We start from the raw sequence: 144,179 nt of genomic DNA, 5'->3' as shown, positions 1-144,179 counted from the left end.
GGGCCAGGACTTGACTTGGAACTCGCGTGCCGCCAGAGCCAGGACTTGACTTGGAGCCTCCGTGTAGTGGCGAGCTCTCGACTAGGCCCGGGAACAGTAGACAGTGGTTCTTGATTCCCTCCGGCGGGTTAATTGGCGGACCCACCTTGGTGAGGAAACTTTGCAGGCTTGCTTTGGCGAGGTAACTTGACAGGGGTGCTCCGGTGAGGAAAGGCGAATTACCAGCACTCGTTTCGGGCGGAGACTAGGCTTGTTTCGGCCAGATGACATTGGCACGTCGTACCTTGGTGACTTTGCAAACGCTCTCGTGCCGAACAATTGAAAGCCGGAGACTATAAACTACTGGTTCAGCCGAGAGTAAATTGCCTCTAATCACCAAGGCCGAGGGACACGGGAAAACAGGGAACCAAAGGGAAACAGGGAGTCAACGGTCCGGATCATAACATAAACACAGTAAATTTAAAGAGACCCCAATCCAGACCATGACATAAAATATGGCTTCAAGAAGACCATTCTTCTGAGATGCATTTTAACTTCAATCTACCATCCATATTCAGATCAGAAGATTGGTTGTTGTTGAAATTAATATTTCTATGTACCCTTACTCCAGAATGTGCCCTAATATATACCATATACAACCTTGAGATTCATTTTCTTGCAGACACCTACAGGAAAATAAAGAAATACAATAGAATTCATGGAAAAACATACATAACGAAGGCAGAGGCCCTGAAAGTGAATCTACAGGGTGTGTAATCATTTCAGCTCTGAGGCAAGTGAAGCCATGAACATCGGACCAATGGTTGTAGGGTAAGAAATATTCCTGAACCTGGTGACAAAGGACACAAGATTACAGCATACCCTGCCCAATGGTAGTAGCAAAAAGAGAAGTAGATGGGTGATAGGACGGGTTTAGGTGGGGAGTCTTTGTTGGCATGGAGTGGGAGGCAAAACACTGGTTAGTTTTCTGCTCTTGGGCCTTGACAAGTTAATCTATCTTGAAGTCCATCCCAGTGCTTCTTCTTCCAGTAATGGCCAAACTTCATGCACTTCAAGGTGCCATACCTGCATACCTGAGACTTAACTTCGCTGGATCATTCAGAAGATGGTAAAATTGCTAGATCGTTCAGACGATTCAAAAGTAAGTTTCTTCAATGCTGAATTACCCTAATGCGAAGATTGCAGTGATTGTAGTTCAGAAGATGTAGATTATAGCTAGAAGAATATCTAATAGTTTTGCAAGTTGTTTGCAAAACATCGCTGTATATTGCCAGCTCCATCTTAGAGAACCTTAACATCATAGGTTCCACGATAAGTCGGTTCCACTTCCTTCTAAACCCCATTCTCTTGCCTTCTTCCTATAAGCTTTCATACCCTGACTATTCAAAAACCTATCAACCTTTGTCTTAAAAACAGTCAGCCCTCCTTATCAGCGAGGGATTGGTTCTGGGACCCCTTGCGGATACCAAAAAACGTGGATGCTCAAGTCCCTTATTCAACCTGTCCCAATGCAGTGGACCTCAGGACCCAGCGGAACATCGGACCTTATTTAACCTGTCTCAGTGCAATGGACATTAAGATCCGGCGGCAGAGCTCTGAATCCGCAGTGTTTCTGTGCGCGAAGGTAATCACGATCGCGATTTAAAATAAAGTGGAAATAATAAAGCGATCGGAAAGAGGTGAAATGCCATTGGCCATTGGAAAAGTGTTAGGCTGCAGTCGGTCAACGATCGGAACAATTTTAAAGGATAAAGTGAGAAAGGCCCTACCCCGATTAAAGCTATAATTATTACTAAGCAACACAGTGGTGTAATTATTGGGTTTTGGGGTTTTGAATTTTTGATCCTTCACATCAACCCAGCACGGATGGAGAACGTGCTCGGGAGCGATCTGTCACTGGATTGAACTCGGGAATTTTCATTCCCGAGCCAGGCGCTGAAACATACGTTTCTTAAGTGTTTTATATACATAGAAAGGTAAAATATATACTATATACTAAGACAAACATTTGACAAATGCTAAATAATACCAGATGTACCTGTTCGACTTACAACTTCCGTTTTTTTAAATCCCGATCCACGATAACCTACACACAACCTCCCATATACTTTAAATCATCTCTAGATTACTTATAATACCTAATACAATGTAAATGCTGTGTAAAATAGTTGTTATACTGCATTGTTTAGGGAATAATGACAAGAAAAAAAGTCTAACAACAGGAATTCTGCAGATGCTGGAAATTCAAGCAACACACATCAAAGTTGCTGGTGAACGCAGCAGGCCAGGCAGCATCTGTAGGAAGAGGTGCAGTCGACGTTTCAGGCCGAGACCCTTCGTCAGGACTAACTGAAGGAAGAGTGAGTAAGGGATTTGAAAGTTGGAGGGGGAGGGGGAGATCCAAAATGATAGGAGAAGACAGGAGGGGGAGGGATGGAGCCAAGAGCTGGACAGGTGATTGGCAAAAGGGGATACTAGAGGATCATGGGACAGGAGGTCCGGGAAGAAAGACAAGGGGGGGGGACCCAGAGGATGGGCAAGAGGTATATTCAGAGGGACAGAGGGAGAAAAAGGAGAGTGAGAGAAAGAATGTGTGCATAAAAATGAGTAACAGATGGGATACGAGGGGGAGGTGGGGCCTTAGCGGAAGTTAGAGAAGTCGATGTTCATGCCATCAGGTTGGAGGCTACCCAGACGGAATATAAGGTGTTGTTCCTCCAACCTGAGTGTGGCTTCATCTTTACAGTAGAGGAGGTCTGTACATGCTCGAACAACAAGTGCTGGAAGAGCACTTCCAGGTTTTCTCGATTTGCGGTTGGTTAAATTTGCGCATGCGGAACTCGCGGATAAGGAGGGCCAATTGTACACCCAATGACCTGAACTCCACAGCCACCTTTGGCAACAAATTCCCAGATTCATCACCCTCTGGCTGAAGAAATTTATGTATGTATATTTGATGTATGTATATATGCCATGGGCTCGTATCTTGTAAGCAGCCTCATGTGTCCACGTCAAACAAAAGCTTTTATAGATATGTAAAAAGGAAAAGACTGGTAAAGACAAATGTAGGTCCCCTGCAGACAGAAACAGGTGAATTGATTATGGGGAGCAAGGACATGGCAGACCAATTGAATAATTACTTTGGTTCTGTCTTCACTAAGGAGGACATAAATAATCTTCCAGAAAGAGTAGGGGACAGAGGGTCCAGTGAGGTGGAGGAACTGAGTGAAATACATGTTAGTAGGGAAGTGGTGTTAGGTAAATTGAAGGGATTGAAGGCAGATAAATCCCCAGGGCCAGATGGTCTGCATCCTAGAGTGCTTGAGGAAGTAGCCCAAGAAATAGTGGATGCATTAGTGATAATTTTTCAAAACTCTTTAGATGCTGGACTAGTTCCTGAGGATTGGAGGGTGGCTGATGTAACCCCACTTTTTAAAAAAGGAGGGAGAAAGAAACCGGGGAATTATAGACTGGTCAGCCTAACATCGGTGGTGGGGAAAATGCTAGAGTCAGTTATCAAAGATGTGATAACAGCATATTTGGAAAGCGGTGAAATCATCGGACAAAGTCAGCATGGATTTGTGAAAGGAAAATCATGTCTGACGAATCTCATAGAATTTTTTGAGGATGTAACTAGTAGAGTGGATAAGGGAGAACCAGTGGATGTGGTATATTTGGATTTTCAAAAGGCTTTTGACAAGGTCCCACACAGGAGATTAGTGTGCAAACTTAAAGCACACGGTATTGGGGGTAAGGTATTGGTGTGGGTGGAGAATTGGTTAGCAGATAGGAAGCAAAGAGTGGGAATAAACGGGACCTTTTCAGAATGGTAGGCGGTGACTAGTGGGGTACCGCAAGGCTCAGTGCTGGGACCCCAGTTGTTTACAATATATATTAATGACTTGGATAAGGGAATTAAATGCAGCATCTCCAAGTTTGCGGATGACACGAAGCTGGGTGGCAGTGTTAGCTGTGAGGAGGATGCTAAGAGGATGCAGGGTGACTTGGATAGGTTGGGTGAGTGGGCAAATTCATGGCAGATGCAAATTAATGTGGATAAATGTGAAGTTGTCCACGTTGGTGGCAAAAATAGGAAAACAGATTATTATCTGAATGGTGGCCGATTAGGAAAAGGGGAGGTGCAACGAGACCTGGGTGTCATTATACACCAGTCATTGAAAGTGGGCATGCAGGTACAGCCGGTGGTGAAAAAGGCGAATGGTATGCTGGCATTTATAGCGAGAGGATTCGAGTACAGGAGCAGGGAGGTACTACTGCAGTTGTACAAGGCCTTGGTGCAGTTTTGGTCCCCTAATCTGAGGAAAGACATCCTTGCCATAGAGGGAGTACAAAGAAGGTTCACCAGATTGATTCCTGGGATGGCAGGACTTTCATATGATGAAAGACTGGATGAACTGGGCTTGTACTCGTTGGAATTTAGAAGATTGAGGGGGGATCTGATTGAAACGTATAAGATCCTAAAGGGATTGGACAGGCTAGATGCAGGAAGATTGTTCCCGATGTTGGGGAAGTCCAGAACGAGGGGCCACAGTTTGAGGATAGAGGGGAAGCCTTTTAGGACCGAGATTAGGAAAAACTTCTTCACACAGAGAGTGGTGAATCTGTGGAATTCTCTGCCACAGGAAACAATTGAGGCCAGTTCATTGGCTATATTTAAGAGGGAATTAGATATGGCCCTTGTGGCTACGGGGGTCAGGGGGTATGGAGGGAAGGCTGGGGCGGGGTTCTGAGTTGGATGATCAGCCATGATCATAATAAATGGCGGTGCAGGCTTGAAGGGCCGAATGGCCTACTCCTGCACCTATTTTCTATGTTTCTAAAAGATAATCTGCAGGTGCTGGAAATCCAAGCAACACACAGAAAACGCTGGAGGAGCTCAGCAGGACAAGCAGCATCTATGGAAAAGAGTGCAGTCGACGTTTTGGGCCGAAACCCTTCGGCAGGACTGAAAAAGCTGAGGAGTAGATTTAAAAGGTCGGGTGAGGGAAGAGAGAAACACAAAGTGATGAGTGATACCTTGGGGGTGGGGGGGGGGATGAAGTGGTAGCAGGTCTGGGGATGCATATGGCTGAAGAGTCAGAGAGCAGCAGGGATCACAGCGAGTGAGCAATGAGAGAGGGTTTCACTGAACTCTCATTGAAGGAAGGATTTAAATTTTCTCAGGGTAGGCATCCCTGGAAGACACTTCGCAGTGTACCTCCTGTATTATTGATTCGTCACACAGCTGCTTCCCCAGCTTATTCTTCTTGACTACTCCCCCTTACCTTCCAGTCCTGATGAAGGGTCTTCGCCTATGTTGACTGTTTATTCATTTTCATAGATGGTGCCTGACATACTGAGTTTCTCCAGCACTTTCTCATAGCCATAGAAAAGTACATCACAGAAGCAGATTCCTCAGTGCATCCAGTCTGTGCGAAGTCATTTAAGCTGCCTGTTGCCATCGACCTGCACCAGGACCATAGCCCTCCATACCTCTCCCATCATTGTGTACATATCCAAACTTCCCTTAAACATTAAATCGAGCTCACATACATCACTTGTGCTGGCAGCTCACTCCACACCCCCAAAACCCTCTGAGTGAAGAAGTTTCCCTTCATGTTCCCCTTAAACTTTTCACTTTTCACCTTTTACCCGCGACCTCCAGTGTGGTCCTCAGTGGAAAAAGCCTGGTTGCATTTACCCTATCTATACCTCTCATAATTTTGTATAACTATCAAATCTCCCATAAATCTTCTACGTTCCAAGGAATGAAGTCCTAACCTATTCAATCTTTCCATATAACTCAGGACCACCAGACCTGGCAACATCCTTGTAAATTTTCTCTGCACTATTTCAACCTTATTTACATCTTTCCTATAGGTAGGTAACCAAAAGTGCACACAATACCCTAAAATTAAGCCTCACCAATGTCTCATAGAACTTTGTGTATGTTGATCTGGATTTCCAGCAACTACAGAATCTCTTGTGTCCTATCCTGTGTTGCATTTAGAGAAGATTCTTCCAGTGAAGTAATAAGAAGATTGAGCCATTGTACTGACAGCCACAGCTTCCTTAGCCATTGCTCTTACTTGAGATGTCCTGAGGCTGAACCAGATCCTGCTTACAACCATGTTGACCTAAACCAGAGCTTCTGTCAACATTTGTTATTAGCTTTAGGGCTTGTTTATAAGTTTAGGATGTTCCTGGCATTTGCTGGCCATCCCTAATATTCCCAGAACTGAGGAGCCACCCCTTGAGCCAAGATGAATTGGATGTATTTTAAACAATTGTGTGTCTGCCAACCTGCCTTAACCACCTCGCCACCATAGTCCTTGCTTCACCATGCTCACCATCTTCTCCCACTTCTGTAACATTGCTCATCTCTGAACTTGGTACAACTCATCTGAAATCAAGTCCCTGTTTTCTCCACTGTGTTCCTGACTAATATCCTCCAGAACACCGAGGACAGAGAAACTCTGCTACTCATTCCCTACCACCATACAACCTTGATGTACTTGTGCATGAAATGATCTGTCTGGATGGAATGCAAATCACTTTATCTCAGAAGCACAAGAGTGGCTGCAGATGCTGAAAATCCAGAGTAACATATAGAAAATGCTGGAGGAGCTCAGCAGATCAGCCAGCATCTATGGCGCATGTGACAATAATAAACTACCATTTACCAAACCAGAGCACCCAAGGGAAATCCACATGGTTACGTGGGGAATACACAAACTCCATGGAGACAGTGCCAGAGGTGAGGATTGAGCAGTGGTTGCCAGAGCTATGAGGCAGTGACTCTGCCAATTTGTCATTATGCTGCCCTGACTGTCGGGGGACACCCCATAACAGTGAAGTATGCACTGTAGAGCCGACTGTGTTAAGAGGAATGGTTACTCTGGTCTGCACAAAGCTAAATTCTTTCATCCTCTGCAGTAGTATATATGGCCTCACTGGCAGATGTTCAGCACATTTAGTATTTTGTCACTTTCAACCTTCATCAGGGTCTGTATCTGAGTCTTAACAAAGCCAAAATATGACCCTGCCTTCCTGTGAGCTTGCACCTGCTTTCTTTGCTCCTTTATGCTTGAAGACGCCTTCTCTCACGGTGCCAGAATCTGAGCCCACATTTGCAACAGTGTAGATTAGGCACCTTCAGGAAGGCTGGCCGCCTCTTTCGTGACTGGCAGAGACATGGCTTCACCCTCAGTCTCTGGACTGGAAGGTGTGAAGTGGAACAGAGATGGGTAACAGTTGTATCACGGGGTGGAATGAGAGAAAATGAGAGATAATGGAGTGTAAATAAATTCATTATGTGTGTTTAACATTACCTGTCACCTGGCCTTGATACTGTATTTTGCTCCTTGAAATAAACTGTATGTTCAGGTCTCAAAGTGGTACGAAGAATTGAGTAATCAGTCAGGCATGACTTCCTCTGCTAGCAGACCTGAACTTGGGTTCATGGACATCCTTTCCATTCACATTTCCCTGATAACACTTATACATTACTAGTTCAATGTGAAAATAAGAGATACAGTTAAGATAAAAACACTGGAAATCACATGGTTGGTCATCTCTTTGATAAAAAGTACTGATAGAAGTATGTATACTGCATACAACTTTGAGATTCGTCTCCTTCCAGACAACCACAAAACAAAGAAACCAACAGAACCCAGTGTGCAAAATGAAAGAACAAATCGTGCAAACAATAAAAGGTAAGCAAATAACATTCAGAACTGAAGTTCACAAAAGCGAGTTCACAGCCACAAAGCCAGTCATAGCTGATCCAGGAGCCTGTGAGTTGTAGGCCACAGCCTCAGTTGAGCACAGAGATCCATAAGCATCACCAAACAATGAGCTAAACACCATCCTGTCTCTCTCCTTTGGCCCCGACACCCTGACCTTTTCAATTTGGCCTGGCGTTTAAATTGGTCAGACTTCAGTTTGTTCCTCACTCTCGGACCCAAGCCATGTCACTTCAATACACTCTCAGGCCTGGACCCCACCCCCCCACCTTGATTCAACCCATACCTGACCTTTCCAATCTGGTGGCCCGGCACTTAAATAAGTCAAACATTGACCTGCTTTTCACTCTCGGGCCTGGGCTCTGCCAAGTCCACCCTGCCTTGCCTCGCCTCACCTCAGTTCCATCACCTCAATTTGGGCCGCAACCATCCTGCAACCTTTGAGACTTCAGTTCACACCACCAAGATGCCAGGTCATACAGGCAGTTCAAAAGCTCCACTCTGAAAGGGAAGTTGCAGGCTAGTTGATTGCAGTGATCGTTTTCCAGAAAAAGTGTGATTAATAAAGTACTTAGTGGTTTTGATCTTTATGGGTAATGCTGATAAAATGATGTCCTTTTAAGCAAATCATTCCATGACAATTGACAATACAGGCAATCTACGTGGCTCAGATAATCAATCAGAGTTCAGGCCTGAATGAGAATTCCAGGGAAATAAAAGAGAAACAGTAGCTCATTGGATTAAAAATTGACAATCAACACAAAATGCAGCCATTGAAATAAGTCATACTGTCTGGCAAACCTTTTCAAACATTTCTCACCAGTTACATTTGTGATTGTTTGGGGGAGTTAAAGTCTTTGTGCAGATTTATTAACCTATTATGAAAAAGAAACTAAGAAGAAAGAACAACTCCAACAGTGACTGTAAACTGCAGGGCAATGGGCTGCAGGAATTCAAATATTTATTCCGTATTTCATGGACTCTGGTTGACTTTTATTTCCTTTCACAAGCCTTCTTATGGCACTGTAGCAGACCACAACATTTGCTTTTGGTTATCTCTTCACTGTTCTGCTAGGAGTTTGGAGAAAAGTTTGCTTGGAATTATGGTACTGAAAGTGGAGCTGTAGCCAATAAACATTGTTCCAAAGTAGGTGTCTCTATTGTCCAGATGCTCCAGAGATGAGTGTAGAGAGATAGCATCCACCTGCTCCAGTGGTAGGTGAATTGCTGATTGTTTTGCTGTTAAGAATACAGATCAATAAAACACATGGTTGTACACCCATTCTTCTGATGACTGATAACATTTAAAACACATTTCTGGCATTATTTCATCATTTCATCATTTGCCTTGGCATGTTGCAGCATTCTGAATTCAATGTTGAATTTTACAACTTCAAAAAACTTAATTTCTCTGTATCAACCATCCATCTGTAATAAACGTACAGCCTGCATTTATATTCACCCACTCAGACCTGAGTCAGATTCAGATAAAGCAGCTCGGAATACCATCTGAGAAACTATTTTCCAAAGTTCTGCTTCTCATCCATTTCATTGAAAATCTTTCACCCCATCGTTCACCCAATTCTATGTGAAATGTTAATTGGGTGTTATGCCATTGATTTGGGCCATGAAGTTCTGTGGTGATTCTTCTGATCTCTTGTAGCTTTGGTGAGAGATCAGATGAGAAACAAACCCTGGGGGAAAGGACAACCATCTCCCAGGATTTCAGCTCTAACCAGGGCCCCCCCCCATAGACTCTGACTATACTGACTCAGCAAAGCAGCCAGCATAATCAAAGGCCCCACCCATCCTAGGCATTCGTTCTTCTCCACTCTCCCATCAGACAGAATGTGCAAAAAGCCTAAAAGCATGTACCAGCAGGCTCAAGGACGACTTCTACCCTGTTGAATGGTTCTCTAGTATGATAATACAGATCTTGACCTCACAATCAAACTTGTTGTAACTTCATGGTTCACCTGCTCTGCACCTTCTTTTTAGCTACAACACTATGTTCTGCATTATTACTGTTTTACCTTGTTCTACCTCAATGCACTGTGTAATGATTTGATCCGTATAAACAATATGCAAGACCAGATTTTCACTGTATCCAGTGTCAGAGTGAGTTTTTTGGGTAAATGATTCGTTTACACTTAAGTGACTTTGGCCACCAGATTTCTATTTGACAAAGTACTGTGGATTGAGCCCACAACAACGTGCTTCCTAAAAGGGTGTGAATAGCAGATGCTTCTGGCGCTGTAGTTTGACCAGATGCTGTAGTTACGAAGACAGTATTATCTATACTTTATAAATATCAATTGTCTTCGATGTTAGCACGTAAAGTGCCAAATAAATGTATTGTGGATTTAACTTGCATTCCTAACTTGACCTGACTTCTCCAGTGCGTTCAATACCATCCGCCCTGCTCTGCTGGGGGAGAAGCTGACAGCGATGCAGGTGGATGTTTCCCTGGTGTCATGGATTCTTGATTACCTGACTGGCAGACCACAGTACGTGCGCTTGCAACACTGTGTGTCCGACAGAGTGATCAGCAGCACTGGGGCTCCACAGGGGACTGTCCTGTCTCCCTTTCTCTTCACCATTTACACCTCGGACTTCAACTACTGCACAGAGTCTTGTCATCTTCAGAAGTTTTCTGATGACTCTGCCATAGTTGGATGCATCAGCAAGGGAGATGAGGCTGAGTACAGGGCTACGGTAGGAAACTTTGTCACATGGTGTGAGCAGAATTACCTGCAACTTAATGTGAAAAAGACTAAGGAGCTGGTGGTAGACCTGAGGAGAGCTAAGATACCGGTGACCCCTGTTTCCATCCAGGGGATCAGTGTGGACATGGTGGAGGATTACAAATACCTGGGGATACGAATTGACAATAAACTGGACTGGTCAAAGAACACTGAGGCTGTCTACAACTTGGGTCAGAGCCGTCTCTATTTCCTGAGGAGACTGAGGTCTTTTAACATCTGCCGGACGATGCTGAGGATGTTCTACGAGTCTGTGGTGGCCAGTACTATCATGTTTGCTGTTGTGTGCTGGGGCAGCAGGCTAAGGGTAGCAGACACCAACAGAATCAACAAACTCATTCGTAAGGCCAGTGATGTTGTGGGGATGGAACTGGACTGTCTGACGGTGGTGTCTGAAAAGAGGATGCTGTCTAAGATGCATGCCATCTTGGACAATGTCTCCCATCCGCTACATAATGTACTAGGCACAGGAGTACATTCAGCCAGAGACTCATTCCACCGAGGTGCAGCACAGAGCGTCATAGGAAGTCATTCCTGCCTGTGGCCATCAAACTCTACAACTCCTCCCTTGGAGGGTCAGACACCCTGAGCCAATAGGCTGGTCCTGGACTTATTTCATCATTTACTGGTATAATTTACATATCACTATTTAACTATTTATGGTTTTAATACTATTTATTATTTATGGTGCAACTGTAACGAAAACCAATTTCCCCCGGGATCAATAAAGTATGACTATGACTAAAGGCTGTGGTACCAACCCAGACATGTTGGCATCGCAAGGAAAGGATGAAGTTAGGAGGTGTGATGTTTGTAGGTAGTTTCAAAAGGAAGCATTGTCTATGCATTGTCTATAACTTTTTAAGTAGCGATTGCCTTTGTGTTTAGCATATAAATATCGAGCCCACATTCGGCTAGCAGACCTTTCTACCAAAAGCATCTCCATCCGTATGATGCCTGCTGTACCTTGTTGTGTCGAATAAAGAAGCTGCTTTGTATCTACCAGTGACTCTGTCGTTCTGGAGATTTCATCCATGCTACAACATCCAGTACATTTGGCAATCATAAATCAATACCAGTACATCGGGAACTTGTGGAAAGCACCAACATAATTTAGAACCATGTTGTCTTTGAAAGGATTAAGAATATTACTCAGAGACTGGCTTTGATAGGTACATTGATCATTCTGTAAGTTTGGACTCTAACTGCACTCATATCATGAAGCTTAACCATCACTCTTTAAGTCCCTTTGCTTTTATGGATTTATGTGTCTCTATGGAAGTAGAAGATGTACCACAGACTGGTTAGCAGATAATTCATAACCTTTGCTCTTGGTGCATTGACAATGGAACAAGCTCCCCAAAGAGTCCTAGAAAGCCATCAATAATTCCAATAAATATCTCATTATTATGTTAATGATACTTCCCTTGCAATGCAGTCAACAAAAGAGACAAAAAGAGATAACTTTTGAGACATGCTAACATTAATAAACATTTCTTACATGCATGTCATCAAAAATTAAATTCCAACAAATATGCCACTGGTTAATTACAAACTGCAAAGTTGGTGGAGTAAAAGAGAGAACACAACCAACATAAAACAGTGACTATATTATTTTTCAGAACCTTGTTGAGCTTCTTGGTTCATTGCAATATAAAATCCGCACATGGAAATTTGACCAACTGGGTCTCTTGAATCTAATGTTTAAACAGTTCATTCATGTTTCAGTGAATGAGCTGTTATCTTTTTCTATAGTTATTGCCTTGCAAATGTGTATCCATGGTCTTTTGTTAAAATATTTTGGTTTGGTAAGCAAAATACCTTTCTGTGTGCAGTGCTTGAACTGCTGAAACACTTGTTTGAGCAAACTATGTCAGAGAGAAATTTGGTTATTCCTGTGTACATACATCTATTGATGCTTCTGGACACATCTTCAGTGATGTTCCTGGAATCATCGGGTGTTTCTAGTCTTTCAATATCATACAACCTCCTCCAGGTGACCCAGCCGGGGCTGATCAGACCCCAGCTTGTGTCCAGATGGCTAGCTACTTATGACTCCATGGCTCCCCTCTTTTGAGCCACAGCCATCTTGAGGCCCTCTCTGCCGCATCGGTGGTACTGCGGATGGCTCCCCTCTTCCTCTCTCCCTCAATGCCCAAAATGCTGAAGGCTCTAACTAAGGAATGGGCTGCGAATCCCCTACAACCAACCTCCACTGGGAGACACCTCACTCTCCATCCAGCCTGTTGGCAGTAGCTGACCAGTCCTGCGTACTTGGAGAGCTTCCTTTCAAAGGCCTCCTCCAAGCTATCTTCCCATGGGACTGTCAGCTCCAGCAGCACCACTTGCTTAGTAGACTCAGACACTAGGACAATGTCTGGTCGCAGGGTGGTGACTGCGATATGGCTGGGGAACTTCAGCTGCCCTTCGAGGTCCACCAACAACTGCCAGTCCCTTGCAGAGGTCAGAATGCCTGCAGATGTTCTTTTGGCAGGTATTGGCTGCTCCCCAGCTCTGACAAAGGCAATGGTCTGCTTGGAGAGTTGGGACTGCTTCGCCCACTCAACTCCTGCGCTGACGGCTTCAGCGATGGTCTTCAGGACCTGATCATGCCTCCACCTGTACCGTCCCTCACCAAGTGCCCTAGTGCAGCCGCTGAGGATGTGCTCCAGGGTTCCTCGCTTGGAGCACAGTGGGCACACAGATGACTCTGCCTTGCCCCATGTGTGCAGGTTTGATGGGCTTGGAAGCACATTGTACACTGCCTGGTTGAGAAATTGGATGTGGTGTGGTTCGGCTTTCCAAAGATCAGTCCAGGTCACTTTCCTCTCAACCCCATTCTCCCATCTTGTCCAAGCTCCCTGTTGCTTCATTTCCACCGCCTTACAGGCTCTCATCTCCTCCACTACTGCTCTCACCTCCTCCTGAGCTAGACGACACTTTTCCTTCCCTCTGGTGTCCATTTGGGGAGTTGGAAAGGATCCTAGCCCAGCTCGGCCTTGTGTGACCACCCCCACCAGCCTCCTGTGACGCAGCCTCGCCTCTGCCTCCTGAACAGCTTCCTCTGCCCTCCACTTCCTGCCAGTACTTACTTGGATCCCTGCTCTAGCCACCTTCGGGTCACTTGAGTCCCTATACTGTAGCACTTCTCTGGCTCTTGTTACCTCGAATTCTTCTTCCAAGAATTTGAAGGGCAGTTGCAGTTTGTTGTGGTGTCCATAGAGTGCGATGCTGCTCAGGCTCTTTGGCAGCCCCAGCCATCTCCTGAGGTGGTTGCTAACCCTCCTCTCTAAGGTTTTGAGTGATTGAAGAAGACTAATTCATGAGGTCTGATGGCATCTCAAGTGTAAAAAAGAATTAGTAGCTATTGGTCAAGCTATACTATGTGAGTGAGGAGAGATTTCATTACTTTCTTTGTTCTATTGCAGTGGCAGTAAATGAGTAGTGCCTAATACTGCAGATCACTTTCTGAAGAATTTCATTCTGAATTGAGTAAGAGATTATAAATGTTGGATTGTACATTTCAATTATCTGTGCATATCTGCAAATTCCTATAGAACTAGATTGTTTTGCAATCAGATTCTTCCATCCATAACTGGGATATCTGTGAAATATGATAGTTTGCACTTTGGAACTATGTAATATGAAGCATCTGACACTAGTATAATCAATTCCTTAGTGGGACGGAGGGCAGAGCATAGTCATGATGGTGCTAAATGGTGGCTCCTTTAATTGCATCTTCAGAAACAGCTCTATTTCTACCTTTGAAATCTTTTTTCATTTTCAAGGTTGTTTTGAAGACGCTGACCTGGAGTTACACTCTGCGGGAATGGGACCTGCAGTCAGGGCCTCATGACCGGCCATTTTTTGATATCCCAAGGAGATGGCCTGGAAGAGTAGTGCACCTTCAGGGTGCCGGATTGTCGTAGCTCTGGAGACAGGGTGATGCAAGGCTGGTGCTCTCAGTTGAGGTATCGGGGGAGAACATAGAAGATCAGAAGCAGCAAGCTTGCTGCTGTGGGCTGTGTATCCACGGACCTGAGTCCTTTGGGCACAGAGCTTGGAAAAAGCGATGCAACAGACTTTTAACACCATAAATCAGCGAGCTGTTTGTTATGTCTTCCCTCTCGCTGTGAAATGGGGACATCACTTTTTCCCCTTATTAGGGAGAGAGAGAGCCTGTGATATGTCGAGTTACTGGGTGAACGAGTAGTCTTTGGGGTAGCGCAAATCTGAGTCTTTATTTCTGCTTTGCTGCACGCTCGAGTGCCCGGTGGTGGGCGTTGATGCTTTTTTGCTGGTGGGGGAGGGGGGTCTTTGTCTTGCTGTTGCTTGTGCATAGGAGGGGGCTTTGGGGTTCTAATGTTTAACTGAAATTTATTCTTTGGGACACTCCTCTGTTTTTGTGGATGTTTGCAAAGACAAAGAATTTCAGGTTGTATATTGTATACATTTCTCTGACATTAAATGTACCTATTGAAATCTATTGAACCTGTTGAAATGAGCAGCCAATGACAAACAACACAAAGGAAAAAAGTTCCAGGTTATATAGGAATATCACACTATATTGTTTTAGCTACATAAATATAATTCTGAAAATTGGCACCTATTATCAGAAACACGAGGAAATCTGTGGATGCTGGAATTTCAAGCAACACACATAAAAGTTGCTGGTGAACGCAGCAGGCCAGGCAGCATCTCTAGGAAGAGGAACAGTTGACGTTTCGGGCCAAGACCCTTCGTCAGGACTAACTGAAAGAAGAGCTAGTAAGAGATTTGAAAGTGGGAGGGGGAGATCCAAAATGATAGGAGAAGACAGGAGGGGGAGGGATGGAGCTAACAGCTGGATAGTTGATTGGCAAAAGAGATATGAGAGGATCATGGGACAGGAGGCCCAGGGAGAAAGAAAAGGGGGAGGGGGAAAGCCCAGAGGATGGGCAAGGGGTATAGTGAGAGGGGAAGAGGGAGAAAAAGGAGAGAGAGAGAGAGAGATGTTCGTGAAATGGGGAAGATGCATTTGAGAGCAGAGTTGATGGTGGAGGAAGGAAAGCCCCTTTCTTTAAAAAAAGAGGACATCTTCATCCTGGAATGAAAAGCCTCATCCTGAGAGCAGATGCGGCGGAGACGGAGGAATTGAGAAGGGGATGGCATTTTTGCAAGAGACGAGGTGAGAAGAGGAATGGTCTAGATAGCAGTGAGAGTCAGTAGGATTATAGTAGACATCAGTATATAAGCTGTCTCCAGGGACAGAGACAGAAGGATCTAGAAAGGGGAGGGAGGTGTCAGAAATGGACCAGGTAAACTTGAGGGCAGGGTGAAAGTTGGAGGCAAAGTTAATGAAGTCAACGAGCTCAGCATGCATGCCTATTATCTATACCTATATACCTATATCTACTATTTATACCTATTATCAGAGGAGCTTTCATGATTTTTATACAAAACAGCCAGAATGATATGAGGGGCCTAAGAAAACAAATGCATACCTGTCAGTTTTCAGGTGTAACATTTGACCTCAGTTGAATGGCCAAAGGAAAACAGGATGCAGTTAAAATGGGCCAATGACATCAGGTTACGATGGGCCTCACCTACTGTGGTTTTTTGTCCTTGTTGTGGTGTGGATGAAATCACCGGAGAGACAGAGTTACTGGTAGATACAAAGCAGCTTCTTTATTCAACACAAGGTACAGCAGGCATCATATGGACGGACATCAAAATTGCTGGTGAATACAGCAGGCCAGGCAGCATCATACTAACTGAAGGAAGAACTAGTAAGAGATTTGAAAGTGGGAGGGGGAGGGATGGAGCCAAGAGCTGGACAGGTGATTGGCAAAAGGGATATGAGACAATCATGGGACAGGAGGCCCAAGGAGAAGGAAAGGGGGAGGGGTGGAAAACCCAGAGGATGGGCAAGGGGTATAGTCAAAGGGACAGAGGGAGAAAAAGGAGAGAGAGGGAGAGAGAGAGAGAGAGAGAGAGAGAATGTGTGTATATAAATAAATAACGGATGGGGTGCGAGGGGGAGGTGGGGCTTTAGCAGAAGTTAGAGAAGTTAATGTTCATGCCATCAGGTTGGAGACTACCCGGACGGAATATAAGGTGTTGTTCCTCCAACCTGAGTGTGGCTTCATCTTTACAGTAGAGGAGGCTGTGGATAGACATATCAGAATGGGTATGGGACGCGGAATTAAAATGTGTGGCCACTGGGAGATCCTGCTTTCTCTGGCGGACAGAGCGTAGGTGTTCAGCAAAGCGGTCTCCCAGTCTGCATTGGATCATACAGATGGAGATGCTTTCAGTAGAAAGGTCTGCTAGCCCAATGTGGGCTCGATATTTATATGCTAAACACAATGGGCAATCATCATTTACAAAGTTACAGACAATGCATAGACAATGCTTCCTTTTGAAGCTACATACAAATCACACCTTCTGACTTCATCCTTTCCTCCTGCCACCAACGTGTCTGGGTTGGTACTCACAGCCTTTAGGAGTGCAGGTCAAATCCACTACATTTATTTGGTATTTTACGTGCTAACATAGAGGACAATTAATATTATGAAGTATAGATAAGGCTGTCTTCGAAACTACCTGTAAACTTCCCACTTCCATCCGAAGCATCTGGCTAGTATTCCGATATTCACAGCTTTTAGGAAATGCATTGTTGTCAACTCCAGCCACAGTACTTTGTCAAACAGAAGACTGGTGGCCAGAGTCATTTTAGTGTAAATGAATCATCTACCCAAAATCTCACTCTCAGTCCACCAATATGAGTGAGCTTAAAGCAGGGCAAAAATAGGACATGGATGAGACTGAAGTAAAGGCAGGGATGGATAGCAGAGTAACTGCTGATGACTGCCTAGAGAAAGGATATATCTCACTAATGGCATGTATGAATAAAATAATTCCCACAAAAGATGGACATTGCCCTTCTTCAAGCCAAAAGCATCCATAGCCTCTTCTTCCATTTGTTACATTTCATAGATCATATCATCTTGCTGTGTTGGATCTCCTGTTAGGGAATGAGATAGGGCAGGTGACAGAGGTATGTGTTGGGGAGCACTTCAGATCCAGTGATCACAATACCATTAGTTTCAATATAATTATGGAGAAGGATAGGACTGGACCCGGGGTTGAGATTTTTGATTGGAGAAAGGTTAACTTTAAGGAGATGTGAAAGGGTTTAGGAGGAGTGGATTGGGACATTTTTTTTGGGAAGGATGTAATAGAGAAATGGAGGTCATTTAAAGGTGAAATTTTGAGGGTACAGAATCTTTATGTTCCTGTTAGGTTGAAAGGAAAGGTTAAAAGTTTGAGAGAGCCATTGTTTTCAAGGGATATTGGAAACATGGTTTGGAAAAAGAGATATCTACAATAAATATAGGCAGCATGGAGTAAATGAGGTGCGGGAGGAATAAAAAATGTAAAAAGAATCTTAAGAAAGCAATTAGAAAAGCTAAAAGAAGATACAAGGTTGCTTTAGCAAGTAAAGTGAAAATAAATCCAAAGGGTTTCTACAGTTATATTAATAGCAAAAGGATAGTGAGGGATAAAATTGGTCCCTTAGAGAATCAGAGTGGACAGCTATGTGCGGAGCCAAAAGAGATGGGGGAGATTTTGAACAATTTCTTTTCTTCAGTATTCACTAAGGAGAAGGATATTGAATTATGTAAGGTAAAGAAACAGGTAGGGAAGTTATGGAAACTACAATGATTAAAGAGGAAGTATTGGTACTTTTAAGGAATATAAAAGTGGATAAGTCTCCAGGTCCTGACAAGATATTCCCTAGGACCTTGAGGGAAGTTAGTGTAAAAATAGCAGGGGCTCTGACAGAAATATTTCAAATGTCATTAGAAACAGGGATGGTGCCAGAGGATTGGCATATTGCTCATGTTGTTCCATTGTTTAAAAAGGGTTCTAAGAGTAAGCCTACCAATTATCGGCCTGTAAGTTTGACAACAGTGGTGGGTAATCTTAGAAATGGCATATATAATTATCTGGATAGACAGGGTCTGATTAGGAACAGTCAACGTGGATTTGTATGTGGAAGGTCATGTTTGACAAAACTTATTGAATTTTTTGATGAGGTTACTAGGAAAGTTGATGAGGGTAAAGCGGTGGAAGTCGTCTATATAGACTTCAGTAAGGCGTTTGACAAGGTTCTACACGGAAGGTTAGTTAGGAGGGTTCAATTGTTAGGTATTAATATTGAAATAGCAAAATGGATTCAACATTAGCTGGATGGGAGACGCTAGAGAGTATTGGTGGATAACTGTCAGGTTGGAGGCCGGTGACTAGTGGTGTGTCTCAGGGATCTGTACTGGTTCCAATGTTATTTGTCATATACATTAAAGATCTGGATAATGGGGTGGTAAATTGGACAAGTATACAGAGGATACTAAGATTGGTGGCGTTGTAGATAATGAAGTACGTTTTCAAAGCTTGCAGAGAGATTTAGGCCAGTTAGAAGAGTGGGCTGAAAGATGGCAAATGGAGTTTAATGCTGAAAAATGTGAGGTGCTACATTTTGGTAGGACTAATCAAAATAGGACATACATGGTAAATGGTAGGGCATTGAAGAATGCAGAAGAACAGAGGGATCTAGGAATAATGGTGCACAGTTCCCTGAAGGTGGAATCTCATGTGGATAGGGTGGTGAAGAAAGCTTTTGGTATGCTGGCCTTTATAAAGCAGAGCATTGAGTATAGGAGTTGGGATGTAATGTTGAAATTGTACAATGCTTTGGTAAGGCTGAATTTGGAGTATTATGTACAGTTCTGGTCACTGAATTATAGGAAAGATGTCAACAAAATAGAGAGAGTACAGAGAAGATTTACTAGAATGTTACTCTTGGGTTTCATCACCCAAGTTATAGAGAAAGGTTGAACAAGTTGGGTCTTTATTCTTTGGAGCATAGAAGGTTGAGGGAGGACTTGATAGAGGTATTTAAAATTACGAGGGGATAGACAGAGTTGACGTGGATAGGCTTTTTCCATTGAGAGCAGGGGAGATTCAAACAAGAGGACATGAGTTGAGAGTTAGGAGGCAAAAGTTAAGGGGGTAACATGAGGGGGAACTTCCTTACTCAGAGGGTGGTAGCTGTGTGGAATGAGCTTCCAGTAGAAGTGGTAGAGGTAGGCTCGATATTGTCATTTAAAGTAAAATTGGACAGCTATATGGACAGGAAAGGAATGGGGGGTTATGGGCTGAGTGCAGGTCGGTGGGACTAAGTGAGAGTAAGCATTCGACATGGACTAGAAGGGCTGAGATGGCCTGTTTCCATAGTCATAGTCATACTTTATTGATCCCAGGGGAAATTGGTTTTCGTTACAGTTGCACCATAAATAATAAATAGTAATAAAACCATAAATAGTTAAATAGTAATAAGTAAATTATGTCAGTAAATTTTGCAATAATTCCAGGACCAGCCTATTGGCTCAGGGTGTCTGACCCTCCAAGGGAGGAGTTGTAAAGTTTGATGGCCACAGGCAGGAATGACTTCCTATGACGCTCTGTGTTGCATCTCGGTGGAATGAGTTTCTGGCTGAATGTACTCCTGTGCCCACCCAATACATTATGTAGTGGATGGGAGACATTGTCCAAGATGGCATGCAACTTAGACAGCATCCTCTTTGCAGACACCACTGTCAGAGAGTCCAGTTCCATCCCCACATCACTGGCCTTATGAATGAGTTTGTTGATTCTATTGGTGTCTGCTACCCTCAGCCTGCTGCCTCAGCACACAACAGCAAACATGATAGCACTGGCCACCACAGACTCGTAGAACATCCTCAGCATCATCCGGCAGATGTTAAAGGACCTCAGTCTCCTCAGGAAATAGAGACGGCTCTGACCCATCTTGTAGACAGTCTCAGTGTTCTTTGACCAGTCCAGTTTATTGTCAATTCATATCCCCAGGTATTTGTAATCCTCCACCATGTCCACACTGACCCCTTGGATGGAAACAGGGGTCACCGGTATCTTAGCTCTCCTCAGGTCTACCACCAGCTCCTTAGTCTTTTTCACATTAAGCTGCAGATGATTCTGCTCACACCATGTGACAAAGTTTCCTACCGTAGCCCTGTACTCAGCCTCATCTCCCTTGCTAATGCATCCAACTATGGCAGAGTCATCCGAAAACTTCTGAAGATGACAAGACTCTGCAGTAGTTGAAGTCCGAGGTGTAAATGGTGAAGAGAAAGGGAGACAAGACAGTCCCCTGTGGAGCCCCAGTGCTGCTGATCACTGTCGGACACACAATGTTGCAAGCAGACGTACTGTGGTCTGCCAGTCAGGTAATCAAGAATCTATGATACCAGGGAAGCATCCACCTGCATCGCTGTCAGCTTCTCCCCCAGCAGAGCAGGGTGGATGGCGTTGAACGCACTGAAGTCAAAAAACATGACTCTCACAGTGCTCGCTGTCTTGTCCAGGTGGGCGTAGACACAGTTCAGCAGGTAGACGATGGCATCCTTAACTCCTAGTCGGGGCTGGCAGGCGAACTGGAGGGGATCTAAGTGTGGCCTGACCATAGGCCGGAGCAGCTCCAGAACAAGTCTCTCCAGGGTCTTCATGATGTGGGAGGTCAATGCCACCGGTCTGTAGTCATTAAGGCTGCTGGGGCGCGGCATCTTAGTCACAGGGACGAGGCAGGACGTCTTCCACAGTACAGGAACCCTCCGGAGCCTCAGGCTCAGGTTGAATACATGGCAAAGTACTCCACATAGCTGAAGGGCACAGGCTTTGAGCACCCTGGTATTGACACCATCCGGTCCTGCAGCCTTGCTTGGGTTAAGACGTTTCAACTGTCTTCCCACCTGTTCAGCTGTGAAGCCCACCGTGGTGGTTTTGTGTGGGGAAGGGGTATAGTCATGAGAGCAGGGTGGGGGACTGTGAGGAGGGGTAGGAGGGGAGAATGGAATATGTGTTGGTTGGGGGCTGACAACAGATAACTCACATGGGGGATGGGCAGGGGCCACATTGTCAAATCTGTTAAAGAACAGGTTAAGTTCATTGGCCCTGTCCACACTGCCTTCAGCTCCTCATGCTGTAATTGTTATATGGTTTATATGGTAAATTAAAGGACAAGATATTTTGTGCTCTTTTACAAAAAGTATCCTCAAATCCTTATGCTCCTACTTTACATTTGTGTTTTCTAAGATGACTTTGCTTTATCATACAACATAATGCTGGGCTGGCTTTATGTACTCCCTGAGAGAGAATAGGCTGCTGTTAAATACTGGATTATTTTGGGTGGATTTGGCTTCTGGATGTGGGATTATGAGATTTCCTTGCAAGGTTTGAGCGTTGTCTGACAATGGAATAACTACTTGCATTTCTCCACTCTGAGGCATGTCACAGCCTATTGAGGGGTCTAAATGATGTCAGTAGATATGCAGTCAGCATCTGGTTCTCCCTTGTGTTCCTCTTGTTGCACAGTACTTTATCCATCAATCTACATAAAAGTAATCCACAGGATGCCTCTGAAGTTGATAAGGTTCCAAAGTTTTTTTCAAAAACTACAATTTGAGAGAGTGCTGTGGATTAGCTCCTTTACTGTTCCAGGGCAACTCTGTAGAAAGCTACAGTGAAGCCTAAGAATGTAGAGTCTCCTGACAGAGGTTTTCCTTCAATGCTGACCATATATCTGTTAACATAACTCAGGCCTCTCAATAACCTGGTGGGTATCAGACTTCCCCCTGCATCATAATGTTCTGGGTTTGAATCTCCAACCAGAAATAAGAGTACAAAAACTCAGATGGGAAGGGTTCACAGTGACTTTACTCCCACAGTCAACTATTAAGGATGTATAACATAAAATTATGTATGTGTGAACATGGACTTGCCTCTAATTTGATAAATGCTTGTCTACGCAATTCAAAAGGAAGAAAATTTAAATCCTGTGAAGCACAAAAATTGAATTTGTTGGAGCACGAGCAGGCAGATTGATTCCTCAAGGCCTGCTCTACCATTTAGCATGATCATGGATGATCTGCATAGTGCCACATCTCATCTTCTGTGCCCATTCCCTTTGCCCTCAGTTTCCTAATCATTCAAAATGCATCTGGTTCCTCTATTCTGGGCCAAAGGGCCTGTAATGTGTTGTAGATCTCTATGTTCTATGTTCCTCTATAGAACATAGTGGAATCTGCTCTACCATTTCATCGTGACTGATCCAATTTTCCTCTCAACCCTATGCTTTGACCAATCAAGAATTTATACCTCAATGAGGGACAGGTCTGTGTTCTCCTTCCAGCAGTCCAATATCAATTCCTAGGTCTTACACCTTATGAGAATGCATGGCTGAAGGAAGTTAGCATGAAGAAGAGGGGTAGGGCTATTAAGGAATTTCAAAACAAACATGAGAATCATAAGATTTGAGGCACCGTGGAAGTCACTGTAAAGGTGGATAAACATAACTTGAAATGAGGGACAATATGGAAAGTAGCTTTGGATGGTCTCAGGTTCATACAGTGTACATATTGGAATTTGGCCAAAAGTGCATTCTTAGGTTTATAAAAGACCAAGGCATGAAGGAGAGTTTAATCAGCAGATAAGTAGATACAGGGCCAGAGCTGTAGATATTGATCTGGAAATAGAAATTAATCACAAGGGAAAATGTATAATATTGTTTTATATGTTAGGCATGAGCAGGCTTTCTGATGATCAGGCCACTTCAGTTCTCTAGCTTGCCTCACAGACTTGGTGTACTGACGCAGAAATTTATTTTGCTATTCTTCCCCTGTGCTTGAATCTGAGTTACAGTTACAGCCTCTTTCAACCAACTGTCCACACCAACAATTAAGTTCCCATTTAGTCAAAGTTGAGTTTATCGTCATGTGCACATGTCTGCACAGGTGCAATGAAAAACATACTTGCAACAGCATCACAAGCACGTAGTATCATATGAGCAGCATTCACAAGAAAAACATAAATTAATCAGAAATTATTCAGTTTTTACAAGGAAACAAAATTAGAACATTAGAAAATGTTCATTTGATTATAAAGTAATCAGTGTTGCTATGGCCACTCTTTTAAAGTCTGTTCACACGATGCCATACATAATACCAGAAGACCATAAGATATAGGAGCAGAATTAAGCCATTGGCCCATAGAGTCTACTCTGCCATTTCATCATGGCTGATCCAATTTTCCTATGCCTCAATTTCCTGCCTTTACCTCATATCCCTTCATGCCCTGACAAATAAAGAATCTATCAACCTCTGCCTTAAATATACATAAAGACCCAGCCTCCACAGCTGCCTGTGGCAAAGAATTCCACAGATTCACCACACTCTGGCTAAAAAAATTCCTCCTCATTTATCTTATAAAAGGATGTTCCTCCATTCCGAGGCTCCATCTTCTGGTCTTAGACTCTCCTACCATAGGAAACATCCTCTCCACATCCACACTATCAAGGCCTTTCACTATTCAATAGCTTTCAATGAGGTTATCCCTCATTACTCTGAATTCGAATGAATACAAGCCTAGAGCCATCAAATGCTCTTCATATGACAAACTATTCAGTCCTGAGATCATTTTCGTGAATCTCCTTTGAACCCTCTCCAGTTTCATCACATTCTTTGAGATAAGCGGCCCAAAACTGCTCACAATACTCCAAGTGAGGCCTCACCAGTGCTTTATAAAGTTGCAACATTACATCCTTGCTTTTATGAGATCAATGCTAACATTACATTTGCCTTCCTCATCGCAAACTCAACCTGCAAATTAACCCTTAGGGAATATTGCACAAGGACTCCCAAGTCCCTTCGAATCTCAGTTTTTTTTTGTATTTTCTCTCCACTTAGAAAATAGTCAACCCTTTCAGTTCCTCTGCCAAAGTGCATAACCATAGGCTTCCCGACATTATGTTCCTTCTGTCATCTCTTTGCCCATTCTAATTTGTCTGTCCTTCTGTAGCCTCTCTACATCCTCAAAACCACCTGTCCCTCCACCTATCTTCATTTCTTCTGCAAACTTTGCAACAAAGTCATCAATTCCCTCATTCAAATCACTGACGTATAACAAAAAGAATCAGACCCAACACAAACCCCTGCGAACTCCACTTGTCACTGGTAGCCAACTAGAAAAGGCTCCCTTTATTCCTCCTGCCAATCAGCCTCTGCTTCATCCATGCTAGAATATTTTATGTAATGCCATAGGCTTGTAGTTGTTCAGCAGCCTCATGTGTGGCACCTTGTCAAAGGCCTTCCAAAAATCCAAATATACATCAACCATTTCTCCTTTGTCTATCCCGCTTGTTATCTCTTCAAAGAATTCCAATAGATTTGTCAGGCAAGATTTTCCATTGAGGAAACCATGCTGACTACAGCCTATTTTATTATGTTCCTCCATGTACAGTATCTTGAGACCTCATCCTTTGTAATCAACTCCAACATCTTCCCAGCCACTGAGGTCACGGTAACTAGACTACAGTTTCCTTTCTTCTGTCTCTTTCCTTTCTTGAAGAGTAGAATGACTCTCCAGTCTTCTGGAACCATTCCAGAATCCCATGGTTCTTGAAAAATCATTATTAATACAAACACAATCTTTTCAGCCACCTCTTTCAGAACCTTGAAGTGTACACCATCTAGTCCAGGTGACTTATCTACTTTGACTTTTCAGTTTCCAAAGAACTTTTTCCTCTTGTAATGGTAACTTCACATTCTTCCTGACCCTTGATATGTGGAACTTCCACCATACTGCTCGTGTCTTACTTTGTGAAGACTGTTGCAAAATATTTATTCAGTTGGTAGCCAGTACATTAGGCTGCTAAACAAGATAAAAGGTCATAATATTACAGAAAGGATATTAGTATAGACAGAAGATTGGCTGACTAGCAGAAGGCAAAGAATGGGTATAATTTTTTTTTCTGGCTGCTGCTGGTGTCTAGTGGTGTTCCACAAGGGTTGCTGTTGAGTCTGCTAACTTTTAGATTATTTCTTAATGATCTAGATGATGGAAGTGTATTTTGGCCAAAGGAATAAAGGCATAGAATTCAGAAATCAAAAGTGCAAAGGGATTTGGGAGTCCTCATACAGGATACCCTAAAAGTCAACTTGCAGGCTAAGTCAGTAGTAAGGAAGGCAAATGCAATGTTAGCATTCATTTCAAGGTAACCAGAGTATAAAAGCAAAGATGTATGCTGAGGCTTTATAAGGCACTGATCAGACCACATTTGGAGTATTGTGAACAGTTTTGGGACCCTAACTTCGGAAGGATGTGCTAGTGTCACAACCACAGGTTCAGCAGCGCAGCAGATTCAGCAATTGCACTTGTGAATATAGTCAGTCATACTTTATTGATCCTGGGGGAAATTGGTTTACATTACAGTTGCACCATAAATAATTAAATAATAATAAAACCATAAATAGTTAAATAGTAGTATGTAAATTATGCCAGGAAATAAGTCCAGGACCAGCCTATTGGCTCAGGGTGTCTGACCCTCTAAGGGAGGAGTTGTACAGTTTGATGGCCACAGACTTCCTATGACACTGTGTTGCATCTCAGTGGAATGAGTCTCTGGCTGAATGTACTCCTGTGCCCAACCAGTACATTATGTAGTGGATGGGAGACATTGTCCAAGATGGCATGCAACTTGGACAGCATCCTCTTTTCAGACACCACTGTCAGAGTCCAGTTCCATCCCCACCACATCACTGGCCTTACGAATGAGTTTGTTGATTCTGTTGGTGTCTGCTACCCTCAGCCTGCTGCCCCAGTACACAACAGCAAACATGATTACACTGGCCACCACAGACTCGTAGAACATCCTCAGCATCGTCCGGCAGATGTTAAGGGACCTCAGTCTCCTCAGGAAATATAGATGGCTCTGACCCTTCTTATAGACAGCCTCTGTGTTCTTTGACCAGTCCAGTTTATTGTCAATTCGTATCCCCAGGTATTTGTAATCGTCCACCATGTCCACACTGACCCCCGGATGGAAACAGGGGTCACCTGTACCTTAGCTCTCCTCAGGTCTACCACCAGCTCCTTAGTCTTTTTCACATTAAGCTGCAGATAATTCTGCTCACACCATGTGACAAAATTTCCTACCGTAGTCCTGTATTCAGCCTCATCTCCCTTGCTGATGCATCCAACTATGGCAGAGTCATCTGAAAACTTCTGAAGATGACAAGACTCTGCAGTAGTTGAAGTCCGAGGTGTAAGTGGTGAAGAGAAAGGGAGACAAGACAGTCCCCTGTGGAGCCCCAGTGCTGCTGATCACTGTCGGACACAGTGCTGCAAGCACACGTACTGGGGTCTGCCAGTCAGGTAATCAAGAATCCATGATACCAGGGAAGCATTCACCTGCATCACTATGCACATGTCAGCTAATTATTATTTCATTGTGATAATATTTAACTCCATTCACTCTGTCGTAGCATCTGCCGAGACTTGCACATAGCTACACTTTATGTGCATTCTGCCTTGCCTGAGAAATTGAATTGTTGAGTCAACTGAATCTGAAGACTAGTGGTATTTGTTTAATTCTTAGTTGTTTTTTTCAGCCGCAGTGTAGGCTCCATTTTCCATTTGAGAGTTTTAGTTAACGGCCCTGTTTAGCCTAGTGTTTATTGTTTTCTTTCCTTTTAACACTGTTTGCATTAAAGTCTGTGATCTATCGACCTGCTTCAGTGTCTCTCATTCCGGACTTGGGCCATATCCGAACCTGGTGAAAGCAAGTCTCAACACGCAAAGATGGACCCAGTGAAGAGAGAGCAGCTGACCTTGGCCATGAGATTCACTGGGCAGCGATTCGTCGAGGCAACAATGTTCTGTTAGAATTCCTATGTATGAACTCTTGTTTCTGTTTCCAGCGTGACAGAAGGATCTTGCTACTAATGGACCCAGCAAAGTTTGAACAGTGACGTTTTGACATTGGGAGCTTGAAGAGACGCTGTCTTTATTCTGAGTGCACGTCCTGAACTACATTCCGAGAGTCCCGTGTCTACATTTCGAACTTCTCTAGTCTGCATTGAGTTTCTCAGGTATCCATTCTAAGCTTTGCAAGTCATACAAACCCAAGTTCTCAGCTTTGTGGTCCCGTGCATAACAAATGAGCACTTCAAGCAAGCTTATCAATTGATTTAACAACTCATCATTCAAGTCAATAGTGTAAATTCTGAAAGAGCCATAATCCAAAAGCTGATCCCTGGCTGGTGTGTTCAAATGCACAAGTAAAATAACCCTATCAAGAGTATTTTTAACATCTTGATGAAAGTCATGATACAGACTGGGAAAAATGAACTTTCATGTAGCAAATTAAACAGATCTACAGAGAACCACCTAGCTTTGCAATGGAAGAAACCTGTCTATGATGGCTTGATCTGTAAAATGGAGAATATATCCTAATTGCTTCTGGAAAAATTGTGAAAGGTAAAACATTGAGTAAGATTTAAAAAGGTTCCTTCTCTAGGTTTCAAGTTTCATGTTTTCAAGGTTTCCCCAAGGACTTCTCTCTATCTCCCGAAGGTTTTTATTTGTTACGATTGCTTCCAAGGTTTATTCAATGTGTTTAGGGTTTTCCAATGTCCTTTCCCATCTCAAGGACTCCCAAGCCCCCCTTTCAAGCCACACCCAAGATTTCTTGATCTCACTCGAGGTTCCCTGGTCTGAGCCCGTTGGGGTTTCCAGAGCTCAGTCTCTCGGGATTCCCTGGTCTCTTGGTCTGTTAGGGTTCCTAGGGTCTCTCAGTCTCTCTGGATCCCGAAGTGTCTCTCTCAAGTTCCCCAGATCTCGAGTCTTCCCTGGAACTCGAGTTTTCCGGTCTTCCAGAGCCATCAGGTGCCAGCTATAGGGAAGGGGCTCCTGTTGTGACTACTTCAAGCCTGTGCAGGGCATCAGAGAGCATTGAGCTCTGAGGTTTTTAAAAGAGTACCTGAATTGGTTAATTGCTGCTTAACAAGAGTTAGTAACAGTTGAAGAGTCCCTTGTGTTTTTCTCAAGCGATTGGCTCTTTGTAATGCTGTTTCCCGGTGCTTTCTATTTAAGGCTCAAGGGTTCTGTGTTAGTTTTATTATTGAAGTAGATGTCCGATTAGCTCCAATCCGACTGTCCTCACTTTGAAAATGATCTGTCTCATGGTGTCACTTGGTCGAGCTACCTCTGTTAAAGCTCTTGTTTCTGTCTCTATGTGGAAGTCTTTGGCTCCAATATTGGCAGTGCACACCATGGCACTTATCTACCAGCATCATTGAAGGACACCTTAGAAAAGTTCTTCATCTAGGACTTCTGGCGGACACAGGTCTGTGGCACCTAGGGGGCTGCGCCTAGAGAGGGGGGCCCTGTCACAACCGGGGATTTAGCAGAGCAGCAGATTCAGCAATTACACTCATGAATATGTACGTGTCAGCTAATTATTATTTCATTGTGATAATATTTAACTCCATTCATTCTGTCGTAGCATTTGTTGAGACATAGTTACGCTTCGTTATCTGCATTCTGCCTTGCCTGAGAAATTGGACTGTTGAGTCAACTGACTGAGAAGACTAGCGGTATTCATTTAATTCTTAGTTATTCTTTTCAGCCACAGAGTAAGCTTTGTTTTCCATTTGAGAGTTTTAGTTAATGGCCCTGTTTGGCCTAGTGTTTATTGTTTACTTTCCCTTTAAAGTCTATGATCTATCAACCTGCTTCAGTGACTCTCATTCCGCGCTAGGGCCATATCCAAACCTGGTGACAGCTAGCCTTGGAGTGGGTCCAGAGAAGTTTAACAAGCATTATTCTAGGAATCAAAATGGTGGATATAGGAAGAGCAATTGATAGCTCTGGGCCTCTGCTCTCTGGAGTTGAGAGATATGAGGGGTATCTCATTGAGACCTACTGATTCTTGAAAGATCTGGAAAGGGTAGACATCAAAAGGTTATTTCCAATAGTAGGAGAGTCTTGGACCAGGGAGCATATCCTCAAAAATACAAACCTCATTTCCAGAAAAGTTGGGATATTTTCAAAAATGCAATAAAAACAAAAATCTGTGATATGTTAATTCATGTGAACCTTTATTTAACTGACGAAAGTACAAAGAAAAGATTTTCAATAGTTTTACTGACCAACTTAATTGTACTTTGTAAACATACACAAATTTAGAATTTGATGGCTGCAACACACTCAAAAGTTGGGACAGAGTTAAAATAAGATTGAAAAGTGCACAGAATATTCAAGTAACACCGGTTTGGAAGACTCCACATTAAGCAGGCTAATTGGTAGCGGGTGAGGAATCATGACTGGGTATAAAAGTAGTGTCCATCAAGGCTCAGTCTTCGCAAGCAAGGATGGGTCGTGGCTCACCCCTTTGTGTCAAAATTCGTGACAGAATTGTTCAAAAGGAATTCAGTTCAAAAGGAACATTTCTCAACGCAAGATTGCAGAGAATTTAGGTCTTTCAACATCTACAGTACATAATAGTGAAAAGATTCAGAGAATTCAGAGACATCTCAGTGCGTAAAGGGCAAGGTTGGAAACCACTGCTGAATGCGCCTGATCTTCGAACCCTCAGGCAGAACTGCCTAAGAAACCGTCATGCTACTGTGACAATTATAGCCACCTGGGCTTGGGAGAACCTTGGAAAACCATTGTCACTCATAGTCCGTCGCTGCATCCAGAAATGCAACTTGAAACTGTATTACGCAAGGAAGCCATACATCAACTATGCAGAAACGCTGGCAAGTTCTCTAGGCCCGAGCTCATCTCAGATGGACCGAAAGACTGTGGGACCATGTGCTGTGGTCAGATGAGTCCACATTTCAGCTAGTTTTCAGAAAAAATGGGCATCGAGGAGTTCTCCGTACCAAAGATGAAAGCGACCATCCAGATTGTTATCAGCGAAAGGTGCAAAAGCCAGCATCTGTGATGGTATGGGGATGCATCAGTGCCCACGGCATGGGTGTGTTGCATGTATGTGAAGGTACCATTGACTCTGAGGTGTATATTAGGATTTTAGAGAGACATATGTTGCCATCAAGGTGACGTCTCTTCCGGGACATCCATGCTTATTTCAGCAGGACAATGCCAGACCACATTCTGCACGGGCTACAACAGCGTGGCTTTGTAGACAGAGTGCATGTGCTTGACTGGCCTGCTGCCAGTCCAGATCTATCTCCTATTGAGAATGTATGGCGCATCATGAAGAGGAGAATCAGACAACGGAGACCACGGACTGTTGAGCAGCTGAAGTCTTATATCGAGCAAGAATGGGTGGACAAAATTTCCAATTGCAAATCTACTACAATTAGTATCCTCAGTTCCAAAACAATTAAAAAGTGTTATTAAAAGGAAAGGTGATGTAACACAATGGTAAACATGCCTCTGTCCCAACTTTTGTTGTGTTGCAGCCATCAAATTCTAAATTTGTGTATGTTTACAAAATACAATTAAGTTGGTCAGTAAAACTATTAAAAACCTTTTCTTTGTACTTTTGTCAGTTAAATAAAGTTTCATGTGAATTAATATATCACAGACTTTTGTTTTTATTGCATTTTGGAAAATATCCCAACTTTTCTGGAAATGGGGTTTGTACATGGATGTCCCTTTAGACCAGAGATAAAGAGGAACTTCTTTAGGTAGAGGTGGTGAACCTGCAGAATTCATTTTCTCAGATGGTTGTGGAGGCCAAGTCTTTGGGTATACTTAAAGTGGAGGATAATAGGTTCTTAATTCTTAAAGACATCAAAGGTTACGTGGAGAAGTCAGGAGAATGGGGTTCAGAGGGATAATAAGTCAACCTGATCAAGTTGTGGAGCAGACTTGATGGGCCAGATAGCCTAATTCTGCTCCTGTGTCTTATGGTCTTTAACATTAGCTGATATGGCTGGTCTTCAAGAAAATGTTTATCATCGGGAGGAAGTGAGAGCTCGAGTTATGCAAAAAGCAGCAAAGGCACCTTTCTATTTCTGTTGCCATCTACCTTAAAATATTAAAATCCAAGTAGCTGAGTTGTTTTGCCAAAACATCTGCCCTTGAAGAGTTATGTGGGAGCGATTCAAAACTGTCCTTGGAATACTGTACATGATCTTTTACGCACATCTACTGTACTCTGTGCCAATTTTCCTTCTGGCAGAAACAAATACAATACCACCATGGGAGAATGAGGACAGTAGAAAGTAAAAAGGTCCATATGGCTTTGGCAAAGGAGAAAATCTCCAGCTATAGAAATTTGACTAGGCTGCTTCTGAAGTGTGCCATTCCATTCTTGACGCCCCATTATCGGAAGGATATGGAGGCTTTAGAGAGGGTGCAGAAGAGATTTAACAGGATTCCTCCTGCATTTGAGAGCAGGTACTAAAAGGAGAGGATGGACAAACTATAGTTTTCTTCAGTGCAGCAAAAGCTGAGGAGATTTGATGGATTTTAAAAAATGCATGAGAGGCAGAGACAGAGGAGCCGCCTGTACCTTTTCCTAGAGTCCAACTGTCTAATACTAGAGGGCATGAATTTAAATTGAAAGGGGGAAGTTCAAAGCAGATGTGCAGAGCAAGTTTTTTTTTTTTTTTTTTTTTTTTTTATTTACACAGAGTGTGGTGGGTCCAGGGTTAATGGTAGATATAGAAATGATAGAAGCATTTAAGAAGCCCTTGGATAAACACATGAACATGCAGAGAATGGAGAGATGTGGACCAAGGTGCAGGCAGGAAGGACTAATTTAATCAGGTGCCATTAACAAATAAATTTGACATAATATTCTGGGCCAAAGGATCTGCTACTGTGTCATTATAGTTTATGCTCTACAGAAAAGGAGTGAAGAATGCACATACCAAGCAAAGGGCAGATAGTGTGAAGAGATGGAAAAAGATCTGACTTTAGAAAAGGAAGAAGACAGATGTCTGGAAACAATCACAGATACAGAAAAGGTGCTGACAGAAGGAGTAAGTGGATCATGGAGACAAAAAAAAGATTGAGAAAGGGAGACAATAAGAATTAAAGAGTGCAAGTTACAGCTACAAAGGAAAATACATTTCTGTAAATTACATGAAATTATATCAATTTGTTTCAACCTCAACACCTGTTACAGAGCCTTGATCTGAAACATTGACTATTCCGTTGCCTCCATAGAAGCTTCCCGTCCTGCTGAGAACCTCCAGCAGTTTTTGTGTATTGATCTAGATTTCCAGCATTCTGCTGAATCTCTTGTGTTAAGAGTCAAGTAAGCAGAAAATTGTGTCAGAGTCCAGGGGTGGCAGGGGAATGGTCTACATAGGGTGAAGTACTGGGAAGTAGCCCGTGAATGTAGGAAGGGAGCCAAAAGTGAGCAATTTAAAAGAGCAGCTATATGGAATAAGATGCACATTTCTGATATTTCATCAGCAGATTAGGTAAGATCACACTCCCTTCACTATCTCCAGTTAAAGTTGATGGCCCCAGTCACATGCTATCCTTGTATGCACACAAGCATTTCATACCTGGCAACCTCCAAGTATGGAGCATTGAAAGCAAGTTTCCAGAAGGGCAATATATGTCCAATAAACATCTGACTGTGTTTAGCTGATTTTTGAGAAGTTTAAATTGTATTGTACAGAAATGAGCTGGATAATAGAATTTCCAGGCCTTTATTAGCAGGAAAAATTTCAAAACTGTCAAAGGAGAGTTATAAAACAATATCTACTGTAAAGTCAAATAATTAAGTATTAGGACAGCCAGAAGTAAAAGTAAGGAATGTATCTTTGGAAACAAAATTAAAGAGGCAGAGATCTTCAGGAGGGAATTCTGGAAGTCAAGGCAGTCAAACTGAATTGTCAATGATGAAAGAGTTAAAATCAGGCATGCTCATGAAGTTAGAAACGGAAGAGTGCAGATATCTTTGGAAGATTTTAAGCCAGCTGAAGCTACAGCAACAGGGAGTGAGCTGACAAATAGTTTTGAAAACAGGGATAAGAAATGTAAAACACAGATGTTCTTTAACTAGAAGCTACTGTAGATCTGCCAGCAGGTAGGTAACTGATGAACAGAGCTGGTGGAAGTAAGATGAGATACAAGAGACTACAGATGCTGAAATTTGGAGCAAAAAGATGAATTGTTGGAGCAACTCAGCAGGTCCAATCCAGATGAAGGGTCTCGGCCTGAAAAGTCAACATTCCAACTCCCTCCACAGATGCTGCCTGACCAGTGGAGTTCCTTCAGCAGTTTGTTTGTTGCAAGTACATACAAAATAGCAGACATTGAATGGAGAATCAGGCTCCAATTGTTACTGCTCTATATCCTCCCTTTCTCGGATGCTAGTAACAGTGTCTCCCTTTGAATAAAGAGTATTTGCTGCTCTAGTTTATAACCAATGGAGAAACCAGTCAAGAGGACCATCACTGTTTGGCCTAATGAGGCAAACTCTGCTTCAGGACTATTTTAATTGGACTAACTGACAGATGTTCAAGGATACTGCCACAAATGGAGAAGACACAGACATCAAGGAGTACACCTCCTCTGTCACCAGCTACACGAGTAAGTGTGTAAGTAAAGTTGGTACATCACAAATGGTCATCTCACAGCCCACTCAGAAGCCCTGGCTGAATGCAGAGGTGTGTCCCCTACTAAAAGCCTGGGGCACTGCTTCAGGTGTGGAGACAGAATAGCTCTCAGAGCAGCCAGAAGAAACCTCATCTTAAATGTTAAGAGGACAAAGACCACCAATGCACAAAAAAATTCAAGAACATCTATGTGATAATGATTCCTGGTGTATTTGGCTGGGCATCAAGGGCATCACTGGCTATGCTAGGAAAAACAGCGTCGCTTCTCTCCCTGACACTCTAAACAACTTTCTGCATGCTTCAAGGCATGCAACACACTGCTGACAAGAAAAGCTACTCCACCCCCAGGCAAGCAGCCTCTATCTGTAACAGCAGCAGATGAGAGAAGGATTCTACAAAGAGTCAACACCTGTAGGGCGGCTGGCCCAGGTAGACTACTCGGAGTTGTGCACACCAGCTCACTGACATCCTCATGAACCTCAACACATCATATACCCAGACTGCTGTCCCTATGTTTCAAATCAGACACTATCATCCCTATAACAAAGAACTCTACACCTTCAGAAATAAAGGACTACCACCCAGTGGCACTGATACCAATCATCATGGAGTGCTTTGAATGTCTGATAACAACACATACCAAAAATTCTCTTCCTGCCACATTGGGTACTCATTTATATTCTTACCAATAGAATCACTCTACAAAAGATGCCATGGCATCTGTCATGCACCTGGCCCTGATACACCGAGAAAACAAGGACACTTCCGTCAGAATGCTGCTTCTGGGTTTCAGTTTGGCATTCAACACTATTTTCCCCACAGACTTTGATGAACAAATCCTACTCCTCAGTCTTATTATACCACTCTGCAGCTAGGTGTTGGACTTCCTAATCAGCAGAGCTCAGATAGACAGGATGTACAACTGCTCCTCTCCCCATCATCCTCAACATGGGTGCCCCCCCACCAGGACTATGAGCTGATCCTATTGCTGAACAATCTGCTCACACCGGACTGCACTGCTAAACAAGCAGTGGGGCTCATCATCACCAACAATGGTGTTGGAAGAGCTGGAGGCCTGGTGCCAGGCAAATGACCCCTAGGTCAATGTCATCAAGCCAAAGGAGATGGCTATTGACTTCAGAAGAACTCGCACCACTCACACTTCCCTTCATATTGCTGGCGCAGCAGTGGAAGCTGTGAGCAGTTTCAAACTGGGAGCTGCACAACCTCTCATGGTTCCAGAACATACTGTACACAATTAGAAAAGCTCACCAATGCCTCTACTTTCTGAGGAAGCTGTAGAGAGCTGGCCTTAGCACATCTATACTCATCTCATTCTATATAGTAGAGAACATCCTAACAAGTTACATGACTGCATGGCATGGCTAATGCACTGGAATGGACAGCAAGGCTCTACAACGGGCAGTCAAACCTGCCTAATGCATCACCAGTACCAGCCTACTTACCATCAAGGATGTATATACAGAAAGGTGCCAGAAAAGGGCCAGTAATATCATAAAAGATCCTACCCACCCTGCACATGGACTGTTCGTCCCACTCCAATCAGGGAGGAGGCTACATAACATCTATGCCAGGACCATACGACCCAAAAACAGTTACTTTCCACAAGACATCGCTGCTTTATCATTTTCTGTCAGTCACCTTATGTACAGACACTCCTGTGCCCAGCGCCACTTTAAATACATACAATCAACCTTCTGTATTTATATTTATTGTGTTTTTATTGTTGCGTTATTTATCTTTTGTGCTGCATTGAATCCAAGGTAATTATTAATTCATTCTCCTCTACGCTGTGTAGGGGACACCGTTAAACAACCTTGAATCTTGCGATGACTTCTTGCCCAGTCCCCTTCAAGTAACTGAGTAGTTTTGCAATTTGCACTGTGGCCACTTAATTAGGTGTCAGAATCAGAATCAGGTTTATTATAGAAACATAGAAAATAGGTGCAGGAGTAGGCCATTCTGCCTTTCGAGCCCGCACTGCCATTTATTATGATCATGGCTGATCATCCAACTCAGAACACCGCCCCAGCCTTCCCTCCATTTCCCTGACCCCCATAGCCACAAGGGCCATATCTAACTCCCTCTTAAATATAGCCAATGAACTGGCCTCAACTGTTTCCTGTGGCAGAGAATTCCACAGATTCACCACTGTGTGAAGAAGTTTTTCCTAATCTCGGTCCTAAAAGGCTTCCCCTCTATCCTCAAACTGTGACCCCTTGTTCTCGACTTCCCCAACAACGGGAACAATCTTCCTGCATCTAGCCTGTCCAATCCCTTTAGGATCTTATATGTTTCAATCAGATCCCCCCTCAATCTTCTAAATTCCAATGAGTACAAGCCCAGTTCATCCAGTCTTTCTTCATATGAAAGTCCTGCCATCCCAGGAATCAATCTGGTGAACCTTCTTTGTACTCCCTCTATGGCAAGGATGTCTTTCCTCAGATTAGGGGACCAAAAATGCACACAATACTCCAGGTGTGGTCTCACCAAGGCCTTGTACAACTGCAGTAGTACCTCCCTGCTCCTGTACTCAAATACTCTCGCTATAAATGCCAGCATACCATTTGCCTTTTTCACTGCCTGCTGTACCTGCATGCCCACCTTCAATGACTGGTGTATAATGACACCCAGGTCTCATTGCACCTCCCCTTTTCCTAATCAGCCACCATTCAGATAATAATCTGTTTTCCTGTTCTTGCCACCAAAGTGGATAACCTCACATTTATCCACATTAAATTGCATCTGCCATGAATTTGCCCACTCACCCAACCTATCCAAGTCACCCTGCATCCTCCTCACAGCTAACACTGCCACCCAGCTTCATGTCATCCGCAAACTTGGAGATGCTGCATTTAATTCCCTCATCCAAGTCATTAATATATATTGTAAACAACTGGGGTCCCAGCACTGAGCCTTGCGGTACCCCACTAGTCACCGCCTGCCATTCTGAAAAGGTCCCGTTTATTCCCACTCTTTGCTTCCTGTCTGCTAACCAACTCTCCATCCACACCAATACCTTACCCCCAATACCGTGTGCTTTAAGTTTGCACACTAATCTCCTGTGTGGGACCTTGTCAAAAGCCTTTTGAAAATCCAAATATACTACATCCACTGGTTCTCCCCTATCCACTCTACTAGTTACATCCTCAAAAAATTCTATGAGATTCGTCAGACATGATTTTCCTTTCACAAATCCATGCTGACTTTGTCCGATCATTTCACCGCTTTCCAAATGTGCTGTTATCACATCCTTGATAACTGACTCCAGCAGTTTCCCCACCACCGACGTGAGGCTAACTGGTCTATAATTCCCCGGTTTCTCTCTCCCTCCTTTATTAAAAAGTGGAGTTACATTAGCCACCCTCCAATCCTCAGGAACTAGTGCAGAATCTAACGAGTTTTGAAAAATTATCACTAATGCATCCACTATTTCTTGGGCTACTTCCTTAAGCACCCTGGGATGCAGACCATCTGGCCCTGGGGATTTATCTGCCTTCAATCCCTTCGATTTACCTAACACCACTTCCCTACTAACATGCATTTCGCTCAGTTCCTCCATCTCACTGGACCCTCTGTCCCCTATTTCTGGAAGATTATTTATGTCCTCCTTCGTGAAGACAGAACCAAAGTAATTATTCAATTGTTCTGCCATGTCCTTGCTCTCCATAATCAATTCACCTGTTTCTGTCTGCAGAGGACCTACATTTGCCTTTACCAGTCTTATCCTTTTTACATATCTATAAAAGCTTTTACAGTCCATTTTTATGTTGCCTGCCAGTTTTCTCTCAATCTTTTTTCCCCCTTCCTAATTAAGCCCTTTGTCCTCCTCTGCTGAACTCTGAATTTCTCCCAGTCCTCAGGTGAGCCACTTTCTCTGGCTAATTTGTATGCTTCTTCTTTGGAATTGATACTATCCCTAATTTCTCTTGTCAATCATGGGTGCACTACCTTCCTTGATTTATTCTTTTGCCAAACTGGGATGAACATTTGTTGCAGTTCATCCATGCAACCTTTAAATGCTTGCCATTGCATATCCACTGTCAATCCTTTAAGTGTCATTTGCCAGTCTATCTTAGCTAATTCACGTCTCATACCTTCAAAGTTACCCCTCTTTAAGTTCAGAACCTTTGTTTCTGAATTAACTATGTCACTCTCCATCTTAATGAAGAATTCCACCATATTATGGTCACTCTTACCCAAGGGGCCTCTCACGACAAGATTGCTAATTAACCCTTCCTCATTGCTCAAAACCCAGTCCAGAATAGCCTGCTCTCCAGTCGGTTCCTCGACATGTTGGTTCAAAAAACCATCCCGCATACATTCCAAGAAATCCTCTTCCTCAGCACCTTTACCAATTTGGTTCACCCAATCTACATGTAGATTGAAGTCACCCATTATAACTGCTGTTCCTTTATTGCACACATTTCTAATTTCCTGTTTAATACCATCTCCAACCTCACTACTACTGTTAGGTGGCCTGTACACAACTCCCACCAGCATCTTCTGCCCCTTAGTGTTACGCAGCTCTTTACTGTAATTAATCTACTTTATTTTTTCTTTCTATATTATGTATAGCATTTAACTGCTGCTCCTCAGTTAAGGAATTTCATGACACATGTCGGTGATATTTCTGATCATGTCCAAGATATCCTGAAGTGGGAGGGTGAGGAGCCAGAGGTCATGGTACATATAGGTACCAATGACATAGGAAGGAAAAAGGATGAGGTCCTGAAAGGAGAATATAGGGAGCTGGGAAGGGAGTTGAGAAAAAGGACCGCAAAGGTAGTAATCTCGGGATTACTGCCTGTGCCACGCGACAGTGAGAGTAGGAATGCGATGAGGTGGAGGATAAATGCGTGGCTGAGGGATTGGAGCAGGGGGCAGGGATTCAAGTTTTTGGATCATTGGGACCTCTTTTGGTGCAGGTGTGACCTGTACAAAAAGGACGGGTTGCACTTGAATCCTAGGGGGACCAATATCCTGGCAGGGAGATTAGCAGGGGCTACCGAGGTGACTTTAAACTAGAATGGTTGGGGGTGGGAATCAAATTAAAGAGGCTAGGTGTGAGGAGGTTAGTTCACTACAGGGGGATGGGAACCAGTGCAGAGAAGCAGAGGGGTGTAAAGTGAGGGTAGAAACAAAAAGTACTATGGAGGAAAGTAAAAGTGGCAGGCCGACAAATCCAGGGCAAGCATTAAAAAGGGCCACTTTTCAGCATAATTGTATAAGGGCTAAGAGAGTTGTAAAAGAGCACCTGAAGGCTTTGTGTCAATGCAAGGAGCATTCGTAATAAGGTGGATGAATTGAAAGTGCAGATTGTTATTAATGATTATGATATAGTTGGGATCACAGAGACATGGCTCCAGGGTGACCAGGGATGGGAGCTCAACGTTCAGGGATATTCAATATTCAGGAGGGATAGACATGAAGGAAGGGGAGGTGGGGTGGCATGGCTGGTTAAAGAGATTAACACAATAGAAAGGAAGGACATAAACCGGGAAGATGTGGAATCGATATGGGTAGAGCTGCGTAACACTAAGGGGCAGAAGACGCTGGTGGGAGTTGTGTACAGGCCACCTAACAGTAGTAGTGAGGTCGGAGATGGTATTAAACAGGAAATTAGAAATGTGTGCAATAAAGGAACAGCAGTTATAATGGGTGACTTCAATCTACATGTAGATTGGGTGAACCAAATTGGTAAGGGTGCTGAGGAAGAGGATTTCTTGGAATGTATGCGGGATGGTTTTTTGAACCAACATGTCGAGGAACCAGCTAGAGAGCAGGCTATTCTGGACTGGGTTTTGAGCAATGAGGAAGGGTTAATTAGCAATCTTGTTGTGAGAGGCCCCTTGGGTAAGAGTGACCATAATATGGTGGAATTCTTCATTAAGATGGAGAGTGACATAGTTAATTCAGAAACAAAGGTTCTGAACTTAAAGGGTAACTTTGAAGGTATGAGACGTGAATTAGCTAAGATAGACTGGCAAATGACACTTAAAGAATTGACGGTGGATATGCAATGGCAGGCATTTAAAGGTTGCATGGATGAACTGCAACAAATGTTCATCCCAGTTTGGCAAAAGAATAAATCAAGGAAGGTAGTGCACCCATGGCTGACAAGAGAAATTAGGGATAGTATCAATTCCAAAGAAGCAGCATACAAATTAGCCAGAGGAAGTGGCTCACCTGAGGACTGGGAGAAATTCAGTTCAGCAGAGGAGGACAAAGGGCTTAATTAGGAAGGGGAAAAAAGATTATGAGAGAAAACTGGCAGGAAACAAACAGACTGTAAAAGCTTTTATAGATATGTAAAAAGGAAAAGACTGGTAAAAACAACTGTAGGTCCCCTGCAGACAGAAACAGGTGAATTGATTATGGAGAGCAAGGACATGGCAGAACAATTGAATAATTACTTTGGTTCTGTCTTCACTAAGGAGGACATAAATAATCTTCCAGAAATAGTAGGGGACAGAGGGTCCAGTGAGATGGAGGAACTGAGCAAAATGCATGTTAGTAGGGAAGTGGTGTTAGGTAAATTGAAGGGATTGAAGACAGATAAAGCCCCAGGGCCAGATGGCCTGCATCCCAGGGTGCTTAAGGAAGTAGCCCAAGAAATAGTGGATGCATTAGTGATAATTTTTCAAAACTCGTTAGATTCTGGACTAGTTCCTGAGGATTGGAGGGTGGCTAATGTAACTCCATTTTTTAAAAAAGAGGGAGAGAGAAACCGGGAAATTATAGACCAGTTAGCCTAACGTCGGTGGTGGGGAAACTGCTGGAGTCAGTTATCAAGGATGTGATAACAGCACATTTGGAAAGCGGTGAAATGATCGGACAAAGTCAGCATGGATTTGTGAAAGGAAAATCATGTCTGACGAATCTCAGAATTTTGAGGATGTAACTAGTAGAGTGGATAGGGGAGAACCAGTGGATGTGGTATATTTGGATTTTCAGAAGGCTTTTGACAAGGTCCCACACAGGAGATTAGTGTGCAAACTTAAAGCACACGGTATTGGGGGTAAGGTATTGGTGTGGGTGGAGAGTTGGTTAGCAGACAGGAAGCAAAGAGTGGGAATAAACGGGACCTTTTCAGAATGGCAGGCGGTGACTAGTAGGGTACCGCAAGGCTCAGTGCTGGGACCCCAGTTGTTTACAATACATATTAATGACTTGGATGAGGGAATTAAATGCAGCATCTCCAATTTGTGGATGACACGAAGCTGGGTGGCAGTGTTAGCTGTGAGGAGGATGCTAAGAGGATGCAGGGTGACTTGGATAGGTTGGGTGAGTGGGCAAATTCATGGCAGATGCAATTTAATGTGGATAAATGTGAAGTTATCCACTTTGGTGGCAAAAATAGGAAAACAGATTATTATCTGAATGGTGGCTGATTAGGAAAAGGGGAGGTGCAACGAGACCTGGGTGTCATTATACACCAGTCATTGAAAGTGGGCATGCAGGTACAGCAGGCGGTGCAAGGCGAATGGTATGCTGGCATTTATAGCGAGAGAATTCGAGTGCAGGAGCAGGGAGGTACTACTGCAGTTGTACAAGGCCTTGGTGAGACCACACCTGGAGTATTGTCTGCAGTTTTGGTCCCCTAATCTGAGGAAAGACATCCTTGCCATAGAGGGAGTACAGAGAAGGTTCACCAGATTGATTCCTGGGATGGCAGGACTTTCATATGAAGGAAGACTGGATGAACTGGGCTTGTACTCGTTGGAATTTAGAAGATTGAGGGGGGATCTGATTGAAACGTATAAGATCCTAAAGGGATTGGACAGGCTAGATGCAGGAAGATTGTTCCCGATGTTGGGGAAGTCCAGAATGAGGGGTCACAGTTTGAGGATAGAGGGGAAGCCTTTTAGGACCGAGATTAGGAAAAACTTCACACAGAGTGGTGAATCTGTGGAATTCTCTGCCACAGGAAACAGTTGAGGCCAGTTCATTGGCTATATTTAAGAGGGAGTTGGATATGGCCCTTGTGGCTACGAGGGTTAGGGGGTATGGAGGGAAGGCTGGGGCGGGGTTCTGAGTTGGATGATCAGCCATGATCATAATAAATGGCGGTGCAGGCTCAAAGGGCCGAATGGCTTACTCCTGCACCTATTTTCTATGTTTCTAAACATATGAATACCAAATAGATTAAAAATAGTGTACAAACAGAAATAATATATATATTAAAAAATAGTGAGGCTATCTTCATGGGATCGATGTCCATTTAGGAATTGTATGGCAGAGGGTAGAAGCTGTTCCTGAATTGAAGAGTGTGCGCCTTTAGGCTTCTGTACCTCCAACCTAACAGTAATCAGGACAAGGGGGTGATGGGGTCCTTAATAATGGACACCACTATTCTGAGTCATTGCTCCTTGAAGATGTCCTGGATACTACGGAGGACAGTACCCAAGATGGAGATGATTAATTTTACAACTTTCTGTAGCTATTTTCAATCTTTTGCATTATCTTCCCTGTACCAGACAACGATGCAGCCTGTCAGAGTGCTCTCTACAGTAACCCCATAGAAGCTTTTGAGTATTTTAGGTGACAAACCAATTTGCTTCAAACTCCTAATGAAATAGAGCCGCTGTTATCTGTATAGCTGCATCGATATGTTGGGACCAGGTTAGATCAGAGATCTTGACATCCAGGAACTTGAAACTGCTCACTCTCTCCACAAGGATTTATTTTTAATGTTCCCTCATCTTACCCTTTCCGAGGTCCACAACGAGCTTGCCCTATTGACATTGAAGGCAAGGCTGTTGCTGCGGCACCACTCAACTAGCTGGTGTATCTCGCCCCCGTACGTCCTCTCATCTTCATTGAGATTTTACCAACAATGGTTGTAATCATCAGTAAGTTTATAGATGGCATTTGAGCTATGCCTAGCCACACAGTCATGGGTATAGAGAGTACAGCAGTGAGCTAAACACATACCCCTGAGGTGCACCAGCATTGATCGTCAGCGAGGAGGAGACGTTATCACCAATCCACACAGATAGTGGTCTTCTGGTTTGGAAGTCAAAGATCCATTTGTAGAGAGAGGTACAGAGGCCCAGGTTCTGTAGCTTATCAATCAGGACTATGGGAATGATGGTGTTATACGCTGAGCTGTAGTCAATGAACAGCGTCCTGACATAGGTGTTTGTATTGTGCAGGTGACCTAAGGCCATGTGAAGAGTCATTGAGATTGTGTCTGCTGTAGACCTATGGTGGCAATAGGCAAATTGCAATGGGTCCAGATTCTTGAGGCAGGTGTTCATTCTAGCCATGATCAATCTCTCACAAGTATTTCATCACCGTAGATGTGAGTGCTACTGGTCGATAGTCATTAAGGCAGCTCACATTACTCTTCTTGGGTATTGGCATAATTGATGCATAAGAACGTAAGAAATAGATGCAGGAGTAGGCCATCTGGCCTGTCGAACCTGCTCCACCATTCAATAAGATCATGGCTGATCTGGCCATGGACTTAGCTCCACCTACCTGCCTTCTCCCCATACCCCTTAATACTCTACTACGTAAAAAATCCATCCAACTTTGTCTTAAATATATTTACTGATGCAGCCACCAGTGCTTCATTGGTGGGCAAAGAATTCCACAGATTCACCACTCTGAGAAAAGCAGTTTCTCCTCATCGCCATCCTAAATCTACTCCCCCGCGTCTTTAGACTACGTCCTAGTTCTAGCGCCTTTTTGAAGCAGGTGGGATCTTCTGACCTTAGCAGAGAGGTTGAAAATGTCCTTGAATACTCCCACCAGTTGGTTGGCACAAGTTTTCAGAGCCTTACCAGGTACTCCAAAGGAGGCCTGCCACCTTGCAAGGGTTCACCGTCCTTAAAGACAGCCTAACATCAGCCTCTGAGACAAAGATTACAAGGTCACCAGGTGCAGCAGGGGCCTTCACTGCAATAGTTATATTCTCCCTTTCAAAGCAGGCATAGAAGGCATTGAGCTCATCTGGTAGTGTAGCATTTCTAGCATTCATGCTATTGGGTTTTGTTTTGTAGGAAGCAACGTGTTGCACATCCTGCCAGAGTTGACGTGTATCCGATGACACCTCCAGCCTTGCTTGGAATTGTTTCTTCACTATTGAAATAACCTTCCACAAGTCTTTTAGTTTTCTTGTACAGCCCTGTGTCAGCAGACTTACATTCCACAGATCTAGTCCTCAGCAGACAATGGTTCATCCATGGCTTCTGGTTTGGGAATGTACAGCAAGTTTTCATCGGCACACACTCATCCATGCAGATACTTCCTTCACCTAATCAATTGGCCACTTAGTGCAAGTTTGTGGTCTGCTTCTGTAGCCTATCCACTTCAAGGCTCGACAAGTTGTGTGTTCAGAGATGATCTATACTCCACTGTTGTAATACATGTTTATTTGAGTTATTATTGCCTTCCTGTCTGTGTGAATCAGTCTGACCATTCTCCTCTGACCTCTCATTAACAAGCCATTTTTCCCCCCACAGTACCACCACTCATAGGATGTTTTTTTTTGTTTTCTGCACATTCTCTGTAAACTGCTGTGCTTCAAAATCCCCAAGATAAGCAGTTTCTAAAATACTCAAACCACTGTCTGACACCAACAGTCATTCCACAGTCAGAGTCACAGATCACATTTCCTTCCTATTCTGAAGTTTGGTCTGAAAAACACAACCGAATCTCTTGACCATATCTGCATGTTTTTATACTTTGTGTTGCTGCCACATGATTGGCTGATTAGATATTTATTTGCATTAACAGGTAGATGTACAGGTGCATCTAATAAATTTGCTACTGACTGTATTTAATACCAGTTTATTTTTTAAACTTTCTATGTGACCGATTAGTAGCAAAGCAACAAACTAATTGCTTAAAAAATGCAGTGGCAATCAATGCCCACAGAGTGCACAACAGCTTGTGTGGGCACGGATGCAATCCAAGCACATACATTTCCAATTGGGGAGCAGCATGTTCAGTTTCAAGCATGACCACCTTTAAACTGCTTCTCACTGTAAATAGTGCATAATCCCATTCTGCATAGTGCTGTGTAACACTGTGTACCTTCAAAGACATTTTGTATAGATTAGAGCACCATTGTTTTCAGGAATTTCTGACTGCCAGGCTTGAAGATCACAATGCTGAAACTCGTCAAGACTGCCTTTATTGTCCAAATTGCAACAGGCTCCATTTCTGATTCTCTAAACTGGCCATTGTTTGTTCACAGGAATTCTTGGCTTGCAAGAGAAATTCTTGACAACAATACTGCTTCTAAGCTTTTGAAATCCATCTGTTTCCCAGGATACAGCCTTGAAAAGTTTGCAGAACCCTGACATATCTTTCAGACAGAGTCTACCCTTTGATGATACTGCAGCATTTGCTGGCTGTTTTTCAGCACAGCTAAAGAATCTGTTGCTCTTCAAGCCAATGCAATCAAAAACAGTTCTGGCCTTGAATAAGCATGGATTCCCCTCACTTTATTCAACAGCAGTTTGCCAGTTCAAACTGATGAAAAGCTCGATGTTGCGAACATAATGATTTTTTGAAGGGAAAAAGCCATCTTGAATTAGCCTGGTGTTTATATCACCTACAAATCAGTGGCATATATTTAACCTTTCTGACAGGGAAGGGTCAATCAGCTCAGCCAAAACAAAACTGGGTGAGGTCACCACCATCCATTTTACACCACCGCACAGGCAGGATGGAGTGTACAGCACCGCAGCCAGGAAAACTGCAGTGAAGTCTGTGTGGAGTTTGCACAGCGTGGGTTTACTTCAGATGTTAAAGGTTCAAAGGTTCGCTTATTATCAAAGTATATAACTCTGATATTCATCTTCTCCAGATAACCACAAAACCAAGAGAAAAAGAATGGCAATGCGATCACCAATCTCAACCCCCCCCCCACCCTCCCCTGCAAAAAATACAACAAGAACGTCGGTCCCCACATACCCCTCTCCCCACACGAAGAAAAATGCAGAAAGAACATTGGCCTCCAAATCCCCCTCTCCCTACACAAAGAAACAAAAAAACAGAACACCAACAACCCCCCCAGATTTCCCTGCCCCTGCACAAAAATGCCACAAAATTTGCCCCCAAACCCTGTGCTCTTACGAAAGACGAGAAGGATTGGACTAAATCACAGAATATAAAAAAATAAGACTGAAAAAAAATTCAGGTTTCCTCCTACATTCCTAAAATGTGTGAATTTATAAACCAATTAGCAGCTGTGCCACAAATTTCCTTTAGTGTGTTGATGAGTGGAAACATTTGCGGAGATTTAAAAGGAACATAGGGAGAATAAAATTGGATTAATGTAAGATTATTGCAAATGGCTGCTTGGTGGCTGACAAATTCAGTGAGCTGAAGAGACTGTTTTCATCTGTACGATCTTATAACTGTGAAGTCACTGGTAAGACAGAACTTGGAGTACTGTCTGCAGTTTGTTTGCCCAGATAAAAGGAAGATGTCATTAAGTTGTAAAGGGTACAGGAAAGATTCACCAGGATGTTACCAATACTACAAGGCTTAAAGCTGGGTAGGCTGGACCTAGAATGTAAGAGGTTCAGAGGTGACCTTGTTGAGGTACATAAAATCATGAGGGGCATAGTTAGGGTATGTGGTCACAGGACAGGGAAGTCTAAAATTAGAGAGCATAAATTTAAGGGGAGAAGGAAGAGATTAAAAAGTGACCTGAGGGGGCAAGTAGTTCACATAGCGGAGAGTAGACCTGTGCCAGAGTAAGCAGGTGCAGTTCTGATATTCATTTGGATAGGCACACGGACCAAAAAGGCCTAGATCAATGTAGGGCAAATGCAGGCAGAGGGAAAGCATCTTGATTAGCATGACCTGGGCTCTGTGGCTCTATCACACAAAAACTCTAAAACCCACCGCAAAATCCCTCTTGTTTAGCAAGGGAGAAGTATAAATTTAGTGAATGCACTTCAGAAGGAAGTGTACAACATTGAAGATAACTGTATTGAATGGATACATTCGCTATAATGTAAACATTCAGATTGATGGCCAGTGAACTCCTGCAAGGTATTCAGTCACTGCATCACTGCTCACTACCAGAACTGCAACTATATCACTGGTGTTCAAGAAGAAACCCACTCAGAAATTTATATCTGGAATAACATCAAATATTTTATGTAATAACAGAACAAACTAACCAATTTTATGAGAGAATACAATGAAGTTGCTCCTACAAAGGGTTTAGTGACATTGGGGACTATTGATTGGGGATGAAGTTGTAGCAAGAAGCTACAATGCTTAATGTTGTAATAGCAAAAATAATAAACCCTTTGGGTTAGTCCTCTGTCAGTGAGATTTATCCACTGGCATTGGTTCCTGTTGGGTGATGAGTGGATGGGAATGACAGAAGATTCCTGACTATCTTGTCCTTACACCTTCTCGATGGTAAGCTCCCATAGGATGTGATGATAGAGTGCAGTGATGATGCAGAGGTGATCCCTCAACTAGTTTTGAAATCAAAGAACATTCTGCGCACTCAGGTCTTTCCCTCAGAAGCACCACCCTATTGTTAGATACCATTGTCAGACTGACCTGGTAGACCTAAAATTTGACCTTGTCCAATCCCCAGAGTAGGAGATCTAAGTCAAAGTTGAGTTTATTGTTATATGTACACTGCCCTTTGACAATAAAGATTTGTGGTGACACTGTAGAAAAAGCGGAGCACTTTCCATATCTCAAGAGTTAACACTCAATGAAGGCAGACAACAGTGATGAAATTCACCATTGTTTTCCATAATCTGGCACAGTCAAAGGAAGACAAGGAAATTTGATAAATAAGACCTCAGACTTGGCACAAAACTAGGCAAAAATGATCCCATATCACTTATGGCTTCTGAAACATAGACTACCTATAACAGGTACTTCAAGGTTTTGGGAAGATACCACAATACTCTCCACAAAATTTACCAGAAGTTAAGGAAAATAATATTAGCTCACTCTTCCAATCCAACATGCCCGTGTTGCGGCTTTAGTTACATTCAAATGGCTCCACTGGATGGGTTACATCATTGATACGTCAAATACCAGACTGCAGAAACAGATTACCTTCTTCCAAATTCTGTCATAGGATGAGATTACCAGCCAGGTAGAGGGGAAGATTCAAATACATGTTCAAAGCCACTTTGAAGAAATCCTTCCTTCACTCCTAAGAATCTCCAGACAAAGGAACATTCAAAATGTTCCTTTCCATTTTTAGCATGCAAGAAAATGGATGGTAAATCCATTGTTAGAATGCAAATTCAACACAATTTAATGATTTTTGCATCTTCCTTAAACGATGTCAGAGTGAGTGCAAGTGACACCTGAAAGATGTACCAGTCATACCATAAACCACAGAAGATATCCTGTACAATATGCTAGCTGCATTAGTCCCATTCATTTCCTCTTTCTGCAAAGCCTACCAAATAATACTTCAAATATTTATGTAATAACAAATTTTGAAAGTTAGCATGCATCCTTTCATACAATACCTTCCAGATTGAAATTGCTCATTGTCTTTAATGAAGTTTCCTCAAGTCACCCTTAGATTTAAGCCAATCACTTCAAAACTAGCTTCTTTTGACTACTGACTCTAAAAACATTTCCCCTTTTACTCTATTAAGACCATTCATGAGGTCGTCATCTATCACATCCCCTCTTTACATTCCCTACACAATGGAGAACAACACTACACATAACTGATGTCCTTAATTTTGGCTCCACTCTGATAGGTGCCCGTCTCCTCTTCAAAGACCTGTACCAATTGGTCTGACACTATACTCTGAAGTCTGAGCACTGTTTTATGAAGGTTTAGCAAAGTTCTACTACTATTCGAAGAGAAACATTGCACATACTTTTCAACACTGACTCATCCTGTCAACATCAAATTGCCTTGCCCTACCATCCACAAAGATTTATGCACCAATTTTGCCAGGTTGCTCTGTTCCTGCAAACCATTTTAAAAATATGCAGATTTTACCAAGGACCAAATTCTTTTAATAACTCATCTTAGTTTCTCTTTGTGACCATTGATTTTATTCCTTTAACTTGGTATGTTCTTTATCCAGTATTTAAAATGTTGCATTATTTTAATTAGTATTTCACAACTATATTCCATCTTGAAAACTTATGCAAATAAAAAAGAAAAAAACAAGTCCAATTTGTGATAATTGCATTAAAATTGTGGGCATATTTCTGTAAATATAATTATTCCTGTACCTGATTTAAATATGTGAATTGAATTGGAATAGGCTAGATATGGTATGGATTAATTTATAAATATTCTTCCTTTCTGTCATGTAGTTTGGAGTTAAGATGTGAGAACATTAATGAAACGTTAAAAAATCTCTATTTCCAGTTTTATACTTCATTGCAAATGGAGTAATGGCATCAAGCAGTTACTGTGTGTTCTCACTTATCCCTGATATTCGACACATTGGTTGAAAGGCACCTAGCTAAGTACTGGAGGTTTGTGAAGGGATTTTGACCGAAAACATTCAGGGTATATCAGGGTACCTTTGACCTTACTGAAGAAACTGATCGGATCAGATCAGCCAAGTAGAACAAAATTAAACAGCAGTACACGAGGAAATCTGCAGATGCTGGAAATTCAAGCAACACACAAAGTGCTGGTGGAACGCAGCAGGCTGGGCAGCATCTATAGGAAGTAGTACAGTCAACATTTCGGGCTGAGAATCTCTTCTTTCAGTTGGTCCTGACGAAGGGTCTCGGCCCGAAACATCTACTATACTTCTTCCTATAGATGCTGCCTTTTGCTGCATTCTACTAGCATTTTGTGTGTGTTGCTTAAACAACAGTAAATGATCTGACTCAGTTTCCTCTCAGCCAAGTTATGATAAATTATCTGTTAAGCCCCCTTCCCCCCCCCCCACTTCAAATCACTTGGTTGACCTGAAGCAACAGTGTAACTATACAGCCAAGGATATTGCACTGGTGCACAATCTGGAATTAATAATTGCTTTCACTCAAATACAAACTATAACTGCAGTAACCAATAATTTAACTTATGGCAGACTTGACTTAAGGGGATAGAAATGCTGAGTGGACCTACCACCCCACCAACCTCTGCATCCAGCACATAATTCTCTGGAACTTCTGCCATCTCCAATGGGATCCCACCACCAAGCACATCTTTCAACCCCCTCCCCCAACCCCCCCACTTTGCTTTCCACAGGGGTCACTCCCGACATGACTCCTTTATGCACTTGTCCCTCCCCACTGATCTCCCTCCTGACTCTTACCCTTGCAAGCAGAACAAGTACAACACCTGCCCCTGCACCTCCTCTCTCACTACCATTCAGGGGCCCCAAACAGTCCTTCCAGGTGAGGCGACACTTCACCTGTGAGTCTGTTGGGGTCATTTACTGTGTTCGGTGCTCCCAGTGTGGCCTCCTGTACATCAGTGAGACCCGACATAGATCGGGAGACCACCGCCGAGCACCTACACTCCATCTGCCAGAAGCAGCAGGATCTCTCAGTGGCCACTCATTTTAATTCCACTTCCCATTCCGATAATGCCAATCCATGGCTTCCTCTACTATCGCGCTGAGGCCACACTCAAGTTGGAGGAACAACACCTTATATTCCATCTGGGTAGCCTCCAACCTGATAGTATGAACATCGATTTTTTGAAATTCTGATAATTCTCCTCTCCCCGCTCCTTCACCATTCCCATCCTCTTTTACTGCCCTCACCTTATCTCCTTGCCTGCCTGTCACCTCCCTCTGGTGTTTCTCCCCATTCCTCTTCTACCTTTTTCTTTCTTCTATGTTCTTCAGTCTTCTCCGATTGATTCTTCCTTCTCCAGCCCTGTATCTCTTTCACTAAACTTCCCAGCACTTAACTTCATCCCTTCCCCTCCCAGCTTCACCTATCGCCTTGTGTTTCTCTCTCCCCTCCCCCATATTTTAAATCTACTCCTAATCTTTTTTTCCTTCAGTCCTGAAGAAGCATCTCAGCCCAAAATGTCAACTGTATTCTTTTCCATAGATGCAGCCTGGCCTGCTGAGTTCCTCCAGCATTGTGTGTTGCTTGGATTTCCAGCATCTTCAGATTTTCTCTTGTTTGTAATGGAGCAGAATGTCCAGTTCCACATGGAAATGCTAGATTTTAGATTTGTGAATATTTGGGTCTTTGTGCGATTCTGCATCAACTTGAGTGTATAGACTGTTGAATACTGGAGATTTCCTGATTTCCAGTTAGACCACACTTGTGTTCTGTTCTGGATGCCACATTATAGGAAAGATGTGGAGGCTTTAGAGGGGGTGCACGGTATGCTGCTGGTTTAGAGAGCATGTCTTATGAGGAAAGGTTGAATGAGCTAAGGTTTTCTCTTTAGAGTGAAGGACGATGAGATGAGACTTAGAGGCACGTAGGATGATATAAAGCACAGAAGCAATGGAGAGTCAGCCTTTTTCCCCCCAGACAGCAAAGGCTAATATGAGAGGGCATATTTTTAAGGTGATTAGAGGAGAGTATAGATGGATGTCAGTGGTAAGTTTTTTATATATATATATATATATATATATATATATATATATATATATATATATATATATATATATATATATATATATATATATATATATATATATATATATATATATATAAAACACAGTTGTAAGTGCATTGTGTGTTATAAGGGGGTATTGGGAGCAGACCCAAATGCAAGTCACAGACACTGAAATACTATGAACAGGACTAGGTTTATCGAGATAGCAACGTGAATAAGGTAGAAACGACACTGAACCTGGACACAGACCCTTGATGAGACAAGGACACTGGGCCTGGGCTAGGACTAAGACTGGGAAAGCGGGACCAGGAGAGGGAACTTGGAATTAGGAGCCTGGGTTAGGACTCCAAGCCAGAGACTGGACAGGGACCCAGAACCTGGGTCTTGACTTGGGCTCGGACCCCGGACCTAAGCGAGGACAAGACATGGCTACTGGACTGGACGTGGACCTCCTGCACAGGATGAGGCATATGGACAGGACGAGAACACAAAGCCTTGATGTGGACAGGACGAGGTTCTTGGATGTGGCTTGGACCAGGCAAGAGACTCCTGGACTGGGCAGAGCCTTGGACATGGACTGGATGAGGTACCTCAGGGCAGGATGTGGCTCTTGGACTAGGTTTGGCTCAGCTATTGAACTCGGCTTTGTTAGGCTCTTGGGTACAGAGCTGAGACTCCTCCTTGGAGCACAGGGCCGGGATGCTTTCTAGGCCAGGATGACTGCTGAGGACACTTGCTGAGGAAGTCCCAGGGTAAACTGCTGAGGGACTCCTGGACTGGACGGGAACACAAAGTCTTGACTTGGACAGGACTGGAACATGGTGCCTGGAATACAGAACACAGAGCCAGGACCCCTCCTTGGGAACAGGACTTAGGGACAGGGCTTTACAGAGTCAGGACCCCTCTTTGGGAACAGGACCCAGGGCCAGGACTCTTCTTTGACACAGACATTAAGCACAGGGACACAAAGAGTTGTTCCAAACTCAATAGATAGCTCCTTATCTTGGCATGGCAAGGCTCCAGTCTCACTCCAGCAGTTGAACTTGACAGGGATGCAGACAAGGCTTCAGAAGGAAGGGAAAGGGAACAGTCCAACAGGGAATCCTTGGTTTGAGAGGTATTTATGTGCTAGCCCAAAACAAGAATCAGGTGCCTCAATTAAGGTGCCCAACAGAACAAGGGAAAACAGGAAAACCCAGAATAAGAAATCAACAGACCAGACCATGAACTGGAATGCAGACTTCACGGACTGGACCATGACACTGTGTGGATGGTAATAAAGGCAGACATATTAGGGACATTGAAGAGACTTTTTGATAGGCATATGGAAGAAAAATCTGAAAGGTTTATGTGCAAGGGATGGGTTAGATTGACCTTGGGTAGGTTAAAAGATTGGCACAAGATCATAGGCTGAAGGATCTGTACTGTGCTATAATGTTCTACCTTTTATTCTCTTGCATAGCTTTTCAGAATTTGTTCCCTCAGACTGCATCAGGTTAGGTCCCCATAATCCAGGTCATGCCATCTTCTTGTAGTTATGACTAGGCAGGAGATACAGAAGCCTGGCATCCCACATCACCATGTTTAAGAACACCTACTTCACTTCACCCTTTGGTTCTTGAATACCTGCACAACCTTAATTACTGCTACTGTATACCATCTCTATGAACACTTTGATCACTTTGCACTAAAATAAACATTTTTGTTCTGTGTTCTTTCTTGAAGTAAATGGGTATAATTTATGTTTAATTGATGTGTCTCTTGTGATATCATAGCCAACTTCTGTCTTTGATATATTAGCTATTTTCCTCTATACTCTTAGTTCAGGTGCAGGTTGCTCTTTTGCCTCCATAGATGCTGTTAGACCTACTGAGCTCTTCCAGTAGTTCATATTTTGCTCAGAGTTGTAGCATTGTTGCAACAGAACCAAGACCTTCAGTCCTTGATACCACAAGAAATTTTGCAGACATTGGTTTGGTCCTCCACATCCTTTTTGCTCACCTGAAATAATCCCACTTTACTACACTTGGACCTTATCCATTATACCATGTCAATTTACTTGTCCTAGATGCTTCGTAAACATAATTTTATCCAGTTCAACAGCTCCTCTGGAAAGACATTCCAGAAAGGGAACAGGTCATTTACTTTTTAAATAAGTATACTTAACTTTGTCTCTTACACGTTCCAGTATTTTCAGTGTATTTTTGTCTGATGTAGTCCTGGTGAAAGCTCTCGCCCAAAACATTGGGGTTTTATTTTTCTTAGTGGAAGGCAATCAGCACACTAGGTCGTCCACTGGTGACGCAATGTGATGCTTAAAAAGAGCTCAGAGGTTTTCAGCTATTTTCTCAGTGGGTGGAAATCAGTGCAGGGCCAATAAAAGTAAAGGAGTTGCAAGTGAACCAGCCATTGTGTGAGTGGGGTGTTGTTAGAGTGGCTGGGCATTGGCTCAGCATGCTTAGGTAAGAAAAGACTTAGTCAGGCACAGATAGAGGCTCTAAGTTAGAAGAAAGTTTTTGTCTCTGTTAATACATAGACAGTGCACTGAGAATGGATCTGAAGGTAGTGGTATGTTCTTTATGTGAGAGGAGAGAAAGTTTTGGAGACCTTCATTCTCCCTGACCACATCTGCACAAGATTCATCAAGCTTCAGCTCCTTAGGGACTGTTAAGGAACTGGAGCTGAAGCTCGATGACCTTGAGCTCAAACAGTAGAATGAGGTGGTAACAGATAGGAGCTATAGGAAGGTAATCAGTCCTCAGTTGCAGGAGGCAGATCTGTGCAACTTAGAAAAGGGAAAGGGAATGGACAGCCAGTGCAGAATACACCTGTGGCCATTCCCCTAAAGTAATATGTAGACTGCTTTGGACAATGTTGGGGAATACAACCTACCGGGAGGAAGCCCTAGCAGCTGAGTCTATGGCGCTGATTCTGGCTCTGAAGGGAATGTTGCCAGAGAAGAGTGCAGTAGTGATCGGGGATTCCATAATCAGAGGAACAGAAAGCAGATTCTGTGGATGTGAAAGTAGATGGTATGTTACCTCCCAGCTCTAGGGTCAGAGATGCTTCAGATTGAGTCCACCTTTGTGGGTAATGTGAAGGTAGGTGGAAGGGCAGGTACTTTTTAGGAAGCAGGGTGTCTGCAGATGGACTGGGGGAAATGGGCAAAGAAGTCAGTCGTACTTTATTGATCCTGAGGGAAATTGGGTTTCCTTACAGTTGCACCAACTAAGAATAGAGTATAAATATAGCAATATAAAACCATAAATAATTAAAATATATAAATTATGTCAGGAAATAAGTCCAGGACCAGCCTATTGGCTCAGGTTGTCTGACCCTCCAAGGGAGGAGTTGTAAAGTTTGGTGGCCACAGGCAGGAATGTCTTCCTATGACGCTGTGTTGCATCTCGGTGGAATGAGTCTCTGGCTGAATGTATTCCTGTACCCAACCAGTACATTATGTAGCGGATGGGAGACATTGTCCAAGATGGTATGCAACTTGGACAGCATCCTCTTTTCAGACACCACCGTCAGAGTCCAGTTCAATCCCCGCAACATCACTGGCCTTACGAATGAGTTTGTTGATTCTGTTGGTCTCTGCTGCCCTCAGCCTGCTGCCCCAGCACACAACAGCAAACATGACAGCACTGGCCACCAGACTTGTAGAACATCCTCTGCATCATCTGGCAAATGTTAAAGGACCTCAGTCTCCTCAGGAAATAGAGATGGCTCTGACCCTTCTTGTAGACAGCCTCTGTGTTCTTTGACCAGTCCAGTTTATTGTCAATTCATATCCCCAGGTATTTGTAATCCTCCACCATGTCCACACTGACCCCCTGGATGGAAACAGGGGTCACTGGTACCTTAGCTCTCCTCAGGTCTACCACCAGCTCCTTAGTCTTTTTCACATTAAACTGCAGATAATTCTGCTCACACCATGTGACAAAGTTTCTTACCATAGCCCTGTACTCAACCTCATCTCCCTTGCTGATGCATCCAACTATGGCAGAGTCATCCGAAAACTTCTGAAGATGACAAGACTCTGTGCAGTAGTTGAAGTCAGAGGTGTAAATGGTGAAGAGAAAGGGAGACAAAACGGTCCCCTGTGGAGCCCCAGTGCTGCTGATCACTGTCTGATGTAGTGTTGCAAGCACACGTACTGTGGCTGATGGAATATAATGTAAGGAAGTGCATGGTCATGCACTTTGATGGAAAATGAATAAAGGCATGGATTATTTAATAAGTGGTTTAGAAACAAATCTACAACACATTACCGACCCTTCAGCCCACAATGTTGTGCTGACCATGTAACTTACTCTATAAGCTGCCTAGAATTTCCCTACGGCATAGCCCTCTATTTTTCTAAACTCCATGTACCTACCTAAGAGTCTCTTAAAAGACCCTACTGTATCTGCCTCTACCACCGTAACCTGCAGTGCATTCCATGTATCCACCACTCTGAAAAACTTACCTCTGACATCCCCTTGTACCTGCTTCCAGGCACCTTAATGGTATACCCTCTCGTGCTAGCCATTTCATCCCTGGGTAAAAGCCTCTGGCCATCCACACGATCAATGCCTCTCATCATCTTATTCACCTCTATCAGGTTACTTCTCATCCTCCATTGCTCCAAGGAGAAAAGGTAGAGTTCACTCAACCCATTCTCATAAGGTACACTCTCCAATCTAGGCAACACCCTTGTAAATCTTCTCTGCACTCTTTCTGTAGCATCCACACCCTTCCTGTAACAAGGTGACCAGAACTGAACACAGATCTCCAAGTGTGGTCTAAGGTCTTATATAGCTGTAACATTATCTCATGGTTCTTAAACTCAATCCCACAGTTGATGAAGGCCAATACACCATAGACCTTCTTAACAGTCAACCTGTGCAGCAGCTTTAAGTGTCCTATGGACAGACCCCAAATTTTGCTGATCCTCCACACTGCCAAGAGTCTTACCATTAATACTACAGTATATTCTGTCATCAAATTTGACCTACCAAAATGAACATCTTCACACTTATCTGGGTTGAACTGTATCTGCCACTTCTCAGCCCAGTTTTGCAGTCATGCTGTAACCTCTGACAACCCTCCAGACTATCCACAACACCCCCAACTTTTGTGTCTTCAGCAGTCTTACTGACCCACCCTCCTACTTCCTCATCCAGGTCATTTATAAAAATCATAGAGGGGTCCCAGAACAGATCCCTGCAGAGCCCCACTGACACCATCCTCCATGCAGATTATGAACCACCTACAAACCCACTTTGCCTTCTGTGGGTGAGCCAATTCTGGATCCAAAAAGCAAGGTCTCTTTGAATCCCAAGCCATAATAAACAAAAATTAGAGGTTCAGAGGAACTTGGGAGGCCTCGTGCAGAATTCAATGAAAGTTAACTTGCAGGTTAAGTCGCTGGTGAGGAAGGCAAATGCAATATTGGCATTCATTTTGAGGGGACTAGAATACAAAAGCAAAGAATGTAATGCTAAGGACTTGTAAGGCATTGTCCAAACTGCACGTTGAGTATTTTGAGCAGTTTTGTGTCCTTATCCAAGATAAGATGTGATGGCATTGGGGAGAGTCCAGAGGATGTTCAAAAATGATTCCATATGAGGAGTGTCTGATGGTTCTGGGCCTGCAGGGGCTGGAGATTACATGAATGGGGGAGGGTGGAAACTCATTACAACCTAGAATATTGTAAATTCTGAATAAAGTGAATGTGGAGAAGATGTTTTCTATATTGGGGGAGTCTAGCTGTAGAGGGCACAGCCTCAGAACTGAGGGACATCCATTTAGAACAGAGATAAGGAAAACTTTCTTTAGCCAGAGGATGGTGAACATGTGAAATTCTTTGCCACAGATGGCTGTGCAGGTGAAGTCGTTGGGTATATTTAAGGTGGAGGTTGATAGGTTGTGAGAACAAGGCAGGAGACTGGGTTTGAGAGTGATATTAAGTCACTGGAATGGCAGAGCAAACTTGATGGCCCGAATGGCATAATTCTGCTCCTAGATCTTATGATCTTTATTTCTCTCGATAGATGCTGCCTGACTGCTGAGATTCTTAGCATTTTGTTTGTTATTTTGTATTTCCACACTTGCAGAATTTCTCATCTTATTCAATAGGCATATTTAATGGCAGAGAAGTGTATACAATACACATCCTTATTCTTTTTCTTTGCAAAAGTCCACAAAAACAGGAGTGCTCCAAAGAATGAATGACAGTTAAACATTAGAACCCCAAAGCCCCCCTCCCACACACACAGCAAAGCAAGAATCCCCCCCCACCAGCAAAAAAAAACACCATTACCTTCCACCGAGCACTCAAGCATGCAACAAAGCATCAGTAAAGACACAGATTTGCATTACCCCAAAAACTACTCATTCACCTGGTAATTCAACACACCACAGGCTCTCTCTCTCTCTCTCTCTCTCTCTCTCTCTCTGGGGGAAAAAAAAGGTGTCCCAGTTTCACAGTTAGAGGGGAAACGTAACAACTCACTGATTTACGATGTTAAAAGTCTGTTGTGTTGCTGTTTCCAAGCTCTGAACACAAAGAGTTGGCACCAGAAAGGCAATGCTCTCCAAACATACAACCCCTCGGCAGCTAACCTGCTGCTCCCCATGTTCTGTGTTCTCCTGTGATGCTTCAGTCAGCGGCATCGACCTAGAATCAGCAGGACTCCAGAGCCATGAAAAACTGGAACCCTGAAGGCGTGCTCACCTTCCAGGCTGCATCCTTGGGATATCAAAAAGCAGCCGGTCATAAGGCCCTGAGAGTGGGTGCCCTTCCCGCAAAGAATTGAAATCAGTGTATAGCTCCAGGCCAGGGTCTACAAAAGAACCTTGAAAAAGGGAAAAAAGATACCAAAGATAGAAATAGAATTTTCTGCATGTTCAAGCAAAGGAGCCACTGTTTAGTGCCATCTTGACTTCGCTCCACCTCTGTAGTTTGTGTATTTGTGTTTGTTTTCTCTTTAGTTTTAAAGTACATCCAACTTTGAATATTCCTTAATTGTTTTAGGATGTTTATGAACATTAGATCAACAAGCCTTTTGCAAACTTTGTCAGAGAGTTCCACCAGGCAGCATGGTTTATTATCAAAGCGTTTCTGTGGTATTGCTGATTAGTGAAACCCTATTCTGCTCAGAGTTATGCCAGCCAATGGAGCATTCTTCTTTACAGAAGCTTATACTATCTGCCTCTGCACACTCAGTCCTTGATCTGAAATGTTGACCAACCCTTTCCGTTTGCAGAGGCTTCCTGGCACACCAAGCTGTTCCAGCAGTTTACTTCTTGCTCCAGATTGCAGCATCTGCATCACTTGTCTCTTCCCATACTTAATCATCACTGTTTGGTGGGTGAAATAGAGATGGGATGAATAGTCTGATTAAGGGGCATACATTACCTTCTGCAGATTGTTTCATTCAGTACCTTAGCTATTTCACTAAACTTACTGGAGTATCATGAAAAAAGCATTCAATTTCTAAGAATATCAATGAAAAGCTAAAGGTTTCAGAAGGATTGACAAAGAATGCTGCATATGATTTTGGCACTTTTTGCATGATCAGCCTGAAAACTGTATAAGCTCTTGGTATACTTCCTCAGTTGCCAGTGGGAAGAGAGTGTTGAAAGTCCTCTGGCCCAGCACACAGTCACTCTAGAACTGTTTAAATCAGATTCCTCACATTCTTGTCTGCACCTACAGTATCTGTACCTCAAGTACATGTATCCTTCTGTTTGCCAGCCTATAAATCACTCAGCTTCCTTTACCTCTTTTGGTATCATCCTAGCTCAGTCTGAGTTATAGTTTCAAGTCCCACACTGAGACGTGAACACATCAGCTGGGCTACAACTTCAAAGTGGCACTGAGGGAGTATAGGTGTTGTTGCTCAGATCAAATATTCTTTGCTCTCTCATCTGGATGCGAAAGATCCTATAACATTTGAAAAAGAGCTGGGGAGTTCTAACTGCTTCCAGGGCTAATGTTTAACCAGCAATAAAACAGACTGAGGTGAATGCAGTTCCTGCTGTCTGTGGGAACTTGCTACAGTATGTGCAATTGCTTGCCCAGTTTATCAATGTTACAACAATATCCATACTTAGATTCTTCACCAGATGTGGATCACATACAGTATTGAGATGTCCTGAAGTTCTGAAAAGCACAATATAAATATCTCATTAAATCAGTTCTCCATACCTCCATCCTTTTATAATTCAACATAGCAATGAGGAATATCTCCAATTTTCTCTGCATGAGCAAATTGTGCACAACATGAAACCTAAAACTGTAATGGAAGCTTCTCCTGCAAATTTGGTTCCTGCAAAAGAGAACTCTACAGCCTTGATTCTTCTACTTAAGAAAATAGCTCCATGAAATCATAAAAGTTTGTAGTGGCAAATGAATTCACTTGACCTGTTGAATCTATACCGGTAGCTTCTCAGTAACAACCCAGTCAAATATTTCCATCATTTCAGACAAGTCACCATAACAACCTCTCAATCTTCTAAACTGAAGCAATGTTTTATGGTATCAATACTCCACTAGCTAGTAACATCCAAGTAAATGAATGCTGTATTAATTTGCAAGACACAACAGTGCAGAACAGCTCTTCAGAACTAAATATTTTTGCACCTTTGCTGATTCCAAGACAGGCTGCATTTAACTACTTCTCTTTTCTCTATTCAAATTAAAAGTTTAAACCACATGTCCCTCTTCTAGTATAGATGCTGAAAACATGCACATTTCTTTATTATTTCATGAATGAGGTTACACCTCAGGAAAATTCAGTGTCACTCCCTCTCACCCTCACTGCCACTCTCATTTGGAAGGATGTTCATTGAAGTCAAAGTCAAATTTTTTGTCACATGCACAGGCAAGTGAAAAACTTACCTGGAACAGCAACACAGGCACATCGTATCATATAAGCAGCATTCACAAGAATAACTTAAACAGAATTTAAATATAATTTTTAAATAAAAATTAGAACAAAAGTTAAAAAATCAATTTTAATGCTAAGTGATCGAAGTAGTCATGTTACTAAACTGTAATGATTAGGGTTTGACAGTTGGTCCAAGAACTAAATGATTGAAGGGAAGTAACTGTACTTGAACTTGGTGTTGAACTTCAGGTTTCTGTGCCTTCTGCCTGGTGGTATCTGCAAGAAAATGGCATGGCCTGGATGTTTTCATGATGGATATTGCCTTCCTGAGACACTATTTCCTATAGATATTACCTACAGAGGTTTTGTAAGTGTTTGGGGAAAGCCAAAACTCCTTTAGCTCCAAAGGTGGTAAAGACAATGGTGCACTCTCCTTATGGTTGCATTCATGTGCTAGGTGCAGGACTGGTCAACCAAAATGTTAATGCCCACAAATTTAAAGCTATTGCTAGAATACTATACCATTGTAAATTGGCATATGTCCACCCTCCTCCTCTCTCCTGAAATCAACAATCAGCTTTTTAATTTTACTAACAGAGAGGTTGTCATTGCAGAACCACTCAACCAGGTATCCGATAAGCTGACTTTCCCAATCAATAGGGTCACCGCTGAATTTATATATGGCACTGGACTGGTGCTCAGTCACAGAATCATGCGTAAATTGTCTCATACCTCAAACAGCAGAATGCAGAATCAGGCCATTAGGCCCACCATGTCTATGCTGTCAATGATGCACATCTAATTAATGACATCTGTCTGCACATGGTCTGTATCCCTCTATTCCCTGACTGTTGATAAATGTCTAGATGCCTCTTAAATGTTGCTATTGTATCTGCTTCTACCATCTCTCTGGTAGCATATTTCAGAAGCTGCAGAGAGTAATGGACTCATACATCACAGGCACATCCCTCCCCACCATTGGTAGAAGGCAACATCTATCATCAAAGATCCACTCCATCTAGTCCATGCTTAATTCATGTTTCTCTTGTCAATGTTAAGTATCTGATGCTAAATGTCTGTGATGCTGCTGCAGGTAAGTATTTCAGAGTATCTATGCATATAGCAATAAACTTGACTATGACTTTGCGCTGCAAGTTTTGCGTGAAAAGCTTGCCTCACAAATTTCCTTTAAACTTGTCCCCTCTTACATTAATCCTACGCACTCTAATTTTTGATAATTCCACCCTAGGCAAAGACTATCTATTCTATCTCTGCCTCTCAATTTTATATACTTGTATATACAGGCATACAGGAGTGAGAGAGATCAGCTGGTTGAGAGGTGTTGCAACAATAACCTTGTAGTTAACAGTAGCAAGACTAAGGAATTGACTGTCGACTTCTCAAAGGGGAGATTGAGGGAACACTTCAGTCATCAGTGAGGAATAAACAGTAGAAAGGGTGAGCAGTTTCAAGTTCCTGGCTGTCAACATCTCTGAAGATCTATCCTGAGACCAACAGAGGGACACAATTACAATCAAGGCACAACAGTGATGATATTTCATTAGGAATTTGAGATCTGGTACATCGCCAAAGACCCCACCAAATGTCTACAGATGTACCTTGTAGAGTATTCTGACTGGTTGCATTACAATCTGTGATGGACTGGCCACTGCACAGGATCGGAAAAAGCTGCAGAAAGTTGCGAGCTCAGCCAGCTCCATCATGGGCACTAGTCTGCCCAGCATCGGCCAGGACATGCCTTCTTCTCATTGCTACCATTAAGGAGAAGATGCAAGAGTCTGAAGCACACGGTCAATGTTTTCCAAACAGCTTCTCCTTGGTCATTGGATTTCTGAACGAACAATGAATCCATGTACACTACCTCACTTTATTTCTTTGGTACTATTTATTTAATTTATATATACTTATTTCTTATTGTAATTTATAGTTCATTTTATTATGTATTGCACTATAGTGCTGTTGTAAAACAACAAATTTCACGACACTTATAGGATTAGAAAAAGAATCATTGACCTAAATGATTTGGAATTTGTTGTTTTGCAGCAGAAGTGCAGTGTAAAGACATAAGTTTGATATAAATTACAAAAATAAATAAATAATGCAAAAAGGAATAAAAAGATCCATAGTTTTCTGTACTAATCACAAACCTGTTGGCAGAGGGAAAGAAGCTGTTTCTAAAGATGTATACTCAACGATTCAATCTCCTCTCTGATGATAGTAACAATGATTGGATGGGCAAGGAGCCTTCGTGGTGGATGCTGTCTTCTTGAACTGTACACTATATTCCAAATTGCAATTGCAATTTGCCTATCACCACAATAGGTCAACAGCAAACACAAGCTCAATGACACTCCACATAGCTTTAGACCACCTGGACAACAAACACCTACATCAGGATGCTGTTTATTGACTATAGCTCAGCATTTAATACCATCAGTCCCACAATCCTGATTGAGAAGTTACAGAACCCGGGCTTCTGTACCTCCCTCTGGAATTGGATCCTCGACTTCCTAATCAGAAGGCCACAGTCTGTGCAGATTGGTGCTAAAATATCCACCTTGCTGACTGACGATCAACACTGGCGCACCTCAGGGGTGTGCGCTTAGCCCTCTGCTCTATATACCCATAACTGTGTGGCTAGGCATAGCTCAAATACCATCTACCAATTTTCTGACAGTACAAACATTGTTGGTAGAATCTCAGGTGGTGACAAGAGGGCATACAGGAGTGAAATATGCCAACCAGTGGAGTGGTGCCACAGCAACAATCTGGCACTCAACATCAGTAAGACAAAAGAACTGATTGTGGATTCAGGAAGAGCAAGATGAAGGAACACAAACCAATCCTCAGAGGGATCAGAAGTAGAGAGAGTGAGCAGCTTCAAGTTCCTAGGTGTCAAGATCTCCAAGGATGTAACTGGGTCCCAACATATCAATGTAGTTATAAAGGCAGCAAGACAGCTGCTATACTTTATTAGGAGTTTGAAGAGATCTGGCATGTCAACAAATACACTCAAAAACTTCTATAGTTGTATAATGGCTGTATCACTCTGGTATAGAGAGGCTACTGCAGAGGATCAAAAGAAGCTGCAGAAGGTTGTAAATCTAGTCAGCTCCATCTTGGGTACTAGCCTACAAAGTACCCTGCACATCTGCAGGGAGCAGCGTCTCAGAAAGGCAACGTCCATTATTAACAACCTCCAGCATCCAGCGCATGCCCTTTTCTCACTGTTACCATCAGGTAGGAGGTACAGAAGCCTGAAGGCACACAGGCAGCAATTCAGGAACAGCTTCTTCCCCTCTGTCATCTGATTCCTAAATGGACATTGAATCTTTGGACACTACCTCACTCTTTAAAAATATACAGTATTTCTGTTTTTACACTTTTAAAAATCTATTCCATATATTTAATTGATTTATTTGTTTATTTATTCTAACACTAGGATTAAAAGCACTATATATAAATACACAAGATAACTTTTTGATAGTATGTTCATAAAGTGATGCTAAGAACAGGAACATCTGTACATAAGGTGACCAACAGGAAATAATATTTTGGTAGTGGGGGGTGTGAAGGGGTGGGTTAGTGGCTGGAGGTGTTCCACCTGAAGTTTTATACACCTGCAATATCACTTCATGAATTTTATGCTCAGTGCTTTCACAGATGAAGGCTTACATGCCATATGTCTTCCTACCACTTTCAGGGAGCTATGGCAAAACTCAGAGCAGAGGCTGTGTTGCCAGATTCCAGCCACGATAATAAATTATGACAACACTGGAGTCTGGTTCATGATGAAAGAATAATACCAGCTGCCACAGAATTGACCACGCACTTTTATAAGCCCTCCCCAGAGTGGTAATCAAGTTGAACAGTGAGGGAGCAGAATCACTGTCTGCTGAGCAGAGTATAAGACATTGCACATGCAGATTTTGACCCTGTAAAACCACAATATGTAATGCCTTCAGTATCTAAATCCTTCTCATCCTCTCTGAAGATATGTAATGGGCACCAACTTCTGCCCAGTATACCACCCCAATGCAGCTCCTTCTGTTCCCTCTTTGGCCATGGCCACTCATCATTCACCTGCAAAGCCTTCAATAAAACTCTGAAGACAAACAGAAGCAAACCAAAACCGGCAAAAGGTCCTCAATAGAAGTTGTTACTTACTTGTAGATGACAAAAAAATTCCCAGATGTTAATCAGCAGCACAAAAGGATGACCCAATGGTAGATGAGGCCTTCAAATAGAACTGCTTATGCTTTCTTTCCTGACGGATTGTGAGTGTGTTTAATCACATTGATTGGCCTTAAATTATGAAAGACAGGACAATAACACAAAATAAGAGCCACACCCAACCCCTGTAGTCTGCCCTGTCATTCAATTGATTATGGTGATTCTACAACTGGAGAAGATTCTTAGTTAAATATTCTAACTCCTAATGTAGTGGATAGCATAATGTCTGGATAGGTGCCATTTTAATCTTTGGGTTAAGAGCCATGACCAGACCAAAAGCCATGTACAGCCCAGATTATTTTCTTTTAAGTGGTGGAGGAAAGCTTTGAAACAAATCACTATAAAACAAAGGTACTTGTGAAAATTGACAGTGATAAATAAGGAAAAGAAGAATCTCAAGGGTCAGGAAACCATGAAGCTCATGAAATGGCTAAAATACTGGTAAATCAGTTTTGTAAAGATAGCCTATAATCTTTCAAGTTCGATTGGTGAAGAATGCACCCGCATTTGTAATGTACTTCCAGAAAAGTTGGACTGATCAAGAAAGCTTCACTATAAAGGGTTAGAATGGGAATTGATCCAGACACAGATGGAAATACCAGCACTGTGTCAACAGTAAGGGTCATCTTTGCTGCATGCTCAATCATAGAGTAAACCATTTGCAAAGCTTATGCAACAGCTCAATGGCCAACTCATGAAGCCAGCAAAAACTTACCACAGGAAAAAAAATGAATGGTCTGTCAGCAATGTCTTTGGATGTAGCTAAGGCATCCAGGACCATACTGAGTGTTTGATCTTTCAGAAATGAACATGAGCCTGATATATACGTCATCAGTTTGTGGAAGTCCCAATGAGAGTGCATGATATTGCATCTGCTATGAGGGAATGAGAGGGGGCAGGTCTCAGAAGATTGTGTAGGGGATCACTTTACATCCAGTTACCACAATGCCATTAGTTTCAAAGTAAATATACAAAGATGGGTCAGGTCTGTGGGTTGAGATTCAAAATTGGAGAAAGGCCAATTTTGATGTTATCAGAAGTGATCTGGCAAGTGTGAATTGGGATAGGCTGTTTTCTGGAAAAGGTGTACTTGGTAAGTGAGAGCTTCGAAAATGAAACTTTGAGAACACGCACCTTGTATGTGCTTGTCAGAATGAAAGATAAAGATAAATGTAAAGAACCTTAATTTTCAAGAGATATTCAGACCCTGGTTAAGAAAGAAAGGAAGGTGCATACAGGTATAGGAACAAATAAGGTGCTTATGGAGTATAAAAAAATGTAAGAAAACACAAAAGGAATCAGGAAGGAAGCATGAAGGGGGAGATCTTAAATTAAATCCTTGCATCTGTATTTACTCAGAAGGACAGTCTATAGAAATGAAGCGAAACAGCATCAACTTCATGGACTACATAGATTATGGAGGAGGTGGTGTTTGCCACTGAGGCAAATTAGGGTGGATAAATCCCCAAGGCCTGACAAAGTGTACCCTCAGATCCTCCAGGAGGCAAGTGCAGAAATTGCCAGGGCCCTAGAGAGAAATTTAAATCATCCTTAGAGACAGGGGAGGTACCAGAGGACTGGAAGATAGCCAATGTTGTTCCACTGTTTAAAAAAGGCTTTACATAAAAACCAGGAAATTATAGGCCTGTGAGTTCAACATGAATTGTGGGAAAGTTATTGGAAGGTATTCTAAGGGACTGGATATACAAACATTTGGATAGACATGGACTGATTAAGGATAGGCAGCATGGCTTCATGTGTGGTAGGTCATATCTAACCAAACTTATCAAGTTTTGAGGAAGTAACCAGGAAAGAGGATGAAGGCAAGGCAGTGGATATTGTTTACATGGCCTTTAGCAAGGCAGTTGACAAGGTCCCACATGGAAGGAGGATCAAGGAGGTTCAGTTGCTAGGCATTCAGGATGAGGTAGCAAATTGGATTAGACATTGGTTTTGTGGGAGAAGCCAAAGAGTGGTAGTAGGGAGTTACCTCTGACTGGAGGCATGTGACTATGGGGTATGACAAGGATCAGTGCTGGGTCTGTAATCGTTTGTGTCACAATGGGGGAACTGGTAGCAGACACTGAAATACAAGGAATAGGACTTGACTAGAGTAGGGACATGATAGGATAGAGGCAAGGAGCAGGGACAAGAACACAGACTTGGGCTAGGGAAAGCAGGACCAGGACTAGAAACCATAGACTAAGAGCCAGAGGCTGGACAAGGACATAGAACCTGGGTCTTGCCTTGGGCTCCAACCCCAGAATGAGGCAAGGACATGACATGGATTCAGGATAGGATGTGGCCCAGGTCTTCAGGCTTGAGCTTGGGGGCAGACTGGGAACTGTACATCAACATAGAGCCAGGACTTATCCTTCAAAAAGCCAGGACTCATCTCTAACACAACACCAACATGAGACAGGACAGTACATAGACACAGAGCCAGGACTTATACTTAGACAAGCCAGGACTCAACTTCTCCACACCAAGGTCAGACAGGACCATCCATTGGGTAACAGCAGAACAGCCAGACTTACCCAGCAGAGGCAAAGACAAGACAAGACAAGACAGGTCTCTCCACAGAGCAACAGCAGAACAGCCCGACTTACCCCACAGAGGCAAGGACAAGACAAATTCCCCCCACAGGGCAATGGCAGAACAATCTGACTTACCCCACAGAGGCAAGGCCAAGGAGAGACAAACACCAAAGAACAACAGACAGTTCCATCTCTGCTTTGCAGTTGCTCCAAGTCACAGTTACAGCCAGCAACCTCAGCTGGCTACAAAACAGCCAGATCCCTACCTAGCTCAAAGTGGCTGGCAGCCACTCAGCTGAGCCAGGAAACAGCCAAATCCATACCACAACAACAGCTCCAACTACCAACAGCAAGGCTCCATGAAGTAATGGTTCTCCAACACAGCATAAAGATGGCAAGTAGCCATACTAACCTTCCACCAGCAGGGTACTCCCAGAAGATCTTAACAAGACAAACCAGCAGTTCATACACAACCCCAAGGCTACTTATATTCCAAGCCCCAAGATGGGAATCAGGTGCCTATGATTAACTCAATCAAAACAAGGGACAGCTGGAAGACCCAGAGCCCTGAGTCCACGGACCAGACCATGAACCGGAATGCGTACTTCACGGACCGGACCATGACAGTTTGACATCTACATCAATGATCTTATTGAAAATGTGGTTGACTGAATCAGCATATTTGTGGATGACACCAGATTGGGGGTGTAGTGGACAGTGAGGAAGGTTATCATGGCTCGAAGAGGGATTTGCATTAGCTGGAAAAATGGGCTGAAAAATGGCAGATGGAATTCAGTGCAGACAAGTCTGAGATTTTGCACTTCAAGATCAACCAAGGTCGGTCTTACACAGTGAATGGTAGGTCACTGAAGAATGCGGTAGAACAAAAGGGATCTGAGAATTCAAGTCCATAATTCATTGAAAGTGGTGTCACAGGTAGATAGGGTTATAAAGAAAGCGTTTGGCACATTGTCCCTCATAAATCTATGTATTGAGTACAGGGGATGGGATATTATGTTGAAGCTTTATAAGACATTGATGAGGCCTAATTTGGAGTATTGTGTGCAGTTTTGGTTACCTACCTACAGGAAAGATGTAAACTAGGTTGAAAGAATACAGAGAAAATTTACAAGATATTGCCAGGCCTGCAGGACCTGAGTTATAAGGAAAGGTTGAATAGGTTTTAACTGTATTCTTAAGAACATAGAAGACTGAGGGGAGATTTGATAGAGATATACAAATGTAAGTAAGCTTTTTCCACTGTGGTTACCTGGAACTTCAACTGGAGGTCATGGGTTAAAGGTGAAAGGTGAGAACTTTAAGGGGAACATGAGGGAAAACTTCTTCATTCAGAGGGCCATGAGAGTGTGGAATGAGCTGCCAGCACAAATGGTGCATGTGAGCTTGATTTCAACATTTAAGTGAAGTTCAGATAGGTACATGGATATGGAGGGAAATGATCCCTGTGCAGGTCGATGGGAGTAGGTAGTTGAAATGGTTTTAGCATGGACAAATGGGCTGAAGGGCCTGTTTTTGTGCCGTACTTCTCTATGACTCCGTGAATCTCTATATTACCTTGAGTTTAGTTAATAAGGTAGAATGATTATCAACATAAAGCATGAATTCTGAATCACTGTGACTTGGATCATTTACTAAGGTTGTGAAAGTATAATCAATTAGCCCAAATAATATCCAATATCATACACCTTGGAGAGATTCTGGCAGCTATTCTCTGTAAAGGAGAGGTATTTGAAGGAGTAACCTCCTCACCTATGTGTATATCCATTCTACATGAGGTGCGGCCTTAAGAAAGCAGCATCCATCATTAAGGATTTCTATTATCTAGATCATGCCCTATTCTTGCTGCTATCATTGGGCAGAAGATACAGAAGCCTGAAGTCTCACATCTCCAGTTTCAGGAACAGCTTCTTTCCTTCACCATTACGTTCTTGAATGGACTTACACAAGCCCAACCCTTCCTCAGCAACACAGTATTACGGACCATCTCTTACACTACTGCAGACTTGCCTCTGATGATATTTATTTTGCTAAAATGTATTGTTTTGCACAGTCTCTTCTTCTCTTAAATTTTGGCACGACTTATAATTAATGTATAATTTAAGTCCTGTGTTTTATTTTCTTTCTTAAACTACACCCAATTTCCTTCTTGTAAACGCACATACCATCTGGGAATATTACTTAATTACTTAGGAATATAATTTACTTTCAGGACACTCCCAATTCTAGAGCATGCATGGCCAGAGTTGATACAATACTCTTTTCTGAATGCCCCTTTTCGAAAATGCCTATAGTAACATCCATTAGTTGAACTTCTAGAATAGTGTCTTAATAGGTGGGATTTCAAATGAGAATCAGATGTATACAGCCCATGAATTTCTCTTCAATGGTGGGTTGGAATTGTTGTGCATCAGGGTAACGTTCCCTGATGGACAAGCCTTTTTGCTCAAACCCGAAACTCATAAAACCTATTCTTACTTCTGCATCAGTGCCCAACCATGATCAGGATATCATCAAGAGCACAGAGTAATAGCTTCCCTTTTGCGCACCATGATCTGCAGGCAAATTTGTGAGAAAGCAAACTGAATTAGTGCAGTTCTGGAGCTGACAGTCCCATGCGAAGATAACTTGGAAGAGGCCTTTGAAGGGAAGCTCTCCAAGTACGCAGGACTGGTCAGCAACTGTCAGGAGGCTGGATGGAGAGCGAGGTGTCTCCCAGTGGAGGTTGGTTGTAGGGGATTCGCAGCCCGTTCCTTAGCCAGAGCCTTCAGCCATTTGGGCATTGAGGGAGAGAGGAAGAGGAGAGCCACCCGCAGTACCACCGATGCGGCAGAGAGGGCCTCAAGATGGCTGTGGCTCAAAGGAGGGGAGCCATGGAGTCATAAGTAGCTAGCCATCTGGACACAAGCTGGGGTCTGATCAGCCCCAGCTGGGTCACCTGGAGGAGGGTGTATAATGTTGAAAGACCTGAAATACCCAATGATTTCAGGAACATCACTGAAGATGTGTCCAGAGGCATCAGTAGATGTATGCACACAGAACATTTCTTCACAGTTTTAAAAAAAGGGAGTGCTTGTCAAAGGAGATTCTAGCAGATGTTCTCCCAGTTTTGCTGGCAGCATCCTACAGATGAATAGGCTACTGCACCAGGTGCAAAGAAAGCAAACAGCAGTACTTTTCAACAGTAGAATTACTGACATTCTGAACTCCTTGTTCAAAATGTAAGCACACACTTCTCAAATGTTTATTCTAATTACTTAATGGTTGAGGATGTGGAAGGGAGAAATGTTTGTAAGAATTATATTTCTGGCAAATAGTGCGAGTAAAAGAAGCCATTGCTGAGAATTGTATGGAATTGATGGGCAGGTAAGAGTACAACCAAGCAAGCAAGTAAGACTTGTTCAGAGTTGTTAAAGGGAGCGAGGTCGTCAGTCATACCAAAGCTTGAGTGGAGATAAGAAGGATATATGTGTTGGTGTGCTTTGGTCTCAGACAGGCAGTTTCTTTAATTTATTTCTGGCCCACCCAATCAGGTAAGCTAATATATTAATCATATTTGGAGGGAAAATGCAGTATGCTGCAAGGCGAAAAGGTCAAGAGTGATAACTTCTGAGGGTGATGGCACGTTTGTTTGGGACGATGCTGAAGGAATAGACCTGTTCACAGGTTTAGTCGGCATAGGATAAGTAAGATTAGGAGAGTAGAATGGAGATCTATGAGTAAGAAGAATTTCTAAGGAGCTTGAGGACTGGAGGGTCTCAAGAGAGGGAGAAATATATGAATGAAAACACAGAGAGAGTGTGTTGTGTTAGGAATGGCATGCCAAAAATGAAGTCTAAACATTTTTCTTATATTTAACATCTAATTGAGGCTCAAATAGATGGACTTTGACAAATCAGTAACTTTAAAATTTAAGTCACTGCATATATTGAAGCATTCTTCCATATGAAGCTGCCTTTATGAAAAAAAATTTAGAATGGTAAAATCAAAAGCAAAATCACTAACTGCAAAAACACAGCTTCTGTTTTTTTCTGCTCTCCATAAATAAATGATCCAATGACATGAATCCTGATTCATTCATTTCCATTGATGCTGCCTGACCTGCTGAATTCTTCCAGTACTTTGAGTGTGTTACACTGGCTTTCCAACATCTGTAGAATCATTTGTGTTTGTGATTCCTGATTAAATGGAGTAGCATAGTCAATACTCTGCTTGGTACTGAGAAGTTTAAAGGCCATTTCTACATTATTTCTCAAAATATATCTGCATTTTCAATTAAGAGAGGATATGATAGAAACACAATAACAATATTGAATTGCCAATTGCCTCTGTTTAAAGTTCAAAGTAAATTTATAATCAAAGTAGATACATGTCCCACCATAAGGTACCTTGAGATTCATTTTTCCGAAGGCATTTGCAGCAGAACAAAGAAATGCAATATAATCAATGAAAAACTACACCCAAAGACTAACAAGCAACCAATGTGTTAAAGAAGACAAACTGCGTAGGCAGAGAAAATAAATAAATAAATAAATAAATAAACGGATTTTAAAGTTTGACAGGTAAATAAATAAATAAATTGATTGATTGATTGATTAATTGATAAATAATACCGAGAACATGAGTTGTAGAGTCCTTGAAAGTGAATCCAAGGTTATGGAATCAATTCAGTGTTGAGGTGAGTGAAGTTCCATGCTGTTCCAGGAGCCCGATGGTGCAGCTTTGCCCTAATTTCACATACAGGTGTCCCCCGCTTTTCAAACGTTCGTTTTATGAAACCTCACTGTTACGAAAGACCTATATTAGTACTCTGTTTTCGCTTTCAGGAGGTGTTTTCACTGTTACGAAAAAAAAGCAGCGCGCGATAAAAGGTGCCGCCCGACACCTAATTAATTAGCATGTTTATTTCGGCTTTTTTCTTAAAGATGTGCTGTGTGCCTCCCAGCTACTGCTGGACCCCTGCATGCTTCACGGATCGGTATCAGTTGGTGGCCCAGAGGGTGGGGGCCACTGCACCACCCAACCTGCGACGACTCAGTCTAACACACCACCATCAGTGTGCTCGGCGCTGTCCCGATTCTGGTAAGTGATACTACACTGTACGTACGTTATTTCTACTTTATATAGGCTGTGTATTTTTACATGTTATTTGGTATGATTTGGCAGCTTTATAGCTTAAAGGTTACTGGACAGCGCGTGCGTGAGATTTTGTGCCGACAGCACTTGCGTGAGATTTTCGCTACGGAGAACAGTACAGTAATGATTGTGGGAAAGTATTTCTCCTTTATATAGGCGGTGTATTTATCATATCATTCCTGCTTTTACTATATGTTACTGTTATTTTAGGTTTTATGTGTTATTTGGCATGATTTGGTAGGTTATTTTTGGGTCTGCGAATGCTCACAAAATTTTCCCATACAAATAAATGGTAATTGCTTCTTCACTTTACGTTATTTCGGCTTACGAACCGTTTCATAGGAACGCTCTACCTTCGGATGGCGGGGGAAACCTGTATTTCTTTTTTCTGATTTTACGTTTATACATCGTTGGCCATATCAAAGGTGGTGACAAATCAGTACATAGGACAGAGAATAAAAATCCAGCTGAGTGGCCACAGCAGCAACGTCTCACTCAAAGTCAGCAAGACCAGGGAGTTGATGATTGACTTCAGGAGGATGAAACCTGATGTTCTTGACCAGTTCTCATTGGAGGATCGGAGTTGGAGAGAGTCAGCTACTTTAAATTGCTCGGTGTTCTCATTTCAGAGGACCTGTACTGGGCCCAGTATGTAAGTACTATTATGAAGAAAGCATGGCAGTATTTCTACTTTATTAGAAGCTTGCAAAGATTCAGCATGCCAGCTAAAACTCTGACAAACTTCTACAGATGTGTGATGCAGAGTACATTGATTGGTTGCATCACAGCCTGGTATGGAAACACCAAAGTCCTTGTATGGAAAAGTCTACAAAAAATGATGGATATGGCCCAGTCCATCATGGGCAAGGCGCTTCCCACCATTGAGCACATCTACATGAAGAGCTGTCGCAGGAAAGTAGAATCCATCATCAGGGAAACCAACCCCCCCCCCCTCCCACCACCCCATCCAGGCCATGCTCTCTTCTCACTGCTGCCATCAAGGGGAAGGTACAGGAGCATCAGGACCCACATCCCACCAGGTTCAGGAACAGATATTACCCCTCAGCCATCAGGCTCTTAAACCAGAGTGGATAACTCCACTCAACTTCACTTGCCCCATCATTGACTGTTCCCACACGACTCACTTTCGAGGACTCTTAATATGATGTTCTCGGCATTTATTTTTATTTATTTATTATTGTTTTCTTTTGTATTTGATTCTCTTTTGCACATTGGTTGTACCAATTCTATTGTGTTTCTTGGATTTACAGTGTATGCCCACAAGAAAATGAATCTCGGGGTTGGTGACATATTTGTACTTTGATAATAAAATTACTGAATTTCTATCTGCAGCAGCAATATTATATCATGCTGCATTAAGCTTGAGTTTGCAAATCAGGTTGTTTTTTGAGGTTGATCCTCTGAAAGCTTGAACTCATCTTTGGAGTTCTCAGCAGGGAAATTAATTTCTCTTAAGATCTGCTGTGAAATTGGCATACAGTTTAATAAATTGCTCCTAAATTGTTTTACCTGCATAAACTTGACCGAGAGAACCAGTTCAGACAGAAGAGGAAGCAAGTATGTGGGTGGCTCATTCCATGCCAACGGAAAGTTAGTCATTATTGCTACATGTGCAAACAGAAGAGCCAGACTAAATCCATTCATACATATCCACTTCAGATAGAGACTTCCTTTATTTGGGGTTGTCATAAAGCAAACATTTTTCTCTGTTAGCCCGATAGCATGTATGATCATTCAGTGATCTTCTTTATGGATGTGTCTCTTTAAACACTAGTAATTATTTATGACAGTTTTTCCATTTATGATTAAGATCTCTGCTCACAATCAACCTACAGACACAACACAGCAGCATGGATAAAACATCAAAACTATTAGGAATAGAGGAAGACTGTCATTTCCTAAACAAACTATTGTTTTCTGTTCCATTTATGGCTCAGATGTTGATAACTTTGACTACTGTTGCCATATCCATTACCAGATAATGATTAACATTAACTTCATTCTTAAAATAATATTCCACGGATCTTTCACTTAGTTTACATATGAAAGAAGCCTCTGTTTGTGCTCGTTACTACAACTGTCTATCAATCATTTGCTGATTAAGCACAGTTGCCCAACTTTCATTACACATGGTCCAACCAAGGCCACAGGAAGTTATTCACTTCCTAATTACCTGCACATCAAAGAAGTCATGAAGTAGCACACAATAAAGCCAATCTGTTTAGTTATAAAAGAAAACAGTAATGGCCAACTTTAATTGCTTTCTCATTTTCAAAGGGCATATGGGAGGCTTCACAAAACTCAAAGCTCCATTTACACATGAGCTGTAAATTTGCAATTGTTTCCAATTAACACTGAATCTGCAGCCTTTCCCTATCTAATCTCTGTGTTGCCAGCGTCACGGCACGATAATGCAGCAGTTTGCGCAATGCTTCACAGAGCCAGTGATCGCTGATCTGTGTTCAACTCCTGCTGCGGTCTGTAAGGAATTTCCATGTTCCCCCTAAGACCATGTAGGTTTTCTCCGGGTGCTCTGGCTTCCTCCCACATTTCAGAGACATATGGTTAGGGTTATTGAGTTCTGGGCAGTCTATGTTGGCACCAGAAGCCCAGCAGGATCCTTGGACTGTGTTGGTCATTGACACAAAAAGATGCATTTCACTGCATGTTTCCATGCACATGTGACAAATAGAGCTAATCCAGTCCTTTCTTTCAGTTAAGGCATAGATTCCCCTTAGTTTCAGACTCTTAGAGTAAACTCCAATACTGTATTCTGCATTTATTCTGGATATACATACACCTGTATATAGTGATTTGTCCAACAAACAGTTTAAAGTACTTCATAGAATGTTAAGTGTGCAACAATTACGTATAGAGTAATTATAAAGACATAGACAGGCCCTATACAGGACAGAGACAGGCCCTTCACCTTAACTTGTTCATGCTGACCAAGTTGTCTACCTGAGCCTGTCCCACTTGCTTGCATTTGGCTCACTTCCTTCTAAATGTTTTCTATCCAAGGACCTGTCCAAATGTCCTTTAAATGTTAATTCCAACCACCTCTATAGTCTCCTTTGTTCATTCCATTCTGTGTGAAAATGTTCCCCCGGGGTCCCTTTTAGAAACATAGAAACATAGAAAACCAACAACATAATACAGGCCCTTCAGCCCACAAAGCGGTGTCGAACACGTTGTTACCTGAGAAATTACCTAGGGTTACCCATAGCCCTCTATTTTCTGAGCTCCATATACCTGTCCATGAGTCTCTTAAAAGACCCTATCGTATCCGCCTCCACCACTATTGCCAGCAGCCCAGTCCGCACACTTCTAAATCTTCCTTTCTCACCTTTCACCTATGTCCTCTACTTTTGCAATCCCCTTCCTTCGGAAATGACTTTAGCCTTTAATAACAGGAGTTAATTCTCTTATAAGTAGAAATATTATGTATGAAGTGACTACTCAAAATGTCAGAAGTCGGTCTCTTCCCATGTAACATATGGAGGACTTTTATTCTTTGGCACCAACTTCCTGCATGTCAGCAATTGAGTAAGTTGTATGTGCAGAACCTGCTTCCTTGTAAGCAGCAGAGGGAATGATTATAATCCACCTTGTGAGTTTCTCCAGATCATCTTTCCCACAGTGCATAATTGGGACACAGATCTGGCAGACTGATCTCCTGGGGTCAAGTAGCTAGAGTGTAGCTTTCGGCATGCTAAGGCAGTTCACTTTTACTGTATGGTGCAAGAAAACTTTTCTTGTCACTAAAGCCATCAACATAAAATTAGCATGGATTAAGGCCCTACTTATGATTCACAGTGCAAATCGTGCATTTTTTTATGAGGTCGAACAGAGCATTTTCAAAGATGAAATATTCTATTTTACAGTGTAGTATACTTCGAATAATAAATAATTCTCCCACTTTTTCTTTCTTCAGATCACAGTGAGCTACGTTCTACTTTAATTATTTGATGTATGATTTGATTTCAGAAATTTGTTTGAGATTATATTTCAAAGAGTAAGACAAAGAAAGAATTGCACTGATATCAGATTTTTACACTCACATTACATCCCAAAGTGCTTCACCAAACAATGAATTACTTATGAACTGCTATCATACTAGCTACAAGATGCCAGCCTTGGCTTAGTTAGTTGCACTCTCACTTTGAGTTCAAAGGTTGAGTTTGCAGAATCATTCTTGACACCTCTTTCACATTGACATTCCTGTACAGAACACTGACAGAGGTTCCATCCTACTGATGAAATGTTATACCAGTTCTGCTCTCCCAGGTGAAAGAAAAAATTTGCTTGCACAACTTGGAGCAAAGCTATATTGCATAGACAAATGAACGGACACAAAATGCTGGAGGAACTCAGCAGGTCAGGCAGTATTTACGGAAACAAATAAACAATCAACGTTTCGGTCCGAGTCCCTTCTTCAGGATTGAGAAGGAAAGGGGAGATGCCAGAATAAAAAGTTGGGGGGAGGGGAAGGAACACACATCAAAGTTGCTGGTGAACGCAGCAGGCCAGACAGCATCTCTAGGAAGAGGTACAGTCGACGTTTCAGGCCGAGACCCTTCGTCAGGAAGGATAAACTTTGCTTAGGACACTGGTTATACCTTTCCTTTGAATACAGGATCATTTTCATTCACCTGAAACAGATAGCTCCTTGGGTTTATGTCTCCTCTGAAAGATTGCACTGTTCACAATGATTCATATACTTCACATTACAATGGAATGCCATCCTAGGTGTTTCATGCTTGTGTCTCCAGAGTTCAATGTCAACACATTTCCTTGATTTTTGGCGGTTCTTTAAGACTGAGATTGACTTGCTTGTACTCCACCTCTTTAGGTTCTGAGGTGGTTTATGAACTGTGGATTATAGGTTGGACAGTTCGTGCTTGATGGAATGAACAGATAGGTAGTTGGGAAGGTGAATTCGTAAATTCACGCTGGGCATCTGTGTGTCTTATACAATGGGCTCAAGGTTCTCAATGCCATCCGAAATGACCTTCCATTCATAGATGGCATGGGCCACAAGTCATCCAGGAGCACTACATAAAGTGAAAAAGATATAGAGAACACTATAGGATATATAGAGAACTCTATAAGAGTATAGTAAATGTTGGTGGATACCGAAAATGAAATTAGGAGAGCAAGACGGAGCATGAAAATCATTCTGCTTCTGATTCTGATGAAAGTGACTGACAGATATGATTAAAGGAAATCTTAAAGCATTTTATATTAAGGGCAAAGATAGACTGGAGCTCCTTAAGAATTCAAATAATTTTTTGAAGAGGTTGCAGAAGTCTTGAAGAGGGTAATACCATTTGATGTAGTTTATTTGAACTTCAGTATGACATTTAACAGGATCATACAATGGAGGTTGGCCCCAGAGATTAGAGTCCATGGGATTCAAGACAGTTTGGCAAATTGGTTTCAAAGTTGACTTGATGATGAGAGACAGAGGAGAACAGAAAAGGGTTACTTTGGTGATTGTTAGCCAGTGACCTATGGTATCTCGCAAAGATCAGTCCAGGGACCCTCTCTGCTTGTTTTATTAATGACTGTAGGAGGTATGATTTGTAAGTTTGCAGATGACATAAGAACTGGTGGTGTTGTGGATTGTGAGGAAGACACTTGTAGGAAATGAGATGGTATTATCAGTTGGTAGGTTGGGGAGAGTGACAACAAATGGAATTTAATCCAAATGAGTATGAGGAGGTTATACACTTGGAAAGAAATAATAATGGTAGAATACACACATTAAAAGGTGAGGGCCTTCCAAATGAGGACAGATAGATAATGGTGTATAAGTCTAAAATTCCCTGAAGGTGGCAGCACAGGTAGATAAGTGGTGAAAGAGGCGTACAGGATATTTCCTTTTACTAAGTAGGCCATAGAATAGGAAGTTCAGGGATTTTATGGTAGAACTTTATAAAACATTGGTTAGCTCACAGTTGAAATACTGCATATGATCCCAACAACATACTATGTGAAAGACTTGAAAGCACAGGAAAAGGTGCAGAGGAGATTCACCAGGATGTTGCCTGGAATTCAGTATTTCAGTTACAAGGAGAGGCTGAATAGTCTGGGTTTATTTTCCTTAATGGGGAAGAAGATTGAAGACAGATTTAGAATTGTATACAGTATAACATTATGAATGGCACAGAGTGGGTATGTAACAGGAAACTTTTCCCTGTATTACAAGAGTCTGAAAATAGATGAAATAGGTTTAGGTTAATAGGCAAAATAATTAAAAGGGGATCTGAAGAAGAACTTTTCTTTACCCTGAAGGTTGCTAGAATGCAGAGTGCATTGTGAAGTGGATAGTGGAGTCATTGATTTTCACAACATTTCAAAAGTATCTACAATTGCCTGTCCAAGGCAGTATTGTCTATCCAAGTACTGGTAAATGGAATTAGTTTGTTTCAGCTGGCAGGGACATGGTGGTAAAGATCCTATTTAAAAGCTGTAAGACTCTGACTCTGTGAATTTCCATGAGTTGATGATGATACAGTACATTTTCAAGAAGGATTCAGCACATCCTGAAATCATCTTCTGCATTCACATGTCAGACACAGAACAGAGTGTGTGATTTGGAGCTGGGTTTCAGAAGTCTGATAGTGGAAACCTGGTCTTGGAGACCACCATAAAAGAGCGAGAGAATGTGGGAACTACATCAAGAATGTGGTCAGAAATGGGACCTGGTATGTGAACGGGAGAATGGCTGGGAACAGGAGAGTAGACAGAAGAATGAGCAGACATACACAGAAAGGGAGAAGGGATGGTAGTGCTGGACAGAGAGGTAACAGTAAGGGTGAGAGGAGATCACAGAATAAAGGGGAATGAGGTAGTGGAAACACAAAGTGGAAAGATTCAGGGTGAAGGACTCTATGTATGTGTGTGTGTGTGTGTATATGTGTGTGTGTGTGTGTGTGTGTGTGTGTGTGTGTGTGCGTGTATGTTCCTGTCACATCAGGGAAAAGGAGAATACTGTATACCAATGTGCTTCAGGATTTCAGTGATGCTGTAATCATGATAGTAAACAGGCTGTGAATATGATAGCTACAGAGGGGTCTATGAGGGAAAGATAACCTTAGCATCTCCCCCAATTGTCCTCTCTCAATGGCCAATGAACTACTTGTTGAAAAGAAAGATGAATTCATTCATACCTAGATACAATGGTCATAATTTTCAACACACACCAAGAAAATTGCAGAGTGCAGCATCACTTTAGTTAAGCCTTTGACTCTGCACGCATTCAGCTGTCCACAGAAATTCATCTCCATTGTATGTCTGCTCCATTACATCATGCAAGTCATGATCCCAATCAGCATTTCTACAAGAGAGCCAACCTCTGTTAATATTGGTGTCAAGCAGAGCTGCATCATTGTTCCAGGACATTTCTCAGACTTTCTTGCCATAATGTGGAACCTCATTCCCAACAAACCTCCTGCAGATCAGGAGTTAAGTTTCAGAGCTAACGCGGAAACCCTACAACCTCTGGTTATCACACACCAGAGCCAAGGTCACCCAGAGTCCAGTGGTGGAGATGCAGTATAGAGACTACACCTGCTTTTGCACACTCTTGAAGGACAAGCTTCAAGCAATTGCCAACTTGTACCCTGAAACATATGGGAAGATGGGCTTTACACATGCCATCTACAAGTAGCAGCGACAGCAGACATTGATAATGAAATTCTTCACCAATTTTAGTGGCTCATTGAGGAGGAGGAGTTGGAAGATTGAGTCCTCAGAGGCTGGCTCAAATGGCCGAATGGCCTACTCCTGCACCTCTTGTCTATTGTCTATTGTCCTCAGAGGTCTTTTATGCAGTATGGTTACATGAATCATGTATAATTATGAGCTGGGGAATCGTGAAGAATTAGGTTGGTGTTTCTCATTCTGCATCCAATAAGTTTACAGGTATTTAAAAAAAAATCAAATGGTCATGGTTGACTCGATTCATATCTGGGACGAAAGTTGAGAAAAAAATCTGACTTAATCACAAGGCAAAGCATTATGTGAAATTAAAACTAATTTATAGACACAGCAAAAATAACATGAAAAATGTCAGAAACTTTTTTGCTTCCTTAGACATACCTGAACTTTAGGATGACAGGAGCACAGGTTAGTATTGGTGTAGGACAGGCTGTGAACATGGGGTGTCCCACACACTACAGAGGGCCATGGCCAGATGGAGGCTACTCCTGGCCAAAAAGAATTAGCTCCTGAGCTGAGAGTCTGCCATTCCATGCCTAGGAATTTGCCAGTCAAGTGCTGGGTGAAAGGAGGCCCATGCATAATAGCACAATCAGAATGGCCCCCTCAGCACAATCACACAGATGAGGAATGAAGAGTGTAGAGTTCTATCCCCTTGGCTACATGTTATGGTAGGGATTCTTTGAGGAAGTTACAAGTAGAATAAATAAAGGGGATGCAGTGGATGTTTTATATTTGGACTTTCAGAAGGCCTTTGACGAGGTGCCACACATGAGGCTGCGTACCAAGTTGAGAGTCCATGGCATTAGAGGAAAGTTATTGACATGGTTAGAGCATTGGTAGGAGGCAGCGAGTAGGAATAAAAGGAATCTTTTCTGGTTGTTTGCAGGTGATTAGTGGTGTTCCGCAGCGGTCGGTGTTGGGACTGCTTTTTTTTATGCTCTATATAAATGATTTAGACTATGGAATAGATGGCTTTGTTGCCAAGTTTGCAGATGACATGAAGACTGGTGGAAGGGCAGGCAGTGTTGAGAAAACAGGTAGACTGCAGAAGGACTTAGACAGATTAGGAGAATGGGCAAGAGAATGGCAAATGAAATACAATGTTGGAAAATTCATGGTCATGCACTTTGGTAGAAGAAATAAATTTTCTAAATGGGGAGAGATTCTGAAAATCTGAGATGCAAAAGGACTTGGGCACCTTTGTGCAGAACAACCTAAAGGTAAATTTCATAGTCATAGTCATACTTTATTGATCACGAGGGAAATTGGGTTTTGTTACAGTTGCACCAACCAAGAATAGAGTATAAATATAGCAATATAAAACCAATGTAAATTTGCAGGTAGAGTTGCTGGTGAGGAAGGCAATGTTAGCATTCATTTCAAAAGGTCTAGAATACAAGAGCAGGGATATGATGCTGAGGCTTTATAAAGCACTGGTGAGGCCTCACCTAGAGTATTGTGAACAGTTTTGGGCTCCTTACCCAAGAAAAGATGTGCTGGCATTGGAGAGGGTTCAGAGAAGGTTCACAAGGATGATTCCAAGAATGAAAGGGTTATCATACAAGAAACGTTTGAAAGCTCTGGGTCTATACTCACTGGGATTTAGAAGGATGAGGGGTGATCTCTTTGAAAACTTTGTATGTTGAAAGGCCTAGACAGAGTAAATGTGGAAAGGATGTTTCCCTTAGTGGGGGAGTCTAGGACTCAGGATAGAGGGGCATCCATTTAAAACAGAGATGCAGAGAAATTCCTTTAGACAGAGGGTGGTGAATTTGTGGAATTTATTACCACAGGCTGCTGTGGAGAACAGGTTATTGGGTGTATTTAAGGCAGAGCTTGATAGGTTCTTGATTGGACATGGCATCAAAGGTTACGGGGAGAAGGCCAGGAAGTGGGGTTGAGGAGGGGAAAAAAAGGATCAGCCATGATTGAATGGCGGAGCAGGCTTGATGGGCCAGATGGCCTAATTCTGCTCCTATGTCTTATGGTATTATGAACACACACAAAATGCTGGAGGAACTTAACAGGCCAGGCAGCATCTAAGGGGAAAAAGTAAACAGTTGATGTTTTGGACCATGACTCATGAAGCCACAATCAGGTTGGAGGAGTAACCTCTTATATTCTGTCTGGGAGACTCCAACCTGATGGCATGAACACTGATTTCACAAACTTCTGGTAAACCCACCACCCCTTCATCATTCCCCCCATTCCCGTTTCCCTCTTTCACTTTATCTCCTTACCTACCCATCACCTCCCTTTGGTGCTCCTCCTTTTTCTTCCATAGTCTTCTACCTTCTCCTATCAGATTCCCCCTTCTCCAGCTCTTTATCTCATTCACCAATCAACTTCCCAGCTATTGACTTCGCTCCCCCCCACTCCCGGTTTCACTTATCACCTACCACCCTGTACTTCCTCCCCTCTCCCAACCTTCTTGCTCTGATTTCTCATCTTTTTTTCCAACCCTGATGAAGGGTCTCAGCCCAAAACCTCGACTCTTTACTCTTTCCCATTGATGCCGCCTGGCTGGCTGAGTTCCTCCAGCATTTTGTGTGTGTTGCTCAGAACTATCGATGTAGAAGTTCTGCAGTCCACAAGTCACTCAGACATCAATCCTCTTCTGAGCGTAGTGAGTAAATATAATATTGTTCTGATAGAGATATATCCTACCTCATAAACTAAAAAGAAACTGTTTATAATCTGGCTACCATTTCATTCTGGTTCCAGCACACACATTCTTCCAGTGCCTTGACACTGTACAGCACACACATGGCCCATGAGTTGTTTAAGAACAAGAGTACAGGGTAACTAACACCAGGGGAATTGATTTCACTTTAAATCAGGGCCTACGTGTAAATGGTAAATAGAAGGAAAATAAAACAAATAATCCATGAACATTTTCATGATAAAATCTTGATCAATTATTAATTGATTTGGAAACTCTCACTGCTTGCTGCTTTTCTGTTTAGTATGGGGAGTAAGTTACTCTCACAGGAAGGAGTAGCTTATTTTAACAAACCTAGTGATGTCATGAACCAGCAGATTGCATTGATTTGAATAAAATCTGACTCCTTCGGTTTACACTGGCTCATTTTCAATTGACAATGTGTCAACCATCTCCAGCTACTCATTTGGCATGCGTTGAAAGTGGATGTCCTGTTACACCACACAGATAGTTTGTGGTACCTCCTTCTGCTACAACGTGAGGTCATTGGACTCTTTCCGAAAAGGAACTGCAATGCTCCTTGGGCCTCCAGGCAGAGGTGGCTCACAGCAAGACTCACGGTTTATTATTCTGTCTCCAGCTGGTCTTCTCACCACTCGTGGAAGTGTTATTTCACTGCAATAAAAATAACACTGACAAGTTACACATGGGAAATAACACAAAAACATAAAAAAAACAACTGTACGAGACCCACTCAATGAAAGACTCTGTGTAAAATGGAAATTCAGCCAGTTTAATAGTGTTGCAATGAAAGATGCCATGAATGCAGAATAGGAAAGGTACATTGCCCTAGCTGTGGAAAATTAAAGGGTTTATTTCACGCATGTCAAAGGGTTCATAATTTACTGACACTGAGTCTTTCACACCCCATTATACAAGCAGCATAATTTCCAAATTACTGGCTAAATTCTATATACAGTAACTACAACATACTGTATATAGTTATATATACCATGTATCATCAAGAGCCAAGTGCAACGATCTAAGAAGAGATATTTATTACCCTTTAAGAGTGTCAAGGATAATCTTACAGAAGGCTGAAATAATATACTCTGCTGTCAGATGCTGTGCATTTTTATTTTCAAAATGAAAACATTTGCTAATTCTTAATTCCCAGCCTTGGATGGATCAGTGATTTAAAAGCTTTATCTAAAACATTGATCTTATACAACACTACTGAAATGAATTTGAATCATACTTGCGAACGTTGAAGTTAATTGACTTTGTTACAGTGCAGCCACATAGTTAGTGAAACCTCTGAGGGTCATAGTTGTCATTAACAAAGTCACAGGTTTCAGGAAGATCGATGTGATCATTTAATAACTAGTATCATACCTTAAAGAGGTGGTGATCTCTTTAAACTGACCCGGCAGAAGGCAAAGGCAAGCCACCGCTGTAACTTGTCATGAATATGATTTCCCAATATGTCAGAGTGGCGTGGAGGGAAATCATCCGCCTTGGAAATTCCAGATGCGACCTAATGATGATCATACTTTAAGAGTACGTAAATCACACATATATCATTGCTGAATGTTTATTCTCCTCCATAGATGCTGCCTGACTTGCTGAGTTCTTCCAGCATTCTGTGCGAGTTGCTCAAGATTTCCAGCATCTGAAGAATCTCTTCTATTTATATCAATGCTTTAGCTTGATTCCAATTATTATTTGGTTCCACATTCATCACAGTGACAATCATTCACTCCATCTGATATCATAATTTGATTACCAACTTGTGTTATCCTTTCTTAAACCATTTTAACTGATCATCAAGGACCCAAATCACCCAGGACATGCTCTCTTCTCATTGCTGCCATCGGGAAGGAAGTACAGAAGCCTGAAGACTCACACTCAGTGATTCAGGAACATTTTCTTCTCCTCTGCCATCAGATTTCTGAATGGATATTGAACACATGAATACAACCTCACTGTTTTTTTTTAACTATTTATTAAATTTAAAACACACACACACACACACACACACACACACGTATATATATACACACACACACACATACTTATTTCTTACTGTAATTCACCATTTTTATTCTTAAGTATTGCAATGTACGGCTGCTGCATAACAACAGATTTCATGACTTATGCCAATGATATTAAACCTGTTTTTGATTCCGAATCTTATACCAAGTGTAACAAGACAGCATTAAATGAAACTTATATTTAAGAAACATCAATACTTCTAGCGTCTGTTTTACTGAAGCTAATGCCAAAAAATGATTAATTTCCTTCATTTTATCACAAAATAGCAATGAATTCAATTTGTATTTCTCTATAAACTACTGGTAAGTGTAATTTCTGTGGCAGCCCTCATAATTTCAGGGCTTCTAGAACTGTTTCACAGTCAATGAATTATCAGCAAGAAGTTGCTAAGTGGTAGCCAGGTTGTGGAATGTAATGTGAAGCATCTGCAATGAATGAATAATGAATTAATTAATCTGTTTTGATAATATTTATTGAGGGATGAGGACTGATGAGGATAGTGAGATATCTCCTGTTCTTCCTCAAAGGACACTTGAACAATTGGTTTTAAATCTGATCCAAAGGACTGTCTTTCTGCCAAGACACTTTTCTCTCAGCACTGTGTAATGGGTAGGCACAAGTTTTCGGCTGACTTCAAGAATCTTGAATGTGAATAAACTCTTTTACTTGAGTCACAACTTACAATTCTTTTTAATTATCACTGATCTAATTCAATCTAAGCAAGGCAGCAGCAACAGCAGTTTCTAAGTCTTCTGAACATTGTTAGAAGAGATGGGGATATGCTGTTAACAACTCTCTCAAAGAAATCTCGAGGTGTCCCCCTGTGAATTAGTTTTATTTTCACTAGCTATCTTGTGTGTGTATGGTATCAAAGACTACTCCAATAAGTAAACCTTCTGTGGCTAGAATTACATAGTTTCTAAATAACGGTGACTAATCTGATGGCCCATCTTTGTCATTTGCCAAGTGTTGTAAGGTGAACAAATACACTGGAGGGACACAGAAGTTAGTGGATACAGAAGTGTTTTATTCAATAAAATGAAACTCTCTCAAAGGAAGAGCCCTGTTTGACGTAGTATTGCATGATTAGTTTATACTGCATGCTAAAGATTAAAGGTAGCAGCAGGACACTTCTATATTTACAATGTACCTACAACACTTCCTTTGAACTACATATAATTTTCATACCTCCTTATTCGCATCCACATTCCAGGCACCCAAGATGAATGCTAAGCAGCACTGTCTGGTTTTCAATAAACTGGTATCCATAACTCCAAGAAACGATTGTCCAGGGCTGCATTATAAATTTAATCTACAATCCACATTCAGGTCTAATCATTGGTTGCTGAAATTAATAGTTTGCTTCCTAACCTAACTCCAGAATACGCCCTAAAACCAAGTAATTCCTTTAACTCCAGGAAAGTGGAAAAAATAACAATCTATTAGATAACCAGTAACTACTATAAATTGCACATTTAGACAGAGACGTAACGTAAAGATTTTTACTCCTCATGTATATGAAGGATGTAAGTAATAAAGACAATTCAATTCAATTTTGATCCAGTAACTTCCAAGTTATGTTACTGCATTGAACCATAAATACAGTAGGTAAAGAACATTCAGCTTGATTTAGGACAAGAGTTGCATACTTTTGAATTTTGGAAGGTGACATATTAGATGACTTGGATTTGTTGGATTTGTTGAGTCTTAAAGTTTAAGGGTTTCTGTAAAAGATCATTTAGTGCAGGGATGAAGTAGAATGATAATGTGGAACTAGATTTAGTTGCTTATTATGAAGTTTTAGCCCAAGGCCTCTGAGAAAATTACACCATCCATTATAATGATGAAGTTTTAAAATAGCTTCACATTAAATTAACTACCTTGATGTAGACCAGAACTCTTCCTGGTCTAAGTAGCTGTATACAAAATCAAGCTATGCATTTATAGATTAAATAACTGGTAAGGTGTAGTGCAGGTTACCAATGAAATCTAGCGACTAGAAAACTATAACTATTCTAAATATTATAATCCAAGAAACATGAATTTATATATTTTAGTGTGAAAAATGATAGACTGTTGTCAATCAATGATAACATAGTGCACATTTCTACGTATGGCTGATGATGAAGAAGAAGGACATCAACTAGAATTTCATACTCAGGCGGTTACAACAAATAGTTCCCAGAATTAGTGATGTGATGAGGTGTGACTCCTTTAAAGTTGTGATTCAGGCAATGAGTCATTTTCTGTTCTATTGTTGGCCATATGTCTATCATACACTTGCAGGTGTGCTTTAGCATTGCCTGTGAGTTTCAGGTATGATTAAAGTCAGGAATCTATGTAGACTTTAGCTTAACTCTCTCTTCTCTCTTCTGCTCCCTCCTATTGGTTAGAAGATACAAAAGTCTAAAAGCATCTACCACAAGGCTCAAGAGCAGCTTCTATCCCACTCTTATAAGATAATTAAATGGTTCCCTAGTATTATAAGATGGACTCTTGACCACATAATCTTCATTATTTCCTTGCACCTTATTGCATTGCACTTTCTCTGTTGCTTTATTCTGTATCTTTTATTTTACCTTATTGCATTGTTGTAATGATCCGTATGGATGGCATGCAAGACACATTTTTCACTGTACCTCTGGACTCGTGACAATGATAAATCAATTTTCTAAATCAATTCACCATCTTCCTGGCAGATATCATCTTCCATTGGTTGTAGAAGCTTCTTGCATAGACCAGTCTCACTCCAAGATAAGGCAGCAGGCAGCCTTCTCACATGCAGAGTCTATTTGCATCAGGATGAAACGCATTGACAGGGCTTGATCTCCAACTCCAGGAAGTATCAAGTCCAAGCGTTGACAGGGCACTTGCATAAAGACTATTTGCAGCAGCAGTACATTGCAATACACAATAATAAGTAATAAAACTACAAATTACAATAAGAAATATATATAAATTAACTAAATAGTGCAAAATGAGAGGTAAAAAATGTTGAGGTAGTGTACATGGTGTCATTGTCCAAACAGAAATCTGACTGCAGAGGCAAAGAAGCTTGTCCTGAAATGTTGCGTGTGAGTCTGCAGCTTCCTGTACCGCCTCCTTGATGGGACTGATAAGAAAAGGGCATGTTCTGGTTGACGGGGGCCTTTAATGATGCATGCCGTCTTTATGAGGCATCTCCTTTTGAAAGTGTCCTTGGTGCTGGGAGGACATTGCCATTACTGGAGCTGACTGAGTCCACAACTTTCTGCAGCTTTTTCCAATCCTGTCCAGTGGTTCCTCCATTGCAAATTGTGCTGCAACCAGTGAGAATGTGCTCCATGGTACCCCTGTAGAAATCTGTGAGAATCTTTGATGGCTTACCAAGTCTCCTCAAACTCCTAATGAAATATAGCTGCAGTCATGTCTTCTTTGTGAACATTAATGTGTTGGACCTAGGATAGATCTTCAGAGATGTTGACATCCAGAAGCCTGAAACTGCTCACCCTTTTCACAGCTGGTCCCTCGATCAGTTGAGGGATCAGTGTGTGTTCCCTCAACGTCCCCTTCCTGAAGCGCACAATCCATTCTTTGTTCTTAATGATGTTGAATGCAATATTGTTGTTGTGACGCCACTCAACCAGATGACTTATCTTGCTCCTGTATGACTCCTCATCATCATTTGAAATTCTGCCGACAATACTTGTGTCACTGGCAAATTTATGGATGTCATTTGAGCTGTTCCTAGCCAGTCGTGGGTGTTGAAAGAGCAAAGCAGTAGGCCAAGCACACCAGTGTTGGTTGTCAGTGAAAAGGAGACATTATTTCTGATTCCCACTGACTGTGGTCTCCCAGTGAGAAAGCCAAGGGTTCAGTTGCAGAAGGAGGCCCAGGTTTTGATGCTTGTTGATAAGAACTGAGGATATGATTGTGTTGAACGCTGAGCTGCAATTAAACGGCAGCCTAATGTAGGTATTGGTATTGTCCAGGTGATCCAAGGCCGAGTGGAGAGCCTACGAGATTACATTGGTTGTAGACCTAATGTGGCGACAGGCCATTTGCAGTGGGTCCAGCTCCTTGTTAGGCAGGTGTTGATTCTAACCATAACCAACCTCTCAAAGCGCTATGTGAGTGCTACTGAATAGTAGTAGTTAAGGCAGCTCACTCGGCTCTTCTTGGGCACTTGAATGATTGCTGCCCTTTTTGCAGCAAGTGGGAACCTTTGACTGCAAAAGTGAGAGATTGAAGATGCCCTTGAACATTCCCGCCCCTTGAACTCCTTGCTACGGATCAGGAAGAAGTGGCAATGGTAAAGCAGTGTGAGGTGGCTTTCCAAATGTCAAAGGAAATGGTTTCGTCAGACACTGTACTCACACATTATGATCCACATCATCCAGTGAAGCTTGCATGTGTTGCCTCACCGTATAGTATGGCTGCAGTCAACTGAATGAGGTGAATGCCCCACAGCCTTTGCATCTCATTCTTTTAGCACTGCTGAGATCAATTATACACAGATTGACAGAGAGGCCTTGAGTCTGGTTTGTGGTGTAAGGTGTAAAACATTTCAATCAGTACTTGTGTGGGAGAGAGTTTACCCTCATTCCTGATCATCAGCCAGTTCAAACCTCAGAAGGTGTTCCTCTAAGGGCAGAAGCAGGGAGGCAGTATTGGGCCCTGTTTCCTGGATGACACAATTATAAGATCGAATTCAAGAAGACGTCTAATAATGGAAATGCTGAAGAATTGTCCCACTTACCCTTTGTAAAGGAAATACTGGAAATTTTACAAAAGTGGATGTTCCTCTTGATGTATACTCCGTAATGCAAATCGACAATCTCCCTATTACGGCAGAGATGATCCAAAGGGAAGCCAGAAAAAGTCCCACACTGCCTGAGGTCTACGTGACCACGCAGGATGGCCGGAATGTACTGCAGAAACTCCTCTTACCCCATTTTTACCAGCACAGAGATGAACTCGTCCTTATCGGGGTTTGCCAATGTGGGGATTGAGAGTTGTTGTACCATCCAAGCTGAGAGCTCAAGTGTTGGAAGGGCTACAATCCAGTCATCTAGGCGTGGTCAAAATGAAAACGATGGCTCGAAGCTTTGTCTGCTGGCTCGGGATAGTTCAGCAGATCGAGCAGCTTGCTATGCACTGTTTGGGATGCGAGCACATCCAGAATAAAGGTATGCGGAGCTGTCAGAACTACTTTCTGCAGTCCCAGAGTCAACACCTACAACCACCATGGAGAAGCCCCCAGAACCTGAGATTGTTTCACAGACACAAGTCTCATCTATCAAGCAGAGTGCCCACCCCCCCATAAGAAAAGACGTCATTCTACAAGAGCAAGAAATCCCCCACAGCAATTAAATCTTTAGGCATGAATGGGACAATTTAAAATTTACTATGCTGGCTGTGGAAGTCTCTATAGCAGTTGTATTATATATATGCATATAAATTGAGTTGCATTCTATATTGAGTTGGAGTTTACAGCTAAGCAGGAGGGAGAATTGTGTATCTAATACTTCAGTAATATTTGAGTAATTTTGTAAATATATTATTTGATTATGCATATTTTGTTTAAATAACTCATTGCAAGTTATATACAAAAGTATGTGAATGGCATATGTTATTATGCCATCGTGTTATATGTGCATGCCTTGCGAAAAGTAAAGAACGAACTCGACATGTTTATTCCTGGCTTTGTTATTTTCTTTCGATTAATTTTATGTTTTGGAGTTGCAAAACATAACAAGATGTTTTTTTTTCCCAATCCACACAGCTGAGTTCTACTTGGTGTTCTCTATTTTTTTCTTTCTGTTCCACAATGCCAATTTTATATCAGCATGAATCTCAAATTTTCTTTTGGCTCAAGATTTAACTGCGCAATGATAGATCTGTAGCACCATTGCTGGGAGAATGCAGCTGAATCTGTGCTGAGTCATCTGCAAAGGTTGGGAACACTCTGACTCTGCTTATGTCTTTTGGTATCAATAGACAATAGACAATAGGTGCAGGAGTAGGCCATTCGGCCCTTCGAGCCAGCACCACCATTTACTGTGATCACGGCTGATCATCCACAATCAGTATCCAGTTCCTGCCTTATCCCCATAACCTTTGATTCCGCTATCTTTAAGAGCTCTATCCATCTCTTTCTTGAAAGCATCCAGAGACTTGGCCTCCACAGCCTTCTGGGGCAGAGCATTCCAGACATCCACCACTCTCTGGGTGAAAAAGTTTTTCCTCAACTCCCTTCTAAACGGCCTACCCCTTATTCTTAAACTGTGGCCTCTGGTTCTGGACTCACCCATCAGCAGGATCTCAAAGCCAAAGTCAAGTTTATTGTCATATGCCCAAGTGCATGTATGAACAGATGCAATGAAAACCTTATTTTTAGCAGTATCACAGGCACATAGCTTCATATACTCAATATGCAACTGAAAATGATCAATTAAACATAAAGTTCAATTTTATTGTCATTCAACCTTATTCATGTGTAGTACCAAATGATCATTGATGATAGATGTTGCCTTCTTGTGGCAGATCCTCATATGGACACTGTCCGTGATGGTGAGGGGTTTGCCTGTGATATATTAGGATGAGTCCACTGCTCTCTGCAGCTTCTGGAAGGGGAAGGTGGCTGAAGCAGATACAATAGCAATGTTTAAGAGACATTTACAGTAGATAAACAATAAACAGACAGAGAATAGACGGATACAGACCATGATGCAGGCAGATGGTATTAGATTGGCATTGCAGTCAGTTCAAGGATTCATTTATTATTAAAGTCTACAACTTGAAATTCTTCTTCTCCAGGAAGCCATGAAACCAAGAAAGAAAAGAAAGGCAGCATGATCATCAACCCCCAAAACTTCCCCTCCCACACAAAAAATGGACTGAAACAGAATGGGTACATCAACCCCAAAATCCCACCTCCCGCACAAAAAAGAACAAAAATAGAACAGGCACATTGACCCCCAAATCCCCTTCCCCGCACAAAAAAACAAGAAAGATCGGGTGAAAAACACAGAATATAAAAAAAACTATAAGACTGAAAAAAAGTCTGTAGTCCAAGTTCACATCCAAAACGCAGAAAACCTGGGGAACACTCTCTGGGCCCAGTGGCAGACCTTCCCCTCTCCAGTACAAAGCAATCAAAAGACAGGCAGTCGGTGCTCACTGTTCGCACTCGCCTCAATACTTCAATCTCCCTCATCACTTTAATCAGTGAACAACGGAAGATTTAGTCGGCAAAATGAAGTCTAACAATGGCTTGCCCCCTGTCGTGCAGCCTTCCTGCCATGAAGTTTGTGCACGCTATCTCCCAGAATCCCCTCGGAGACCGCAGAGCACTGAAACACCCAAATAATCTCCAAGCTTCCAGATTCACCTCAGTGTTTCAATCTCCCTCATTGTTTTAATCGAAGAACAATGGAAGATTTAAATGGCGAGATGAAGCTGAACATCGGCTCGCAGCCTGCTCGCCATGGGGTTTCTGCACGCTGCCTCTGCCTTCCCAAATACTCTCAGGGACTGCAGAGCGCCGGAACACCCAAACAATATCCAAACAACAAAACACAGGCTCCAACAGTTCCAGAATCACATTCAAGACAAAATACAAATGTAAAAGACTTAAAAGAAGTGAAATATATGATTTCATGATGAATTCAGGAGATATCGTTCGAAGAAGCGTTGTATGCCGGCGCCATCTTGGCTGGATACTAAGCATGGTAGCCTGCTCTTGCGTTGTATTGTTCTACGTTCTGGTTAATGCATATTCTTCCAGTGTTAGTGCCAGTGAGGATGAATCCATTACTTCCTACAGTGTCTTAGGTTCCTGTGCATTTGAATTTCCTGATCACAGTCCTTCTTCCACCTCCCCCCGCCAGTAAAAATGGAGAAGATTGAGAAGGTCCCCTTTGAGATGAGCAATTGTTGAGTAATTCAGTTGCTCTTTAATCAAATAAATATAACCATATAACCATATAACAATTACAGCACGGAAACAGGCCATCTCAGCCCTTCTAGTACATGCCGAAATCTTACTCTCACCTAGTCCCACCGACCTGCACTCAGTCCATAACCCTCCGTTCCTTTCCTATCCATATATCTGTCCAGTTTAACTTTAAACGACAACATCAAACCTGCCTCAACCACTTCTGCTGGAAGCTCATTCCACACAGCCACCACTCTCTGAGTAAATAAGTTCCCCCTCATGTTACCCCTAAACTTTTGCCCTTTAACTCTCAACTCATGTCCTCTTATTTGAATCTCCCCCACTCTCAATGGAAAAAGCCTATCCATGTCAACTCTATCTATCCCCTCATAATTTTAAATACCTCTATCAAGTCCCCCCTCAACCTTCTACGCTCCAAAGAATAAAGACCTAACTTGTTCAACCTTTCTCTGTAACTTAGGAGATGAAACCCAGGCAATATTTTAGTAAATCTCCTCTGTACTCTCTCAATTTTATTGACATCTTTCCAATAACTCGGTGACCAGAACTGTACACAATACTCCAAATCTGGCCTCACCAATGCCTTATACAATTTCAGCATTACATCCCAACTCCTATACTCAATGCTCTGATTTATAAAGGCCAGCATACCAAAAGCTTTCTTCACCACTAGATCCCTCTGTTCTACTGCATTCTTCAATGCCGTACTATTTACCATATATGTCCTATTTTGATTAGTCCTACTAAATGTAGCACCTCACATTTTTCAGCGTTAAACTCCATCTGCCATCTTTCAGCCCACTCTTCTAACTGGCCTAAATGTCTCTGCAAACTTTGAAAACCTATTTCATTATCCACAACGCCACCTATCTTAGTATCATCTGCATACTTACTAATCCAATTTACCACCCCATCATCCAGATCATTAATATATATGACAAACAACATTGGACCCAGTACAGATCCCTGAGGCACACCACTAGTCACCATCCTCCCATCTGACACACAGTTATCCACCACTACTCTCTGGCGTCTCCCATCCAGCCACTGCTGAATCCATCTTACTACTTCAATATTAATACCTAACAATTGAACCTTTCGAACTAACCTTCTGTGTGGAACCTTTTCAAAGGCCTTACTGAAGTCCATATAGACAACATCCACCGCTTTACCCTCATCAACTTTCCTAGTAACCTCATCAAAAAATTCAATAAGATTTGTCAAACATGACCTTCCACGCACAAATCCATGTTGACTGTTCCTAATCAGACCCTGTCTATCCAGATAATTATGTATACCATCTCTAAGAATACTTTCCATCAATTTACCCACCACTGATGTCAAACTCACAGGACGATAATTGCTAGGTTTACTCCTAGAACCCTTTTTATACAATGGACCAACATGAGCAATACGCCAATCCTCCGGCACCATCCCCGTTTCTAATGACATTTGAAATATTTCTGTCAGAGCCCCTGCTATTTCCACGCTAACTTCCCTCAAGGTCCTAGGGAATATCTTGTCCGAACCCAGAGATTTATCCACTTTTATGTTCCTTAAAAGTGCCAGTACTTCCTCTTCTTTAATCGTCATACTTTCCATAACTACCTTTCTTGTTTCCTTTACCTTACACAATTCAATATCCTTCTCCTTAGTAAATACCGAAGAAAAGAAATTGTTCAAAATCTCCCCCATCTCTTTTGGCTCGCACATAGCAGCCCATTCTGATTCTCTAAGGGACCAATTTTATCCCTCACTATCCTTTTGCTATTAATATAATTGTAGAAACCCTTTGGATTCATTTTCATCTTACTTGCCAAAGCAGCCTCCTATCTTCTTTTAGCTTTCCTATTTTCTTTCTTAAGATTCTTTTTACATTCTTTGTATTCCTTGAGCATCTCATTTACTCCAAGCTGCCTATATTTATTGTAGATCCCTCTCTTTTTCTGAACCAAGTTTCCAATATCCCTTGAAAACCATGGCTCTCTCAAACTTTTAACCTTTCCTTTCAACCTAAATGGAACATAAAGATCCTGTACCCTCAAAATTTCACCTGTAAATGACCTCCATTTCCCTATTACATCCTTCCCATAAAACAAATTGTCCCAATCCACTCCTTCTAAATCATTTTGCATCTCCTCAAAGTTAGCCTTTCTCCAATCAAAAATCTCAACCCTGGGTCCGGTCCTATCCTTCTCCATAATTATATTGAAACTAATGGTATTGTGATCATTGGATCCGAAGTGCTCCCCAACACATACCTCCGTCACCTGCCCTATCTTATTCCCTAACAGGAGATCCAACACTGCCCCATCTCTCGTTGGTACCTCTATGAATTGCTGCAAAAAACTATCTGGCACACGTTTGACAAACTCCAAACCATCCAGCCCTTTTACAGAATGGGCTTCCCAGTCTATGTGTGGAAAATTAAAATCTCCCACAATCACAACCTTGTGCTTACTAAAAATATCTGCTATCTCCTTAAATAAACAAACATAAATGGGACCCTTTTAATATCAAATCAGAAGTCTATCCTTCTGGCAGAAGGATGTGGCATCATTACCCCTGAGATCAGCATTTCTTCCACTTTTAATCAGCTCATGCGAATAAGACATTGCCTGAAGCTGTACAAGTTTGTGGAAAAACCCTTTCCTTCTAGCAAAATTAAAAGTGTTTTAATATATCTGTCATGTACATTGGGCGATATAAGAAGATCCTCAAGCTGCTACGATCCATTAAGGGGAAATCCTATAAAATGTAATTAAGTGGAACAGGGTTATTATTTAGTGGTTTTAACTAGCATCTACAGAGGGCTATCATGCAAATAAGATGCAAATGAACGTCTTCAAATTTTGTTTGCTGACTATTGGTTTGTGACAATTACTGCCATTCAGTTTGGAGTGCAACACTGGGGCATTATTGTAACAGGCAACAGATAAGCACTTTATTGCTGGCTATAGGCAATAAAATTAAATGAGGTGAGCAGAATTGTTAATGTCAAATGGTAGAGAGACACAACAAACAAAGGCTTCTGTCAGTGAGGTGCTAGTTCTTTTGATGTCTGAGTAGGGTAAACGGAAATGTTATTTTTCAACAGCTAATACTATGGAAAAGCAAAGATCTTAAATTAGCCAGTCATTCCTCAATCCATAGTCTGACAAATTATGCTTAACTTTATTAGAGCCTTTTTGTATATATCTACCAGCACTGAATAATGAGCTAGTAATAGGAATTGAATGTAGCTTTATTGAAAGTAATGTAAAAGTTATTGGGCCGGAAGGTATATGATGGAAATATAATGGCATTAGAAGCTTTTAAAGGCAAAATATATCAAAATGAAACAATACTGTAATATGCACTTGGTTAGCTAATTCCTTGCCATAGGCAGCTAAATCCAATTTGAGGCTGTGAATGTGATCTTATGTTGGCATAGTTTAGAAATGCTTTTACATCATGGCACAAATTTGTGCATAGCATACAGGAATATATTTATACTTTGTACTTTATACTTTATTGTCGCCAAACAATTGATACTAGAATGTACAGTCATCACAGCGATATTTGATTCTGCGCTCCCCGCTCCCTGGATTACAAATCAATAGTAAATATTAAACATTTAAATTATAAATCATAAATAGAAAAATAGAAAAGTGGAAAGTAAGGTAGTGCAAAAAACCCGAGAGGCAGCTCCGGATATTTGGAGGGCGCGCGCACACACACACACACACACACACACACACACACAATCTGTTTGCACGTCCATGGCCTGCAAACATAAAAATCAATACCTGCTTTTATTGTTACTAGGTTCGGATATGGCCGAAGTGCGGAGTGAGAGCCACTGAAGCAGGTCAATAGTTCACAGACTTTAAATTGAACAGTGTTAAACGGAAAATAAAACAATAAATGTTAGGCCAAACAGGGCCGTTAACTAAAACTCCCAAATGGAAAACGAAGCCTACACTGTGGCTGAAAAGAACATCTAAACATTAAACAAATATTGTTAGTCTTCAGAATCAGTTGACTTGAAAGTCCAATTTCTCAGGGAAGTAATACTACTACTACTAGTACTACTACTACAAATTGCATCTGCCATGAATTTGCCCACTCACCCAACCTATCCAAGTCACCCTGCATCCCCTTAGCATCCTCCTCACAGCTAACACTGCCACCCAGCTTCGTGTCATCCGCAAACTTGGAGATGCTGCATTTAATTCCCTCATCCAAGTCATTAATATATATTGTAAACAATTGGGGTCCCAGCACTGAGCCTTGCGGTACCCCACTAGTCACTGCCTGCCATTCTGAAAAGGTCCCATTTATTCCCACTCTTTGCTTCCTGGCTGCCAACCAATTCTCTATCCACATCAATACCTTACCCCCAATACCTTGTGCTTTAAGTTTGCACACTAATCTCCTGTGTGGGACCTTGTCAAAAGCCTTCTGAAAATCCAAATATACCACATCCACTGGTTCTCCCCTATCCACTCTACTAGTTACATCCTCAAAAAATTCTACGAAATTCATCAGACATGATTTTCCCTTCACAAATCCATGCTGACTTTGTCTGATGATTTCACCGCTTTCCAAATATGCTGTTATCACATCTTTGATAACTGACTCCAGCAGTTTCCCCACCACCGATGCTAGGCCAACCGGTCTATAATTCCCCGGTTTCTCTCTCCCTCCTTTTTTAAAAAGTGGGGTTACATTAGCCACCCTCCAATCCTCAGGAACTAGTCCAGCATCTAACGAGTTTTGAAAAATCATCACTAATGCATCCACTATTTCTTCCTTAAGCACTCTGGGATGCAGACCATCTGGCCCTGGGGATTTATCTGCCTTTAATCCCTTCAATTTACCTAACACCACTTCCCTACTAACATGTATTTCCCTCAGTTCCTCCATCTCACTGGACCCTCTGTCCCCTACTATTTCCGGAAGATTATTTATGTCCTCCTTAGTGAAGACAGAACCAAAGTAATTATTCAATTGGTCTGCCATGTCCTTGCTCCCCATAATCTATTCATCTGTTTCTGTCTGTAGGGGACCTACATTTGTCTTAACCAATCTTTTTCTTTTCACATATCTATAAAAGCTTTTACAGTCAGTTTTTATGTTCCCTGCCAGCTTTCTCTCATAATCTTTTTCCCCTTCCTAATTAAGCCCTTTGTCCTCCTCTGCTGAACTCTGAATTTCTCCCAGTCCTCAGGTGAGCCACTTTTTCTGGCAAATTTGTATGTTTCTTCTTTGGAATTGATACTATCCCTAACTTCCCTTGTCAGCCACGGGTGCACTACCTTCCTTGATTTATTCTTTTGCCAAACTGGGATGAACAATTGTTGTAGTTCATCCATGTGATCTTTAAATGCTTGCCATTGCATATCCACTGTCAACCCTTAAAGTGTCATTTGCCAGTCTAACTTAGCTAATTCACGTCGCATACCTTCAAAGTTACCCCTCTTTAAGTTCAGAACCTTTGTTTCTGAATTAACTATGTCACTCTCCATCTTAATGAAGAATTCCACCATATTATGGTCACTCTTACCCAAGGGGCCTCTCACGACAAGATTGCTAATTAACCCTTCCTCATTGCTCAATACCCAGTCTAGAATAGCCTGCTCTCTAGTTGGTTCCTCGACATGTTGTTTCAAAAAACCATCCCGCATACATTCCAAGAAATCCTCTTCCTCAGCACCCTTACCAATTTGGTTCACCCAATCTACATGTAGGTTGAAGCCACCCATTATAACTGCTGTTCCTTTATTGCACACATTTCTAATTTCCTGTTTAATACCATCCCCAACCTCACTACTACTGTTAGGTAGCCTGTACACAACTCCCACCAGTGTTTTCTGCCCATCAGTGTTATGCAGCTCTACCCATATCGATTCCACATCCTCCCGGCTAATGTCCTTCCTTTCTACTGCATTAATCTCCTCTCTAACCAGCAACACTACCCCACCTCCTTTTCTTTCATGTCTATCCCTCCTGAATATTGAATATCCCTGAATGTTGAGCTCCCATCCTTGGTCACCCTGGAGCTATGTCTGTGATCCCAACTATATCATATTCATTAATAACAATCTGCACTTGTTAAATTAGATTAGATTATGGGAACACTCAGTCCTTGTTTATTGTCATTTAGAAATGCATGCATTAAGAAGTGATACAATGTTCCTCCAGTATGATATCACAGAAACACAAGACAGACCAAAACTAAAACTGACAAAAACCACATAATTATAACATATAGTTACAACAGTGCAAAGCAATAGCGTAGTTTGATAAGAGCAGACCAAAGTCTCAAAGTCCCGATAGACCCAACATCTCACGCAGACGGTAGAAGGAAGAAACTCGCCCTGCCATGAGCTTCCAGCGCCGCAAACTTGCCGATGCAGCATCCTGAAAGCACCCGACCACAGTCCGACTCTGAGTCCGTCCGAAAACTTCAAGCCTCTGACCAGCCGTCCAACACCGAGCACTGAGCACCATCTCTGCCAAGCGCTTCGACCCTGGCCCTGGCCGCCAAGCAACAGGCAAAGCCGAGGATTCGAGGCCTTCCCCTCCGGAGATTTCCGATCACACAGCAGCAGTGGCAGCAAAGCAAGCATTTCAGAAGTTTCACCAGATGTTCCTCCGTGCTCTCACGTCTGCCTCCATAAAATCAGAATTGTGCACAGCATCCTACTTAACAGGTAACAGATATTCATCACTGGAGAGGCCGCGCGCGATGGGTCACGCTGCCATCTTCTCCTTCTCTGCTCCATTGTTCCATCATGGCTGATTTATTATCCCACCCAACAACTTGTCAAAGGCCTTCTGAAAATCCAGAAAAACAACAACTTGTTTAAGATGGCTCTGGTTAAGCTCAGTGACTGCTTACTGGTGGCAAACAAAATAAGGGATACAACTAAATCAGAGAAGACAGTGACACGACGCAATGCGCAGCGGCCACTCCGGAATGAATACCTGTAATCTGTCAAGTACAATGCCATGCACAATCCTGATTTGATGGAGACAGACATGAGAGCACGGAGGAACATCTGGTGAAACTTCTGAAATGCCTTTTTCGCTGCCGCTGCTACTGTGTGATCGGAAATCTCTGGAGGGGAAGGCCCTGAATCCTCGGTTTTGCCTGTTGCTTGGCAGCCGGGGCCGGGATCGAAGCACTCGGCAGAGATGGTGCTCGTGCTCGGTTTCGGAGGGCTATTCGGAGGCTCGAAGTTTTCAGACAGACTCAGAGTCGGCTGTGGTCGGATGCTTCCAGGGTGCTGCATCGGCAAGTTTGCGGCGCTGGAGGTTCATGGCAGGGAGAGTTTTTCTTCCTTCTACCATCTGCGTGAGATGATGGGGCTATCGGGACTTTGAGATTTTTTTTTTACCGTGCCTATGGTCTGCTTTTATCAAATTACGGTATTGCTTTGCACTGTTGTAACTATATGTTATAATTATGTGGTTTTTGTCAGTTTTAGTCTTGATCTGTCTTGTGTTTCTGTCATATCATACTGGAGGAACATAGTATCATTTCTTAATGCATGCATTACTAAATGACAATAAACGAGGACTGAGTGTCCTCATAATCTAATCTAAAAAATTCTTTATTAATGTTACTACTTGCAAGATTTATGGTGAACGATCACTGCAAACAATGGAGAGGCGTGTGGAGGCGAGGCTGAGTCGAGGTGTACAAGTGCGAGGCGAAGTTGGGGCGAGGTCGAAGCATGTTTGAGGAAAAGTGGGGAAAAGCGGAGTGGAGAAAAGTCAAAATGGAGATGAGTCCCATCCACCTAAACCAAGAGTGAGGTTTGATCAATCTAAGCACCAGCTAATCTGGAAAGTTTGGGTACAGGCCAAAACTTGATGGCAGGATCCAGGCCTACAGTGGCATCAATGCGACACAGTCCAACTCCTAGTGCCAGGAACAACCTGATGTTTGGATGAGTTAAACGCCGGGCCAGATGGATTGAAAAGGCAGTGTGTCAGGACAAGAGGCATGGGTTGGGCTGGTTCTGCTCACTGCAACGCAACATTTACTAGGCTCTGCGCTGAACTGAGGCTGAGGCTGTAGCCTGCAAGTTCTGTGTCAGAGAGCTCTGAGCACCAAGATGCTTACTCAGCTCTGTGCTGAACTGAGGCTGAGGCTGTGACCTGCTCCGAGCTCCATTTCTGAGGGCTGAATGATGTTTACTCAGCTCTGCGCTCAATTCAGCTGAGGCTGTGACCTGCTCCGGACTTCTTAAAGAGTGCCATTTCTTTCTCTCTCTCTCTCTCTCTCTCTCTCTCTCTCTCTCTCTCTCTCTCTCTTCCCCCTCCCCCTCGCCCCCCCCACCACCGCCTCTGCCTGTTTCTGTCTCTGTCTGTCTCTCTTTGTCTCTTTCTGTACCTCAAAGCCTGCCAGTTCTCCTGTCAGGTAAGCTCGAATAAGCAAGGCTACAGAATGTAACAGTGAAAGAGCGAGCTGTTGGTCTCTCTCTCACTGTGGAAGGGTGACACCTCACTTTCCCTTATTGGTGAGGGAGAGAGCCTGTGGCCTGTGGCATGTTGATGTGCTGGGTTATGGACTATAGCTTTTGATGGACTCTAGATCATGGTCTCTGTGGGGGGTTTGTTGTTTGTGTCTTGGGTGGTGGAGGGGGAGGCTGATACTTTCTGCCGGAGCAAGTGGGGGAGGAGGAAGGGGGAGGGTTGATGCTTTGCTGCTGCTTGTGCGTGGGAGAGGGGTTGGGGTTCAAACATTTTTCTGTCATTCCTTTTTAGGATTTTCTTCTGTTTCATGAATGTCTGCAAAGAGTAAGAATTTCAGGTTGTACACTGTATACATTCTCTGATATTATACTGAACCATTGAGCCATTGAACATCCATCATTAAGGACCCCCATCACCCAGGATATGCCTTCTTCTCGTAGCTACCATCAAGGAGGAGGAACAGGAGCCTGAGGACATCCTCTAAACTTTTCAAGAATAGCTTCTTCTCCTCTACCATCGAATTACTGAGTGGACAATGAACTCATGAATACTACCTCAGTATTTTTTTCTTTCTTTTTTATCTCTTTTTGCACTACATATTTAGTTTATTTTTATATATATACTTATAGTAATTCAAAGTTTTTACTGCTGTGTGTTGTAATGTACTACCACCACAAAACAACAAATTTCATGGCATACGCTGGAGATATTGAACCTGATTCCGATTCTGAAGAACAATAGCAAATCTGTGGCCATCCTTCTCGTTCTTTCAGACAACATAAATTTGACTCTTGGTGACTCATGTGGTGTACAGGGCCACTGGCACCAACAAGGTTCTGACCTCGTGCCCCAAGTGATAAAACCCAGGCAATGTGTAGAAAACACATCTGCAGTTGGACTTGGTGATTGTTTATTTACACTGTTTGCTGGGCGTTATTTATTGATTTACACTGCTTGCTTTGATTCACTTGGGGAACACACATCAAAAAAACAACAACTTGTTTTCTTCTTCTTTCTTTGGTGCCTCTAAAGCAGTAAAATATTCTGTAGTGCCTCACAGGAATTATGCTTTAAATTCAGTATTTTGGAATCTGGGTGTTGTTAGCAAACCTACGCTTTTTCATTTGTACTTGAAAAAGTAGTAGTCATTTGCAAGAGAGTGATTGCCATTTTGGAGGGCATTTAACAGTGAACCACATGGACTGAATCTGGAATCATATGTAGACCAGACTGTGTAAGGGTGACAGATTTTTTTTTACTTGAAGGACATTATTGAACCAGATGGTTATTTTTATGACAACAAAGTAGGTTTTTCTAATTATCGTTACTCATATTTAATTGTTTTTGCAAATTCCTAATTAATAGTTTAAAAAGTAAATCAAAATTGTGTAATAGCCAGGGTAGGACAAACTTTTTGTACTGTTAATCTAGTAAGTTAACCACAACACTATCACTGCTATACTTGTTTGTTTATTATGTGCTGTGTCATATGATGTGAGTGATCAAGGTCTTCCTGTGACCATGATTTTCTTGGCCAATTTTTCTACCAGAGTCACTTGCCGTTGCCTTCTTCTGGGCAGTGTCTTTACAAGACGGGTGACCCCAGCCATTATTAATACTCTTCAGAGATTGTCTGCCTGGCATCAGTGGCTGCATAATCAGGGCTTGTGATATCACCTCCTGCTCCCATGGCTAGGCAGGTGCTACTCCTTGTCCAAGGGTGACTTGCAGGCTAGCAGAGGAAAGGAGTGTCTTATACCTCTTTTGGTAGAGATGTATCTCCACTCCACCTCACATCATTGCCATACTGCCATACCTATAAATATTGTTGCTGAGATATTAAGACCTGTGACCTGAAGCTTGGACAAAGCAATAGTTTTTAAGGAAAGAAGGAAAGAGATGCAGAGAAGTTTAGGAGAGAAATTGCAAAGGAAGTGAAATCAGAAAGCTGAAGATGCTGGAAACTTCAAAGAAAAACCATGCTACTTGTGTGTCCATACATGCTGCCTGACCTGCTGATTATTTTGAGAATATCCTGTTTTTATTTCACATTAGGATGGCTGAAGTCTTTATGTCATGGCAGCCTTAAACAAAGTAATCAATGATGAAAAAAATAAAATCATGGTTGAATATTCGTCACTAAAATACTTTGAGAAAACATAATTTAATTAAACTAGGAATTGGACCTTATTATTCCTGTTGTATTGCTACAAAGTGCAAAATCAAGGATTTCATACAATCCACAAAAGCCTATGAAACAGTACAGCTTCAGGGAGACTGTCTTCTTCAAGAATCCCTAGCAGCTGCCTAAAAGAAGCATAAGTTCATTAAATATTTGAATTAGAAACCTAATACCACCTTTTATCCCACCCATAGAAATGTGAGATTTCAAAGGTTCAATGTTTCAATGATTCAGAGAAGTAAATACTTACTTTTCGCAGACATCCAGAAAACAGAAGAGTACCCCAAAGAATAAATGACAGAAAAGCACTAGAAGCCTAAAAGTCCCCTCCCCTCCCACATGTAAGAAGCAGTAAAGCATTAACCCTTCCCTCTCCTCCTCCCCCCACTTGTTCTAGCAGGAAGCATCAGCCATTATCACCACCCCACCAAGAAAACAATAGCAAGGCTCCCCAAAGAGATCATGATCTAGGTTCACCAAAACTGCAGTCTATAACCCAGAACTTCGACATGCCACGGGTTCTCACTCTCACTAACAAGGGAGAGAAAGGTCGCAGACTCAAGAATCAGCAGCAAACTCTTTCTCACCATGGAGAAAGAGCAATTGCCCAAGTGCAGAGGCCTCCAAGAGCCACACCTTCCGTCTTGATATTCCAATCTCCCGCGACACTTCATTTGGCGAAGCCGGTTAGGAATCGGTTGTCCACAGGGCCGATCCCCAAGGTTGCACATCTTCCAGGCCTCTCCTGGAGGTATAGAAAATGGCCAGTTGGTGTGCTCTGGGAGCAGTAACCCACCATCGTGAAGAACGGCAGTTTCAGTGCAGCTGTAGATCATGACAGAACCCCAACCACCTTGGAAAGGAAAAAAAAAGGACATTAAAGAGGAATTTAAGCTGTTTTGCAGATTACCTCAAATAAGTTGCCTTCTAGCATTATCTTAGGTCCTCCTCCCTTGTTTGGAAACTGGGGATGAAGCACTATGACCCAGACACTATCATCATAATAGCACCTATTCTCCTCTAATGCTTGTTCTGATTTCCCCATTCCCTATTGACCTTTATACCAACCAGCCCTTTTAACCTAGGATTTGACCTCAGGCCACTACCAATAAGGCCTCCATCTTTTTTTCATGTCTGTCCACAAAAGTCATGGCGCATGGACAATGTTCCGTCCAATGAATGGTGATGGTAGGTCAGAGAAATCCCCAAGGACACGAGATAGATGCTTCTGCTCTGGCCTTGCATAGATAAATGGCCCAGTATTCATGTGATGAAAATGTCTGAACCACTTGTGTCCCCAAGCAAGTTGGAGTGAACACAGTTCTGACTGGCCCTAAAACAGATCCGGATAAATGTTTGCCCCATATTGACAAGTAAAGGAAGGTATCCAATGTGTTCTACTGCTGCAAAGAATTGATGGCTCCTCATAAATTACAGTCATAGAGAGATACAGCAGAGAAACAGGGCCACAAAGTCTGTGCTGACCAGCATCCACCCATTCACACTAATCGTAAAATAACCCTGTTTTTACTCCCCTCCCCACATATTCTCAAAAACTCCCCCAGTCTTACCACTCATGACACAATAGATACAGTGACCAATTAATCTACCAACCTGCAAGGCTGTCGGGTGCATGAGGAAACCCAAGCACCTATGAAACACACATTTGTGCAAACTCCACACGGACAAGGAACTCGATTGAGGATTGGTTATACCACCCCTCCCTCTACTTCAACCTTCTCCTTCCTCTCAACTACAGGGCAGCAGAAAATGCATAATATCATAGACAGATGGCTCATGTGTAAGGAATCTTGCAGATGGACCTTTTTAGATTAAATTAGCTGCTATTACTTTCAGGAAGTGTGGACTAAAGCATATCCATTATTGGTACCTGTCAACAGGTTTCGGAAGCAAAGAAGCATCAGCTGATTCCAGAAGCAACATTTTCTCTTGTTGCTTTAGATCAGTCCATAGTCACAAATGTCTGACAGTAGTAAAGCAAGAGAGGGAGATGTAAATCAAGGATAAGCCAGTATGGAGGTCAGTGCAGCACAAATTTCTGAAAGGTGTTCTGGAATTATCTGTCAATTGTTTCTGTAGTTCTTGTGATTAAGTTCTCTTTCAAGTAATGTATAAAACAAAAGTAGTCATGACAGTAATTCACCTGCAGTGATTTAAGCAAAATGTTATTTTTTCTCCTGCAGGTTTTCATATTTCACCAGCACACAGAATATGGATAATATTAGGATCATAGAGTTATGCAGCAGAGAAAAAGACCCTTCATCCCTCTGTGTGTAAGCCGAACAAATCAGATTACAAAATACCGTCAAATACTGAAACATATTTAGACTCTTAGTCTCCCCCATCTTTCCTTACAGTTCCAAGTGTCTGCAGTACATCACATAGCTGGCCATTATGAAGCCCCAGTTCAATCGAAATTACTTTCATTTGTTGAGCTTCATTCACAGCCTCAGGATGTCAACAAAACACTTGATAGATAGTGAATTACTTTAGACATGTAATCATGCTGCTGATGAGGCTGCTTGTAAAATCCCACAGAAGTTAATTCAATATGATGTTGATGACCAGGAAAGAACAAAAGAAAATCACTTGTTGTCCTTTAGAATGGTTTTGTGTAACATTTTGTGCCCATTGAACATCATACACAATCAGGTAAACTCACCAATGGATCTATGTTTTGAGGAGGCTGAAGAGAGCTGGAGAGAGCATCCTTATATGGTGCATGGTACATAAACAGCACTGCAGCAGACGGGAAGGCTCTACAACGAGTAGTCAAAACTGCCCAACACATCACCTGAACCAGCTTACCGCACCCCCCCCAGGGACATGTATATGTGCCAGGAGAAGGCCAATAATATCATGAAGGATCCCACCCACTCTGCTCAGGGACTGTTTGTCCCACTCCCACCCATGCCAGGACAATCAGACTCAAAAACAGTTACTTTCCCCAAGCAATAAAGCTGATCAACACCTCGCCCTACTAACCCACTCCTCCACACCCCCAACCACCATTACTTTATCATTTCCTGTCAGTCATATTATGCACAGACACCCCTGTCCCTAATATTACTTTATTAGATTAGATTAGATTATGAGGACACGCAGTCCTCTTTTATTGTCATTTAGTAATGCATACATTAAGAAATGGTACAATATCCCTCTGGTGTGATATCACAGAAACACAGGACAGACCAAGACTGAAAAACAGACAAAAACCACATAATTATAACATGTAGTTACAACAGTGCAAAACAATACCATATCTTGATGAAGAGGCCGTGAGCACGGTAAAAAAGTTCAAAGGCTCTCGAAAGTCCAACATCTCACGCAGATGGGAGAAGGAAGAAAACTCTCCTTGCCATATCCGACCACAGACCACAGTATATACAATCAATCTATTTACATATATAAGCTATCTTATGTATTGATATTCATTGTGTTTTTTTTAATTATTGTGTTCTTTATCTTATTGTGTACTTTTTTGTGTTGCATCAGATCCAGGGTAACAATTATTTTTTCTTCTCCTCTACACTTGTGTACTGAAAATGACATTAAATACTCTTGAATGTTGAAGATGACAGACAGGGCTTCAAGTGTGCATCTATCTGAACAACTATGACAATAGAATTTGAGTCTAAAATTCTTACTGCTAAACAAAGGGAGGCCATTTGGCCCACTGCGTTTCTGCTTTCTTCTAACAGAACAACCCTGTTAGTACCATTCCCCTTCTTTATTTTCTGGGGGCTCTGTAATTTATTGTCTCTCACATGATCATCAGCCCCTTTTTGATAATTTTTTACAATATTGTTAACGATAGGCAGTTAACCAAAAAATGCATCTTTGGGATATGCGATGGTACCAGAGCACCTCATAGAACCCATGTGATCACAGGTTGAACATGCAAACTCCACACAGACAGCACCTAGGGTCAGGATCAAAATCTGGTTCTTGAACTTGTGAGGCACATCGCTCACTGCTTCGTACACAAAATGCCGGAGGAACTCAGCAGAGTCAGGTGGCATCTATGGAATGAACAAGCAGTTGAAGTTTCAGACCGAGACCATTTTTTCAGGACTGGAAAGGAAGAGAGAAGACAAAATAAGAAGCTGGTGGGGAGAGGAATAAGAATAACAAGAAGGTGATAGGTGAATCCAGGTGGAGATGGGATAGGTAAAGGGCTGGCGATAAAGGAATCTGAGAGCAGAGGAGAGCGGACCGTAGGAGAAAGGGAAGGAGGAGGGCCACCAGGGGCAGGTGATAAGTGAGATGAGGTAAGAGGCCAGAGTGGGGAATAGAAGAATGGGAAAGGGGGGAAAATTTTTTATACCGAATAGAGAAATCAATATTCATGCCATCATCTTGGAGGCTACCCAGCCAGAATAGAAAGTGGTTCTCCTCCACCTTAGGGCACAAAATAAAGCTGTGGACTGAAATATCGGAACAGGAATGGGAGTTGGAATTAAAATGTAGGGCCACTGGGAAATTCCACTATTGGCAGATGGAGTGGAGGTGCTCGATGAACCCATCCCCCAATTTACAATGAGTCTCACTAATGTAGAGGAGGCTGCACTGGGAGTACCAGGTACAATAGGCAACCACAGCAGATTCACAGGTGAAATATTGCCTCACCTGTGGGGCCCTGAATGGAGGTGGCAAGGAAGTGAATGGTAAGGAGAAGCACTTTGGCCTCTTGTGGGTGTTGTTGTGTGAATGAAGTCAACGGAGAAAAGCAGCCTCTTTATTTGACAAAACATGATAGAGCAGGTGTTATTTTGAGACCCTTTCGGTGGAAAGGTCTGGCTGGCCTAATGCCACCAGACGTTTTATGTGTTAAACAATTTCATATTTAAAATGCACCACAATACTTTCTTTGAAACCACACACAAATTTCACACCTCCCAATTCACACCCACACTGCAGACATCCAAATGAGTTTTCATCTGCATTGTCTGGACTGTGATTCAGGTTTTTAGGAACCTATTGTTCAGAGCTGCATTTTTAAATTTAATCTACAATCTATATTCAGATTTGAAAATTAGTAGCTGAAGTTATTTGCTATATGTGCTAACAGCAAGGATAAGTGCCAGGAGGGAGGTTAGTGGGGAGGGATGAATGGACAGGGAAATCATGGAGAGAGCAATCTCTGTGGAAAGTGGAAGGTGGAAGGAGGTAAAGATATGGTTAGTGGTCGGATCCCTTTGGAGATGGTGGACGTTGCGGAGAATGAAGTGATACAGAAGCTCATGGAATGGTAGTTAAGGACGAGAGGAGTTCTATCACTGTTAGGGTGAAGGGAAGATGGGGTGAGTGTTGATGTACAGTAAATGGAGGAGATGCGGTTGAGGGCTGAACAAGTGATGGAGGAAAATAAATCCCATTCTTTGAAGAAGGAGAGCATCTCTGATGTCTTGGAAGGGAAAGCCTCATTTTGGGAACAGCTGCGGCAGAGACAAGGGAACTGAGAAAAGGGAATAGCTCATTGCTTCCCCATCATGATTTGGTCTCTGGTCTGTAACTTGACCTCATAACTCTCTGAAATCTTAACTAACTGCTGAATTAACAACCTCCAAACTTGTAAGTACATTTTCTACCTTAAAGTAAAAGAGCAATAAAAATGAAAATCTGCTCAGCAATTTTCTCTAAGAAAGTATCAAGGTAAATGAAATGAGATACATGGACACATGGAGAAATCTTCCTATGATAAAAATATGGTTTCTGGTTATATTTAACAAATAAAGTCCTCTGATTGCAGTGAAAAAGACAAAGATTTATTACTAAGACTCCCAAAAATAAATGTTGCATTGGTGACAAAACTCTACCTGTAATATATACCTTGTAGTTCTACTTCAATTCAATGAGATTTTATCCTTTGAAAGTAATGAAAATTCATAAATAAAATGAGATAAATGGTCTTTCCTTTTCAATTCTGGCTGAAATGCTGGACCATATTCTCTGATAAAAGCCTATTCTTACATGCACAATAGCCTTTGGGAGAGGAGAAACAATTCCTAATTGAATTGCAATAAACTACGACAGGCTCTGTGGCAAAGGCTGTTAGTTGTTAAAAGGAAGTCTGAGAACAGGCCACCTTCAAAGAATAAAGAATAGAAGCATCTAACAAGCTTGGGCTAGTGTTTGTTAAATTGTTTCTGGAAGCTTCATGTCTTGTTGTGTGATCAGATATTCTACTTTGAATTGGAAAGGTTAATGAGCTGCTCTGTAACTTTGCCAACAGTAACGTTGGTTTGTGAAGGATGTAGGTTGGGGGCAGATACCACTTAGTAAACACCAGGAGGGAAATGTGTTAAATCTCCTTTCAGTCTGTGTCTTTGATCTGGTCTAAAAACTTTACTTTCATCGTTACCTGAGAGCTTCAGATGTCAGCCTCTAATTCCATTTACAGTTCAGAGTTGAAAACTATTAACATTCAAAATTCAGGTAGATGAAAATTACACTGTGCCATCTGAAACCACTTTACACACATATTTTATGGCTAATCTGCTGGCAGCAGTTTGCCCAAAGTTGTTGCTGATGTGATGCTGATGTCTCAGCTGTACAAAGATTCTGTACATCCAAGCACGTTATGTGGCACTGAGACAGCACCCTTGTGATTTTCGCAATAACTACTGCATGACCAGAACAAGGCAACAACTCACAAAGCATGTAAACAACAGGAATTCTGCAGATGCTGGAAATTCAAGCAACACACATCAAAGTTGCTGGTGAACGCAGCAGGCCAGGCAGCATCTCTAGGAAGAGGTGCAGTCGACGTTTCAGGCCGAGACCCTTCATCAGGACTAACTGAAGGAAGAGTGAGTAAGGGCTGTGTTGCTTTTCTTTGTCACCATATGTGTCAGTCTGAGGAAAATCACTCCACAGCCAAAATAACTCACAAATTGTCACAAACAAGAGATAATCTGCAGATGCCGGGAATCCAAACAACACACACACACAAAATGCTGGAGGAACTCAGCAGGCCAGGCAGCATCTATGGAAAACAGTACAGTTGACATTTCGGGCCGATACCATTCCTCAGGACTGAGAAAGAGCCTAGCCTGAGTGCAGATATAATTTTTAAAACAATAGTTGCTTGAACCCTGTGATTGAAGCAATACTCAACTTCAGTGAAGCACAGGCTAGACTTGAAGCTGATTTTCACTTTATTGTACATTATTGCTGATCAACACTTTAACCTGCAACTTTATTTTTGCAGATAAATTCACATGAGGTAATTGGCTCATGGCAGGCAGTTGGAAAATGGGACCCATTTCTCAGGAGCTAACTCTAGGCAAAAGCGGTTATTATTAATGTAATTCACAATTGCCTTCAATGTGCTATCACAGACTTTGGTTGATTGAGAAAAGGGGTGTGGGAAGATCAAGCTCTCAGATGAGGCACAAACAATGAATATGGAAATACACAGCACAGGAAAATATTCCACATCTGAGCCAATCATGATGCTATTTTAAACTAATCTCATCCGCATGCCATTCCCAGTTTTTGTCCATCTAAATGCCTTTTAATTGTTTCTATTATATCTGTTTTTTTACCACCTCTCCCGGCAGCATGTTCCAGGCACCTACAAATTAATGTGTAAAACAACTTGCCTTGTTCACTTCTTTTAAGCAATATAACAAAGAATAAAGGGTCCCAGCACTGATCCTTGTAGAATTCCACTGGACACAAACCTCAGCCACTATTTTTTCCTTTTCAATTCATGGTTTACTGAATGGTTGTGATCTCTTCTTCCTGCATGCTTCTGAAATCTGGCAATCTATAACAGGCACTATAAGGCACCAGCAACACACATCAAAGTTGCTGGTGAATGCAGCAGGCCAGGCAGCATCTCTAGGAAGAGGTACAGTCGACGAAGGGTCTCGGCCTGAAACGTCGACTGTACCTCTTCCTAGAGATGCTGCCTGGCCTGCTGCGTTCACCAGCAACTTTGATGTGTGTTGCTTGAATTTCCAGCATCTGCAGAATTCCTGTTGTTTGCGACTATCCTATTTCAACAAAACTCTTCAAGTTCTCAGACCAAAGTCAGTGCCTTCTTCAAGGCCAAATTCCCCACCACAAAGGCCCTAGTTACTTTCAGTCAGTTATGATAGATAGGCTACATTGATAACATCAGATCCCAAAATCACCCTCTGTTCTAAACTAGAAGAGATTGCCAGATTGCAAGAAGAAGAATTTACTCAAAGCCACCTTGAATAAGTGCAGGATTCCCACAGACTCTTGAGAATATTTGATTTGTAATGGGAAAGAAGCATCCATATATCAGCAGCACATAGAATACATGCAGAAGTGCGGAAAGAAATGGATCACCTCAAAAATTGTTCATTTCAGGAGCTAACTTTAGGCAAAAGCAGTTATTGTTAATGAAATTTACAATTGCCCTCAATGTTCATCCACCTGCCTCATCAGACAACTTCTGCACAATCTCTGGAAAGACAGAAGTTCCAAATTAACGTTGGAAACCAAAAAGCCAGATTGGAGGCAAATCATCATTGATCCATAAGACCATAAGATATAGGAGCAGAAGTAAGCCATGTGGCCCATCGAGTCTGCTCCGCCATTCAATCATGGGTTAATCCAATTCTTTCTGTCATCCCCACTCCCCTGCCTTCTTCCTATACCCTTTGATGACCTGGCTAATCTCTGCCTTAAACGCACCCAATGACTTGGCCTCCACAGCCGCTCGTGGCAACAAATTGCACAGATTTACCACCCTCTGACTAAAGTAATTTCTCCGCATCTCTGTTCTAAATAGACATCCTTCAATCCTGAAGTCATGCCCTCTTGTCCTAGACTCACCTACCATGGGAAATAACTTTGCCATATCTAATCTGTTCGGGCCTTTTAACATTCGGAATGTTTCTATGAGATTCCCACACATTCTCCTGAACTCCAGGGAATACAATCCAAGAGCTGGCAGATGTTCCTCATACAGTAAACCTTTCATCCCAAGGGACTGCCTAAGAACAATGTGTCCTCCAAGGTTCCAGATGACTGGTGAGTAGCTAATGTTATTCCATTCTTCAAGAAGGGAACCAGGATAATCCTGGAAACTATAGACCTATGAATCCCATGTCAGTAGTAAGGACAACATTAGAGAGAATTCTTAGACATAGGATTAATGAGTACTTGGAAAACCAAGAGGGAGGCAGCATGGCTTTGTGCAGGAGGAGTCGTGTCTTACTAAATTGACTGAATTTTTTGATGAGATATCGAGGGTGATTGATGAAGGAGGAGCTGTGAATGTTGTCTACATGGATTTTAGTGGTAACACATTTGACAGAGTCTCTCATGGGAGGCTAATCTAGAAGATTAAGGTGCATGATGTGCATGGTGATTTGGTAATTTGGATTCAGAACTGGCCTGCCCATAGAAAACAGAGAGTAGTGGTCAAAGGGACTTACTTTAGATGTTGGTCAGTGATGGTGTTCCACAAGGACCTGAACTGGGACTTTGCTGTTTGTGATGTATATAAATGAACATGTGGATGGGTGGTTTACTAAGTTGGCAGATGATACTAGCATGGATAAATGTTTGACTCCTGCCAGGAGGCAAAGAGTCGGAATGAAGGGGGCCTATTCTGGTTGGCTGCAGGTGACGCGTGATGTTCCGCAGGGGTTGGTATTGGAACCACTTTATTCGCATTATATGTTAACGATTTGGATGAGGGAATTGATGGCTTTGGTTTGCGAAAGATACAAACAGGTGGAGAGGCAGGTAGTGTTAAGGAAACGGAGTCCGTAGAAGGACTTGGACAGATTGGGACGCGGGCAAAGAAGTGACAAACGAAATATAGCATAGGGAAGTGTATGCTCGTGCAATTTGATAGAAACAATAAAGGTGTAGACTATTTTCTAAATGGAGAAAATTCAAAAATCAGAGGTGAAAAGGGACTTAGGAGTCCTTGTGCAGGAATCCCTAAAGATTAATTTGCAGGTTGAATCTGTGGTGAGGAGGGCGAACATGATGTTAGCATTGATTTCAAGAGTACTAGAATATAAGAGCAAGAATGTAATGCTGAGGCTTTTCAACACATTCATCAGACTGTATTTGGAGTGTTGTAAGCAGTTTTGGGCCCCTTATCTAAGAAAAGATGTGCTGGTATTGGAGAGTGTCCAGAGGAGGTTCACAAGAATGATTCTGGGAATGAAAGGGTTAATGTATGAGGAGCTTTTGATGGCTTTGACCTGTGCACAGGAATTTAGAAGAATGAGGAAGATCTCACTGAAACCACTTGAATATTGAAAAGTCTAGGAAAAGAGGGATGTGGGAGGTGAGTCAGTTTAAGAACAGAGGGCACAGAGTCAGAACAGAGGGACATCCAATTAGAAGAGGGTGGTAAATCTGTGGAACTCAGTGCCACAGGTGGCTGTGGAGGTCAAATCATTGAAATATAGAAACCTAGAAAACATACAGCACAATACAGGCCCTTCAGCCCACAAAGCTGTGCCGAACATGTCCCTACCTTAGAGCTACCTAAGCTTTACTCATAGCCCTCTATTCTTCTAAGCTCCATGTAGCCATCCAGGAGTCTCTTAAAAGACCCTATCTTTTCCACCTCCACCGCCACCGCCGGCAGCCCATTCCATGAACTCACCACTCTCTGCGTAAAAAACTTACCCCTGACATCTCCTCTGTACCTACTTCCAAGCACCTTAAAACTATGCCCTCTCGTGCTAAACATTTCAGCCCTGGGGAGGAGCCTCTGACTATCCACACGATCAATGCCTCTCATTATCATGTACACATATATCAAGTCACCTCTCATGCTCCGTCACTCCAAGGCGAAAAGGCCGAGTTCACTCAACCTATTCTCATAAGGCATGCTCCCCAATCCAGGCAATATCCTTGTAAATCTCCTCCGCACCCTTTCTATGGTTTCCACGCCCTTCCTATAGTGAGACGACCAGAATTGAGCACCAGAAGTGGGGTCTGACCAGGGTACTATATAGCTGCAACATTACCTCTCAACTCTTAAACTCAATCCCACGATTGATGAAGGCCAATGCACTGTATGCCTTCTTAACCACAGAGTCAACCTGCGTAGCAGCTTTGAGTGTCCTATGAACTCGGACCCCAAAGTCCTTCTGATCCTCCACACTGCCATTAATACTATATTCTGCCATCATATTTGACCTACCAAAATGAACCACCTCACACTTTATCTGGGTTGAACTCCATCTGCCACTTCTCAGCCCAGTTTTGCATCCTATCAATGTCCCATTGTAACCTCTGACAGCCCTCCACACGATCCACAACACCCCCAACCTTTGTGTCATCAGCGAATTTACTAACCCATCTCTCCACTTCTTCATCCAGGTCATTTATAAAAATCACAAAGAGTAGGGGTCCCAGAACAGATCCCTGAGGCACACCACTGGTCACCGGCCTCCATGCAGAATAATGACCAGTCTACAACCACTCTTTGCCTTCTGTGGGCAAGCCAGTTCTCAATCCACAAAGCAATGCCCCCTTGGATCCCATGCCTCCTTACTTTCTCAATAAGCCTTGCATGGGGCACCTTATCAAATGCCTTCTTAAAATCCATATACACTACATCTACAATGGAGCAGTCGGCTGCTCCGATGCATCAGCAGGTTTGCAGCGCTTCCGTCCGCATGAGATGATGAGGCTATCGGGACTTGAGACTTTTTTTTACTGTGCCCATGGTCTGTTCTTTATCAAATTAGAGTATTACTTTGCACTGTTGTAACTATATGTTATAGTTATGTGGTTTTGTCAGTTAGTCTTGGTTTGTCCTGTGTTTCTGTGATATCTTTCTGGAGGAACATTGTATCATTTTTTAATGCATACATTTCTAAATGACAATAAGTGAGGACTGAGTGTCCTCATAATCTAATCTAATCTATGGCTCTACCTTCGTCAGTGTGCTTAATCACATCCTCAAAAGTACATAGTGGGATATAGGTCATTTGCAGATACAGGCAGAGAATTGACAAATGGAGGTTAAGCCAGCCAAATGAAAAGTTTTGCACCTTGGTAGGTCAAATGTAAGAGACAGTACAGTGTTAATGAGGAGAGGGATCTTGGGGTTCTAGGTCATAGCTCCCTGAAAGTGGCTCCACAGGTTGATACGGTGGTTAAGAAGGCATATGGCATGCTTGCCTTTTTTAGTTGAAGTATTGAGTTCAAAAGTCAGGAAGTTATGTTGCAGCTTTATAAAACTCTAGTTAGGCCGTATCTGGGGTATTACATACATTTATCGTCACCCCATTATAGGAAGGATGCCAAGGCTTTGGGGAGGATGCAGAAGAGGTTTGCCAGGATGCTGACTAGATTAGAGGGCATGAGCAATAACATGTCTGAGTGCCTTCTCCCCCTAACCTAAGATGCCCTAAGTAACCAACAACCTTGGACAAACTTTGGTTGTTTTCATTGGAGCGGAAAAGGCTGAGGGAGATCTGAAAGATGTTTAAAAGGTTATGAGAGGCCTAGATAGAGTAGACTGGCAGTATCATTTGCCCATGGTTGAAATGTCTTGTACCAGAGGGCATGCATATAATGTGAGAAAGGGTGATTTCAAATGAGTTGAGCAGGGCGAGGCTTTTACACAGAGAGTGCTGTGTGCCTAGAGTGCACTACCTGGGTTGATGTTAGAGGGAAATACACTAGGGATTTTTAAGAGGCATTTAGATAGGTGCAATAATATGAGGGGAATGGAAGGATGCTGGCAACATATAGACAGAAGGGCTTGATTTAGTTGGCCATTTGATTACAAAATTAATTGGTTCAGCACAACATTGTGAGACAAAGGCCCTGTTCTTGTGCTGTATTGTTCAATGTTTTAAAATGCAAGACTTTCTTCTTACACTCAGACATGTCCATTTTCATCTTTCTATGCTAGTTAACCACATTTCTATTTGTGTGTCCAGCCACGATGATACCCTATGTATGAGCATCGCTGCTTTCCCTTAATCCCTCTAAAGAGGAATGTGCCTTCTACCAGATTAGGACTAATAAAACTGAAATTATATGAATAACATGAGCCATCAGATATATTTCAGTACGTGGTAAGGCTTGCTTTTATGTAAATCATTTCAAAAATTAAGTGGCTTCTGCTGCATCACAATTTCCATCTTTGTGAAGGCTGATTGAATTTCTCTGTATCAGTCATTCATTACAGACGCTTAAGGTTCAGAATAGTGAATATTCTCTGATGCTTGCACACCAAACAATAGCAGGCAAGTTCATTAATAGGTTCTTTTAAGTTCTTTCATTAATATATTTTTCTCATGGCAATCCACAGCCCTTGAAGGTTATCAATCAGTACGATGAAAATAACTTCCACTGACATTATCGAAGGCTACAAAAATAACAAAGTAAATAAAGGAAGAAAGAGAAGGAAGTAAAGAAGGGATGAAAGGAAAAAGAACAATTGACATGGTAGTGTGGGGGAAGAAAGCTAGAAAGGAAGGTTAGAAAAGGAAATTGCTGCTTTTTAATCGCGGTATTGTGGAGGCAAAGAAAGAGAACTACAAATCGATTTTCAGTGCATTAATTGAGGAGGAATAACAATAACAGAAAAAAAGATGGTATAGTTCTTCATTTCATTTCTGAGTTTTTAGATTGGGAGTTAATAGAGTTAGAAGATGGTGGTAAACTGACAGAGGGGAAGGAGACAATGGGATGACTTTGGAAACAACTTTCATGCACAGCTTCAAAGAAGGAGGTGGCTGAAGAGATTGTGGAGGCATTAGTAATGACCTTTCAAGAATCACTAGATTCTGGAATAGTTCCAGAAGACTGAAACATTGCAAATGTCACTCCACTCTTCAAGAAGGGAGAGAGGCAGAAGAAAGAAAACTACAGGCCAGTTAGTCTGACCTCAGTGGTTGGGAAGATATTGGAGTCGATTATTAAGGATGAGATCTCAGGGCACTTGGAGGCACGTGATAAAATAGGCCGTAGACAACATGGTTTCCTCAAAGTACATCACATATTTATACCTTTAACAGCAGGTGACTCAATATACCTTTAAAATTTATGATGACATCGTTTACTTCAACATTTTGGTTTAATAATGCCTTCTTTGTATGACATACCTACAATAAGAGACACCTCTGAATGTTCAAATACCTTTGTCACAAAGTAACTTACATGAAAACTCTAAAAGCTTCTGGGAGCAGAAATCCCAGACACCCAAAATTGATGTCATTAGGGCTGTCTCTAAGTATACAAATATCCTGAGGATGCAAAAAACTATTGATTACAAATACCTACATTTAAGATACAGTTAGATGGGTTTTTACATAGTAAGGGAATTAAGGGTTATGGGTAAAAGGCAGGTAGATGGAGCTGAGTTTACGGACAGATCAGCCATGATCTTATTGAATGGTGGGGCAGGCCCAGAGGGCCAGATGGCCTACTCCTGCTCCTATTTCTTATATTCTTATGTTTTTATACCGCTGAGCTTGTCATTTAACTATTAAAATTATAACACCAGTTTCAGAATGTTTCCAATGACTTCAATCACAGTCACAACAGGTGCTGCCTGACCTGCTGAGTGACGACATCAATCTGGTCTGCAAGCTCGAACTGAAAAAACGGTGGTGCAAATAGCTTAGCCCATGTTGCCCGGTTTGATGCAGGCCAATTAACACTACTCCATTGTCTTAACATTTAGCTGATGCATATGCAAACTCTTAGTCTGTGGGTCAGGTTGTTTATTTGCAAATGTATGCTTTTAACTTCAATTTACTGTCTGCAATTCACAGTAAGAACTGAGCACTAGTTCTTAACTGAATTAATATTTGTTATGTTCACGTAACTCCACAATACTCCCTAACATACCGTCCCCTTGGCACCTGGACAGAAATATTTCCCAGGAGGACCAAACGTTAAGGAAGATCTAATAATGTAGGGCAGCAAAAATACCCTTCACTTTAGATCACTTCCCATTACTAACCTATTTTATTCTTATGTGCATCTTTGTCTATACTACCATCCCTAACTTCCCATCTGCAAAACTAAGCAGTGATGTCAATAACATATTACAGAAATTTGGCCACATCTTCTTCTTGGATTCTTTTCTCCCCTCAGTTTCAACCAGTCTTTAAAATACAGCTTTGTTGTTCATGTGTGCGTTCACTATTGCAGTTTAAATATGCTTATTTTCACTCCTTTAAAATCTGATCTCTAATCTCAGTAGTGGCTATCAGTAGCTATTTGGTGAGCAGAGGCACAGAAAGCTAACTTTGTTTCAGGATCAAATGCCATGACAAATGATTGTCAGAATAATCTAACAGCAATTCTCTCAGTCTCTTCGATTGATCTACAGGAGGTTTTGGGGTGGTTTCTATTTCAATGGCTCCTAGGACCCCACCCCAATGGGATCCACTCCTGGTGTGTCCTGCTATCACTGGCCCAACCACTGAAAGGGCCCTAATCATTTGTGTTCACTTCCATCCAGACAGGGGTGGCTGCTTTCAGGCATTGTGTACAATTCCTTCTTTCCCGGTCTGTTTTGCCATTGAGTTTGTCGAATGAATGATGTCTGCCATAATCCATATCTCTTCCCATCTATTTTCCCAATATCTTTCTATCCTGATCTATATACAATAACTAATCACCTACCTTCCAGAACCAGCCTTCATTACAAAGTAGCACTACCGTTAATACTTTATTCATGGCTTGCTGATGCACTCCCTGTGGTCTTCTGCACTTGTGTTCCCATTCCTGTTCATCCACAGGTCTCCTCAGAATCAGGTTTATTATCACCAGTGTGTGACGTGAAATTTGTTCCATCAGGAGTGGTCAGATGTGAAGCAAACAACAGGAATTCTGCAGATGCTGGAAATTCAAGCAACACACATCAAAGTTGCTGGTGAACGCAGCAGGCCAGGCAGCATCTCTAGGAAGAGGTGCTGTCGACGTTTCAGGCCGAGACCCTTCATCAGGATGTGAAGCAGCTGGCTGGTAATGACACTGTTGAAGTGTTCAAAGACCAAGCAAAGCAACAGCAGCACATTGCTGACCAGATAGTCCTCCCACAGCCTCACCGGGTGACCGGTGAGGGTGCTGCCTGAAAGGATAGGGTTTGCTTCCGGATGGATAGGACCACAGCTGGTACTTTTAACAAGCAACACTTGTGCCTGTGTGCAGACTCAGTGAGGCAGACACACTGGACTCAGGTTAAACTGTACAACTCACCTTCTTGTTGCCCCACAGACAGAGTGGGGGATCAGCTGTACCCAGTAACCATGTAATTACAGAGAACCTATGAGATGAACACCAGCCAGCCGCACTAGACCTAACCATGGCTGATGGAAACACACACATAGCAAACACAAAGGCAGAAGACACCAAGAGTGCGACAAAAACCCGTGAACAACATGCTAAAATGTGATTGTGATGGTACTCTGTAATGAAGACTGGTTGCTGAAGGTAGATGATTAGTTGAATAGCATAGAATAAAAAAGATATTGGGGAAAATAGATAGGGAGGGATTCAAGTTAAAGCAGAGACAGCAGGTTCCACAACTTCAATAGTATGGCAGACTGAGAGAGATTGCACATGGCATCTGAAGGCAGTCACCCCCACCCTGAGTGGGGATTGAATACAAATGAGCTGAGCCCTTTTTTGCAGTTGAGCCAATGATCAACTGGATATTTGGAAGGGGGTGTCACTGGGGAGCGGTCCTTGCAGGTCATTCAAATGGAGACCACCCCAACCCCTCCTGTACATCGATGAGAGGGCCTGTGAGCCTGATGCACTCACCTTGCTCGTGCTCCTGGCAAGAAAGAGCTGTAGCTACCAGAGAATGAAGGGGTGAAGACAAAGAATGTGATTAAGCTACTATCGGCCAATAGGGAAAAAGCTGACAGTCATACAAACAAAGCTGCATTTCTAAAGACTGTTGTTCAAATTTCTGGAACAACCTCTCTGTTTAGCATTTGGTATCTAGTGATTAGGGATGTAGGATAGATGAAGATGCACATAAAGTAATTGGGGGAAATTGACCCAATCTATCAAGACTCAACTGGTGTTTGAAATACCCCATCTCCTATTGTTTTATTTTAGTACACCCATATCCTTCAATACTGTTCACAGCCCTGGTCCCCTTTCTTCCAATACTGATCTTATGCTAACTAGTATGATGACACATTTAGTACTACACAGAAGACCACTATTTAGCCCAGTAATTCCACATCAGCTCTCAGCAGAGCAATGCTATCAATTCCAGTACCCCGTACCTCATGTTTTCTCTTGTTTCCATGTAATTTATTTAATTTACATTCCCACATCTATTTTTATTATTTTCAGCGAGGGGAAATTTATAGAAACAAGTTTACCCACCAGTACATCTTTGGGATGGAAAGGTGAGCATGTGGAGCAAGCAGCCAGAAGAAATGTCAGACATGTATATAATTCTAATATTTAAAAGGGACGTGGACTTGGATGGAAGGGTCTAGAGTGATATTAACCAAATGCAGGCAAGTGCGAGCGGCTCAGTTAGGGAACTTGCTCAGCACGGACAACATGGGCTGGAGGGCCCGCTTCCTTGCTGAATAGCACTATGATATGTGGGAGGAAAGTGAAACACCTGGAGAAAAGGTCCCGACGATCTACCATCAAGTACAGTTCAACAGCGGCAGTGTTGGCCAAGTCCAGAAAGACAGGATCTGCAACAGGTGATCAGACATAAAGCTTGAGTGAAAAATCCTTGAATTTGTCCTCATCCGTCCATCTACGATGGATGCTCCGAGCCAGAAAGCCATAAGAGCAATGGCTGAAATGACCACAACACAGGTTAGTGGCTTTGTGTTCTCATGTTCTGCCCTGCTGACACTGTACCAAATGAGGTAGATTCTTAATAAACCTAGCAGCTTAAAACTTGGTGTAGTATAGTTCTGTGTGTTATCAACTGCAGAAGAAATTCCGGTGACTTCCAATGAATCCTTCACAATCACATAATTTGCGACCAACAGTGGCTCAATGAGGTGTGTAGAAGAGAAATGCGAGGTGCAAAATCAGGTGTGGTGTCAGCCTAGTGAAGCTTCAATATAGGACCATGGCTGTCAAACAAATTAGCATGGACCCAATGGAACTAAGTGATCTTTCAAAAAAAAAAGATCAGATTACATCTCGGCATCTTATTAATCAAGAATGGAGGAGAGTACTAGACAATAAACAACAGGTCCCATGAATATCTCATCCTCAATTATATTTGTATGTCAAAGGCCAAGGTGTAACAACCACCTTCTATCAGAACTGAGGTACCCTGGTGTCCACCTGTGATGCCTCACTAGTACAGAAAATTATATTCCACTGATAAGATTCACAACAGCAAAAAAAAAAAATCACCTGAAGAAACTGGATACAGCAAACTTTATAAATCTCAACAGTATCATCAGTTTAGTGATGAAGATTTTCGAAGAGGACCACAACCTTGTCATGCTTTGGAGATTTTTGTGCTTCAGTGACCCAGGGAGCTATGTTGGCTGCAGTCAGGGTTTTATACTTTGGCTCTTGGTAGGGTCACCCATGTCGAGCAGGTTAAAGGATAGGGCACAGACTAAGAGTGGTCCACCAATCCTCCAGGTTCGGGGGCTCAGCTCAGGGCGAACAACCCTGACTGGTAAAACAAAATTGTTATGGAAACGATAATGAAGAATCTCTCTGTATTTGAGTGCTATGACATTCCTGAGTCTCCACCCAGGACTTGAATGACTGACAGTCGTGAAAACCGAGCGAAGCTACTAACACAATGAAGGAAGTCCTGAACACCGCCAGAGATGGAAGACTTCCATTGCTGCCCTAAACGCCAGCGATGTAACACACAGAGGATAGTGATGGAGATGTAACTGAATTAAAATTAAAGTACCTTTCTTGTAACACCTTTATTACTTAGTGAAGGTACCTGGTTTTCCAAGTATAAGCAGTGTCCAACAACAACTACCAGCGTTTGCCCATGTTGTAAAATAATGCACATTTTAACTGTTTTGCCATGGAAGCTACAGAGATAATTTATGCTTAAGTGACTCGATGCAATGGTGGTTTATGAGTTGTACCTCAAGGAAGCCCATTACATGCAGATTTGGTGAAAATCAGTTAACAGCTAGTTGGCTGGGGAATGGCCAGCAGAAGCCAATCACAAGCACTAAATTTTGAGGAGAAACATAAAAGTATAATTCAGTGAATTATCATGTGCTCATGGCATAGATCAAGGAAGAGGTTAATGTGAATTAATTGTGTATTAAAATTAATATCCATCATGGTATTTTTAAGCAGATGGTTGTACGATATTTTACATCTGTTTTATTCAATCTGGAGAGGCAGTAACAATTGCCCTGGCACTGATATTCTGTTTGCTCAGCTGGCATAGTGGTTTGTCAAACTGACAACCAGGCACTTACAAAATTACACATTTGGTTTATTTTTGTTTTTTTCTAAAATCCATCTGTTCAGAGAGAGAAAGCATCTGCACTGATTTACAGAACCTGAACAATTGAACTCATATCTCTCTGCAATATCTCCACCTGACATCGACACTCTGTTTCATTTATACCTCCTTGAAGGCCAATTATAAGAGATAAAACATGTTTGCACTCATTGTGAGCATTTTTGAATTGTTGTGTGGAATTCAGGCACATTGTACTCTTCCGAAAACTTCCCCTAAGAAGGATCAGTGAAGCTTTGTTACTTCTTGCACCACTGATTTCTATAGTATTTGTGGGCAGGGAGCTGGAGACAGAAAGCAACATGAGGGAAATAGCATTGTCGGGGAGAATAGTTTCAAGAGATATGCAAGAAGCGGAGCCAGAGAAGAAATGCATGGGTGTGATCGCAGAACCAGATGAGGAGAAATCAGAAGAGGTTCAAAGATAAGGATTGTTTAAAGTGATTGAAGCATTGTCCTCATTGTGGATCAGGACTTCACCATGGCTTGGAGATGTACGTATTGTCAGCTAAAATAGTGATATTAATATAGTGTTGGAGATAAAGAAAACTGAACCAGTGTTTGACTGAGTCTTCACACCCACTAGGGCTTAAGCCACTGACAGCAAGAGTCCTCTGTACTGGGAGGATTGAAGCTTCTTTGGACTGTGGTTTCCACCATCACAATACAACTTTATATGTCCTCTGGGTGAAGATCCTTTCTCTCCCAGGAATGAGGTCTTTGGAGCTTCTGTTAGTGTTTTTGTAGCGCCGACATTTTACAGAATGGGGTTGTTAGCCCTAGGCTCAACTTCCTGCTTTCGCAGCTGAGTTTGGGACCGTTCATGGCATGGTTCAGTCAGGAAGTGAGGGCTAAGATTGTGAAGATGGTGATGAACGATACAATCTTTTTGATAGATCAGAATCTGGGGAATGAACTGTCAGGACGCAGTAGGCTGCCAGGGTTCTGTGCCCATGGGATACTGTAGATGCCCACCTAGGTATATTAACCCATGGGAAAAGAATTAAATCGAATAAGGATACATTTAGAGCTGATGTCAGTTCATTTCTAAGCAGGTGCTCTGTGTCAAGATGGGTTCTGAACTTGGATGCCAGGATAAAAGGAACATTTTGATTTACCGTGCTATCCAATCCCCAGTGTTTCTCATTAGTGTTTTAAAACAAGTAATACTGTACCACTTCTTTATGCAACAAGCTCCAAGAATACCCCTTTTACTAATGAAAGCAGGAACTATTCTGTTTTTTCCAGCACATGCAGATACTTTGCATATTTCAGATCCCATGAACATTTAAAAGTTGTACGCAGAAACTCATTAATCCATTTGATTCTCAACCTCTTCTCATGAGGCCATAAACAACTAAACAGGGGTTTCAGCAGCATGGAGAAAGTTGCAGAAAGCGGTAGCATGCAATGTGAGGGTGAGACGAAGCTGGTGCCAATGATCGGTCAAACCTGGAGAAAGAGCTGACTTCAGAAATGAATAAATTACTCAGATTAAAACTTTACGAGATGTGGGAGAGGCCACATTCCTTGAGATAAACCTTTTTTTCCTGATTCTTTTCCTCAATTAGCATTCTCAGCATTCCATTTCACTTAGCTCCAGCAATCTAATCACCTGCCTATGTCCTGCTGAAATCCCCTCTGAAGTTCATTATACTTCTTGCATTCTGTTGTGTGACAAATGGTAAGTGTGTAAATACTCCATAAATAATTGAAGAACACTGAACATCTGATACACAGGAAATGCTAATGTTACATCATGGCCATCAGCAATGCATCAACTAACCTGTGCTAATGAGTGTGCTGGAGATACTCAGCAGATCAGTCAGCATTTAAACTGATGAAAGGTCATTGACCTAAAACATCGCGGTGCAGCTGTGGTGCCTCTGCTAGGCCTGCTGCTCACAGCTCCAAATACCTGCTACAGGCTGGCTCTGTTATAGGAGTCAAACTGGACACAATGGAGGCTGCGGCAGAGCAAAGGACCCCGCGGAAAATCCTGGCAATTCTGGACAATGTTTCTCACCTGCTGCATGCCACCTTGGCTGAACAGTGGAGCGCTTTAAGTAATAGACTAAGACAGCTATGCTGCTCCAAAGAGCGCTATATGAGATCATTCTTACCCTCGGCCCTCGGCTCTATAATGAACTGGGGAAATGATGACCCCTTCCTGTCAGTCTGTTCGAGGTAACTTATTTTTTATTCTTTCTTAATTCTCTTCTAATATTTGTATGTTTTTATATCTGTGCACTTGTAATGCGACTGTGACATTGTAATTTCCTTTGGGATCAATAAAGTATATACCTATCGATCTATGTACCTCGGTTCGATCTTAATCATTGGTTCATCGATGCTGCCTGTGTTGAGTTTGCACATTCTCCTGTCCACTAGTATTCTCCCACATTCCTAAGGTGTGCTTATTTGTAGGTTGATCCCTCTTAATAGTCTGTGGCGGGTAGGTGAGTGGTAAAATCTGGAGGGAGTTGATGTGAATGTGGAAAAGAGAAGGACATCAGAGCAGAATTAGGCTATCCAGCCTATCAAGCCTGCTCTGCCGTTCACCTTGCACTCACAGTGGCTGCCTGTACACCAACTCAGCCGCAAACGACTGCAGGTCCACTGTTGGATCAGTACTGAGCCCCAGCTGGACCCATGGGAGCCAATCGTGCCAACACTCATGTCAGGGAAGCCCTTAGAACACCTTTAAGGAATGAAACCACTCGCATAGGCCTTTGGACTGTGGGTGATACGCCATGCTGTGACGTATCCTAATGTTGAAGTTCAAGGCCATCATGCCCCTGAGGTCTGATGTGATTGGGGACCGCGGTCAGTTGGGTTGCCAAACCGAGCAACCCAGGTGCTGATGAAGACCTGGTCAATGGCAGCACCCATTGTCAATGCTAGAAGGATGACTTCTGGCCACCTGGTAGTACAGTCCACCATGGTGAGAAGTGCGTGAAACCATGGGAGGAGGAAAGGGGATCAACAATGTCCACATTGACATGGCCAAACCATCACTCAGAGACCTCAAAAGGAGTCAATTGAACATGACAGTTAATTTTTACCCGCTGGCACACCACACAAGATACTGTTCAATCATGCACGTCCTTTCTGAGGACATGTCAAACAAACTTTAGTGCAACCACTTTCTGTGAGGCCTTCCAGCCTGGATGCAAGTGGCCATGCATGGAGTCAAAAACAGTCCATCTGCAGTTTGCAGGCACAATGAGGCGAGGGCAACCGGTTGAGAAATTGCACAGGAGAGTAACCCCAGCTTCCTCAAATTAATGTCAGCCAACTGCAGGCCTGTGTCTGCTTTCTGGTAAGCCTGGACCTCTGGGTCAGTAACTTGGTCAGCTGCCATGCCGGCATAACCAATGTACGAACTAAACGGCTGACCATGAGAGGCAATTGGCCACGACATTATCTTTCCCCTTGATATAGAAACATAGAAGTATAGAAAATAGGAGCAGGAGTAGGCCATTCGGCCCTTCGAGCCTGCACCGCCATTTATTATGATCATGGCTGATCATCCAACTCAGAACCCCGCCCCAGCCTTCCCTCCATACCCCATGATCCCTGTAGCCACAAGGGCCATATCTAACTCCCTCTTAAATATAGCCAATGTACTGGCCTCAACTGCTTCCTGTGGCAGCGAATTCCACAGATTCACCACTCTCTGAGTGAAGAAATTTTTCCTAATCTCGGTCCTAAAAGGCTTCCCCTTTATCCTCAAACTGTGACCCCTTGTTCTGGACTTCCCCAACATCGGGAACAATCTTCCTGCATCTAGCCTGTCCAATCCCTTTAGGATCTTATACGTTTCAATCAGATCCCCCCTCAATCTTCTAAACTTCAACGAGTACAAGCCCAGTTCATTCAGTCTTTCTTCATATGAAAGTCCTGCCATCCCAGGAATCAATCTGGTGAACCTTCTTTGTACTCCCTCTATGGCAAGGATGTCTTTCCTCAGATTAGGGGACCAAAACTGCACACAATACTCCAGGTGTGGTCTCACCAAGGCCTTGTACAACTGCAGTAGTACCTCCCTGCTCCTGTACTCGAATTCTCTCGCTATAAATGCCAGCATACCATTCGCCTTTTTCACCGCCTGCTGTACCTGCATGCCCACTTTCAATGACTGGTGTATAATGACACCCAGGTCTCTTTGCACCTCCCCTGTTCCTAATCGGCCACCATTCAGATAATAATCTGTTTTCCTATTTTTGCCACCAAACTGGATAACTTCACATTTATCCACATTAAATTGCATCTGCCATGAATTTGCCCACTCACCCAACCTATCCAAGTCACTCTGCATCCTCTTAGCATCCTCCTCACAGCTAACACCGCCACCCAGCTCCGTGTCATCCGCAAACTTGGAGATGCTGCATTTAATTCCCTCATCCAAGTCATTAATATATATTGTAAACAACTGGGGTCCCAGCACTGAGCCTTGCGGTACCCCACTAGTCACCGCCTGCCATTCTGAAAAGGTCCCGTTTATTCCCACTCTTTGCTTCCTGTCTGCCAACCAATTCTCCATCCACATCAATACCATACCCCCAATACCGTGTGCTTTAAGTTTGCACACTAATCTCCTGTGTGGGACCTTGTCAAAAGCCTTTTGAAAATCCAAATATACCACATCCACTGGTTCTCCCCTATCCACTCTACTAGTTACATCCTCAAAAATTTCAATGAGATTCGTCAAACATGATTTTCCCTTCACAAATCCATGTTGACTTTGTCCGATGATTTCACCGCTTTCCAAATGTGCTGTTATCACATCTTTGATAACTGACTCCAGCAGTTTCCCCACCACTGACGTTAGGCTAACTGGCCTATAATTCCCTGGTTTCTCTCTCCCTCCTTTTTTAAAAAGTAGGGTTACATTAGCCACCCTCCAATCCTCAGGAACTAGTCCAGAATCTAACGAGTTTTGAAAAATTATCACTAATCCATCCACTATTTCTTGGGCTACTTCCTTAAGCACTCTGGGATGCAGACCATCTGGCCCTGGGGATTTATCTGCCTTCAATCCCTTCAATTTACCTAACACCACTTCCCTACTAACATGTATTTCCCTCAGTTCCTCCATCTCACTGGACCCTCTGTCCCCTACTATTTCTGGAAGATTATTTATGTCCTCCTTAGTGAAGGCAGAACCAAAGTAATTATTCAATTTGTCTGCCATGTCCTTGCTCCCCATAATCAATTCACCTGTTTCTGTCTGCAGGGGACCTACATTTGTCTTCACCAGTCTTTTCCTTTTCACATATCTATAAAAGCTTTTACAGTCAGTCATGTTGCAGCATGCTGCAGCTTTTACAGTATGTTCTATATCGGTTGTGAACTCGGATACGTAGGCCAGATGGTGTTGCTTCCTTGCAGCCCAAGCACCTGATATTTTGGCCCTTGAGTGCACAAGGGGTTTGTAGTCAACGAACGCCGTGAAATGGCAACCATCGAGAAGAAAACCAAAATGGTGGACAGCTAGATAGAGGCCAAGAAGCTCACAGTCAAACATGCTGTTCTTCCTTTCAAGGGGATGGAGCTGCCGACTGAAGAAGACAAGTGACTGTCGCATGCCTCCAACCAACCGTTCATGCACAGAACCCACAGCATAGTCTGAGGCATCAGTAGTAATGGCAATGGGTGGGTTGGGAACCGGGTGCACCAGTAGGGACACATTAGAAAAAGCTTGTTTGGTTTCATCAAATGCCCCGGTCATGTCTGCAGATGGGTCCAGGACTTGATTAGGTGTTGCAGTTAAGCGCAATATACAGGGGGGGGGGGGGAAGCATAGGTTCAGTAGACCGCAGTTTGAAGTGGTGATAGAATTTCACCATGCCTAAAAATTCCAGTCGTTTTTTAGCAGTCTGGGACGATGGGAAACCCATAATAGCAGTTACCTTTGATGGGCGTGTTCTCACCCTCTGCAGGGATGTGATGGCCAAGAAAGTCAATGGTTGACAACCCAAACTGGCATTTAGCAGGGTTAATAATCAACCCATGTTGGCTTAAGCACTCGAAAAGTGTGCAGAGATGTGATACATGTTTGGAGCTGGATGTTCGGGTGACAAGTATGTCACTCAAGTAAACAAAATGAAAACCTAAATCTTTGAATACAGAGTTCATCAGCCATTGGAAAGTCTGTGTTGCATTTTTCAGTCCAAATGGCATGCACAGAAATTCATAAAGTCCAAATGGGGTTATAACAGCTGTTTTGGGAATTTCCTCTGACCACAGAGGCACCTGATGTTAGCCCCTAACTAGATCAACTTTGGAAAAAAAATAACTTTCTGTCTAAATGTGTTGAAAAGTCTTAAGACCATAAGATCATAAGACAAAGGAGCAGAAGTAGGCCATTCGGCCCATCGAGTCCGCTCCACCATTTTATCATGAGCTGATCCATTCTCCCATTTAGTCCCACTGCCCCGCCTTCTCACCATAACCTTTGATGCCCTGGCTACTCAGATACCTATCAATCTCTGCCTTAAAGACACCCAATGACTTGGCCTCCACTGCTGCCCGTGGCAACAAATTCCATAGATTCACCACCCTCTGACTAAAAAAATTCCTTCGCATTTCTGTTCTGAAAGGGCGCCCTTCAATCCTGAAGTCATGCCCTCTCGTACTAGACTCCCCCATCATGGGAAACAACTTTGCCACATCCACTCTGTCCACGCCTTTTAGCATTCGAAATGTTTCTATGAGGTCTCCCCTCATTCTTCTAAACTCCAAGGAATACAGTCCAAGAGCAGACAAACGTTCCTCATATGTTAACCCTCTCATTCCTGGAATCATTCTAGTGAATCTTCTCTGTACCCTCTCCAACGTCAGCACATCCTTTCTTAAATAAGGAGACCAAAACTGCCCACAGTACTTCAAGTGAGGTCTCACCAGCGCCTTATAGAGCCTCAACATCACATCCCTGCTCCTATACTCTATTCCTCTAGAAATGAATGCCAACATTGCATTCGCCTTCTTCACTACCGACTCAACCTGGAGGTTAACTTTAAGGGAATCCTGTATGAGGACTCCCAAGTCCTGTTGCATCTCAGAACTTTGAATACTTTCCCCATTTAAATAATAGTCTGCCCATTTATTTTTTCTGCAAAAAGTGCATAACCATACACTTTCCAACATTGTACTTCATTTGCCACTTCTCTGCCCATTCTTCCAATCTATCCAAGTCTCTCTGCAGACTCTCCGTTTCCTCAGCACTACCAGCCCCTCCACCTATCTTCGTATCATCAGCAAACTTAGCCACAAAGCCATCTATTCCATAATCCAAATCGTTGATGTACAATGTAAAAAGAAGCGGCCCCAACACTGATCCCTGTGGAACACCACTGGTAACCGGCAGCCAACCAGAATAGGATCCCTTTATTCCCACTCTCTGTTTCCTGCCAATCAGCCAACGCTCTATCCACGTATGTAACTTTCCTATAATTCCATGGGCTCTTATCTTGTTAAGCAGCCTCATGTGTGGCACCTTGTCAAAGGCCTTCTGAAAATCCAAATATACAACATCCACTGCATCTCCCTTGTCTAGCCTACTGGTAATTTCCTCAAAAAATTGTAATAGGTTTGTCAGGCAGGATTTTCCTTTAAGGAATCCATGCTGAGTTCTGCCTATCTTGTCATATGCCTCCAGGTACTCTGAAACCTCATCCTTGACAATCGACTCCAACAACTTCCCAACCACCGACGTCAAGCTAACAGGTCTATAATTTCCTTTTTGCTTCCTTGCCCCCTTCTTAAATAGCGGAGTGACAGTTGCAATCTTCCAGTCCTCCGGAACCATGCCAGAATCTATCGACTTTTGAAAGATCATCGCTAATGCCTCCGCAATCTCCACAGCTACTTCCTTCAGAACACGAGGGTGCATTCCATCTGGTCCAGGAGATTTATCGACCTTTAGCCTATTCAGCTTCCTGAGTACTTTCTCTGTCGTAACTGTGACTGCGCACACTTCTCTTCCCTGCCACCCTTGAGTGTCCGGTATCCTGCTGTCTTCCTCAGTGAAGACTGATGCAAAATACTTGTTCAGTTCCTCTCCCATCTCCTCATCTCCCATTACAATTTCTCCAGTATCATTTTCTATCGGTCCTATATCTACTCTCACCTGTCTTTTACTCTTTATATACTTGAAAAAGCTTTTAGTATCCTCTTCGATATTATTTGCTAGTTTCCTTTCATAGTTAATCTTTTCTCTCTTAATGACCTTCTTGGTTTCATTTTGTAAGGTTTTAAAGACTTCTCAATCCTCTGTCTTCCCACTAATTTTTGCTTCCTTGTATGCCCTCTCCTTAGCTTTAACTTTGCCTTTGACTTCTCTTGTCAACCACGGTTGCATCCTTTTTCCACTCGAAAATTTCTTCTTTTTTGGAATATACCTGTCTTGCACATTCCTCATTTCTCACATAAACTCCAGCCACTGCTGCTCTGCCGTCTTTCCCGCCAGTGTCCCTTTCCAGTCAACTTTGGCCAGTTCCTCTCTCATGCCACTGTAGTTTCCTTTACTCCACTGAAACACCGACACATCAGATTTCGGCTTCTATTTTTCAAATTTCACAGTGAACTCAATCATGTTATGATCACTGTCTCCTAAGGGTTCCTTCACCTCAATCTCTCCAATCACCTCCGGTTCATTACACAATACCCAATCCAGTACAGCTGACCCCTAGTGGGCTCAACAACAAGCTGTTCTAAAAAGCCATCTCGCAGACATTCTACAAATGAACATGTGGGACCAGGTAACGATTGAGGATAGTGCCCTCCTTAAGCCGTCGGTACCCACCACATGGGTGGCAACCACCATCGGACTTAGGGACCAAATGGAGGGGTAAAGCCCAGGAGCTATTCGACCGGTGTACAATCTGAGTCTTTCCACATTGGTAAACTCAGGCTGCTGGGTCCAGTCTACATTTGCGTGAATGGACTGGTTGTCCAGTTGTGGCAATGTGGTGCTCAACCCCATGTTTTGTGACTGTCGTGGAGAAGGTGGGCTTGGTGAGGTTTGGGAATTCGCTCAGCAGTCGAGTAAACTCACGTGTGGTGGTGCCTGAGCTTGACAGAGTCATTGTGGGGAACTTACTGGGGGAGCAGGCTAACAACCCAGAGTCCTTGACATCCACAAGCTGTCAGTTCTTAAGAGAGACTAACAGTCCTTGGGCACACAGGAAATCTGTACTGAGCAGAGGTCTAGCCACTTCAGCCAGGATAAAGTCCCATGTGTAACTTCAACCACTGAAGCAGGGTGTCGCTCATCATGTCCTGTAAGTCTGCTGTTGAATGACGGCCTGCAGTGAGGTTTCATTGCACACCCACCTGAGCACCCCTGTCACACAGGAAGCGTCACCCTGAAATGTAAAGCAAATGACCCTGGCAGCTGGAACCCACAGCGTTCACAGACCTCCAATGTCCCGATGTGTTGGCACTGTCGAAGTTGCAGGGTGGTCAGCATCTCCTAGCATTCCTAAAAAAGCAGGCGTGGTAAAAGCACGGGCCAGCCTCTTAAATTGAAACCCCAACTCAATGTTGGTTGTTGTGAATTATGTAAGTTTCTCCCATTATGTTACCCTACGTTGGTGCCTACATAGACCACAACCTCTGGCTGTTCAACCTCCCACTTAAGAATGCTGAGGTCTTCATCCGAAGAGTCCTGGCTCCTGGCACCCAGGATGCAGCATAACATCCTGGAATCTCCTTCTCACTCACAGAACCTCCTTTCTGTTCCCCTAACTAACGGATCCCCTATCACCACATCTCCCCTCTTCCAACCCCTGCCCTTCTGAATCACAGAGCCAGAGACCTGAACACAGTGACTTTCCTCTGTTAGGACAACCCCCAACAGTATCCAAAGTCATATACCTGTTGTTGAGGGTGATGGCCACAGGGGTACCCTGCACTGGCACCTTAACCTATTTCCCCTTCCTGACTGACACCCAGTTTCCTGTGTCCTGCACCTTTGGTGTAACTACCTCTCTATATGTCCTATTTATCACCCCTTCATCCTCCCAAATGATCTGTAGTTCATCCAGTTCCAGCTCCAACACCTTAACGTGGATTGTTAGAAGCTGCAGCCGGATGCACGTCCTGCAGTTGTAGTCGTCGGGTCACTGGAAGTCTTCCCTGCCTTCCCACATATCACAAAAGGAGCATTTCACTATCCTATCTAGCATTTCTACTGTCCAAAATGAGCAGATATAAAGAAGGGAAGAAAGAAAAAAATTTCCCTGAGCTTCACTTTCTTTTGCATTCTCTGTTCGCAGAAGCCTTGAAGAGTTAAGGCCTCAAGAACACCACTCAAACGATGGCCACTGCGCTTGTCCCCGCCTTCCTTTAATTTGCTCTTGCTAATCAATTCCAAATGCAGATTGGGCACTTGTCAGAGCTCAATTATGCAGCTGCTTGCCTTTCTCGACTTGGGCCGTGGACTTGAGTGAACTCCCCTCCTTGCAAACTTTTGATGCCCAGATTGGTTGCCCATCAGAGTTCAATCACGTTGCATTTTGAATGGATGTGCAAAGTTTCACAGGTTTTGAAATGTGTTTGGGTTACAATTCAATGAGAAAACAAATGAGTAAGTGCTCAATGCACTGATGCTCCTTTAGTGGTTCGGACAGGGGTTGAATTAGTAGAATATAACATTCAGATGGTGGTTTAAGATGGTGTTACCGAACACGTGCAGTAACTCACTGGTAGTTCAAAAGGAAACAAATTTGACTAAAAACGTTGCTAATAAAACCTTTTCTGAAGTAAATTGTGGTATGTTAACACCACAAACAATGAAGAGGAGAGCGAAGGCAAAGTGAATTCGAGGGGTGAACCATGCTGGTACGTTGCAGAATTGACTCATTTAGAGTGAACCAATTGGAGAGGAGAAGTCCAGGCAGAGGAGTGTCTGAAGCCCGTACAACTGGCTCAGGTGCAAGGTTGGGTCACTCTGGGTGCCGAGTTGATTTGAGAAATCAAGAGCGACTTTGGGCTAGGTGGCGAAATCTGGGCCCAGAGCGAGTCACTGGGTGGAGTGGTCTAGGTCCGGTGCGTTTCGCTGCACTAAGGCCCGGGTCCTAGTGCAAAAGATAACATACAATGTTTGGACAATTTAAACACTGGCCCAGATAGAGTGGAAAGACATTGCTTGCTCTCCTGCGATGTTCGCTCCTCTCTCCATGGTGCTGAGACTAAGACTCTCTTGGATGCTGTGCTCCATGCCCAGTAATATGATGGAATGATACTGAGGCTTTTGGCCTACTCCAGGCTGCTCCGGGGTTCGGATCCAAGGGCTCATATTTGGCTTGGAATATTGTTGCTTACTTTAATTTGCATGATATGTATTTTTCCCCGTCCTCTGTACATCCGATATTGATGTTCATTTTTTTAAAACTGGGTTCTTTCGGGTCTCTTGCTTTATGGCTGCCTGAAAGCAAACAACCCTCAAGGTTGGGTAATGTATATATTCTTGGATAATAAATCTACTTTAAAATTTTGAAACTAATCTGCAAGTATTATTATCTCAGGAAAACAGCATCCATGATCAGGAACCCCTGTCGCCCAGGCCATGCTGCCAGCAGGAAGAAGGTACAGGAGCCTCAGGAATCACACCACCAGGTTCAGGAACAGTTATGACCCTTTACCATCAGGCTTCTGAATTAGAAGGGATAACTTCAATTGCCCTGTTACTAAACAGTTTACACAGCCTCTCCATCTCATGATCCTGATACTTATATTATTTAATTATTATTGTCATTTCTTTTCATCTTTGTATTTCCAGTTTGCTATTTTTTGCACATTGGTTGATGTCCATCCTGTTAAGTGTGGATTTTCATTGATTCTATTATGGTTATTCAATTTAGTAACATAGAAACACAGAAAACCTACAGCAGAATACAGGCCCTTCGGCCCACAAAGCTGTGCCGATCATGTCCTTACCTGAGAAATTACCTAGAGTTACCCATAGCCCTCTATTTTTTTAAGCTCCAGGTACCTATCCAGGAGTCTCATAAAAGATCCTATTGTATTTACCTCCACCACCATCACCGGCAGCCCATTCCATGCACTCACCACTCTCTGCATAAAAAACTTACCCCTGACATCTCCTCTGTACCTACTTCCAAGCACCTTAAAACTGTGCGCTCCTGTGCTAGCCATTTCAGCCCTGAGAAAAAGCCTCTGACTATCCACACGATCAATGCCTCTCATCATCTTATACACCTCTATCAGGTCACCTCTCATCCTCCATCGCTCCAAGGAAAAAAGGCCGACTTCACTCAACCTGTCTTCATAAGGCATGCTCCCCAATCCAGGCAACATCCTTGTAAATCTCCTCTGCACCCTTTCTATGTGTAGTGTGGGGAAAAGCACACACTCAGGACAACAAATACTTTTTCGGGTTTTAATTCCTTTATCTGTTTTAAATGTTTATACTTTATACTTTATACTTTACTATCGCCAAACAATTGATACTAGAACGTACAATCATCACAGTGATATTTGATTGTGTGCTTCCCGCTCACTGGATTACGAATATTAAATATTAAAAGTAATTTAAAATAGTAAAAATTAGTCAATATTAAAAATTTAAATTATAAATCATAAATAGAAAATAGAAAACTGGAAAGTAAGGTAGTGCAAAAAAAACCGAGAGGCAGGTCCGGATATTTGGACGGTTCGGCCCAGATCCGGGTCAGGATCCCTGCAGCAGTCTTATCACAGTTGGAAAGAAGCTGTTCCCAAATCTGGCCGTACGAGTCTTCAAGCTCCTGAGCCTTCACCCGGAGGGAAGAGGGACAAAAAGCGTGTTGGCTGGGTGGGTCATGTCCTTGATTAACCTGGCAGCACTGCTCCGACAGCGTGCAGTGTAAAGTGAGTCCAAGGATGGAAGATTGGTTTGCGTGATGTGCTGCGCCGTGTTCACTATCTTCTGCAGCTTCTTCCGGTCTTGGACAGGACAACTTCCATACCAGGTTGTGATGCACCCTAGAAGAATGCTTTCTACGGTGCATCTATAAAAAATAGTGAGGGTTTTAGGGGACAGGCCAAATTTCTTTAGTTTTCTCAGGAAGTAAAGGGCCTTCTTGGCAGTGAACTCTGCTTGGTTGGACCAAGTCAGGTCATTTGTGATATTGGCCCTGAGGAACTTAAAGCTTTTGACCTGTTCCACTTGCGCACCACAAATGTAAATTGGATCGTGTGGTCCGCTACTCCTTCTGAAGTCAACAACCAATTCCTTCGTCTTGCTGACGTTGAGGGATAGGTTATTGTCTTCGCACCATGCCACCAGGTTCTTAATTTCCTCTCTGTACTCAAACTCATCATTACCCGAGATACGCCCTACAATTGTTGTGTCATCAGCAAACTTATATATTGAGTTTGATGGAAACTTGGCGACACAATCATGGGTGTACAGTGAGTACAGCAGGGGGCTGTGTACACAGCCTTGTGGGGCACTGGTGCTCAGAGTGATTGTAGAGGAGAGCTTGTCCCCTGTTTTTACAGCCTGGGCCCTGTCTGTGAGGAAATTGAAGATCCAGCTGCAGATCTGAGTGCTAAGGCCCAGGTTCTGGAGCTTAGGAATCAGTTTATTTGGAATGATGGTATTAAAGGCAGAGCTGTAGTCAATGAAAAGGAGCCTTACGTATGTGTCTTTATTCTCCAGGTGTTCTAAGGAGGAATGTAGGGCCAGAGAGATGGCATCTGTCATTGACCTGTTGCCCCGGTAGGTGAACTGCAAAGTGTCAAGGTTGACCGGTAGGTTGTGGTTGATGTGTTCCATAACCAAACTCTTCATAGCAATTGATGTCAGAGCCACAGGTCGATAGTCATTCAGGCATGCCACTTTGCTCTTCTTCGGCACTGGGATTATCGTTGCCTTCTTAAAACATGAGGGGATCTTAGACTGTAGCAAGGAGCAGTTGAAGATGTCCGCAAACACTTCAGCTAGCTGGCTTGCATAGGCCAGGAGAACCTGTCCTGGGACGCCATCTGGGCCTGTCGCCTTCCTTGGATTTATGTTCAGGAAGGCCCTTCTAACGTCCTCTTCGGTGACAATGAATCTCGATGCCACCAGGTCCGGTTCATCCGGAGGGAGCAGAACGCTCCTCTTCTGTTCGAATCTTGCGTAGAATACATTAAGTTCGTCAGGAAGAGAAGCGCCACAGTTATTGATATTCCCAGCCTTTTCTTTGCACCGAGTGAACTCATTTAGATCCTGCCATAGTCTACTGGCATCCCTCTGGTTAGCATAGGCTTCCAACTTGGTTCGATATTGCCTCTTGGTGCCCTTAATGGCTTTCCGGAGTTCACGCCTGGATTCCGTGTAGCGACTAGTATCCCCGGACCTAAAAGCCGCAGCTCTAGCTTTTAAAAAGGACTTGACCTCATAATTCATCCAAGGTTTCCGGTTCGGGAATACCCAGATCGTCTTGCGAGACACACAGTCCTTCGTGCATTTCCAAATAAGGTCCGTGACAACCAGTCCACTGATTCAAAGCAGTCACAGAGGACCTCATTCGTTTCCTCCGTCCAACGCAACACTACTTTTGACACCGTGACCTCCTGCTTCAGTTTCTGTTTGTAAGCCGGGAGGAGGAGTATGGCCTGATGGTCCAATTTTCCGAAGTGAGGTCATGCGACGGAACGGTAAGCATCCTTGACTGCTGTGTAGCAGTGGTCAAGTATATTCAGGCCTCTAGTGGGGCAGGAGACACGTTGGTATAACTTTGGCAGCGCCTTTCTGAGGTTGGCCTGGTTAAAGTCCCCGGATGTAATGAGCAAAGCCTCTGGATACCTGGTCTCAATTTCAGTGATGTTGGCATACAGTATGTTCAGAGCACACTCCACGTCCGCCTGGGGGGGAATGTAGACTGCTGTCAGTATGACCAAGGTGAATTCCTGTGGCAGATAGTAGGGATAACACTTCACCGACAGGTGTTCCAGGGCCGGGCTGCAGGAGCTTGTCAGTGCCTCTGTGTCTGAGCACCATTCAGTGTTGGTCAGTAGGCAGACACCACCTCCCCTCGTCTTGCCCGAAGATGCTGTGCGGTCTATCCGATGGATCGAAAATCCCTCCGGTCGGATGGCACAGTCGGGGGTGGCAGGGGAGAGCCAGGTCTCGGTGAAACAGAATACACAGCAGTTCTGCATCTCCATGCAGTGGGTGAGTCTCCCTTTAAGATCATCCACCTTGTTCTCTATGGCTTGAACATTAGCTAGTAGGATGGTGGGCATAGGGACCCCGAAGCCCCCCAGCTTCAATCTGACCAGCAGCTCAGCTCTTTTCCCACGCTTCCTCGGTAAATAGTGCATCTTTCCAGGTTTCCATCGATGCAGTGTGTTGTTGTCAGCTCTTTGAGATTGGTGGACGCGTCCCATGGGGATTGATCGGCGGGTCGCGTCGTCGGGCGCTCCGGGTTGGGCCGAGTGACGGGGGAGGCTCCACTGCCACTTCCAGCTGCTGGGGGCCCAGGCTGTCGATTGGGTTGGGCCCCGAAGCCGACACTTAATCCTGGATGGCCAGCCTCCTGGCTGAAACAAGTCCGTAAGCTGAGTCATGGTTGCGGAGGCCTCCGCTCCAGCCGAGCCTCGGGCTCGATTTCTGAGGTCGGCGGCAGAGGCCTCACTTCTGGCAGCTGTGGATGGCCACCAACAGGGCTTTACGGTGGTCGCTCTGGGGAAGCGTCTGGGGAACCTTGAGGTCTCTGCCGTCACTTCTGTGTGGTCGTCTGCTCCGGAGAGGTGCTGGTCGGAATGGGCCATGTCTCCAAGCGCTCCGGCACGGTAGCAGACCGCGGGTCTCCGGGAACGTGGTGAGCCTCGCTGGTCGGGTCCAGGTGCGGTCCGGAGTTTAAGAAGCAATTCCAGCTGGGTCAGTAGCTTCGCCAGGGTGTTGTTGATCTTGCTAGATGTAGCAGATTGGAGGTTTAGAAGGGTTTCTCGGGTATAGGATAGTGTAGTGGGCAGTTTGCTCGGGACAGCACGCGCAAAGTCGCCAGTTACCGGCGCCGTCTTACTTTTTAAGTGCCAGAAGAGGGTCGCAAAACAAAACGAGTGAATTTACAACCAGTTCTTGCTGTTACAATCTCAGTTTAACTTTCGATCCACACCCTCGTGTATGGACAGAATTGCGTATGCTGTATAAAAATACCAGAACTAATACGGTACTAATACGATACTAATACGGTACTAATACGATAGTGGCAATCCTGAAGGAACACAATACGAACCACATTAGAATCCCACCCACCCTGCATCTTATACAGAAAAGCGAAAAATGTAAGCGAATACATCTCATCTAAGATATACACGCGTGCTGAACTTCCGAGCAGAGACTAAACATTCACGTTACATGGTTACATGCACGATCAGTCCCGATACAATAAAGTTAGACAAAAGGTACACTTTGGCACAACTTTTACAAGGTATTGCCTGGGAGTTAAATTACAGGAAGACTGACCTACTTGGCTGGTGAGGAACTTTACATAAGTCACGCTACCCAGCGTTGATTTCTTCACTCATGGAAATCTAAAGCATCCACATGTAAAACATGTCAAATTACCATTATTCTCGATCCACCAACAAGCATAAACTAATTCACATGGATATCATCAATTAATGCTCACCTTTCCTCACCATGCCCAGACTCAGGGAGGAACTCAATTCCAACACCCCAACAGCGTCTTCAGCAGAAGCAAAATGGTCTCCTCACTATCTTGCGCATGTGTAATGACATCACCGTCTCCCTTAAAGGCACAGACAGCTATTCTAGCATTACCCGGATGCATGCCTAAGTACATATTTAACGATACTGAATAAGATCCGACGGTCACCCGGTTACATATGGTTTCCACATCCTTCCTTTAGTGAGGTGACCAGAACTGACCACAGTACTCCAAGTGGGGTCTGAACAATATCCTATATAGCCGCAACATTATCTCTCGGCTCCTAAACTCAATCACGCAATTGATGAAGGCCTATGCACAGTATGCTTTCTTAACCACAGAGTCAACCTGCGCAGCAGCCTTGAATGTTCTATTTACATGGACTCCAAGATCCCTCTGATCCTCCACACTGCCAAGAGTCTGTCCATTAACACTATATTCTGTCATCCTATTTGATCTACCAAAATGAACCATTTCACACTTATCTGGGTTGAACTCCATCTGCCACTTCTCACCCAGTTTTGCATCCTATCAATGTCCCACTGTAACCTCTGACATCCCTCCACACTATCCACAACACTTCCAAACTTTGTGTCATCAGCAAATTTACTAACCCGTCCCTCCATTTCTTCATCAAGTCATTTATAAAAGTCGTGAAGAATAGGGGTCCCAGAACAGATCCCTGAGGCACACCACTGGTGACTGACCTTCATGCAGGATATGACCCATCTACAACCACTCTTTGCCTTCTGTGGGCAAGTCAGTTCTGGATTCACAAAGCAATTTCCCCTTGGATCCCATGCCTCCTTACTTTCTCAATAAGGCTTGCATGGGGTACTTTATCAAGTGCCTTGCTGAAATCCATATACATTACATCTACTGCTCTACCGTCATCAATGTGTTTAGTCAGATCATCAAAAACTTCAATCAGGCTCGTAAGGCATGACCTGCCTTTCACAAAGCCATGCTGACTAGTCCTAATCATATTATGCCTCTCCAAATGTTCATAAATCCTGCCTCTCAGGATCTTCTCCATCAACTTACCAACCAATGAAGTTAGACTCACTGGTCTATAATTTCCTAGGCTATACCTACTCACTTTCTTGAATAATGGAACAACATCCACAACCTTTCAATCTTCCAGAACTTCTCCCATCCCCATTGATGATGCAAAGATCATCGCCAGAGGCTCAGCAATCTCCTCCCTCGCCTCCCACAGTAGCCTGGGGTACATCTTGTCCGGTCCCGGTGACTTATCCAACTTGATGCTTTCCAAAAGTTCCTGCATATCCTCTTTCTTAATATCTACATGCTCAAGCTTTTCAGTCTGCTGTAAGTCATCCCTACAATTGCCAAGACCCTTTTCCCCATAGTGAATACTGAAGCCAAGTACTCATTAAGTATCTTTGCTGTCTCCTCCTGTTCCATACACACTTTTCACTGTCACACTTGATTGGTCCTATTCACTCATGTCTTATTCTCTTGTTCTTCACATACTTGTAGAATGTCTTGGGGTTTTCCTTAATCCTGTCCACCAAGGCCTTCTCGTGGCCCCTTCTGGCTCTCCTAATTCCTTCCTTGAGCTCCTTCCTGCTAGCCTTATAATCTTCTAGTTCTCTATCATTACCTAGCTTTTTCAACTTTTCGTAGGCTCTTCGTTTCTCCTTGACTAGATTTACAACAGCCTTTGTACACCATGGTTCCTGTACCCTACCATCCTTTCCCTGTCTCATTGGAACGTACCTATGCAGAACTCCGCGCAAGTATCCCCTGAACATTTGCCACATTTCTTCCATACATTTCCCTGAGAACATCTGCTTCCAATTTATGCTTCCAAGTTCCTGCCAGATAGCCTCATATTTCCCCTTACTCCAATTAAACACTTTCCTAACTTGTCTGTTCCTATCCCTCTCCAATGCTATGGTAAAGGAGATAGAGTTGTGATCACTGTCTCCAAAATGCTATCCCACTGAGAGATCTGACACCTGACCAGGTTCATTTCCCAATACCAGATCAAGTACAACCTCTCCTCTTGTAGGCTTATCTACATATTGTGTCAGGAAACCTTCCTGAACACACCTAACAAACTCCACCCCATCTAAACTCCTCTATCTAGTGACATGCCCCGATTAAACCGCTGAAGAAAGAACCCTCTCCCTTTAAACTCTTCTCACTTTTACACTCCTTTCGCTGTTCTCACTGGCGAAATCTATGTGCTTGCGCAGTCGTGCCCTAATCAAACCGCTGAAGAAATTTAATTGAGGGTGTCCACAAGAAAATGAATCTCAGAGTTGTATATAGTCAGACATATGTACTTTGATAATAAATTTACTTTGAACTTTGAACTAATATACTCTAGATCATCTTGCTTTCAAAGCCACTATATATATTAAAACTAACATAGTTTAACATATGTGGGTCGTCTGATGGATTGTTAAAATTTATGTTTTAGAAAGGTCCTCCTCAGCAAACAGTGAAAGGAGGTGATACATTACTATGCGTCAGATAAAGAGGGACAACAGAAAATATTCTGATTGTAAATTTTTAAATAACCTTGTGTGCTTGTGGCAGGGGGCTGAAGATTTACAAATCCAATCAATAAAGTTATTTTATAAACCGGTACAGGTGAATTAATCTAACAAGAGAATTGTGAACGTTAGAAATTACTGGTCATCTTCAAAATTAATTTTCTTTCTCTCTCCATGGATGCTGCTAGACCAATTGGGTATTTCTAGCATTCTGTACATAAACAGCGGATAAGCTTCTGAAGGCAACAATTTGAGATAACTTACATGTTATTCACACAGATATAAGCAATAATGTATTCTGATGAAATCTTATCAATCTGAAATGTTAACTCGTTTTTCTCTCCACAGGTGTTGTCCAACCTGTTGAGTATTTGCATTATTGCAAACACGAGGAATTCTGCAGATGCTGGAAATTCAAGCAACCCCCTGACGAAGGGTCTCGGCCTGAAACGTCGACTGTACCTCTTCCTAGAGATGCTGCCTGGCCTGCTGCATTCACCAGCAACTTTGATGTGTGTTATTTGCATTATTGTCTGCTTTTGTTTCAATTAAGGGAAACATAAATTTGTGACACATAATTTGTTTCTTCCGCAAATTTCTGAGGAAACAATAGAATGAATTGATAAAGGAAATGCTGTGAAAGTCACTGGGCTGGAAGTTGCTCAGCGAGCCCGTGAATAAGGCAATTGTTAATGTGAATGCATGTGGTATTAGAGTGAAAGACAATGGCAGCTGGGGTAGTTACTTGGCTAAAGAAGCAAAAACCACTGTATTGATTAATTCAAAATAAAATAAAGTGGACGCCTGAAATCCAAAATAAAACCGGAAAATACTGAGCAAATCACACTACAAGCGTGAAGAGTGACTTAATAAAAATCATATCATATTTCTGTATGAGATACAAGGAGATAATTAGCCCTATCAAGTCAGTGCTGCCTCACAGAGTAATCCAATTACCCCACTACTTTTCCTTCTGGTGCTCCACAAATGTCACTGTTTGGTCCGTTACTTTAACCGCTATGTGTTAATGATATGGATGATGGAATTAGAGATGAGCTAAAGAATAGCTTTATTTGTCACATGTACACCGACACATACAGTGAAATGTGTCTTTGCATTGTGCTGGGGGAAGCCCTCAAGTGTCACCATGTTTCCGTCACCAGTGTAGCATTCCCACGATTTGCTAACCTCACTCGTTGGATTTTTGGAATGTGGGAGGAAAATGGACCACCCGGATCAGAGGAAATTCAAGTGGTCACGGGAAGAACATAGAAACCATTTACAGACAGCAGCGGAAGTTGAACTCTGGTTTTATATATCCTGGCTCTGTAAAGTGTTATGCTAGCCACTATGTTACCGTGCCACCATTTTTGTTGGCTTTGTGGCCAACTTTACGGTTGATACAAAGATTGGGTGAGGAAACATGGAATCTGCAGAAGGACTTGGAACATTAGGAGAATAGTCAAAGACAGATAGAATAGAGGGTTGGGAGGTGTACGGTCATGCACTTTGAAATATATAAATAAATAATATTCCTTCGACCAATTTTATTTAGAGATACAGTGCAGAATAGACCCTTGTGCCCAGCAAGCCTCACCACCCATCAACTCACATATTTAACACTAGCTTAATCACAGAATAACATACAATGACCAATTAACTCACTAACCGTATGTTTTTGGACTGTGGGAGGAAACCAGAGCACCCAGAGGAAACCCACGCAGTCAAGGGAGATCGTACAAACTTCTTATAGATAGCACTGGAATTGAACTCCAAAGCCTGAGCTGTAATAGCATTGCACTAACTGCTACACTACCATGACATCCTAAATAAAGATTTTGATTATTTTCTAAATGGGGAGAGAATTGGAAGTGCAAAGGGATTTGGGAGTCCTGGTGCAGATTACCTAAAGGTTAATTTGCAGGTTGAGTCAGCAGTAATAATGGCAACTGCATAGTTAGCATTAATTTTTAGAAGACTAGATTATAAAAGCAAGGACATAATGCTGAGGCTTTATAAGGAGTTGGTCAGACCGCATTAGAATGTTATATGCAATTTGGGGCCCCTTATCTAAGGAAGAATGTGCTGGCATTGGAGAAGGTCCAGAGCAGATTTGCAAGAATGATCCTGCGGATGAAAG

At 42.7% G+C, this 144,179-nt stretch overlaps 1 long non-coding RNA gene across 1 annotated transcript; it reads left to right on the top strand.

Annotated features, from left to right (window-relative positions):
* The first annotated feature begins 26,962 nt into the window (after window positions 1–26,962).
* Window positions 26,963–142,872, top strand: LOC140209936 (uncharacterized). Its single transcript, XR_011889106.1, has 3 exons — window positions 26,963–27,880; window positions 72,116–72,272; window positions 142,388–142,872. It is a non-coding gene; the product is annotated as an uncharacterized lncRNA (long non-coding RNA).
* Window positions 142,873–144,179: the final 1,307 nt, after the last annotated feature.

This window comes from Mobula birostris, chromosome 2, assembly GCF_030028105.1.
Source record: "Mobula birostris isolate sMobBir1 chromosome 2, sMobBir1.hap1, whole genome shotgun sequence".
Classification (NCBI taxonomy): Eukaryota; Metazoa; Chordata; class Chondrichthyes; order Myliobatiformes; family Myliobatidae; genus Mobula; species Mobula birostris.
Note: the sequence above shows the minus strand (reverse complement) of the source record. Positions and strands in the feature narration are given on the sequence as shown.